At 40.1% G+C, this 114,106-nt stretch overlaps 11 protein-coding genes and 2 long non-coding RNA genes across 26 annotated transcripts; 7 read left to right on the top strand and 6 right to left on the bottom strand.

Moving 5' to 3' along the window:
* The first annotated feature begins 4,233 nt into the window (after positions 1–4,233).
* On the top strand, positions 4,234–5,528 carry LOC125559079. The gene is made up of 2 exons (XM_048720961.1): positions 4,234–5,213; positions 5,407–5,528. The coding sequence occupies exon 1, from the start codon at positions 4,258–4,260 to the stop codon at positions 5,209–5,211; it is 954 nt and encodes a 317-aa protein (XP_048576918.1). The 5' UTR covers positions 4,234–4,257; the 3' UTR covers positions 5,212–5,213; positions 5,407–5,528.
* LOC116619171 lies at positions 5,261–6,468 on the bottom strand. The gene is made up of 3 exons (XM_048720962.1): positions 6,197–6,468; positions 5,947–6,038; positions 5,261–5,836 (listed from the first exon to the last, which is right to left on the bottom strand). Exons 1-3 carry the CDS (start codon positions 6,359–6,361, stop codon positions 5,401–5,403), a joined length of 693 nt encoding a protein of 230 aa, XP_048576919.1. The 5' UTR covers positions 6,362–6,468; the 3' UTR covers positions 5,261–5,400.
* A 145-nt stretch (positions 6,469–6,613) lies between these two features.
* Positions 6,614–10,146, top strand: LOC125559080. Its single transcript, XR_007306332.1, has 2 exons — positions 6,614–8,078; positions 8,453–10,146. It is a non-coding gene; the product is annotated as an uncharacterized LOC125559080 (long non-coding RNA).
* Positions 10,147–16,309: 6,163 nt separating this feature from the next.
* On the bottom strand, positions 16,310–42,974 carry LOC5503475 (adhesion G-protein coupled receptor D1). 5 transcript variants are annotated; one of them, XM_032371841.2, is made up of 19 exons: positions 42,347–42,968; positions 42,165–42,207; positions 38,689–38,907; positions 29,568–29,723; positions 25,053–25,264; positions 24,069–24,143; positions 22,637–22,745; positions 22,228–22,365; positions 21,721–21,997; positions 21,501–21,630; positions 21,207–21,310; positions 21,014–21,116; positions 20,255–20,408; positions 19,522–19,588; positions 18,967–19,033; positions 18,359–18,447; positions 17,691–17,817; positions 17,320–17,361; positions 16,310–16,755 (listed from the first exon to the last, which is right to left on the bottom strand). In XM_032371841.2, exons 1-19 carry the CDS (start codon positions 42,386–42,388, stop codon positions 16,702–16,704), a joined length of 2,208 nt encoding a protein of 735 aa, XP_032227732.2. In that variant the 5' UTR covers positions 42,389–42,968; the 3' UTR covers positions 16,310–16,701. The 5 variants fall into 5 exon arrangements, 4 of the variants coding, with proteins under 4 accessions (XP_032227732.2, XP_032227733.2, XP_032227734.2 ...); XM_032371842.2 differs by having other exon boundaries at positions 38,689–38,990; positions 42,347–42,967; XM_032371843.2 differs by lacking the exon at positions 38,689–38,907 and having other exon boundaries at positions 42,347–42,967.
* Positions 42,975–48,731: 5,757 nt separating this feature from the next.
* Positions 48,732–55,397, top strand: LOC125559110 (cell surface glycoprotein 1-like). The gene is made up of 2 exons (XM_048721074.1): positions 48,732–48,820; positions 53,237–55,397. Exons 1-2 carry the CDS (start codon positions 48,732–48,734, stop codon positions 55,395–55,397), a joined length of 2,250 nt encoding a protein of 749 aa, XP_048577031.1.
* Positions 55,398–55,833: 436 nt separating this feature from the next.
* Positions 55,834–62,220, bottom strand: LOC5503479 (ankyrin repeat domain-containing protein 50). Of its 3 annotated transcripts, none has more exons than XM_032371850.2 (6): positions 61,884–62,220; positions 59,711–60,505; positions 58,515–58,569; positions 57,892–58,264; positions 57,607–57,682; positions 55,834–57,460 (listed from the first exon to the last, which is right to left on the bottom strand). In XM_032371850.2, exons 2-6 carry the CDS (start codon positions 60,430–60,432, stop codon positions 56,389–56,391), a joined length of 2,298 nt encoding a protein of 765 aa, XP_032227741.1. In that variant the 5' UTR covers positions 60,433–60,505; positions 61,884–62,220; the 3' UTR covers positions 55,834–56,388. The 3 variants fall into 3 exon arrangements, with proteins under 3 accessions (XP_032227741.1, XP_032227742.1, XP_048577019.1); XM_032371851.2 differs by lacking the exon at positions 61,884–62,220 and adding an exon at positions 60,614–60,784; XM_048721062.1 differs by lacking the exon at positions 61,884–62,220 and having other exon boundaries at positions 59,711–60,784.
* Positions 62,221–62,402: 182 nt separating this feature from the next.
* LOC116611483 lies at positions 62,403–64,457 on the top strand. Its single transcript, XR_004293503.2, has 2 exons — positions 62,403–63,510; positions 64,000–64,457. It is a non-coding gene; the product is annotated as an uncharacterized LOC116611483 (long non-coding RNA).
* Positions 64,458–73,013: 8,556 nt separating this feature from the next.
* LOC5503490 (melanotransferrin) lies at positions 73,014–78,663 on the bottom strand. Its single transcript, XM_032371855.2, has 5 exons — positions 78,144–78,663; positions 75,676–75,876; positions 74,854–75,120; positions 74,183–74,437; positions 73,014–73,572 (listed from the first exon to the last, which is right to left on the bottom strand). Exons 1-5 carry the CDS (start codon positions 78,217–78,219, stop codon positions 73,139–73,141), a joined length of 1,233 nt encoding a protein of 410 aa, XP_032227746.2. The 5' UTR covers positions 78,220–78,663; the 3' UTR covers positions 73,014–73,138.
* Positions 78,664–79,913: 1,250 nt separating this feature from the next.
* On the top strand, positions 79,914–82,629 carry LOC5503487 (ankyrin repeat domain-containing protein 60). Its single transcript, XM_001624511.3, has 3 exons — positions 79,914–81,030; positions 81,367–81,421; positions 81,520–82,629. The coding sequence occupies exons 1-3, from the start codon at positions 80,073–80,075 to the stop codon at positions 81,839–81,841; spliced, it is 1,335 nt and encodes a 444-aa protein (XP_001624561.2). The 5' UTR covers positions 79,914–80,072; the 3' UTR covers positions 81,842–82,629.
* Positions 82,275–85,936, bottom strand: LOC116611482 (zinc finger protein 420). 6 transcript variants are annotated; one of them, XM_048720694.1, is made up of 5 exons: positions 85,210–85,936; positions 85,051–85,068; positions 84,831–84,946; positions 83,241–84,459; positions 82,275–82,964 (listed from the first exon to the last, which is right to left on the bottom strand). In XM_048720694.1, the coding sequence occupies exons 3-5, from the start codon at positions 84,849–84,851 to the stop codon at positions 82,690–82,692; spliced, it is 1,515 nt and encodes a 504-aa protein (XP_048576651.1). In that variant the 5' UTR covers positions 84,852–84,946; positions 85,051–85,068; positions 85,210–85,936; the 3' UTR covers positions 82,275–82,689. The 6 variants fall into 6 exon arrangements, with proteins under 6 accessions (XP_048576651.1, XP_032227736.2, XP_048576650.1 ...); XM_032371845.2 differs by having other exon boundaries at positions 84,836–84,946; XM_048720693.1 differs by having other exon boundaries at positions 84,836–84,946; positions 85,051–85,936.
* Positions 85,937–89,721: 3,785 nt separating this feature from the next.
* On the bottom strand, positions 89,722–107,100 carry LOC5503476 (leucine-rich repeat and coiled-coil domain-containing protein 1). 3 transcript variants are annotated; one of them, XR_007306255.1, is made up of 23 exons: positions 106,146–107,100; positions 105,032–105,108; positions 104,567–104,791; positions 103,939–103,969; positions 103,031–103,332; positions 102,554–102,653; positions 101,446–101,564; positions 99,686–99,820; positions 99,161–99,300; positions 98,365–98,481; positions 96,359–96,443; positions 95,805–95,918; positions 95,283–95,354; positions 95,111–95,185; positions 94,228–94,327; positions 93,904–93,992; positions 93,264–93,338; positions 93,060–93,173; positions 92,478–92,572; positions 91,899–92,036; positions 91,415–91,550; positions 89,979–91,032; positions 89,722–89,924 (listed from the first exon to the last, which is right to left on the bottom strand). XR_007306255.1 is itself a non-coding variant. In XM_048720692.1 (23 exons), exons 1-23 carry the CDS (start codon positions 106,765–106,767, stop codon positions 90,850–90,852), a joined length of 3,090 nt encoding a protein of 1,029 aa, XP_048576649.1. In that variant the 5' UTR covers positions 106,768–107,100; the 3' UTR covers positions 89,722–90,849. The 3 variants fall into 3 exon arrangements, 2 of the variants coding, with proteins under 2 accessions (XP_048576649.1, XP_048576648.1); XM_048720692.1 differs by having other exon boundaries at positions 89,722–90,873; positions 90,928–91,032; XM_048720691.1 differs by having other exon boundaries at positions 89,722–91,032.
* Positions 107,101–107,458: 358 nt separating this feature from the next.
* On the top strand, positions 107,459–110,940 carry LOC5506727 (partitioning defective 6 homolog gamma). Its single transcript, XM_032375169.2, has 3 exons — positions 107,459–107,652; positions 107,729–107,951; positions 109,251–110,940. Exons 1-3 carry the CDS (start codon positions 107,578–107,580, stop codon positions 109,925–109,927), a joined length of 975 nt encoding a protein of 324 aa, XP_032231060.1. The 5' UTR covers positions 107,459–107,577; the 3' UTR covers positions 109,928–110,940.
* Positions 110,941–111,078: 138 nt separating this feature from the next.
* LOC5506726 lies at positions 111,079–113,780 on the top strand. The gene is made up of 4 exons (XM_001627365.3): positions 111,079–111,455; positions 111,862–113,115; positions 113,185–113,338; positions 113,453–113,780. The coding sequence occupies exons 1-4, from the start codon at positions 111,293–111,295 to the stop codon at positions 113,631–113,633; spliced, it is 1,752 nt and encodes a 583-aa protein (XP_001627415.3). The 5' UTR covers positions 111,079–111,292; the 3' UTR covers positions 113,634–113,780.
* Positions 113,781–114,106: the final 326 nt, after the last annotated feature.

Raw genomic sequence — 114,106 nt, 5'->3', positions numbered from 1 at the left:
ATCAGTTCTCTTTCCTTTTTTTCATATCGTTTTAAATTTAATATCTATATTTCATCAGCTTAGCAAATATTATAGCTAGTTTAGCTGATCGTTTCCCATTTGAACAAGAAAAGGATTTAGAAGAACAATTTTACTTTACAAGTTGTTTCAGAAGTATTTTAAATGCATTCGAGATAATTTTCAAGAGCCAAAGAGTCAAACCACCTCTCTTAAAAGGTAAGCCTCTATTCCGCGGAAATGGCATTTTGGATCCAATGCTGTCACCAGAATGATACAATAGAAGTGACAAGAATAGGTATTGAACAGGACTGACAACGTTCCACACGAAAACAAAATCTCAAAACGTTATTAAAAAGTCCATCTAAGAATAGCATTGAAGTTGGGTATTTTATTTTGAGTTTAATTTCGTATACAAAACGGTGTCTCCACCCACTGTTTATTTCAGGTGAGGTCGTTTTGTTTTCTTAAAAGTGAGAGACCTTGATTATCAGGCTTCCAGTAAGTCATTCTTGTTCACGTTGTATAATAAGCATGGGTACCTTCCCGAAAAGCTGTTGACGAGAACGCCATATAAACATGACATTCTTTACATCACAGTTCGCCGTTTTTTGTTACCAGAATGATACAATAGAAGTGACAAGGATAGGTATTGACCAGAACTGCCAACGTTCCACACGAAAACAAAATCTCAAAACGTAATTAAAAAGTCCATCTGAGAATAGCATTGAAGTTGTTTATTTTATTTTGAGTTTAATTTGATATACAAAACGGTGTCTCCACCCACTGTTTATTTCAGGTAAGGTCGTTTTGTTTTCTTAAAAGTGCGAGACCTTGATTATCAGGCTTCCAGTAAGTCATTCTTGTTCACGTTGTATAATAAGCATGGGTACCTTCCCGAAAAGCTGTTGACGAGAACGCCATATAAACATGACTTTCTTTACATCACAGTTCGTCGTTTTTTGTTACCAGAATGATACAATAGAAGTGACAAGAATAGGTATTGACCAGGACTGCCAACGTTTCACACGAAAACAAAATCTCAAAAGGATATTAAAAAGTCCATCTAAGAATAGCATTGAAGTTGGGTATTTTATTTTGAATTTAATTTCATATACAAAACCATGTCTTCACCCACTGTTTATTTCAGGTAAGGTCGTTTTGTTTTCTTAAAAGTGAGAGACCTTGATTATCAGGCTTCCAGTAAATCATTCTTGTACACGTTGCATAATAAGCATGGGTACCTTCCCGAAAAGCTGTTGACGAGAACGCCATATAAACATGACATTCTTTACATCACAGTTCGTCGTTTTTTGTTACCAGAATGATACAATAGAAGTGACAAGAATAGGTATTGGCCAGGACTGCAAACGTTCCACACGAAAACAAAATCTCAAAACGTAATTAAAACGTCCATCTAAGAATAGCATTGAAGTTGGGTATTTTATTTTGAGTTTAATTTCATATACAAAACCATGTCTCCACCCACCGTTTATTTCAGGTGAGGTCGTTTTGTTTTCTTAAAAGTGAGAGACCTTGATTATCAGGCTTCCAGTAAATCATTCTTGTACACGTTGCATAATAAGCATGGGTACCTTCCCGGAAAGCTGTTGACGAGAACGCCATATAAACATGACATTCTTTACATCACAGTTCGTCGTTTTTTGTTACCAGAATGATACAATAGAAGTGACAAGAATAGGTATTGACCAGGACTGCCAACGTTCCACACGAAAACAAAATCTCAAAACGTTATTAAAAAGTCCATCCAAGAATAGCATTGAAGTTGGGTATTTTATTTTGAGTTTAATTTCATATACAAAACGGTGTCTCCACCCACTGTTTATTTCAGGTGAGGTCGTTTTGTTTTCTTAAAAGTGAGAGACCTTGATTATCAGGCTTCCAGTAAGTCATTCTTGTTCACGTTGTATAATAAGCCATTACCAAAAATCAGGGACAATATGGCGGCTATTTTTACGGCGCATGTCTGAAATGCCATTTAAAAATGGCCGATTATTTTCAAAGATTGTATGCAATGAAATTTGAAAAGCTCGAAATATAGTATTTATGCAAACTAATACAATTTTGCGGTCTTCTTAACTTATTTACCTGACTTCAATCTACTTACCAGGATTGGTTTTTGAGGCTTTCATGGAAGTTTTGATCGGGCAATATTATAGCTAAATATACCATAAAACTCTCCGTGGATTTTCTTCAAACTTGTAATAGTAGTTCACCAAATACATGAAATGATGTTGCAGCACATCGATGAATCGATTACGCGGTCTTCCCATGTTATCGAAGGCAGCATGATCTCGTGAAACAGCCATTTTTAATGGCAATTGATAATCATTTGGAACGGGCAAAACTCTGTCGAAGTCCCTGAATTTCATTCTTTAAGTATTGCTATCTGAATCTGAGGTACCGCGGTTTGTAGCTTGAGAAAAACCTCTGAAATCTTCGAGTAAATGCTACTAAACCACTTCTTTCTCCGCCATTTTAAGCCTATGTAATCAGGCCTAAAAGGTGCAAAAAAGATTCGTGGGGGTATAAGAGAGGCAAGAGAAAGTATAATAAATTATAATAAATTCGCCATGTAGGACGAAGTTATCAAGGCCAGTGTACTCATTGCATTCATGATCCTTCAAAACAATATCTAATATTTAGATTCTCGAATATTTTTGTACATTATATTGCTTTTTACTTAATCAAATAAATAATGGGATTCCTGTGGTTAATAAAATTCCAACACTGAGCTAGCAGAGCTAACTAAGAGCAACAAAATATGTCTGAGATTTTATCCGAATACTCTAAACAAGCAATAGATTGGAAATTAAAATTTGATTCAGAGATTAATCCAAGGAGTTCATTTGCTTATTTAACTGGAGAATCTGCAAAGCTATTTGAAGTTGCTTTCACTGTTAAGGTTCCATTTCCTTTGTTCAAAATATGGAATAATTTTTCAAAAAAAAGTACCTCAGATGGAAGCTGTTATAGTCTAACAGACCTGCTCAATGCCACAGTACCTGGACACTGTTGGGCTATTGCAAAGGGATCAAGTGGACGGTTGGAAGAAAATCTAAGAAGGGAAACTGGAAAAGTTCTCTCCCTCTATAAGAAGTGCAAAGGTGGAAGGAACAGAAGGGAACTGGATAAAAGATATGCAGAATTCAGTATCCTTTCAAAAGAGCTTGAATCTATCTCAAAGCTCAGAGATGAATATGAAGATGTGAATCTGGAACTTCAAGAATGGAAAAATAAATGCACTGATTTGGAGTTGCAGAAAAAAACACTTTTGGAAGAGCTTAAGCAAGTTCAACAAACAAATTGTGAAGAAATTGAAGTTTTAGAAGCACTAAATGAAGAACTCAAAGCTTATGCACTGGCATTAGAGGAAGGGGATGAAAAATTGTGTTGTTCTTCAAAAAAGATTTCTGAGGTTGGTACAAAACAAAAATCAAGAAAACTTAAACAGCTAAAAGAGAGAGCTCAATGTGCTCTCTGGTTCTCAAAGACATTTGGTCTGGACATTGCATCTATTGCTTTTAAAGATCAGAGTGATGATGGCAAAATATATACTTTGAACTATGATGAACAGGAAAAAAATAGTGATGAAACTCAAAGACTTACAGAGGAAGAGAACCATAGGCTTGAACAAGTATTGTTTCTACTAGACAAATTTTGTGTAAGTGATGAATGCTATCATGAACTCAGTTTCCTAACAAATGATATCCCTCGATCTTACCTCATTAAACAAAAGAGGGACAAGCTCAATTCTCTCTGCCACATTGAGAGGGTGCCTGGCCCTGACCCTGGTGCTCAACGTTCCTTTTCCTTACTGCTAAAGGAGGTCATATCAAAGTATTTGGATTCACACCCATCTTTTGATTTCACTAAAAATCCACTAAAAGTTAAAATAAGTGGTGATGGGGCAAAGATGTCAAGAACAACCAATTTTATGATTCTCTCTTTCTCATTGCTGCAGTCTGGTGAATACAATGCATCAAAAGGAAACCATACGATTGGAATTGTGAATGGACCCGAACAATATGAAACACTGAAAGTTTCATACAACAGTCTAATTAAGGATATTAATGAGCATGTGAAAGCTAAAAAAGTCACTTTGGGAGACAAAGAAATTCCTTTAGAGTTTTTTCTTGGGGGTGATTTGAAATTTTTGCTGCTTTCGATGGGTCTCAGTGGTGCCACTTCTGATTATGCTTGTTTGGATGTATAGTTCACAAGTCTCAGAGGTGGAATATGAAACATGAATCAACATACTACAACTCAGACACAATGAAAAGAACAATCAAATCACTTAAGGAGTGGTGTACAAAAAAGAAAGAGAATTATTGTTGTATCAACCCACCTTTATTTGAGATTGAACTAGATCATGTCATTCTGGATGAACTGCATATGATGTTAAGGATAACAGACAGGCTGACAGAAAATTTGATTATTGAAGTAATGGAAAAAGACAGCAAAGAAGATATGCACAAACCAAGAGGAGAATGTAAAGGCATAGGCCTTGATAAGCTAATTAAAGCAATTAATGACATTGGCATAACATTTAATGTGTGGGAAAAACTGAATGCAGATGGAAAATCAAGTAAGCAGAAAGACTGGACAAGTTTAGTTGGCTCTGACAAAAAAAAGCTGATGAAATTTCTTCCTGAAAAGCTGAAATCCATGAATATACTCTTTGATGAAACCAAGTCTGAGGTCATAAAGCTTTGGGAAGACTTCCATTCATTATACCTGCTGATATGCTGTGCAAATGCTGATGAAACTACACCAGATTCTATTCACCAAAAGGCCAAAGCATGGATAGAATTATTTTCCAAGCTTGGTGCGAAACGTGTTGGTTATGGTAATGACAGGGTGACCCCATACACGCATGCAGTTCCATACCACATACCCCAGTTTATCTTAAGTCATGGGCCAATCATACAGTTTTCAGGGCAAGGTGTGGAAAAAAACAACGATGATGCTAAGCGCATATACTACCAAAAGTCCAATAAATGGGATGCAGCTAAGGACATTCTGCTTTTGGAGTCTAGGCAAAAATCTCTAGAGCACCACGAAAGAGAGAAGAGAAAATATGTGAAGCGAAATGAGGAATGGTGGAATAGCAAAATTTTAGACTCAAGGAAAAGAAGAAGGAACACAGAATCAAATTATACTGCAACTACGAGTAACACTCTGGATGAATAAACATTATAAGTAGCAATAACAATGCTATTAATAACAACAGTACAATAAATTGTCATGTAAATAATTTTAAAACTATTCAACATTTCCTTGGTGATGTTATAACAATTTCTTTGTATATACATATATTATTCTATTGAGTCATATATTATTAAATCCTATGAATGATAAAAAAATATATTATAAAAAAAATCAAACAAACAAATTGTGCTGATCACAAGCTTTCCTATTTAAAGTTATAACTATTTTTTCTACAGGAGATGTTGGGCTCTTTTCTAATTTCCCACATGACACTATGTAGTAAGCTTTTGTGTATGAAAGGACAGTTTTGATTTTGATGGGGAAATCCACTGTAATTCCTTGTCCATGTTCATCCAGGAAGTAATACCAATACACTGGAAGGCCAAATCTTTTGAAATCAGATTTCTCATAAAACATAGACTTCTTGTCAGCAGCTAATTTACCACAGCCCTTAAATATGTATCTTACTATGTCATGATCAATACGGATTTCGGTGCTATGTACAGCTTTTACTGCCTTGGATTTCAAGATGCTTGTAATCCCCTCCAAAAACAAAGCTGATGCATTTTCTAGTCTTTCAGGTGTTATTACAGGGAATAGGTAAGATCTGAAAGTTCAAAATACATCAAAAGATCAGAAGCTATGACTTCCGGAATTTTTTATTAATAATATTTTTAAAAAAAAATCATTATTGAGGAGTTATTTCAGAATATTCACCTAATCAAAGCTTCTGTTAAATGATTCGCTGGCTCCCAAGTACTAGTCCAAATCGGCCAATTTTTCCACTTCACTAGGTACTCTTTATCCCCCTGTATCGAAACAAAATACAAAAATACAGCAATCAATGGAAATTCGGTGTACAATTCCTTTTGAAATCAAACCAAAAATGTGAGTTTTCAATTTATATTTTAACAAAATTGGGATTCTACTCAAATAAAAAGGTTTGCTCGAGCAAACTATCACTTACGTTTCTGGAGGTAATTCGCTGACTTATTATCCTTTCCACATCATATACCTTTGATCCACTTTTATACTTTCGTTTTCTTTGAAAATCGAAATTAAAATCGGCAGATGAAACATTATTCAGTGCTTTATAATCAATTCTTCTTGATCTCTGTCTTCCCTCCGCCATTTTGTTTTGGGTGAGCTGATATTCCGACGCATGCGCAGTAACGCCTAAATGAGACCGCTGTCAAAAAATACCGCCTGAACAAAATGTCCCTGATTTTTGGTAATGATGGGTACCTTCTCAAAAAGCTGTTGACGAGAACGCCATATAAACATGACATTCTTTACATCACAGTTCGTCGTATTTTGTCACCAGAATGATACAATAGAAGTGACAAGAATAGGTATTGGCCATTACTGCAAACGTTCCACACGAAAACAAAATCTCAAAACGTAATTAAAACGTCCATCTAAGAATAGCATTGAAGTTGGGTATTTTATTTTGAGTTTAATTTCATATACAAAGCGGTGTCTCCACCCACTGTTTATTTCAGGTGAGGTCGTTTTGTTTTCTTAAAAGTGAGAGACCTTGATTATCAGGCTTCCAGTAAGTCATTCTTGTTCACGTTGTATAATAAGCAGGGGTACCTTCTCAAAAAGCTGTTGACGAGAACGCCATATAAACATGACATTCTTTACATCACAGTTCGTCGTTTTTTGTTACCAGAATGATACAATAGAAGTGACAAGGATAGGTATTGACCAGAACTGCCAACGTTCCACACGAAAACAAAATCTCAAAACGTAATTAAAAAGTCCATCTGAGAATAGCATTGAAGTTGTTTATTTTATTTTGAGTTTGATTTGATATACAAAACGGTGTCTCCACCCACTGTTTATTTCAGGTAAGGTCGTTTTGTTTTCTTAAAAGTGCGAGACCTTGATTATCAGGCTTCCAGTAAGTCATTCTTGTTCACGTTGTATAATAAGCATGGGTACCTTCCCGAAAAGCTGTTGACGAGAACGCCATATAAACATGACTTTCTTTACATCACAGTTCGTCGTTTTTTGTTACCAGAATGATACAATAGAAGTGACAAGAATAGGTATTGACCAGGACTGCCAACGTTTCACACGAAAACAAAATCTCAAAAGGATATTAAAAAGTCCATCCAAGAATAGCATTGAAGTTGGGTATTTTATTTTGAATTTAATTTCATATACAAAACCATGTCTCCACCCACTGTTTATTTCAGGTAAGGTCGTTTTGTTTTCTTAAAAGTGAGAGACCTTGATTATCAGGCTTCCAGTAAGTCATTCTTGTTCACGTTGTATAATAAGCTTGGGTACCTTCCCAAAAAAACTGTTGACGAGAACGCCATATAAACATGACATTCTTTACATCACAGTTCGTCGTTTTTTGTTACCAGAATGATACAATAGAAGTGACAAGAATAGGTATTGGCCAGGACTGCCAACGTACCACACGAAAACAAAATCTCAAAACGTAATTAAAAAGTCCATCTGAGAATAGCATTGAAGTTGGGTATTTTATTTTGAGTTTAATTTGATATACAAAACGGTGTCTCCACCCACTGTTTATTTCAGGTAAGGTCGTTTTGTTTTCTTAAAAGTGAGAGACCTTGATTATCAGGCTTCCAGTAAGTCATTCTTGTTCACGTTGTATAATAAGCATGGGTACCTTCCCGAAAAGCTGTTGACGAGAACGCCATATAAACATGACTTTCTTTACATCACAGTTCGTCGTTTTTGTGACGTGTGCATCAGCGACAATGCGTGAGTAAAAGAGAGTCCTATACAAAACCATCCTCAAATGCTCATCCCTAGGATGCTGGAACCCACAAATTCACATCTGACAACAGCCTTGGACCCCAGTTAAGGTACATGCACTATAAAACTTGTAAATTCATATACACATCTTTTCCCGTAGGAATTAGTGTTGTAACCTTTAACATGGGTAAGTAGTAGACATAATCGACTTCCCGTGGCATGGGCGCTTTATTATCAGGGCGCTAATAAAAATACTTTAATTATCCTGCTGCTTTCAAGTATTGCTAAGTGTGAGAAATATAGTCTTTTTATCGACGTTGTTGTTCTTTGACATAATAATATAAATTAAAAGTTAGTCCTAGAAGTATTCAGTCCAAAACTGCGTTAGCGGAGAGGTAAAAAAAAAAAAGTTGACAAACGTTCTGAGTAGTTTTAGTTCGAGTGCATCCAACCAATAAGATTTATTATTTTGCCAATCGTCTAGGACTACCATGGGCCCACTGTATCAAGTTAAGCTGGAGCAAGATCACCGCAGACCTTCGCACTGCTACCCCTTGATGACATCGGCCTGAAAGTCATTTTCACGATCTTGGAATTGAACCACTTCCTAAAGAAAGTTCAAACTCAAAAGAAACCTAGCAATGGCAAAACAGAAACGCAATGTTTTTGGAGTTAAAACGACTCTGAAACTAACAGTGATAGAAAAAAAAAAGGAGAAGACGGCCCACCCTTGTCCAGCGTGAATCGTCCCCGGCTACACTCCAACAAAATAACAGAATACACCAGAAACCTCGTAAAACTGGCGGAGAACCCACTGGGTATACTGTTGGCCAAAGAAAGTCTTCTTCAAAGGAATTGACAAAATATAAATCAAACCGGACACCCTCCATGAAAGTAAAGAAAAGGACACGTCATCAGTTCAATAACAAGAAAAAGCGAAAGAAAGAGAAAAAACTTTGGGAAGCTAAAAAAGAAATACTAAAAATAGAAAAACAGAGAAGAGAAGAAAGAACACAGCGGAAGCAATCCCAGTTTTATATTGTACTAAAAGGAATTGGTTTTTACCATGAACTAAAAGGACATTGCGTATGGCAAATTGAGTACAGATATATTCATGGGAATATCGATAAATATAATTTACAAGTTGTTTCAGAAGTAGTTTAAATGCATTCAAGATAATTTTCAAGAGCTTAAGAGTCAAGTTTATGTATATATATTTTTGAAGAGAAAGATACGAATATGTATGATGACAAGCAAGTTATGTATAGAATAAAATTACGAATTTATATGCTCATTGTGGCAAAACATTTAGTCGAATTATCATGCTTTTTCAAAATTGGATGACTGATATTTCAACTCGAGGCAAGAGTTTTCTCAAAGGAAGGACGGCTGTTATAAAGGAATTTTTTGTCTATACAAAAGTCGTTTCTGACAGGTCAGTAAATCTATCCCCCAACACCAAAACAGAAAAAACAAACTCGCAACAATACACCTTTCTGGTGTAGAGAATTAAAGTTTAGTATTCCCCGAGAGATGGCTTGTTTTTATTTTCATTATAATAACCTCTCTCTCAAGTATCATATACTTCAATAATCCTTTTACTCATACCGCAAACATCCTTGCAAGACATCTTGCAGTGCATCACCAGGCCGCCCTTCAATCAAGCATAGAAAGTTTACAAGCTTTTTTTCTCCATATAAGAAGGTGTTGAGATGCAAGTTACCATTTTACTTTTTTGTAAAGAATAGTGACATTGATGTGAAGTATTTTGAAAGTTACCTAGCTGTAGCAACGCCTTGGACACATGAACTAGATTGTGTTTGTGGGACTTTTGAGATATTGCTTCAATTGGGTATACTATACTCGTAAGATGGCAACCGACACAGCTGTGTTGTGACGTCACGACTTTTGGGATCTTGCTTCGATTGAATATATTATACAGTTGAAGCTCTCTTAAGCGACCACCTTGGGAACTGAGAATTGTGGTCGTTAACGGAGCTGGTCTTTTACGAGAGCTTGCTCTCATAAGCGACCACTGGGCGCCAAAAACTTGAACAATAGGTGTTGGTCGCTTACGGGAGCTTAATTAAAATGCTGGAATCTAAACGTCACCGTGATAATAACGCTGTAATATTTTGGTTTATTGCTTGATTTTAAGACAAGGTATTTGACTTATCATGAGAGTGAGTTGTTTTTATTTAATAGCAATTAATTCTACGCAAAGTAGCTCGTTATGCTCGTTTATATCGACGACTTAAGCTTTTCGTCATGAGAATATCTTCTGTGTCTGCGAGGATCGCATGGCGTCTTGTGTTAGCCGATTTCTAAAGCACGCAACAAACAAGAGGATGGCTATTGTAACTGGAAAAAGGATAAATCGTGGAGCTGGCAATGGACTAGAGATTCCTTGCATTTATAAATTTTCTGGAGACAAATAATTGTCAATCCCATGGTTGAAATTGAAGTTAAGAAAATTGTAATTATGAAATTCTTTAATTGTTGCCTACTGGTTGCCCACATGGTTGCCAACTACACTTTATATGTGATTCCAGCAATCATTGGATATGATGTTTATCAGGCGTTGACTGATGTTGTAAAGCCAAAAATCATTGTGGTCGCTTACAAGAGCTTAAAATAAAAGAAAATCTCAGTTGGTGGTTTGAAATTGTGGTCGTTAACAGAGCTGGTCGCACAGATAAGTTGGTCGCTTACGAAAGCTTAGAATTACAGAGTTTATGTGACAATTAAATCAGTGATTCATGATCTTGGTCATTGTCCGAGCTGGTCGCTTACGAGAGCAGTCGCTCAGAGAGCATTTGAATAATATATCAAATTTAAATAGACTCTACAAAGCACCATTATTTCATAGACTCAACGTCCTTGACATATACAGCATAAATTCACTACAAATCGCAAGCTTTATGTTCTCCTATCATAACCAACTGCTACCTAAAAGCTTATAAATGCCTTTCTCATAAAAACCAAAATTTACACAATTATAATACAAGACATGCAAAAGACTATCAACCATACCACTGTCGTACTAACATTAAAATGTACAGTATACAATCTTTTACCAAGGTCCAAAAATATGATTTTCTCTCCCTAGAGAACTTCTGACCCTCCCCAATCTCCAGAGATTTAAGAAATCTCTAAAAAAAATAGGTGGTGGAAAATAGACAAGCTTGTTGACCCGTTCATACTGTATTGCTTTGTTTTCATTCCTAGAAGAGAAAGCCTATAATAGTTTCTCTAGGCTTCCTCGCCATTGTACATGTATTTAATTTTATTTTCAATTCCATGTAATTATAGAATAGCAAAAGAATAATAAATAAATTCAATAAATAAAGCAACAAAACAAAAGTTAGGTATGTCATATCGAAAGTTGACAAAATATTTAAAGCAGATGGAAAGCAGAATGAACAATCTTTGAGTTTTATTTTAGGGGGGGGAGTTATTTTGTACTTCTCATCTCTAGTTAGATTTTTGTATTGAAAAATCTTTAATAAATAAAGCAAAAACAAAACTGACATACATTATCTTAAAAAATTTGCAGTGAGTACTGTACATGCCAGTATCTATAACGGTTAAGGTTGATTTAACATAAGTGGGTTTTGCAAATAGGATGTTTAAAAGCATATTTGATACCTGTTATCTGGACACCATTATGGTAAGGCACTGCCAGTACTTTGTGAAATCTTTCAAAACCTCTTGCTGGAAAGATGATACTGTCAACAAGCAGTCTTTCCCGACTAAGACACTGAAATATAACTGTGTGAGGATATATAAGGAAAATTCCTTGAAGAAGAATACCAGATAAAGTTATTTATTTACTTTTCTATATATGTATATATAGGCAGTATATTGCAAAGTATTTTATAGTATTATATAGTCTATAGAATCATAGTTATCAAGGAAAAAAGGAAAAAACAATAACAGATAAAATACCAAATATCATTATACTTTAACTTTGAATAATCTAATTACGATATCATGATTGTCTATCATGTGATCACATATTCCTTATGAATTATCTTTTTGCAGTACAATTCCCCGACCAAATTTACACCAAGCAAGAGGATTGCATATTTTTCGCATTTCCCTCATTATTTTCTGTGCCCCTACATGTGGCAGCCCAAAATTGCACGAGTTGATTTTAACAAGGCATTGAATACTAATAATTGCATGTGGCTGTTGGCCAGGAGTGGCCTTATCAGAGTTCGCACAGTGCTTAACAGAAAATTACGACACAATTTCAACTTTTTCAACGATTTAACGATAAACTACTACCAATAACGGACAAAACAGTACTGATGCTCAAGACCTTGAAAAATCTCGACACGTCGGACAAGATGTCATCGGCAACTGTGAATGACATTTACAATATAATGTCATATGCAGTCTCTGATGACGATGAACTAGACAATACATTTGCCACTAGCGAGCTTATCTAGAAATGCAAAGAACTATAGCCAAATGTACAGGAAATTAAACACATTTCCCACTAGCAAGCTAATCCAGCAATGGCTGATCATCATTGGCTGGCCTAAGGACAATAAGGCAATGGGTAATAACATAATAAATAAAAGACACATTTAAAAAACAATGAATTCAATAGTTCATACAAACAAGTTCCAAAATTGATGAGCTTGTTTAAAAAATGTTACTATTTTTTTATTACAGGAAAAAATTCTGATATACTGGATTATTTCTTACCAATATAGTTGAATTACTAGAAATGTCAAAAACCTTATTAATGATTACCTGGTTTCATGTAGGGCTCATGGCGAGATAATTTCAAGGTTGAACAAAACAACAACCTATTTTAAAATGCTTTTGCTCTTCGTAAGTCGTAACAACCTACAAGTCCACTTATCTAGAATAATATTTCTTCCTTGGTGACTTAAATAGGATACGGAATCAACAAGGAATATGAGGAAAGGATACCGACGATAGTAGTAAGCATTTCGAAAGCAAGCGCTTTTCACTCCCTTCTCGGCCGCCATTTTGGATGGCTCTGAAATCAAAGTCGAATGCTCGTTTGTCGAGTTTAGAGGGAAAGGTTCGGCCGTATTTTGGATTTTGATCAGAACGAATCTCGCTCGGATTTCAAGAGCAAGACAGGACGTGCTAGATAATGCGTTTAGTGCAAAATGCTTCGATTTTAGTACAAAGTGCTTCGATTAGTGCCAATAATACGAGGAGAACTACATGAAAATCACCGAAAAAAAAATATGTATGACAGCCAATTCATACCTTAATAAAACAAGGAGACTGTTAAGTATTTACAAGATCATTCGTAAAAGAAAACTGTCAGATGACAAAAATTTCTACTTACCCTACCATTCATCACTCCGCCCAATACTTCTGTGTAGTCGTGATGAACATCCAACCAAACACCATCCGCGAATTTTATGATAAAACATCAAACTACAGCTTGCAGATGACCACTATTAATATCTTTCATGGCATCACACTTCGAATTCCAACATAAGTTGTGTGTACGAATCACTCCTCGTTGAAAAAAACGTTGGGCGAACTCGATCTTTCCCAACACGACGCCACGATTTATGTAATTGGTAACCAGGCATTTTGCCCAGTTTGCGTTACCTAGCCCCATGGGTTTTCTGGGTAATATGCTAGACGCCATATTGAAAATTACCCAGAAGACCTTAAAAGCGTGGCTGTGGAAGTTCTTGCTCGGTATATGGTATAGCAAGATGAACTTTTCTTCTGCAAATTCCGGATGAAGAAAAAGTTGAATGTATCCGACGATTTTGCTTTTATTTTCAGAAAATGTTCATCAAGTATACTGAGTGAAATTGCGTCAAGTTATTAGCCTACATGTAGCCACTGACTCGCGAAAAATCCTATATTTTCGCCAGTCAGCGGCTACATGGAAACTAGTCAGGGCCGTAGCAGGGGCACGTGCCCTCACTTCCACCATCCCCCCCCCCCAATATTTTTAAAATCATAAGAAAATGACCATTGTTTTCTCTCCCCCCCCCCCCCCCCCCCCCCCTCTTCCAACAATTATAGGCTTGCTACGGCTATGCAAGTTATTAGCATAGTAGCTTTGGACTTTCTTTCGAATCTCCTTAACGCGAATATTTCTACCGCTAAGCTTATCTTTTTGTTTGAGGCACTTAAAATCACCTGCTACAAACAAAAGGAGCATTCATCTTTGATTGACATGAGTTTTTTTTTTATTATATCACAACGTAATTTGCATATGGGGATCATTGAAAACTGAATATTCTATTTGAGTTTATAGTAGGATAAAGCTCAACAAGATCACTATTATTCGACTACGACTAGCACCGTAGCTATAATAACACTCCCCTCCCCATTCTTTTTGACACAATTGCTTATCTGTTCGATATTGGTCTCGGTATTTCTTTCGAAACAAGGCCTTTCTAAAGGATTACGCGCTCGAACCGACTAAAGGCGCTCTAAAGACAACTCCTTCCATTATGCCAACAATTTCCATTCAGTGGTCACTTCCTTTGAAATACCGAAGCCTTTCATATTTACCTCTCATATGACTTTCATATAGCCCAGCGTGAACCGCTTAGAATTACAGAACCATCAAAAGATGATCTCTTGATTTTCTAAGCGGGCTTGCAAATTCTCGGCTTCTTCAGAATCTAAAACCTCGTACCCTTTAAAAGTCGAGTTCAAGTATATTAAAAAATAGACAATGGTGTATTTCCTGTAAGTAGTTTGACCCGTTCGAGCACGACATCTATGAGCTTCGAAATGGTGTCACTCACGCGGTCGAGCCTGCCATTTATGTTTCTTAAATTGTGGCAAGGCCAGACGGAGAAGAGGGAGCCACTTAGCTCCCTCTTAACTCCTAGGTGAATGATGCACTCCCTTCCTTGTTTGCTTTAAGGAATTTGAAGAAAGCATTTATCAATAACCAGAAGAAGCACATTTTAGCGGGGAGCTTGCCATTCCCAATCATGCGCAGAATCATTTGATTAGTCCGCTAAAACTGAACTAATTCGCTCTTTCCTTACCTTTAAAATGTTCCGATTTATCCTCCGACCTATAAAGAACCCCCACAAATCCTTGTAACCACCACAAACCCCGTTATTCATTCCCAATTTAGTGACCTGTATGCGAAGTCACCCGAGCACATAAATGCTTACGCGTCACAAATCATTAACTAGCTAATCCAGCCGATGGAGAAAGAAATAAAAGCCAGGCTCAGTAATTCATGCCACGCAAGGAGTTATGGGATACTCGTTGTTGTGTACGATTGGGATTGGGCCATACTCAAGATCATATCTAGGTGCGATATTTATCCGTACAAACCACGCGCTCTGTTAGTAAATCATTTGTATCTCAGTTCGTGCGTTACAATGGCGAGGTAGATCTATTTCAACAAGGGATTATCTTGGGACTATTTTGTATTTCAACAAGGGACTATTAAGGGACTATTTTGTATATGCACGCAGCTGGCAGCTGCGGATCTAGGGGGAGGGTTTAGGGGGTTTAAACCCCCTCTTTGGGCTGACATAAAGCCATATGTAACAAAAAAATCCCCCTACCCACTTTGTCACCGAGCCAACCCCCCCCCCCCCCCCCCCCCCCCCCCCCCCCAGTCTGCTGACGACCGCCATAGGTTTGTTGAAGGTTTGCTTTGTAGGACCAGCGTAGAGCAAAATTTAAACCAGCAAACAGTGTCTCGTGGTTCGAGTATGAATTGGAAATAACTTATGGAATAAAATAATGAATTACTATTAAATGACATACATCACGTATTGTGCTCAAAAGTGACACAACACAACCAGTAAAACCGTGAAATCCTAAAATATGTGTGGAATGTTTATTGTCTTGTGACGAATACATGTTTCTAGTTGACTGTTTTAATATCTCGCGAGTGATTGGACAGTTCTACCAACAATCATACCCAAGAACATTTCTACCATACAATAAGGAAAATATGATAACAACTTTCTCCGTTTTTCCTATGAATGGCACCATAAAATCCTAATAAATATGGGACGAGAAAAGTAACCACAATCTGTGGTATTCTTAGAGCGCTTTTTTTTCCTATCATTCTGGAATGGGGATGGTTCAGAATGGCATTCGAGTCATTCTGCTACAGGTAGCAGAATGGGTGAAATGGCCTTCATTCCATTCCGCAATGGGAGCCCGGTATAAACGAACATGCGTTTTTTCTATTCTAATCATTTCATTCCGGAATCACAAGTTAAAGAGCGCGCCAATGAGGGAATCGTTGCGTGACCGAAACTAAAAGCGGGTACGAGGAGACTATGGTTTTCTAGTTCCCCAAAGAAGAAAATCGCTGTCCAATAATAAGCTCAAACGGTTGTTGTAAATATGTTTATTTTAAACGGAACAGTTTAGATTTCTATCGTGTTATTTAATCCATAAACTATAGAGGACTACCTTTACTGTCCTCCAAACCCAAAAAAGTGCGAGTTTTAACTCATTACATTGTTTTGATGGTCATAAAGCGCATATACATCAGAATAGTCCCCTGTTTTTAAATGTTTCAGCAACTCTTTTTCTTGCAGCAATTGATAGCTTTTTGTATGTATATTATGTTGTATTGTTGTATGTAAACCTCTCATGGTAATAGGACTCTAGCTCACGCTATGTCTATCGGTGATTCGTCTACACTAATTCTTCGCAATTATTGCTGTCACTTCTCCAGGTCGCCCGAAGTTGCTGGCCTCCGTGTATATTATGTATTTCGTCTCAAACAGTAGACATCTGTGATCTTTGAAGTGACTGTCGAAAACTACTTCGAACCTAGGGAATTTAAAATAATTAGTAACTTTTAAACATTGCAATACTACGCGCGCTACCGTGGTCATCTTGACCCTCAGAAAGTAAGCCAATAGGAACGGGTGCGTGCCTAGGGGTGCACAAGAACCTTCTTGGGCGGCAATAAGTGGGTCATTTCTTATTGAAGGAAGTTCAAAGACTATCCTTTTTCCATATGCTACCTATGACGGTCCACCCCCTCAGTAAATCTTGGTACGCGCATGAAAAATGCAAGAAACGTGCTATCTGATTGACATAGGGTTCATTAGCCAACCATAACGAAGAATTGTTCCAGTGTGCATCATTTCTGTGATTCTTGCATACTTATTGGCTTTTTTTTTAAGTTTTGGTTTTGGCATGGTACCTTGCATCGTGCTATATTCAATGTGCAGATTATTTTTGGTTTGAGGTACAGCCATAAAGCTACAAATAAAAACGTGATTTATACAAATTAAACTTCCTTTTGGCTAAACGTTTCATGTGTAAGGTAGTTTAAGGGTCCATCAGAAAGCCAATTATTTTAGTTAGGATGGCGATCATCTGTCTCACCTCTCTATTGCCAGCGTAGTTGAGAAGAAATATAAAGGCACCCTGGAATACACAATACGAGAAAGATATCTTAAATAAGATGCTAAAAGGCGAGAAGAGTTTTGAAGATAAGTTCAACAGTGAGCGTACAACTTTATCAAAGAAGAGGCAAATAACCCGCTATCCTTCCTATCGCATTTTGCAGTCATATGATGCTGGTCTGTATCTTGATCTTGCAGTTGGTTGATTAGAAATTTCATGACATGCGCGCGAAAGGATTTCGAAACAATGGTGCTCGTAACGAGCTGCCATGATGCCGTTTGTATGCCAACACAACACATTTTCTGACTTTTCCGCCATTGTAGGGAAATGTTCACAATGTTGATGTTTACCTGAAGAGAGTTGAGTACTGCAAAAATGTACTGGAAGACGATGGTTTGCGAGTTTACACACAGAACACCAAAGAGCCACGTGAGCCCCAGTAGAGGTAGCAGAACCGCTAGGCCTTTCGCTAATGAACTAGAGGAGAAACAGAAGCTGTCACCGAAAATAAAGGCACAAGAAGAGCGAATCCTTTTGAGCCTGCGTAGCAGGCTGTGTGCGTGCGTGTGTGCGTGTGTGCGTGTGTGTGTACAAATAGACCTCCTGTATTTTAAAATCTGACCAACAACAAAGATGGCCGATCGACATTATTTTTTTCCTCTACCTACGTTAGGGGTCAACATAGACGCGTATTCACCCTTGGCCTTCTTGCTTTTCCCTTTTCTCTTTCGTTTTTTCTCCTCTCCCCCTTCTATATTATCCAAATCATTGACGACAGTATCATCTTAACGCCATCGTGAACAATGTTTACATTCAAATTTCCTGTGAATACAACTTGCAAACGATGAAAGGCATCATCATCTTCTCCTCCCTCTACCTCCTCTACTTATATTTGTCTAGTCTCAGGCGTCAACTCCTTAATGCACTATTGTCCGTAGTTTCTACATGCGGTATCTTTCAATGATACTAGCCAACGACAAGATTCAGTAACAGGTAATAACAGCTAATAGTTGCTTACCTTAAGCGACTGTTCTTTTTCTTTTTCAATGGGTCATTTTGAAGAACCATCATAATATGAAGAACTTTAATCATGATGCAAAGATTTATCTAAAAACACCAAAGAATTGATAATAACGAAAAACATTAATCTTCCTAAACCCCCTCCTTTTTTACGAGTTGTACTTCCGGTACTGCCACTTCCGGTTGTATGCCTCCATTTTCTCCACTTCTAACTCAAAGTTTTCCTCTTGCGACTAACAAGACTATGTGTTAAACAAGCACATTTTTTTTTTGTGTCGGTCATGCAACGCAACGGGATGGGAGCGTTGCGTGACCGACACAAAGAACGGCTGCGCGGGAGACTATGTTACGGTGTGATCATTTCTTTTTTCGCGTAGAAGTTATTGATGCGAGTAAATCAGTGGTAAAAAATCCTGTGGCTTATAATGATGACAGCGGTGAAATACTAGTCCATACTACTACGGCCATGGAACTACAAGGAACAGACAGGGATAAGAACAGGTTTTTCTAGTTCCATGAGTTCCACGCCATGTAAACGGCCGTAAACTGACGGTCATGGTGAAACAAATGCGTAAGATATACTCCACACGCACAAATTGTACTTACTGCTAATATTATCAATACAGGGCCTATAAAGACCCAGCGAAAACCTCGTTCAAGGGACAACCAGCATCTGAAATAAGATTTTTTAAAAAGTGGCATGTACGCATCATATTCAGCTGTTGTACGCGGCAATCACACCAGTTGGGTCAGTACGCAGCTCTTACAAGCTGCAATTTGATTGGGCAAATGAACAATATCCGCACCTTGACACAAAGAAACGAGAAAAATAGAGACAAAAGAACTCCTTTGTAGAGCAAAGATAATAGGAGACAAAGCAGCTGCGTACTTACTCCACCAGTTTACTTCCGTCGGGCCAAAGAAACGTCAACCGATAAAAGACAAAACAATCTATTAGCTTCTATTAGAATCTGCACTATCTAATAAGCCATCAGGTTTAATTTATCATTCACATGCTCGAAGAGAAACTTTCAAAGACACACTGCTTTTACAATTTTGAAATATTTGTCGCGTTTTTAGTTAAAAATCCTCGGATATTGTTACGTTTTTGACCGGAAGTAAACTGGTGATATTGCTGCTTTAAGCTATGTTATTTCTTACCCGGCTTCGGTACCATATCCTTCGCTATTTACTGCTGAAGAAATCCCCACTATGATAAATGGAAAACCTAGAGATAAAAAAAGAAGCTAGAACCATTTCCAGGAAGGGAAAAATGGGTCATTTGTGGGCAGTGCACGTTGACGTCTCCCACCATTCAAGGGCACAAAACGGATCTGTTCCGCAAGATATCTTTTCCGCAGCCCGTTTTTTTTTTTGCTGGCTGGGAAGATGTTAAACCCCTCGGTTGCTGGGAAAAAAATCACCCTAAATGGTTTTGCTGGCAAATTTGTGGAGTCGAACTAGTTGTGCTGGGACTATTTTGGGGGGGCGCTGGAGCGGATGTTGGGGAAAAAATCGTCCCGATCGGTTATACGGGCAATTATTCATGTGATAAAATTCCTAACCAATGCTGGCTTCGAAATGAAAGGAATGGTCCCTCCTGGAAAAAAGGAACAGATAATTTTTTCCCAACAACTTTCAAAATGGATATTTTAGGCATCAGAACATATTCAAACCATTTTAACGTGTTTTGGGAAGGAGGAGTCGTTGTATGCCCTTGACAATTGCTAATGGGAAACATTGCGATTGAATTTCGTAAATAAAGTGTATAACCTTGATATGATGGTTATTTCAAAATTTCTCACTTCATTTGTCCCAATATTGAATTAATCAATGACTTTGCTGACTAGGGATTTTGATAAATGGCATAGTGATTTTTTTCTCATTAACTCACCCCAGCCGAAGCAGAAATAGTACAGCTGCTTGATGGCTTTTTTCTCATAAGCGATCACGATCTTCATATACAGGTGAAATCCTTCCAGAAACATCCACGAGAATGCTGCTGTGTAGAAGTAGTGCAGGCTCATCGCCGTTATCATACATGCTACCTAAAATAAAAGGAAGAATGAGACCTATTAAATAGTCTCGGTCATCCCCATGACGGGTTTTCCAATAGGGTCTTGGATTCCGGGTCCTATTGTGTGGATTCCGGATCCTAGTGTGTGGATTCTGGATCCTAGTGTGTGGATTCCGGATTCAATGTGTGTTTTTTTCCCGTGGATTCCGGATTCCATTTTTTTTTTTCCAAGATTCTTGTATTCCGGTTCCCAGTTTAAGTCTTGGATTCCGGATCCTAGTGTGTGGATTCCGGATTCCAGAAGCATGGATGCCGGATTCCAAGTCTGATTTTTTCATGGAATAATGTGATACAAAATCATTAAAAAAATATTTGTGGGCACACCACGCCCCTACTGCTTATTTCCTTATATATATATATAATATTTAGGGGGGGCGTGTGCACCCAGTGCCCCATCCCTGCTGAATACTTTTCAAGGTTTTTATAAGGAAGGAGCATGACGTGTAGTGCCCAAGGCTAGAGTATGAACAGGTAGCTACCGTAAGGCGTGCGAGTATTATCTAGCCATTCGAGGTCTAGTCACATAGTGTTTTAATGTAAAAATAGTCTAAATTCTATATGCTACTGAAAATATACCTTGTATCGAATAGCAGCTATCCCAAGTAGGAAGGCAGCCTGGGACACGGCCAAAGATATGCACAACTGCATGTGAATCTTATAGCGGAGAGTTGAAGTTAATCTGAAACAAGCGCATTCCGAATAAAAAGGCAGATTGCTTGGTTGGATAGATTGGAATAAACTGAATTTGCATAGGAATTGTGTTGAGTACCTTAAGAAAGGCATTGATATTATTGTTATTGCCAAACAGACCAGCGAGATAGAGCATCCGACGTAGGTGATGATTTCCAACGCCCTTTCGTCTTCGGAGGAAATCTTAAAAGAATGAATAACATGGGGTAAAAAACCCGCCTCTACTTACTTACCCTAATTTAACCTTATCTCACCTTTTTTCACCACACCCTACCTCACTCCACCAAACCTCACCCAACACTTTATCCCACCTCACCTCACATCATCTTTCCTCGCCTCGCCTTGCCTCACCTAGCTTTAGGCGTTTCCTTACCTTGACATTTTTTGTCTGCATGAGTATTGCAAAGCTAGTAAGGTGATTCGTATGGCAGAGGGTGGTGTTACCGTGGTGACTGTCAATCAAGCGTATCCCATAAGTAGACCAAGCCCCATTGGTAGACAAGCTGATAACGAGTGAGAGTACAAAGGAGATGAAGGGGTGCAGTATTCTAAAAAATGTTTTTGTTAAGGTAATTCAATTATAAGTCTTATACCTCTCGTTTTTCTGCCAGTAGACGCAATAAAAGGAGTGTTCCAGGTTATCACTTTGGGAGAATCGCTGCTTCGCGTTCGCATGGGCTAGCTCAAAGGTGCCATTGATATCTTTTATATGACTGTTATTAAGCTGGACTACAATCGTCACAACAGGCGATACAACTTGCGCGGGCGATTCAGCGTACATGGACATGTCAGCTTTGCTATTCCGTTTGAATTCTACTGGAAGAAGTTCGCTGATATTATTGTACATAATAGCAGAAACACCTAGGACAACTAAAGAAGCCATTATTAGAAATGAATAAACAAGCACGTCGTCATTTATATATTTATCCCCTAGGAAGTCCTAGAAAAAATAAAAGGGCCTATTTCGGGATGATGTTCTTTATAAATATTTCTTTATAAAATACTGTTAGACATCCTGCAAAACGGACTCTTTGGGAAAATGCACTTCCTAAGAGGGTGACAGCGATACAGTGTGACTTTTCAAGGGGATTTCCACTTACTTGGTTCGCTCGAGGATTTTTGCTCCGTGAAAGGAGATTCCAGTATTATTAAACTTTTTGCTGACATCGCTGAATTGCTCTTGAATTCCAAGGGAAGCTTGGAATTATTTGTGAGTAGTTCTTGGCGTGCCGTCATTCCTGTTGTCAACAAAAAACACAAATATATCAAGAAAACGCCATAAACCCATCATTTTTACGTAAAAAATCGCATTACAATAGAAACCTACCTCAACTACCAGAATGCAGCGCGCGCGTTTTTTAACAAGGACCTAGGGTATAAAAAGTCGTCATTCTCGCTAGACTTTGTCGAGTGCGCCGGCATGTTTAATGGCCTATTGCGGATCAAGAGCAGAGTATGCGCCGCAGATTAAGACATTAGCAGTTCTCATAAGCAAGCTCATCTACTCACGTATATTTCCCTGATCAAAATTGTACAGCTTGGTGGTAGATGAGGCGCTTTGCATTGAACGGAGCAGTAATGTTGGAAGTTCCTCAACAGCAGTTATCAGGTTCTGCATCTGTCGTTAGCCAATCAAAACGCTTTCTTTGAATCTGATTGTCAAGGATTGTCTTAACAAGAATGACAGGAATAAAGATTTCCTTTTTAAATTTAAACCAAGCAAGGCGTGTTCTAGAGGGGACATGTTACATTGTATTTCTTTCGGGAAAGGGAGGGGTTTAATAGAAAAAGGAGGCTTATTTCATATCAGTCAATCTTGTTTTAAAAACTGCTGTCGGTTTTTCTAGCTCGCTCGGTCATTTCCTTATTGGGCACTACATACCATATTTGGGAGTTTTTGCTTTTTTATCGCTCTGGAACTTTGTAAGTCGAGAATTTCCACGTAAACTTGCAGGAATGCGTGTTTACTACAATTTTGCTGGCAGCCATCTTGTAAATGGAGCCTAGTCCCTAACGTTTTACAATATCACAGGTCTCCGGCGTGCTCGCCCCAGGCTCTTTTAGACCATTTAGAAAAACGACAGCCATTGATTGATATGGGGCTTATAGAGAGATGGGTTTAAAAAGAGAGGGTGGGCGGGGGGCTAGGGCACTGGTTGCATGTCCTTCCCCCCCCCCCCCCCCGCAATATTTTCAAATATCCTACAGAAATGAGCAGTAGGGGCGTGTCTGTGCCTTCCCAAATAGTTTCTTTATGTTTCTGTATTGTGCCTCTTCCAGCCTTCAATATGTCGGAGGCTGCTACAGAACTGTTTGTTCAGTGTTGCCCTTGCCTCTAGCATTAATTCCTTAATTAACTGGCCAATCGGATTACGCATTATCAGGGCCGTAGCAAGGGGTGGAGTGATACCTGAAATGAACTATCATTAACTCGAAATATTGGTCATTCTAGCACGTATTTTGATTCAACTCTATAGAGTGGGTAGACAGCAATGTTGTACCGCGCTCGTGGTAATGCGTGGTGAAATATGGTACTCCGGTACCTAGAAATATTACTTACTACTTTCGTATCGCGAAATGTTTTTGTTGCATGTTATCCCGTGTAACACCACCTTCAAGTACCATAGGCGACTTGCAGTAACAAATCACGTGACTTTTTGTGTGGCAAACTCGCGCACGCTCCGGATTTTGGCGGGAGAATAACGACAAGAAAAAGCAGCATATCCAGCGTTTATGAATCAGCCAGAAAGTTTCTTTATCAGAAAAGGCTTAACTTCATTGAATCTTTTTTTTTCGCCACTCTCTGATGTGAAGGGAGCAGCCATTTCTACGTTTATTTTAGGTTGAATTTACCACTCAAAAAGCAACGTGATTTCTTAGAGAAAGTCGCCTATTGCGCACATTATGTGGTTCCACGTTCAACTGATGCCGAGTGACTCACCATTCCCCTCCATATTGCCTTGTATTCACCCTCAATCAGTGTACTAAGAGCGGTGATGAACTTCTCCTGGTATTTCTACAGCGATAAATCAACACGACTTACTAGCAATCACGCACTAACTTAAGGGACTACATACAATATTGTCGATAGGTTAAAGTACCGCCACAGTTTAACAAAACGCCAACTTCCTTGTGTTTCTTTTTTATCGCGGTTCGCGAGTATTTTGCGGGTTTAACTACGCGATCGCGGAGAAAAAGTTTATTTTTACTCAAATTTATTTTTAACTGGCAGCTTTAAAGGTCAGTGTTCATTGCTAAACACGTAACCTTTCATAACATTCCCTCTTTAGGCCTCTGCGTCTTAGGGTAAGAGTTCGTATGACAATTTGTGATCCCACGACGAACCCCTTCCCATAAAAAATTGTTACAGGACCCTTGAAAACATACATATATGATTTTTCTATGTCCATTAAATTTCGCGCGATCAAAGTTCGTGGTCTTTATTTTCGCGAATATTTTGAAATCTCGAATTTGAGTACACGCGCGAAAATATAGCAAAATAAGGTATTGAGTATAGGCCTTAGCGATTTGCTTTAACCAAACGCGAAAATTATGTCTTTATCTTGCCACTTGTCTCGCGTACACCTTTGTAGTATTGACTACCCATGATCACACATGATCGAATAAGGCTTGAGGGGCACAGAACCTTATAAAGTCTTATTAAATACATTACTTATCAGCTGTGTCGTAACGCTAAGAGTTTTCTTGGATAAAGAGGATCTATTAACAAGTATTCAATCTAAGGCTACACCTCCAGGCGCGTACCCAGGATTGGCTGAGGGTGGTGCGCAGTCATTGGTATCACATGGAAAAAGCATAGTATTTGAAGATTCCTTAATAAGAAATGACCCATTTTTTGCCGTCAAGGGGGGGGGGGGGGTGGGGGGAGTGTAGGTGCACCCTGTGTACGCGCCTGACTTTATACCTTGAACACGTAAAAGTTTTGATACACTTCCTTTCTCTTAAAAAGTTTCATGATTTCCTTGATCAGACGAACGACGCTTGCGGCATCTTTGACTTCGACAATCTCTCCAAACAGCTGCTCCAAAGCTCTTACACTTCCCTCGAGTTTACTCGTGGTTTGAACAAGAATCTGTTTGCATTCTTCTTTGGCAGACTGGAGTTCTGATTTGTCCGCTGTCAAGTTAATGAAAAGATTAATTATATCCGCCTTGAAACAAGATTAAAATAATCATTATCATCACCATTACCACCATCATCATCACCACCACCGCTATCATCACCATCACCATCACCACCACCACCATCACCATCATCATCATCATTGTTAGATACGAAGGTGTGAACGGGTATTTATTGAGCATGTAATAAACGAGTTTGCTCATACAGTTGGATATGACTACGGGCCCTCCCGCATTCCCCGGAACTTTCTCACTGGTCATCGGGGGATGTTCGTCAAGATTCTCTGCAGGAGATTGAGGGAGATTTGATGCTTCTGTAGCGACAGGATCTCTCTCTGTGCAGCTGAGTGGTTCAGCTGCTGGTGTGGTCAACGGAAGTAGCTGGTGGTCTCGATGAGACATGTTATCTTGACAAGGAGGTGCGGTTCTTTCGCAGAGTTGGTCTGAATGACGCCGAACACGTTGTTTGGGAAATTTGTCTTGTTGTACCTCGTACATCACATTTTAGATCTTTGTTGTTATGCACCCTGGGGACCATTTCTTACCAGAGACGCTGAAATCTTGATACCATACCTTGTGGCCAATGGTGAAGCATCGCGACGGTTGTGATATTGCAGGTGCCGTCTAAGGAGATGCTGGTCTGTATGGCGACAACAGATCTAAACGTGTGCGCAGGTTTCTTCCCAACATCAGTTTGGCCGGTGTCTGCTTTGTAGTTGCATTAGAGGTGTTACGCTGTTTCAAAAGGAAGTTGGCAACCATCTGCGATGGAGGACCCTGCCCGGCTTCGTATGCCAACTTAAAGGTTTGGACGAATCTTTCAGCCTGGCCGTTGCTCTTTGGGTGATGCGGTGCTGTTTTGGTGTGTTTAATGCCGTTCTGCTTCATGAACTTGTCGAAAGCTTCTGAGGTGTATTGTGGGCCATTGTCACTGACTACGTGAATGGGTAGCCCGAAACGTGCAAAAAGATCATGAATAACCCTGATGGTTGCCGGAGCTGTAATCGTGCGCATGGGAACTATTTTAGCCATTTGGAGTAAGCGTCAATAACAACTAGAAAATGTATTCCATTCACGGATCCGGCAAAGTCAATATGTATCCTCTCCCATGGCGCTTGTGGGAATGCCCATGGGTGGCACTGAGATGGGGGTGCATTGCGTATGGCGTTGCACGGTCCACAACTCTTTGTTAGGTCTTCAATGTCTTTATCTATTCCTGGCCACCATATGTGGCCAAGAGCAAGCTCCTTCATTTTCACAATTCCTAAGTGACACTCATGCAGCTCATGCACTCATGTGCGTGTTTTCAGTGCGCTCGAAATGTCAACGCGATGACCTCGGATGATACATCCCTCGTTGAGAGATAGTTCGGATGCATATGTCTGGAACGACTTCACATTGTCGCTCGAAGTCGTGCGAGGGAATCCGTTCAGCACATAGTCGTGTATCTTGGGAAGTAAGGGGTCAGCCTCCGTGTGCTCTCTTACGTCATCTGCTGTGACGTGAAGACGATCCATTTGTTCCATTTGGTATGTGTCGGCGAGGTCAAAATGCCATCCTTGGGAGCCTTGCGCTGAGGGAGGCGAGAAAGAGCATCTGCGGTGGAGTGGTCACTAGATGGCCTGTATTGGATATCATACGAGTAAGCCGATAACTTGGTGGCCCATCTTTGCATGCGCATGGCTGCTATTGGAGGGATTCCTCTTTTGGGGCCCAGTATGGCCATGAGCGGCTGGCGGTCCGCTCTGATGGTGAAGTTGCGACCGTAGAGGTAGATATGGAATCTGGTAACGCCAAATTATGGAGAGGGATTCTTTGTCTAGCTGTGCGTAGTTCTTCTCGCTGCTGCTCATTGTTCGCGAGGCAAACGCGACGGGACGCTCTGATCCATCGGGGAAATGGTGCGAGAGAACGGCGCACAGGCCGTATGCCGACGTATTACAGTCGAGTATGATTAGAAGATATGGGTTGTAGGGTATCAGCACGTTGTCAACTGTGATAATTGATTTGACATTGGTGAAAGCTTTCTGGCATTCAGCACTCCAGTACCACTTGGTGTCCTTCTTCAGCAGTTGATGAAACGGGTGTAAGACCTCTGATAGGTTGGGTAGGAACTTCTGGTAGCACTTTATCAGGCCTAGGAACGCCACTGAGCTGGGTCACATCCTGAGGTGATGGTGCCGTCTTGATGGCTTCTACCTTGTCACTCGTGGGATGGATTCCGCCTTTGTCGATGACGTGGCCGAGGAATTTCAGCGATGGCTGCATAAATTCGCACTTCTCTCGTTGTGCTGTGAGACCGTTTGGGTGTAGGCGTCGCAAAACATCTTCCAGGTTTGTAAGGTGTTCTTCGCTGTCTCTTCCTGTCACTAGGATGTCGTCTTGGTTACACAGTACTTGTGGAAGGTCCTTGAAAATTCTGTCCATCTGTCGCTGAAAAATCGCCGCTGAGGACGATACGCCAAATGGGAGGCGATTGTAGGCGTACATTTCTTTGTGAGTGGTCATGGTTGTGAACTGTTTAGAGGAGTCGTCGAGTGGTATCTGGGAGTATGCTTTGGTAAGGTCTAACTTAGAAAACAAAGATCCACCGTTCATCTTTTCTTGCAGATCATCTAGGGTTGGAAGGGGATCGGCCACTAGCTCAGGGTTTAACGTGACCTTGAAATACCCGCATAGGCATATACCACCAGATTTTTTTACCACCGGGACAACAGTTGTTGCCCATTCGCTGGGAACAGGAGAGATTATTCCCTGTTTTTATAAGATTTCTAGTTCTGTTTCCACGTGGTGCCGGATGGCAAAAGGGACTGTGTGGTGTTTTTGGTGTACTGCAGTTGCCCCATCACGGACGTGTAGCTGCGCGGCATATCCCTTGAGACAGCCTAGTTCGTCGCTCAAAAAATCTCGGTACTTCTCCGTGAGGTCTGACAGCGTAGTGTTCTTGTCTTGAACCAGCTTGATTGATGGCCAGTCGACTTTGAATAGGCGCAGCCAAGAGCGACCAAAGAGTGCAACTCTAGGTCCGTCCACGACATACATCTCTGCCTCATAGCGTTGGTCGTTATAACTAATGCTCGCGCTGACCAAACCCATAGGGACTATTATCCCATTACCATACGTGCGAAGCTTTACTTCAGATGGTTTGGTGCTTGCATGTACTCTCGTAAACATTGCGCGGGATGATTGACACTGATGAGCCCGTGTCCAGTTCCATGCTAACCGGGGACCCTTCAATGTTGAATTGTTCTAGAATAGGGGGACTGGCTGTACCACATTTGAAAATGTGCAAGCATTGGATCTCATCTTTCTTCCCCCCTAAAATTTCCTGCTCTACGCAGTGGGTGGCTTTGGTCTTGCTTAGGGTGTCCTTTTTGTGATTAGCACTGGACATGCAGATATCAGAAATATGCTCGCGCTTGTTGCATATGCATAGGGTTAAATCGCGCTCGCCACAGCAATTTCTTCGAAATGGATATATTTGCTAAACCACAAACAAATCGATCGCGGAGGGGAGAAATTCCCCAAAGTTACAATATTCAATCATTTGCCTCAAGGTGGCCACAAATGCGTTGATATCTTCGCCAAGCGCTTGATTTCTTTAGTGGAATTTGTGACTCTCTGCAATTTCGAGCCAGGGTGGTGATAAATGACCCTCAAGAATTTCTATGATCTCTTGGTATATTTTTTCCTTGGGTTTTTTGGTTGAAGTCAGACTTCGTAACAGATTGTAGGTCTTAGGCCCGATTAAACTAAGTAGCGATGCTTTCTTTTTGCTTTCATTTATCTTGTTAGCATCAAAGAATAGCTCTTACCGTTCAACGTAACAAGTGAACGTTTCTGTGGCTTCGTCAAACGGCTGCATGTTATCTATCGTATGACTGGCAGCCATCTTGAATTCCGTTAGATTTGATCGAAGAGTAAATGCAGAATTTGCAGTGTTTACTTACGATCCTTTGGTCGTTGAGTCCTTCACCAGCTCGTCGCCAGTTGCTAGATACCAAGGAAGGTGTAAACGGGTATTTATTGGGCATTTAATAAACGAGTTTGCTCATACAGTTGGAATTGACTCTGGGGAGCTAGGTAACCGCGCTCACACACAGGGTACCCACATTTGTAACGCAACATATATGACATCATCATCATCATCATCATCATTATCGTCGTCGTCGTCGTCATCATCATCATCATCATTATTATCATCAACATCTTCGGTAAGTTATTCCCTTCGTTTTACTTAAGTGGACCTCCAAAAGAAAAATAACGCGTGACGCTCTTTAATTAGAAATAATACATACATATTTTATAAACGGCGACAGTGGATCGTCCTCCAACGCATAGTGTGTCTTCCTCGGAACAAATTGTACTGTTTTCATGGGTCGAGAAACACTCCACAAGGGAAGTATTGTGTACATTCTCTGTAAACCCAAGGGCAGGCCCGGCATAACAGGCATCTATGAATTGATAGGAGATCGTCACATACTGCCTAGTATGTGAACAACTAAATTGCTGTCATTCCAGTACTGATAATTTTTTTTAATGATAAACGGGTTTCCTTATTTGCTAACTCCAGTCCGGGAAACTTAGCATATAGCGCCTTTGCAAAGACTTAGAAAACCGTCCTTGACAACGAGGTGCCCTTGGCTGATGGGAGACTAGTCCATTCCTCCGGGTGGGAACTCCATATTAAAGTAGACGGGAGGTGATTGTCTTTTCTTTTAGGGTATAAAATTCTACAACTGCTATCTATCCCTAAGTAGACCAGTCAATCTATGTCAAAAAAGGGGCCAACATCGGACTAATTGCAACACAAGGTTTTTTACGGTTTCTTGAACTAAAGGTATATAACATACTAAAAGTCTAAAAACATTGGAGCAGGCAAAAACCCCGAAAACGGGATCGAATTTTCAAATACAAGGCTCGTATGAAAAACCACAAGGCTCCCAAATCATGGAAATCACGAGAGAAATACATCCTTTTGAAAAAAGAAATTTATACCACTATAGGTTACTAGAGATATATATTTCTACACGATTAGGATAAAAAATCAACGTTATTTAAAGTAGTTCAGTTATTTTATCAATTCCCTATTTGCTTGGTGTGATTTAAAGACACTACAGGAAATAGATGTTGAAGGCCAACAAATTCATACCCTAGGAAAATATATTAAGAAAGTACTATATAAAAGTTATGCAACATTTTGGGAAACCCAGGCATAGTTAAATCAAAATAGTGGAAAGCTACGCACTTATTGCAAGATCAAGACAAATTTTAAACTAGAAAAATATTTCTCAGAAGCTAATGTTAGACGCCGACAATCTATGGCTAGATTGCGTGTCTCGGCACACAAACTAGCAATTGAATAAGGTTGAAAAAAATAAGGTTGAAAAAAATAAGGTTGGGGGTGAGTACCACACCTTAATGGAATGCGACTATGTCAATGATATTCGCCGAATATTTTTAATGACCTATTTGCAATCAATAACTCTTTCAAACTGTTAAGGCCAAAAGACCTTTTTAATGTTGGAAGTTTTTAGAATGTTTATTAACCTGTTACAGGTTCTTAAACTCTAGGTTCTTATTCGTGGGTTCAGGTTAAATCCATGGAATACGTGATTTTGATTGAGGGGGAATTATAACACGACGACCCTTTGCATTGGCCGTAGGGCGAACACGCTAGATTGTTCATGCGGCAGGAGCACTAAACGTGCTGCAGTCCTGGAGTTCTTTCAAGATCTGTTAAGGGTTCACCCTGTCGTTGACCAACATCTAGGCTCAGACTTCAGACCGCCTTTCTATCGCCTTTGGTTGACTTGATAGAATACTGGGATTTGGAACTGTGGAACATGGCTGCTTCTGAAGTTGGGGATAGATTTTGTTGCTCTCTTAATAGCTCTACCTTGTTAACAGCTGCCTGTGCGCGGATGTAGGGTGAGGAGACAAGCTTCTTGAACGACGCCCCCTTTCCTACCCGTATTCATGGAAAGTGGTATCACAACCAAGAAGCGCAAAAAATAAAACGAGAAATATAAAAAAACATTAAAACCTATCCCTAGCAGCTCATTTATGGCCGTCATTCCCCACTTCTTCATGTAGATTTGGATTTCGGCTCAATTAGATGTCATGCTTCCATATGGAATTATCGTCACCAAGAGGAACGGTGATGCTAATCGTGTGGACGATTTTACCGCAGTTTTCCACATAAGCGTATCTTCGATTCGTCATAAGCTCCGTGTTCATTGTGCCACAACCGCTTACCCTCGGGTACTTGCTCAACATTTTAATAAAATTTTGCTTGTTTGTTTGTTTTTTTTTTTTTTTTGCCAGAAAAACCCTCTTTCTTTCTTCGGAGGCTCCGATTTTACCTGACCTTTTTTTCCTGTCTTGACCTCTGTTAAGAAGCCATCGGCACATTAGCAGGAGTTTAACCTTCGTAAAATAATGTGTCGACTTCCTTGGGCCAGGGTATTCAGTGTAGAAGAGAACCTCCATCCAATACATACTGCAGCTCGGTAGATGGTGTTTTGGTATCCATCCAATGTGGACAAAATGACCTCGGCCAAAACAGGCTTCTGCACCACTGCCGATTGCGTGGTTCTTCTATCTGTTTACAAGGTCTCTTCTTGGTCGCTTTAGCGGTATCAGCATTAACCCTATTCAGACCGGAGGGGGGGGGGCTTTTGAGGCCCCCAGCACCTTTGATCTGTAATAATTTTTGAAATAGTAGGGCTAGAGCATTGAAATCTGATGACTTTTCCTAAAATTTATCTGGGATCCCTTTTGTCTAAACAAAATTTTTATATGTGTACCCTGGTAACCATAGCAACCAAGTTTTGAGACATAGGTTTAATGGAAATTAGACACGCTTTAAGTCGTTAAGATCAACTATTAATACGACGTGCTCAACGTAAATCCATGTCATATAAACGTTTTATACCAAGTTATAAAAAAACACTATAAAAATTTACATCTCTATTTTAGGGGGGGACGGGTGGTGGGTTTTTTGTCAATTTTTGTCCTTCTCGAAATAGTGCTTATAGAAATAGCAAAAAACATTCATATCCACCTGAAATCATAAATAAAACTTGATACGAAGATTAAATATTGTCAAAAAGCTTCAGATTTTGGCACCCAGTTTTTATTGATTAAAATAAATAATTTTCATTAAAACCAAGATGGCGAATTCAAGATGGCAGATCCATTATGGCGTATGCTGATGTCACATAATTAGCTAAAAATCGCTGTTTTTTAAGCTAACACATTCATTTGGCAAAATCCTTTTTATATTCCTCTATTTTAAATAAAAATTAGAAAAAAAAACATTTTTGGGAAAGATATTTAAATTATTACTATAACCCATTGACTCCTGGCTTTTTTGAGCTGAATTTACAAAAAACAGACTGAAAACAGATACCTCCCCCCCTGTTCTGAGTTTTATACAACCCGTCAAAGTCAAACACAGCTGCACCTAGTCAGCGGTATCCAAGCTTACCAACAGTGCTTTGCGGTCCCCACTTTTAATTCCTCGTCGTTGTGCTGAAGCCAGCACAAGTTGATGGTTGCTTGTATTTTTCATCAAAAATACAGCTATGAGCATATTAGGAGAGTATCTCAGGACATCCTGAAGTCTACTGAGGCATAATTGAGTGCTTTGCTTATGGATATTTGCAAGTAAAGGTGAATTCATGATGATTTTTTCTTGTTTGGCTTTGCCTGGAAGAGAAAATAATTTTCTAATGAATCACCACAGCTCTCCTAAATGCTGTCTTTTCTGAAACCAAATTGATTCCAAAATTGTTTACACTGCTATTCTGGGTCTGTATGACCTGGAATTGATTTGTTTGGCTTCGGGGTGAAAAGACTTATAAAAAAAACCATCTGACTTTGGGGAGAGAAGTGTTGGCTGGCCCTCCCCTCGTGAATTTTCCCCTGGATCTCCCAGAATGCTTTGCAATACGTAAAGCCATCTTCGTGGTTGTACAAGCCTTCAAGGAGTGGACATTGTGTTTTGAGGCCATGGAAATGTGCCTGGAAGATCAGAATAAAGGTATCTATTTGTGTCTTGAGCTGTGTTTGCTGATCTCTCTCCCTTGTGTGGTATTTTGAGCGTTTTATTGAGAGGGGTGATTCTGCTTTTCTCTCCTTGTTCGATTTGAGATTTGTCAAAGAACCTGTGCTATTATTTGGCTTAAGAGTAGATGCCAACACCTTGGTTGGATGCATATCTGCAAGACCATTTATCCCTTAGACTGATGCCTGAGTATCTTCATCTTGTTGTGTTTATTTTGCATTTATGAATTTTTTGGGTTGTGGGTACTTCCCAAAGCCGGTACAGGCCGGTTGAGGGGTCAATGTGATAATTAAACTAGGTCAGAAACGAAAACTTTATTTTGCTAAAACATAAGTCTAGAGGTTAAGTAGCAAGCCTGAATAAAAAAGGCGCTTCATTTTTGTTCGTTTTTGGATTTTTTTTAAATTTTCGTCGAAAGAAAATGTCTCGCAGACTGGGGACGAATTTGGACCGTTGGGAGGCCATTGGTGACTTCACAACCATGTTACGGCGCAAAATTTTAGTGTTAAATCATACAGGAGATCCGAAATCAAAGCCCCAGAACTCAGTCGAATAATGGCGTCGTCGATCGAAAGTACCAGGCCATGAGGCTTAGACCTCACAGACCCCAGTGACAATCAAGAGTTCAACAGAAGAAGACAACAAGGAGTTTGAGATGGTTTTTGAGAAGGTGGATGCGAGTTTCCGTCATATCACTATCAGAGCGCATGGCGAACCGATCGTTGAAGGCTCATCTTAGTGAAAGGGAGACACAGCCAAAGTTTTTATAACACTATGAAACACTGTGAAAATACACAAATGTGAATTCAGTCTTCTATGGTGAACTCCAGCCGTAAGGCAGTTGATTCTGAACTTGTAAAAGGCGAAAGCATTAAAAAAAAACCTTGACATTACAGAACTACGATTTCCGAATGGAATTGGAAGTGTTGTTTTCAACGCTGAATGGGAAACTGAAAGACGATGACTCAACTTTAGAGGTACTTGTCGATGAAGTAGCATAGGTTGATAAATATGGACTCGCATGAATCTAGCATGGAGAAGTGGGATTGGGGTAAATAAAAATGTTTTTTATTTATCGGTAGATGGCTTTCGTTCATTTTGTTCGCTGTAGAGATTGTCAAAACAATTCGTTCATTCGAATTTGCCTGTTCTGTTCCCTGTATTTCCTATGTCATTTCAAATTTCATTCTTCAATTTTTGTCATTTTCTCGATATTATTATAAAAGTAATAAAATAACTAGTACAACTCTTTAGATTCCGATTCCAGACATTGGATATTTGATCCTTTCTTGTTGATCTCATTGGATTTTGTTGTTGAACTATTCATTGCCTCGATCGGAGAAAGTCGAAGTCAGATGAAAATAAACTATCAGTGAAATCCTAACAGATAGAAATCCGAGGTGGCGTTATAATAACTATCGGTGTGAGTGCTGTGGACAAATACAATGTTGTCATGTGTATTGCATTTCGATAAAACTGTTTTAAAAGATTGTGCTTTTATTACCATGCTGTGAAGAATTTGTTTGGTAAATCTGACCGCGTAAATCTTTTGAGGCTTCATCTTTGCGTTTTGTATTTTTGAACAAAAGAAATGTATCAATGAAAAAGAAATGACAACTAAAGCCAGGCTGATTCTGTTTTATTACATTCTTTAACTTATATTTAAATAACATCTATAGTACCAAAAACAACTCAACCTCAAAACTTGCTGTGAATCGCACAGTCTGTCACAGCGTAATTGTCGTAAATATGCATTGTATACTTAGTACATGCGGTGTCCCTTGCGAGCTTTTTCCGTTATTTTCTCTTTTCTTTCCCGATGCAGTGTAGGAAGAGGTAAAGGAAGAGGTCCCGTCTTTAAACTCCTTTTGAATTTCGGGGCCTTAGCATCAGGGAGATTCAGGTTTGATCGCTTGAATCATTCATCGGCGAAATGGCTCGAACAAAGAGCGGCTTCCGATGGAGAACTCCTTTCGCTTAGTCCCGACGAATCGGGCCCATTTTATCCTAATTTCCGGGTCTTTTGGAGATGCATGTATTGACCCATGTGTTGTATAGTGGTTGTTGGAGCAGCCCATGGCTGCGCAAGTACTGCCCGGCTTTTTTGACGAGTTTGCCGTCATTTTAAAACGAAGTTGCTATCGTTTTAAAACAATTTTGAGAAGCTGTACCAAGGTTGTGACGTCATAAGCCCGGCTATGACCGAGCAAAACGCGGGACAGTTTGCAATGTCAAAACAACAACTTCGCGCGTGTTTTGTAAAAAAGTAAAAAACCTTGGACGAGCTTTTTTTAGGTAACTGTCTACCTTTAAGCATCAATAAGTGGGAAAAACAAGTTATTCTACAGTTCAGTCTTTCTTTAAGAGTCCAGTTGCAAACTTATACTATATTAAAGGTACCAAGCCAATCAATGACGTCACAGGTGTCATATATTGTTGTCATAGAAACAGTGTCACTAATAGTATATGTCTACTGCAAGATAATAAGATTATCGAAAAAAGACATAGAGAAATACACATCTAAAAAACAGAAATATTGCCCGTTTCTGCTCACTTAAGTGACGTCACAAAGACATTTTTTAAGAATATCGGTCACTATTTGAATACGAACTGATTATGATAACTTATTTTAATTTCGGATGTTCTATGCAAAGGTTTCGAAAGATAGGCTATTTATAACCATATGTCCTTAAATGACGTCATAATGACATCGTATTGTGTTGCTATGGCAACACAATATATAATTTTGTTCCTCTTTGTCAGATAATGATTCTTTGAAAATTAGGTTATAACTGCTCCAATGGTTTAAAAGTTACGGATGGGGGGCCGAAAGACCCCCCCTCCCCCACGTCAGAAGAAGCCCCAAAAAGCCAGGTCGCGCTGTCGGCTTAGACACGCGTGCAGGTGTTGAGGGGTAGAGTCTTGCAAAAAAGGAGATCTTTCCGCAAGAACTTTCAGAAACGTCTTAAAGGGTTGAATGTCTACAAGCATCGTACCAATGTTTTTACAAGATAAGCCCCTAATCCGTCTGATATCACTGTGGTCCTGCATTTAATTAAAATCACACTTAATTACAATTGAAAGCAGGGTTGCAAAAAGATAACAATAAACTTGAGATCGACGCCATTAAAATCAAACAATCTCAAATTAATGATACAAATTACATGATGTGCATGATTCTCTTTCTAAATACCCGTAAAGATAGCTAGTAGAAACCTGGTAGATAGCTAGTAGAATGATAGAAGAAAGGAAGATAGCTAGTAGAAGCCTGTGGATTTTGCCAAAAATAGATAGGCTATATCAGATGACATTGATTTTTACCCAGACCGTGTAGAAATATGTATTTCTTATCATTTTTAGTGACATAAATTTGATTTTTTCCAAAGTAGGTATATTTTTCGCGATTTTCATGATTTGGGATATCTGTGGTTTTTCATACAAGCCTTGTATGGGTCAGTACGCAGCTCTTACAAGCTGCAATTTGATTGAGCAAATGAACAATACCCGCACCTCGACACAAAGAACGAGAAGAATAGAGACAAAAGAAATCCTTTGTAGAGCAAAGATAATAGGAGACAAAGCAGCTGCGTACTTACTCCTTCTATGCGGTTTTCCGGGGTGTTTGCGTGCTTCGATATTTTAAGACTTTCAAGTATGTTATAAAAGGAGACTTAAGAGTGACCGTCTCAGACCAAGAAAATTTTTTTTCAGAACAAAAATACCATCTTTTGCCAGGAGATAGCCCTTGATGACCTTAGTATTCTGTAAAAGTTTGAAACAAATCGGATAAATATTTTTGGCTTGAGAGGGGAAAATGTATTTTTCAAATATAATTAGCGATTTTTCGGTATTTTTCGACTTGAACAGAAAATGTCTAAAAAAACAAAATTAGGCCGGGCAGCAAAATACAAACGTGAATCATAAAAAAATAGATAATCTTTCATATTTGGATTAGGTCGTTGGTAGTTTTAGTATTTTTCTTAATTTTTAACAGATTTTTCAATTATTTTCTCTTTTTCGCACTCCGTAAATAAGCCCGGAAAACGACTACTATATAATTCGAGGTGGATTGAATGGTTGACCTAGCGTTATCGAGTGCTCTTTTGAACTTCTACGGTTAAATACGCCTTCTAAGATGCTATTTAGAGTCTACCAGGACCATGTTTCGCATTTAATTGGGCTTGTTTTGGGTGCAAAGGTATGTGCTCTTACGACAGCCATTGTCTTGCAATTTTTGAAATATAGGCGCTCAATGGGGGCTGTTAATCGCCTCATCAAAACTCGTGTTTTTAATTGCCACAAAATTTTATTTGATATATTGGAAGTACAATAGCGCTTTACACCTAGAGTGAAAAGAATTTTGAAATCCCACGTCCCATGGAAGATATAGGCCTCGTTTTCCGGGCTTATTTACGGAGTGCGAAAAACTTAATATAAAATAAAAGTTAAAATAAGGTAAAATACTAAACCTACCAATGACCTAATTCAAATACGTATGATTATCTAGTTTCTATGAATCAAGTTTGTTTTTTGCTGCCCGGCTTAATTTTGGTTTTTTTTTTAGACTTTTTCTGTTCAAGTAAAAAAATACCGAAAAATCGCTAATAATATTCGAAAAATACTTTTTCCCCTCTCAAGCCAAAAATATTTATCCGATTCGTTTCAAATTTTAACAGAATACTAAGGTCATCAAGGGCTATCTTCTGGCAAAAGATGGTATTTTTGTTCTGAACAAAAATTTTCTTGGTCTGAGACGGTCACTATTAAATAATACAAAAACTTTAAAAAACCTTGTGTTGCAATTAGTCCGATCACTGGACTATAGGGGTGTGTTCAACAATTTTTCCGATTCTATCTGTCCTTTAGTGGTTGTCACATTAATAGATAATCCTATCCAATTACAACCGGGCTCAAATGATCTCACAATATGGATGTGCTCGGTGGCAGTGTCTTAAGGACCGCAACAATATTCTCGAAAACTGAAATTGTTTTTACAGAATATCTCTCGATCTATCTCACAAAAAATCTCTCAGTGTAAGAAATTGGTAAGAATTACTGTTGTCCACGCCCAAAGTGCTATCCCTTGGGGTTAAAATTGATTTTGCTGACGCTCACCCCCATTTGTATTTATGGGATCTACCCCCCGGGGCTAGTTTGAGTACCGTCGCGGTTAAACAAGCCTTTCTGTTTTAAAATGGCGATCAGCTGTGCGCATGAGCACAAAGCCTAAGCGCCGTAGGCTTCCTTATCAACCGGATGTTCTTCGAGCGGGATTTGACTGTACAACTACAAAGGCTGTGCCTCTAACCCCCCCCCCCCCCCCCACACACACACACACACACACTTACAAGGATTCTGCAGGGCAAAGTACGAGTAGCCAATCGTGTTGCTTTCTCCCGCGCAGGAACACGCGAAACCCGGCTGAGACTTGCGCCAGTCCTCAAAAGTCAGGTTTTCCAGAGGGGGCATGGACACATTCGGCAGCCACTCGTAGTCATGGCTCATTACTTGTGGGGCGTTGATATCATAACAACCGAGGAATCGGAAGACAATATCGCAGTAATGTTCTGCCAAGTAAATTCTGTCATATAACTAGTTCGAGCTCTAGAACACTCCAATTTCCCATTAAATTGAGCTCAGTTCGATTTTCCTTCAAGTAAGACAGTAGAAGAAGAAGTAAGTTTTTGGTCATTGTTAAACGAAAAACTCATCGATCTTCCCGCTATCTTGGCAGGGGCGTAGCCAGGGGGGGCGACCCAGGGGGCCCGGCCCCGCCCTTCTAGCAGCAAAAAATACAGTAAATGCATGATACATCATCTAAAATACAGGATAAAATGCCTTTAAAGGACCTTTTGAACCCCCTCCTGTTAAAAATCCTGGCTACGCCGCTGCTTGGATTCCTCCGACCACATTTTACCCGGCTCGCTAATCTAAAATTGAAGTCTTGTGCAACTTTGATTCTTGGAAAATAGGTTGTAGTGCTCGGACCAATGTAACTATGTGTGGTAGCCTATTAAACATTTGTTTTGCTTATTTATTTGGTATTGGTACCCATGTGACAAAACGGGTTATAGCCTACGTGTAGGAGATATTTATTCAGCGAGAAAACCAGGAGTCTACCATTTTGGACACAGACGAGCAGGACGAGGGGCACGCGTCCGTATTTTCCAAATTGACGGCCAAATAACGAACTCCGGAATTTCTCGCTAAATTTAAACTCCCCCGCATACAGGAAGGATAAACGGGTTACGATACATAGCTTCTCCGATGCAACCGATCATTTGCTCATAGCTGTTCCCTCTGGCTTATAGTTGCGCTTGTTTTTGTTGTAGAAACCACCAATATATTTTATCTAATTTCTTTGGAGATACCGACATGCATTTGCGTTTTTTTTTTCAGTTCTTGCGTCCTCAATTTTAATTTATTTGGTCAATTTAAACATCATTTGCAGCGTAAAGAAATACTCTAGTTGAAATATCAGAATTTTTCTAGAATGTCGCTTCACTTAAAAGAAAAGTTTGTATATCTGACCCACATGCCGCAAATGGAGTAAGCGATAAGAAACCAAACCTAAAAGAAATTTAGCTAACCACGAAATTTAATTCTATCGGGTGAACAAAAAAGTATTTGATTTTGCGTATTAAACATTTGGAAGACTGCGTGCCACGTTATTGCGAGGAATCTTTATTGGGCTAATACAGTAAAAGTGAATGGACTAAATCGACTTGAAGCCATATATAGTAACAAATCCTCCTAATTTAAAAACAATATTGCTTTTATGATAGAATCATATATGTAGGTAGAATCATTGAAACTATGTGTGGTAGCCTAATAAACATTCGTTTGTTTTGCTTATATTTAATACCGATGTTGCAAAACGGGTTATAGCCTACGTGTAGGCGTTGGAGATATTTATTCAGCGAGAAAACCCGGAGTCTACCATTTTGGACACAGAGGAGCGGGACGAGCGGCACGCGTCCGTATTTTCCAAATTGGCGGCCAAATAACGAACTCCGGGGTTTCTCGCTGAATTAAAACTCCCACGCCTACAGGAAGGATAAACGGGTTACGATACATAGCTTCTCCGATGCAACCTTATCTCAAATAGACAGTGTTTTATTTATTTCCTTTTTAAACACCTTGCCCAATCCTCTTCAAATCTAATGGCCGTGTCCACACATTTGACTAGCTCTCAAGGAAGAATAAAAAAAAACTAGCTGGTTCACGATCTACAAGATCCACCTGGCGTAGAACCCCCATTTACTATTATCCTCTCGAGTTACGATTGGTTCAAACGGTTTGACAGGCAGTTGAAACTGCTTGATGGGTGCCAATGATCAATCTCTGATCATTTGCTCATAGCTGTTCCCTCTGGCTTATAGTTGCACTTGTTTTTGTTGTAGAGACCACCAATATATTTTATCTAATTTCTTTGGAGATACCGACATGCATTTGCTTTTTTTTTTCAATTCTTGCGTCCTCAATTTCAATTTATTTACTCCAGTTGAAATATAAAAATTTTTCTAGAATGTCGCTTTACTTAAAAGAAATGTTTGTATATTTGGCCCCTATGCCGCAAATCGAGTTAGCGATTAAAACCCAACCTAAAAGAACTTTAGCTAACCACGAATGTAAATTCTATCGGGTGAACAAAAAGTTATTGGATTATGCATATTAAACATTGTGCGTACATGTGCGGGCCATGTTATCATGAGGAATCTTTATTGGGCTATTGCGGTTATAGTGTATGAACTAAATCGACTTGAAGCCATATATTGTAACAAATCCTCCTAATTTAAAAACAATATTGGTTTTATGATAGAATCATAAATTTAGGTACTGTAGAATCATAAACAAGGCGAGACCACGAAAACAGACGGGGGGCTAAGAGACCCCCTAGCGTGATTCGTTACGAGTAAAAGGGAATTTCAATAAATGATGCCCGTTGGCTAAACATCAATGTAAATGCGGAAAATTGAATGGAAAAATAAAAATGATGGATATACGAAGATAACTTTTACACATATTATATGTATTTTTCTATTTGAGTTATCGCTATCGGCATACAAATTATGGAAATTCAGAAAAGTTAAGATCAGTGATAAATACAACGCCCTAATATAGTCACGTAGTATAAAAAATAACATGCTTTTTTGTTTATTTTTTGTGCCCTTATCACTAAAGTAAGGATTTTAAGAAAACCCTTCAAAATGATTTCACCCTGATTTTATCATTTATAAAGCTTTTTTTTCAATGTTTGTATTGAATATTATCTATTATAATGTGTTGAAACAAAAATGCACCATACAAGAACAGGAAACGAAAATTAATAGTTTCGTCAAAACTAAGCCCCTCAAAAAAGAAAAAGAAAACAAGAACAGCGGGATCGGATTGTTGTGTCTCTTGTATTCGTGTTACCCGGAACCATTCTAATTTTTATTTTTGAGTTACAGGTACTCTAGCATTTAATGGCAAGTTTAATTGTCTGCTTCGTGGGAGATGAGCCTGTTTTTATGGCATTAGATGCTCTGTAAATACGGGACATATCCCCACAGGAAAAAAATTAGCAAACTCTATAAGAAGCCGTCTGACATTTTGACTTTACTTGTTGAGAAATAAATCTTATGATTTGGTAAAATGGTAAAACGTATAGCCAAAAGAAGGTCTAAACCATAATTACCAAAATGACCCACCCACAATTTTGTTATATTTTGTGAATGATTAATATCCACAGATTGCTCCTGTATTAGAAAAATGGAAATTTAAAAAAGTAATTTAGAAATCATGTTTGCTCATGGGCATTTCATTATTTAAATAATTGTACCTTCGCAATTTTTTCGTCCTTGGTCAATTTCTGAAGCGGTAATCTGAAGGGGAAAACATATTACATGCCTATTTATTTTAAAAAAAGAAGACAAGATTTCGAAAATGTAGATTCTGTTTTGATTACTTTTAAACTTATAGTAAAAAAAACAATAGATGAAAAACAAATACAAAAGTGCTTACCGTTAAAAAACAGCTTAACAAAAAGGCACATACAGCTTTCATGATCCTTGTAAAGTCAGCTTCAAATGCGAGCGTCTTTTACTGCCGGCAGCGACTTCTCGCACCTTTTTCTTGTTATCTTCACGGCTGTGTGATACTCATGAGAATAAGTTTTCAATTAACGCTCTACGCCAGTTTGTCTCCACTAGAAAAGTCCACAGGCAGCAGGTGGCGAACATGCGAAAGACATCCGTCCCTTCCGGTAGTCATGACCAAAGTGTACCGTAACTTTGCGAGATTCTCGATAAATATAAACAATTAGCAAGAAGTGTTTTCCGCTTTGAGTTTCCATTAACCTTTCGAGTTGATGGATTCTGTTCCAGGTTTTCGTAGAAGCTTTTTCCGATTGGCTATTGAATTATAAATTGGAGAGTCATTCTTGAATATAGAATCTCATTTGTCTTGATGGCTATTTGTCATGTCAAATAGATATCTATTAAAAATTCTCAGTTACAACTAACTTCTTAACTAAATGAGATGTAGGCGCTTTCAAGAGATCCAAGTTTAAGTAGAATGGCACTTTTTGATTGATTAACTGTATTCTTTCAAATTGAGAGAAATCTGACCCTTGAGTATGACACGGCAACATTTCATGCTTTGCAGTTGCAGCGATCTGTAGTACAAGGAAAGATGACTTTTTTAGATAACATCCCACGATATACGATTTACGTTTAAAATGCTATAATTCATAAACTCATTATAGATTTACGTTACGATGTGAGTAGACTTTTACAAAGACCTTCCTCTCTCACATGTCGGAGTTCGACTTCTTCGCTCGCCGCCTGCTCGGTTGCAGTGCCTCTATAGCATTGTGTCACTTTGCTTCTGAGAGAGCAACTTGGAGCAAGTCTACGATTTGCTATACAATTTAATATTACGATCGTGAAGTGTTAGCGATCTTCCTAAATTAAAAGCAGCAAAATATCGCCTCAGACATCGCAGGGCCGAAGGAGGGGGTGGGGCATTGCAGGCACGTGCCCCCAAATATTTTCGAAAATTATAGGAAAATGACCAGTAGGGGCGTGTCTGTGCCCTAATGTTTTCTTCATGTTTCTGTATCTTGTCTCCCAATGCTTCGAGGCCTTCTACAGCTCTACATAGTGATGCCCGATTCCAAATTCGCGGAAAACCTCGAGGGTTTGGTAGTTGATAAGAACAAAGAGTCAGTCATCGTCATAACGTCGTCAAGGGATAAGTTTATTTTTACTACATGGGTTAGGTTGGATCTAGAATCCTATAAAACACAAAGCCACGGGCTGCTGGTTGTGCGTATTTTTCTTTTTCGCTCAATAGCCAAGGCGGAAAAATGTTATTTTAACATCTCAGCTCATGGTATCTGTGGTACTTGAATACGACGTTTTACAACGAGGTACGCCTTTCTGAAGTATTTTATAAAGTTTGTTGTCATCATTACCAAGAGCATTACTTTTTCGAGTACGAGAACAAACATTTTTAGCCCTTTTTCTAGTACATACTTAGAGCTTTCTGCAGTTGAACCTCGATAGTGCCAAGTCTTAAAAACATTGAATGTTATATCTTAAGGGAGTCTTCTTTTAATTCAGCTTCATATTTTTAAAGGACAAGAATATTAGGAGGTCAATAATTTATAAGAGACGATAATTATAGCTTCACGAAAAATGAAAAATTGTAATTACATATGAATTAATGGTCATGCATAAGTAAGTATTAAAGGGATTTTAATTAGGGGGGATATTCTAAAACAATACTGCTGGTCGAGTAAGAAAAAAACTAGAAACATCTATCGAGCCTGTCGTTTCACAAACATGCTTGAAAAAAAAACGAAGAAATGCATCAAACAATATTTGAGTCAATTAAACACACCCAAATACTTACGTGTTCGACGCTATGACTCTCGTAATGATGTATGCTGAGATGTCGCGTGAGCACATTTTCTGACGCCATGACTCTCGTAATGATGTCTGCTGAGATGTCACGTGAGAAGTCACGTGAGCACATGTTCTGATGCCATGACTCTCGTAATGTCTGCTGAGATACCACGTGAGATGTCACATGAGTATCACGTGAGATGTCATGTAAACACATGTTCGGTTGCCATGACTTTCGTAATGATTTCTGCTCGAATGTCACCTGAGATATCACGTGAGATGTAACTTGAGCACATGTTCGGATGTCATGACTCTCGTAATGATTTCTTCTGAGATGTCAATATCTTTAAGGAAAAATGGAGATATTCGAGGGTGGGAATCTAGAGACAATAGCGCTGATGTAACATACATCTAGTCGACTGGATGAAAAAAATCAATGTGTGTGTGTGTGTGTGTGTGTGTGTGTGTGTGTGTGTGTGTGTGTGTGTGTGTGTGTGTGGGGAGGGGGGGGGGGGGAATGATGTCTTCAATAATGTCGACCCGTATCAATGTTGATATGTACGTATCAAGAATTACTATAAAAAGTGGTACAAATCTCCATGAGGAGAATTAAAGCTAGCGTCTGGGGGCAGGGAAGGCAATGGCGGGTATCCTTTCTTGTGAAGGGGACAGTAATTGTACCCTAAGAAGCAGATACAGATATTTTATTTCACTTCACCGTATACAAATTTAGTACATTAGTTTGAATGAAAGTAAATGACAAAATCATAGACAACAGTAACCTTCTATTTTTTATTTCTTAATTGAAAGCACCAGAAAACATACTTTGCCGCCGCCTTTGATATTTTCTTCGGAAAGTAGAATATTAGAGAGAAAATGTGCCTTTCCGATTTCTTAGCCAAATCAAATTCCCTCAAAAGAAGCATAATGGAAGCGCATTCACAGGGGGGAGAACGGGGGGAAGGAGGGGTGGGGCAGGATGCATTTCACAACATCAACAACTGTGGCTCGCGCACGCGCACCATGCTCTTGGTTAAATGGCGAGCGATTCTGCTTTTTTACAGGCTCAGCTTTTCTTTAATGTGATAATTTGTACGGCTCTTGCACTGGAACTTTGCTGCAAGGACACGCTTTCAAGAGCAGGTGCTTGTCATAGCTCGCGTCAGGTCTAATGAATTGCCACTTCAGGTAGCTCTCAAAAACACTCCTTTTACACTCACAACTGCAGCAGATAAAATGTCTCGTGTCACATTACGCAATAATGCACTAAGACAGGAGTTCAGTTTTGATTTTATTCTAGAGATGTTACCGATGTCGCACCCCTTTAAATATGACGTATTAGCAAACCTCTCAAACGTCCGGAAGTTGTTGACGAAGGTCTTTTATGCCCGTGCTGTGAGCGTCCGCATTCATACACGATGTATCACCGCTTACTGCATAAACTGCCGCTTAATGTAATACTACAACCCCATCTACTCTAACAATTTTTAGTTGACAACTATATTTGTAGTGAAATAGGGTTTTAGAGCAAGGTAGACTTGCCCCAAGTCGCCCTCTTTGATTTTCCCTGAAAGGAGCGCTCGGTTGAGTATTAAATCGATTAAATTAAAATCAAATAAAGAAAATCGATTTAGATTTTAATTTGCATATTTTTGCCGCGAAAAAGAATGTACAATAAATGCGCGCGCTCGTTTAAAATGACGCTGTTCTTTAGCGCGCGCATGAAAATAACGAAACTTGAAAACGTTTTTGCTTCCAAATCTTTCCAGTCTCTATTTCTTTTCTGTCCAGTCACCAGGAAAGATTGAAAATTCAGTTGTCTTTACACTATTGATGTTAATCAGAAGACACAAGATTTCTGAAAGCAACAAAATAGCGACCATGACGTTTACTGTGGCGTCGGCATCTTTCTCGCGCTCCGATTGGATGTTTATGAGACACGTCTGAACCCGTGGCACAAAGCGGCAATTCTGCTTTCTGGTTATTTTTCTTCTTGATTCCTGAAAATCACCCATTTTGCTGATTTCATATGTTTTTTTTTCAACCAAAACCTGTAATATCTCCGACTTTTTTTCCATTTTTATCTTAGAGCGGGAAGTCCGAGAAAACCCTGCTTTGTAGAAAAAAAGAAAAATATATACCCGACATTTTTATACATTTACACAAAAACAAAATATGAAAAAAATACCCCAGAAAATTCGGTTTACTTTATTTCAAAATAAATAGATATTTGCTTAGTAGTGGTGATATCGGAGAGAGACGGATGAATAAAAGATCACTGACCCTGTATCTGCATGGAAGAGAAAAAGCACCAGAAGATCGGTGTCATCGCCCACGAGTACGGTTGTTTGTTTTGACTTTAGCGGATTCAACAGCTGCCTGTGCGATGAGAAGATCGGCATCAGCTTTTGCCTGGCGAGTCCTGATTTGTCCTTGGCAAATATGTTCACTAAACACGCCTATAAGCCGTTGCTTGTTCTGCGTGTTGGCAAGAAACACGTCTTTCTTCGTTGTGATCTTCATATCCTCAGTGAACGTCACTGTAACGCCAGCCTTACCCGAGTCATCTGAGTCATCTGTTTAGTTGACATGTCGCCCCCGTATCCGTCAAAAACGACGATTGCTTTGCCGTACTTGCTACTAACATAGCGACAATAACGACGACAAATGTCTTTGAAAGTCCGAGTTTCCGGAGAAGACCACGTCACCCTATGTAAGTGCGCTCCGCCGTCTAGGACATACTGTACATCAACGTCATTCGGTGCTTTCTCGGATACTAATTGTGGAGAGAGCTTCGGCCAAAGCGGGCTTGTTAGCTTACCACATCATTAAGGATGAATCAGAGTTGTCGGGTAACTGCTGAGTTCGTATGCAAATACTGACTGGAGGTCTTCCAAAGTGTTATTACCCAGAATGAGGCGCTGCAATAAGAGTTGTGGGTCTATTTCCACTCGCTCGTTGTCGATGTTTACTGCCAGTTTGGACGCAAAAGTAATAGCTTGCGCATTTCGTTTGAAAGTGTAGTCAGTAACAGACCCCCTGTTTATCAATGCCAGGACCTTCTCTCCAACTTTGCTTGCGTTGTTAACGTTTATGGAGCTGTCTGCATGATTGCATGAGCGCTAACGCGATTGATGTACGAGCCGAGATTTTTTTAATCAGGGGGGGGAACATTAAACATTAAATATAGGGGGAACAGCCACGCCCTACTGGTCAATTCCTCATAATTTTTGATAATATAGGGGGGTCACATGCACTTGAAATCACTCGTTTTTCGAAACAAGTAGACTATTTGTTTATCACATTCTATTTCTCAATTTGATATCTTGCCGGTGCTTAGTAACTTTTCTATTTATTGATGGCGTTAACGAGCGAACAGGGAAGCGCTTACCTAAATATTCAAGTAAAGAACAAGATTCGTAAACCAACCTTATTTTCGAAATGAATCAAACTTTTTTTTCTTTATTTATTCATCACGATTGTTCTATATTCAATTTCACTTTCAATCCAGCGTCTCTTGGCCGGCGCTTTTTGCCTTGCTGTCAAACAGCGAAATACCGTCAAAACTTCCCGTATACTTATTTTAAGCTAACATAACTAAAGTCATCAAAACAACTCGAATTCGGTTCATACGTTAAAGCAGCAGAGTATTGCTCGCCGAAATACATTATTTTTATAAGAACTTTCATTAAAAGAACTTTCAGCCTGAGATTTCACCACATTTTAAAAACATGCTAAGAACATCTCGAGGCTCAGACAGCAGAAAAAGATTGCTTTGTTAGTCTGATGCGTTCTAAAATGCAAAATCAAATTGTGTTTAACAATTATATGTTATTGCTGATGTCTCTTGATCTTCAAAGCTGACTCATTAATGCTGTACATGGCAAGGCACATATTATATGTTAGGCCTGATTATTTGATTACAATCTCGTCCTCAGAGTCCTTCTTACTTCTGCACATGCGTCGCCAAACGAAGGGTTCTGGGAAGCTCCACATCGCTGCTGCTAAAATCTTGCAGCATAGTGATCACAGCGCATGCTCGGAAAATGGCCAACTGGGCCTCGGTCAGTCCTCTTGAGCTCCGCTGCAATTTTGCTGACTGACAGGAGTTTTCGATGGCATTTTCTGCATATTTTAGGGTGTAAGACATCTACATCTTCTTCGGAAACGCGTATGTTGCAAATGCTGTTTAGCTTTTCTCTGAGCTCTTCTCTTTTTGCCCTTGCTGTCAAACAGCGAAATACCGTCAAAACTTACCGTAAACTTGTTTAAGCAGCAGCGGCAAACATCTAAATTCCTATTACTAACTTTTATCGGGTAGCCCGTTCAAGAAGTGTTTTAGACATTTGGGGCTTTTTTGTTTTCCATTTTGCTTCTTTAAAACAATGCGAATTTTTTTCGCGGCCTCTTTGCAATATCTTTTCGGGATCGGGACAACTTCGGGAGTATCGGAGGTAATCCGGTACGTTTCTGTTATTGACCAATCAGCGTGCTCCAAAATGTGGAGTTTCCCAGAGCCCTTCGTTTTGCGACGCATGCGCAGAAATAAGAAGGAGTCTGGGGAAGAGATTGATTTGATTTTAGAAATGTAAAATAGGAAATATATTTTCAGTATCGGTTGTTTATCAAATGGAGAATAAATAAAACAAATATCACCATTTTTTTGGTTACGATGCACAAAAATTGGTGATTGGGAGGAGGTCAAGCATTTTATAATGGTGAGAGAAAAAGCTAAAATAAAATAAAGCTTGGACCGTGGACCGTGCATTTCAAACAAATTACATGTATGAAAAAGAGGGGGGGGGGGGTATAAAGCATACCATACAGCACTTGAGTCTTTCTACAGCATATATGTTGTTATTAGCGGAGCTCAATATGTATAGAAATATGGTAAGCTATGCGACTTGGTTTTGTGGTCATCGCGCGGTTACCCTGTGGTGTCACAAATCAGCCAGCCAGCTAGTAATCCAGTCGCGCAATTCTCAGGCCCCTCTCAGTCTTACGCTTTTATGTGTTTTTAGTTAAAAATTCGTATGTTCACAGAAAAAAAGGCAGCTTGAAAATAGTATTTAATGAGAAAACATGCGAATTCAAATGGGCTAAAGTCTTTGAGGAACCGTTTTGTCCGAAGTACGAGCCGATAGTAAAATCTACCCGAGTGTTCGTGAATCCCGTTCCTCGCAGCATCTAAAAAAGGACTAAGAGAGACTCTACACTACCGTTCTATATTCATTCATTCACGTCTATATCTATGTAAGGAGATCCTGAGAAGAAAGGGACTCATTGATGTCTGTTTTTAGCTATAAAAATATTTGACTTGTGTCGACGGACGAGCTCCTTGCTAGCAGAAAGTCGACAACTTCACAGTTTACAACAAAAGCTAACACAACCACAGGCGACAAACAGAAAGCGAAAAAAAAAACACTGCCAAGGTGAGGTTTAGAGGACGATTTGTATTGAGAATATGAACGTTATTTTTCTTTTTTGTTGTACTTTTATAATGCTCGTTTGTTCATGTTTTTTTTCATAAACACCGTACCAGCTTTAGTTTGACGTCAAGATGTCATATCAAAGTCATCTATTCTTGTTTTGATTGGCTAAAATACCATCTTGAATTCCGGTTGGCTTATAATTTTAACTTGCACTTGAATGGTTTTTATTCCACCGAAAATCGCCATGGAAATGTAAAATACGTAATACTTACAAGTTCTATAAATTCAGGCGTATACTCCTCACGGTAAGTAAGAATTGACGACAGAAATATGTAATAGTCTAGTAACTGTATCAATGTCACTTAGCTTGTTGGATTATACATTTGTTTTTAGAGTTTGCTTTGAGAATTCGTGGTCTAAATCAAACAATTTGAGCATAACAACATCCTTTGATATTCTTCGTTCTCTCTATATTTTATTGACTGCGTTGAGATATTTACTTAATAAAGGCTGACAAATATCATCTTGTCATATATTGCTAAAGAAGACCTTTCTTGTCTTTATATTCTGTGTATTTAGTCTTTTCGAAGATACAGCAACCTTTTCAACATTATCATCTTTTCATCGAAAAAAAAAAATGCTTTTATATTGTCTGCATCTTGCATACTTTCCAATGCGTTTATTTATTTTTATTCAAATAGCCTGTGGAAAATTATTAAGGTTATAAACGGTATGATGAAAATATTGTTTTGAAAGAAAAAAATATACTTAACTTTATTGGACTACCTACCAAGGACTACCTGAGGGCCATGATTGATTCTAAAGGCTGGAAGGCATAATAATAGGCAAATGTCTTAAATATAATATAGTAGGGGATTTCTTACTTTTATACAACAGTATAAGAGTAATAGTTTTTTTTAGAGCAAGATACTTGCTATCAATGATAAGTCCGTAAAGAAAATATTTTTTCTATCAACCTAAAGATAATGACGAATGGGGTAATGTTAGGAGAGTGTTGTTGCATTACTTCTATTTTTTTTTTCATCAAAGATATACTCCCATTTCTTTCTTTTTTCTCTCTGCTGACTATTTTTGTCCGCAATTGATATAATTTGCTGTTTCCCCTCTGCACCCTAAATAAATTAAAATAGGTTAGGTTTGAAATAAGACATTTTCATTTAGCACTACTTTCATTTATATCATAGATATTTTTTTTAAGAATTTACTTCTCAAGTCAATTTGTTCTCCTTATCCATTGCATTTAATTTTGTAGTAGCATCAGCATGTGTGGATCCAGGGTTTCTATAAAACAGCAGGCCACCATGCTAAAGGGTGGGTGCACCAATATGTAATGCATGACTGTAATATCCTTGGTGATGGAGTATTATCAGTAAGTGATAGACGAAACTTCCGTATGTATGGCACCTGAAATGTATAACTAAATCATCATATCTTTGGAATGCTGTTTCATCCATTATTTGTTTCTTTGCAAGGGCAAAGCTGGTCAGAATGTAGCTTTGATACAAGTGTACATTAATGAAACTTCTATAAAGGGAAGGTACTTATAAATTATATAAAGATAACAACAAACTTGTGCTTTTTCAATAATAAATTTGTAAAGAAAAAAGTTTTATATCAAACCTAAAGGTAACAGGCAAAGGGAAAAATACTAGGAAAGTGTGCAGTCAAGTTATTTTTGCATTATTGTTATATTTTTTTATAGAGTCACATTTTTTTTAAAATTGAGTCACATTTCTCCCTTTTCCGCTCCCCATTGACTTTTTGTTTATTTGTATATTTATTCCTCTCTATCCCCAACATAGGTCAATGAACATGGTTTGGTTTGAAATTAGAAATCGGAATTAAGCACTTTCAGTAATTTAGGATTTGCCTCCATTGCATTCATTTTTGAGTAGCCTATCGTATAAGTGGATCCAGGGTTTCTAAAAAAAGGCCAAAGGGTGGGTGCACCAATATGTAATGCATGGAGGTATATTTGTGGAGTTTAATTTCAACACATTCTTCTGAATAATCAGTTGCAGTACATGAAAACTACAGTATGTAATCTAAATCTTTAGAATGATAATACATCCTTGATATATTCTCAAAGTCAAAGCTTGTTAGAATGCTGTTTTGATTAAAAAATATAGATAGTGGAGCTTCTAAGAAGGGAAATAAGAATTGACCATTAGACTCTTGAAAAACATTCTCGTCAACAAGAGACAAGACACCTGAATTTTCACAGCCTTTTTCTTACAAGGTTTAGTATTTGTTAACTTTTATACTGCATATTTAATATTATTAAACGAGTGCTTGCTTGATCCATTTGGAGGGGCCAATACAATTTATTATTACAGGCAGTAAAAAATGACATATTATTAATCTCATTTAAAAAAACATTTTAAAGTCACCTAGATCACCTTAAAACTACCCCTATCAGTCAACACAAAAAGGTATTAAATGCTGGCTCCGCCTTTAGGCAGTGCCTAAATCTATATATTATGGATCTCTTTCTTATTATCAAAAGAAATTCTAGTTTAGAAACTCTATTCTTCAGGGGTCATACCCCTAAACTACCCAAAGATTCTCCATATGAAAATTGGAAATAAAAATGGTTCCTTTTTAAGGCAGTGCCTAAATTTATTTATTATATTGTATCTATTGTATGTATGCGGGCCCGCAAGTCAGTTTTATTGAACGATTATTGCTTGGTTGATTAAAACAGTAACTTGCACTTACTCTAAATTCGTCCCAGAGCCCTGGTGATGGTGATGGTGATGGTGATGGTGATGGTGATGGTGATGGTGGTGGTGGTGGTGATGGTGATGGTGCTGATGATGATGATGATGATGATGATGGTGGTGGTAGTGGTGATGGTGTTAAATCCCCTGATTAATATCTAAGGCTCTATGGATATCTTACCAAACTCGATGACATATCGCAATTAAAGCCATAACTCCAAGTAAGAAATCCCTGGCCCCCTATTAACGTCACCCCGGCAACACCAAGCTTAGAAAAGCTTCCACGAGGGACCACACGGCCTTTCGGGACAGTCACACGATCCACCTCACCGACGGTTGCACCAGCCTCCACCCAAACGCTCTATCGAGTGGAATGATTTCTCAAAAATTAATCTTAGATATTGAGAAGATTGAGAAGAGAAGATTGCTCATTTCTCATATTCACTGCCCGATATATGTTGGTGTAATAAAAAGTGATTTCATTCTATTGCTAAGATACAGGAGTCGAAGTCATCTCGCACTTGAGGAGGTTAGGGTCCGGAACCCTCAGACCCCCCTTCAGACACGCAGAACCCTCAGACCCCCCTCCAGACACGCAGAACCCTCAGACTCCCCTCGAGACACGCAAAACCCTCAGAACCCCCCCCCCCCCCCCCAGACACGCAAAACCCTCAGACTCCCCTCCAGACACGCAGAACCCTCAGAACCCCTCCAGACACGCGGAACCCTCAGACCCCCCTTCAGACACGCAAAACCCTCAGACTCCCCTCAAGACACGCAAAACCCTCAGATTCCCCTCCAGACACGCAAAACCCTCAGATTCCCCTCCAGACACGCAAAACCCTCAGATCCCCCTCCAGACACGCAAAACCCTCAGACCCCCCTCAAGACACGCAAAACCCTCAGATCCCCCTCCAGACACGCAAAACCCTCAGATCCCCCTCCAGACACGCAGAACCCTCAGATCCCCCTCCAGACACACAGAACCCTCAGATCCCTCTCAAGACACGCAAAACCCTCAGACCCCCCTTCAGACACGCAAAACCCTCAGACCCCCCTCAAGACACGCAAAACCCTCAGATTCCCCTCCAGACACGCAAAACCCTCAGATCCCCCTCCAGACACACAGAACCCTCAGATCCCTCTCAAGACACGCAAAACCCTCAGACCCCCCTCCAGACACGCAAAACCCTCAGATCCCCCTCCAGACACACAGAACCCTCAGATCCCCCTCCAGACACACAGAACCCTCAGATCCCTCTCAAGACACGCAAAACCCTCAGATCCCCCTCCAGACACGCAAAACCCTCAGATCCCCCTCCAGACACGCAAAACCCTCAGATCCCCCTCCAGACACGCAAAACCCTCAGATCCCCCTCCAGACACGCAAAACCCTCAGACTCCCCTCAAGACACGAAAAACCCTCAGACCCCCCTCCAGACACGCAGAACCCTCAGACTCCCCTCAAGACACGCAGAACCCTCAGACCCCCCTCCAGACACGCAAAACCCTCAGATCCCCCTCCAGACACGCAAAACCCTCAGACTCCCCTCCAGACACGCAGAACCCTCAGACCCCCGTCCAGACACGCAGAACCCTCAGACCCCCCTCGAGACACGCAAAACCCTCAGATCCCCCTCCAGACACGCAAAACCCTCAGACTCCCCTCCAGACACGCAGAACCCTCAGACCCCCTCCAGACACGCAAAACCCTCAGATCCCCCTCCAGACACGCAAAACCCTCAGACTCCCCTCAAGACACGAAAAACCCTCAGACCCCCCTCCAGACACGCAGAACCCTCAGACTCCCCTCAAGACACGCAGAACCCTCAGACCCCCCTCCAGACACGCAAAACCCTCAGATCCCCCTCCAGACACGCAAAACCCTCAGACTCCCCTCCAGACACGCAGAACCCTCAGACCCCCCTCCAGACACGCAGAACCCTCAGACCCCCCTCGAGACACGCAAAACCCTCAGATCCCCCTCCAGACACGCAAAACCCTCAGACTCCCCTCCAGACACGCAGAACCCTCAGACCCCCCTCCAGACACGCAAAACCCTCAGATCCCCCTCCAGACACGCAAAACCCTCAGACTCCCCTCAAGACACGAAAAACCCTCAGACTCCCCTCCAGACACGCTGAACCCTCAGACCCCCCTCCAGACACGCAGATCCCTCAGACTCCCCTCCAGACATGCAGAACCCTCAGATCCCCATCAAGACACGCAGAACCCTCAGACTTCCCTCAAGACACGCAGAACCCTCAGACCCCCTCTAGACACGCAGAACCCTCAGACTTCCCTCAAGACACGCAGAACCCTCAGACTTCCCTCAAGACACGCAGAACCCTCAGACTTCCCTCAAGACACGCAGAACCCTCAGACTCCCCTCAAGACACGCAGAACCCTCAGACTTCCCTCCAGACACGCAAAACCCTCAGACTTCCCTCAAGACACGCAGAACCCTCAGACCCCCCTCCAGACACGCAGAACCCTCAGACTCCCCTCAAGACACGCAAAACCCTCAGATCCCCCTCCAGACACGCGAAACCCTCAGACTCCCCTCAAGACACGCAAAACCCTCAGATCCCCCTCCAGACACGCGAAACCCTCAGACCCCACTCAAGACACGCAAAACCCTCAGATCCCCCTCCAGACACGCGAAACCCTCAGACCCCACTCCAGACACGCAAAACCCTCAGACTCCCCTCCAGACACGCAAAACCCTCAGACTCCCCTCAAGACACGCAGAACCCTCAGACTTCCCTCCAGACACGCAAAACCCTCAGACTCCCCTCCAGACACGCAGAACCCTCAGACTCCCCTCAAGACACGCAGAACCCTCAGACTCCCCTCAAGACACGCAAAACCCTCAGACTTCCCTCAAGACACGCAGAACCCTCAGATCCCCCTCCAGACACGCAGAACCCTCAGACTCCCCTCCAGACACGCAGAACCCTCAGTAAGAGATAGCAGAATCGGAAAAGAATAGCAGTTGATCGAAATTTATACCCTGAAAGATAGCAGCATCGGAAAAATCCTTAAACAACCCCTAAAAGATGGGACGATCAGCCCCGTCTACCCCTGGACGATTGTTATGTTTGCGCTTGTTTTATAGGGTTTAGGTTAACCGAGTCCAGGGAAAAGACAGATTCGAGGCTCCGCGGCGAGCAATACCTGCGTTCTATCAGTCTCGTACTCAGAAGCCGCGATAGTCTGGCGTCCTATACAGCTTGGTCGAGAAAAACGTGCGAAGCCAGAAATTCAAGATGGCTACCGATCAACAAATCGAGTTTTCCGTGATGAAACACTATTTCCTACCAATTACAGCTTCCTAACATAAAATCAAGAAGAAATAAAATAAAGATAAGAAATAAGAAATACTAAAAATTGTGGCAACTTGTTATAACACACAATAACTCTTTGTATTTTTTACATTAAGTTAACCGTTTTATTCTATTACTTATACTCTTATTATACTCTACATTGGCCATAATCCCTTATTTCTATATAACGGTATACTATACTATAATAAATGGCAAACAAACGAAATAGGCGTCTGCTGCCGAATATAGACCATAGGGCACCCAGGGCGTCGTTAGCTAGGCGCGAGAACAATGCGGTGGCGTTGTTCTGCCTCGTTTTCGCGCCTGTGACCTCGAAGCCCTGCCCGAGAATGCATAATTTGTAAAATTCACAAAGGCATATGTGTGTCATATGATTCAATTAAAATTGTGTATTCTTCTAATTAAATCCCGTCGATCCGACTGGCGTGACGCGTGGTTTTGTAGGCTATGAAACCCTATGCAAATAAGATGTTCATCTCAGTCGTCAATAAAATCCTCTTAATTTCAATCGATCCAACAGCTAAAACAGCTTGATTCTATTTATTAAATATAGAATAATACAGGGCAGGTTTTGTTTTTCAAACTAAATTAGGGTATTGAATATTAAACAAAAAGAAAACAATTTTGACACCCAAGTCATGGCTCAGCGGACTTTGCTCGCATGTGATTTCGTATGAAGGTCTTCTTCGCCCTGTTTGCCAGCACAATTCGTTTCATTTGAGCGCGCTGCTGTTCCTTTCTTTTCCACTTTTCCACCATTTCCTGATATTTCTTTTCCTCTTCCTGCATTTCTTGAACATACTTGGAAGTCAACCATATACTATATACCAAACTAGAGTCCTTTTCTCTCTCCTCTATTGGAATTTCTTCGTATTTTTTGGGCTGGTTTTCGGCACGAAATCGTTCTATTAGATTCTCCTGTTTCTTGATTGCCAACCATTCGTCAAAGGTCTTGTAGTGCGGGCTCATATATTTCTGATACTGCTCAAACTCTAGCCTTTTTTGTTCGAGCTTTTCAGTCGTAGCTTTATGAATGGCCTCAATTTGTTTTTGATTCCGTTTCTCTAATAGCCAGACCTCAAAAGACTTTCCGCTCTTAGAGACATTTTTCTCACCTTGATTATTTCCAACGTCTCGTGTTGCCTGCGCTTGTTTTATTTTTTCGTTTAGCCATTCATCGTAAGTTTTTCCCGCCAAGTTTGCGACACGCGCGCGTTTTTGTGTGTTCCCGCCATTTTCGTCAGTATCGTTCACGTGATTCTCCTTTGCCGCTTTCGCTTTGTTCCGAAGCCACTCTTCAAAAGTGAGACCCGAACTAATAAAACCCTTTCTTGGGGACGAACTTGAATCGGAAAAACTTCTGCTATGATCTCTTTGCTTTTTGTTGCTTAACCATTCTCTGAAAGCTTCCGGATCAATGCTTTTCCCTAGCTTACTTTTGCTTGGAGGACTAGTGGCAGTGCTAGGCCTTAGCTTGTTTTGATTTCGCTTCATTTCGAGCCAGTGCTCAAATGTTTGTGCCGTTTTTTTCCGCCTGTATGCTTGCTCAGATACATCAATAAAAATCTCGGAGTTGGCAGACTCTTGGCTTTCTGCTGGTAACTGGGCAGGGGTTTCGTTTTGCGAAGCTGGGTTTTCTTGTTTGTATTTTTCTTTTGAGGTTGAAATCACAACATCAAGTTTGCGAATGACGTTTCCTGATGAAGATCTGTGAAATGGAAAAGACACTTGAGTCTGCTAGATGACCAAAATTCTAATTTCCGCTGTTGGCATACATTCTGATGAGTAATGATAAAGAAAAAGAACATAATATTAATAACAATGCCCCACATGGTTAATTGAGTGTTAACGAACCTTTCGCATTTGTCGCTTAGAGCAGTGTTTGGCGTAGTGTCATCATTATTATTTTTATTCGCAGTAGGAGAATGATCTGGAAAATTTAAACAAAGTTTTTGTCAACAAAAAGTGGAGTTGATTTGGCGGTATAATTTCCTTTGTGCTTTTTTATGTACTTTAATATAAAAGAACGTATCAATCGCCATCATGATCACCATGAAAACATAGCACAAGCAGCATATGCAGCAACAACCACAACGACAAAAAGAAAATTTCCAACACTAGAAATTCCCTAATTCTAACCATTCACGGAGTCTGTCTGTTCATCATGTGACTGACAAGTCACTTCCTCATTGTGTTCTCTGTCGCCATGAGTTTTAGGGGTGCTCGCAACATTTGCCCTCTGTACTTGGTCAACAATGTCTTGTTCACCAGTTCTTTTCGCAGCGAGTTTTACCCGAGAGGGGCCTGGCGCCGTTTTTGGTCTTATTGGCTGTCTCGGTCCTTCCTGAACATCCGGGATACTAGAATTCTCGATAATTTGCAGCTCTTTTCTGTATTTTTCGGCGATTTGCATGAGCGGGAACTGTGAGCGAGGGGCTGGTTTGTGGTGAACAGGTGTTGATGTTGTTGAGCCACTGGAGAGCTGAACCCGAGGGAGATGGAAGTGAAGTTCCTGCAATAATTCAACTTTTCAGTTGCAACTTGTCTTGCAAAAAAATAATAATTAATGACAACGACAACATTTTTCTCAGAAAAACATGATGTGGCTGGCTGTAAAAAAAACCCAGAACTTACTATCAACGTTCACGACTTTTACTTCAGTCTTTCATGGGCAGCTAAAGGACTAGAGCGACGCGCTTGAAGCGTACGTCTCGTCGATTGTACATTGACGAAAAAAGAAAGATAACACATTATTGACCAACCTTGCTATCGAGCCTCTCCTTTGCCCTGAATGCCAATGACTTTTTCGGAGATAACCTGTTGGAAAATTTAGAGAAGTCGTTACTAGAACGAAAACCGGGATAAGTTCATTCCGAAAGGAACGAAATTTGTTTCTAGTATCATATTAACAGATACAGAAAAATATTTGGGGATGGGAAGAACTCATTTAAGAATTAAACTCATTCCTGTATAATGTGAACAGCCCCTTAATAGACGTAAGAATTTCTGGTACTCAGGACATTTCTTACCTCCCGACCACATAAAAGTCCAAACATTTCAGTGCAACGTAAAGCATCCTGGGTACGACTCGGAGGGTAGGCGACATAAACTATGGAGAGCCTTTGGAGGCCGCAAAATGAGCTGGACATTCGAGCATGTACTCATAGACAGTGCTGAATAACGTATGCGCATACGCGTGTTCTGGCGAAAACAAACAAAATCTCAGTGTTGAATCGTTCGAGTAAAGGTACGATAGGCTGACTTCGGTCGCTGTTTGACTTACTGTACAGCATTAAAACCATACTGTACAAAAGATGACAGATTTGTTTGATAATGAGGGAGTCAAAGAAAATTTTAGCCTTAGGTTTGATCTAGTTTTCTTAGCATTCGCCAAAATGTGACAGTTCGCCGGTAAAACCCAGCCATTTCAAAACAAAAAGGCTGGTTTAACCGCGCGGTACTGGAACTAGTCTTGCGTTTTTCAGCACTGTCGTACTCATATTCGTACATGAGCATGACCGAAAAGCATTCTGGACCAGCCAGCATGCAAAGCGAGCCCAGTACCAGCCTCCCGTTGTTTTGTAGCAACAATGGAATGTTTTTTTTGTGTCTCATCATTATTGTTTGTGTCTGTCTGTACAATAGACGTCTAGAAATTTTTTTTTCTGAAATAATGCATTTAATAAGGTATAAAAGAAGGGTTGTGAAACTTCAGTTATCTCTAGCTAGTTATGCAACAATGTGCAACAATGAGTAAATGGGCACAGCATTTTGAGACTTTCAGGTCAAGGAAATACTTGTTAATTTGATGCTAATTCGAGGGAATTTGATACAGGGTTAAATGGTACTCTATACAACTTCCTATAGTTTTTTGTCTTTTGTTGATAATGGAGAATCTTGTTAAGCAAAGGCACATTAAAAAAAATGCCAATAAACAGCCACTCGTTACTTATCTTACCTTAGATTATCAATGCTTTCTTGACTTTTCCTTGACTCTAAATTGTCTCTTTTCTCATTGAACGCATTCAAGCTCAGTTGGTACAGCCAGAGACGCCGCTCGCAATACATGTGCCCGTTTTCGCTTGCTAGGGACAGAGCCGTTTTACCATTGAAATCCACCTGGTTACACAATGCACCTTCTGAGAGCAACAACGAGACACAACCAACAAACCCTTGGTATGCTGCTACGTGAAGAGAAGTTCTTCCAAAACGAGTTTTCCCGTTTATATCAGCCGCACTTTGATTTAATAATTCTATAACAAGTCCTAAATACCCTCTATGACTTGCCATAAATAAGGCATGCGTAGCCCTTTGCACAACAAGTCTATTCCAAAGCGCAATATTATATCCTTGAAACTCACTCTCGTCGAGAAATTGAACCCCGTTTTGGAAGACTTCGTACAGGTCGCCTCTCCAACATGCGTCGAATAAACTTTCATAATTTGAATCCATTTTAATCCTGACAATACATCCTTGTTTCAGGTTAACCTTTGCCAGTGTCGCATCATCGTAGAGCTCTTTATTCATGAAATGAAGGCGCTGAATATCTCCCGGAATCCCAGTTTTTAACTCAATGCGTGATTTGAGTTGAAACACATGCATGTCTGTAGTTAGGTCGCGAAGTGTACAGACATCTTCTGTTGGCAACGCAGCAAAAACTTGAAACGTCTCTTCTCCCATTGCATTTACCGCGACAATACACACAATATTCTTTCTTTCGACTGTTTTCCCTCAGACATCTCCTAAAAGAAGCCTGTGTTGGAAATAAGGAAGGTTTAATTAAACGTGGCTAAAGTACGATGGTGTACTTTCATCAAAACAAACAGTGAAGTTGATCAGTTTTCAAAGTTTGAAGCCACACCTTGGTGGTTCCATGAAAAATAAAACGTTTTAAAATTTCTTTGTAAGTCAAAAAAGCCCAGAAGTACAGCTGAAAGGTCTAATGGAAGACATGATCGGGCAAATTTCGTGCCGTATTCACGGAACTGACACATACAATTGTTTGACTATGGTAATCCACCTTTTGTTAGTTTTGCGCTGAAAACACAAAACGAACTAATCGAGCTTGCCTCGGTGCTAATTATCGAGCTCTAGAACAGTCCAACTTGTGAAGCGTTAAAGTAGCAGCATCACTAAACTTGTCCCACTCTAAAGAAATGTTTGACTGTTAATCGGATTATTTTAAAAACGTGAAGGGAAATAAGTTTAACAAGGGTAAAACGAAAAGCAAAGCAGTTACTGCAATTAGATATTTAACTCACGAACTTTGAAAGAAAAAATATGACTGAATAAACAAAAAATAACGAGAAAGAATAAAAGCCACCCTTCATACTAAAGAAAAAAAAGGAGAGTCCTCATTTTATCATATATGTTTTATTATTGTTTTTTGTAGGAGGACAAAGTTTTTTTCATGGTGTTTTTGAAAGGATTTTTCAATTCAAATTGTATTTCAAGCTTCCTATATCCCTCCGTATAGTTTACTTTTAAACTGACCCTCCGCACGGCCCTTTCAAATAGAGTTCTTGATTTTATTACACATTTTACTGGGTTCTTGCTTTCAAAACGATAAGGAATAAAAAACAGGACATCTCTCTAAATTTATTTTATCTCAATTTGTGCGTGAATGTTGAGGCTTTTTTAATTTTCTGACAATAAAAAACAACTACAAACAAACAGTTAAAGATTAACGAGAGAATAGCATTCCTCCGTCGCTAACAAATTTCCCAGGCGAGCAAATTAACCCACAAATTATTCTACAAAATTAGATAATAACAAAATTGATACTGTAATAAGCAAAGATAGCCTAGCTGTGTATGCAAAAACGTCTGCTGCCTCAGATAATAAAATAATTTCATATACAATTCAACGATGATATCTCTATGTAAAACCATATGCAGTGCTAATTATTATCATGAATTAGGTACACATTTGTAAGTAATATCCAGCACTGAATGTCCAGAGAAGTCGCCTTAATGGAAGTTCCACGCCTCATAAGAGGGGGTACCATTATCTGTAAGTAATATCCAGCACTGGAAGTCGCCTTATGGACGTTCCGCGCCTTATAAGAGGGGGGGACCATTATCCGTAGTTAGCTACTTATCGATACGCGCTACACAAAACGGACCACTCACCTGAAATACTGCCTTCTACGGTGAATATTTCCTTTTCCAAGGTCATTAAACAATGTTATTTGACGTGTATAGCAAGCCGTTTTGTGAGAATGTAGCACAGTTATCAATTGATTATTTTATGCGCAGTGTGTCCGATGTTATGACGACGTCTGATAGCGTCTTGGTAGAGTTCGTGATGTAATCCGATCTTTTGTCAACAATAAATCAATGACCACTGACAACAGATAAAGTACACTTCAGATGGCGGGTTGACTCCCGATTTCTGTTTCCCTTCAAGTAATTCTAATTTATTTTAGATCCGAGAGAGGTTATGCAAGCGCAGCGAAGAAAACTTTGTTCGATCAACCTAGTGGTGCGCTGCTGCGTTCTTGTAAGAACCAGTCTAATTGTGTTTTAGTAATCAATATTTTTCTTTAAATGGATGATAATGACTTCATTTCACTATAAATTAATCAAACTCTTTACTTATGTACCCACGATCTTAAAAGAAGAAGGGCGTGCTAAACAGCTAAACGCCATCGGGCAAGTCGAGGCTACGCGAATGAGCAAACGGCCTTTTAGCCTACGTGTAGTCGCTGACTCGCGAAATCCTCTCGAGAGCCTACACGTAGGCTAACGGCCTTTCAGATCTGCGCGCTCTGAATCCGGAGTCCTGGCCCGCGCGCGTGACGTCATGGACGCTAGTGAAGTAATAATAGAGACCTTTAGGGGCCGATTTCATGATGAACTTCAGTCCGGGCTGAGTTTGGGAGGCTGAAAGTCCAGCCTGTTATCTCGCACAAATACTAGTAAAATTGCTCTTTCGATTACATGAAGGAGGTTTCAGCCCGGGATCAATTTCAACCCGGGAGGAGTTTTCCAGCAAACCGGGCCAGGATTTTCAGCCCGGGCTAGCGGGTTAAAAATCGCCACGTAATCCCGTAAATATCTTAGCCCGGGCTGTAAAACAATAAAATCCGAGTCCAGTCTGGGCTGAATAGAACTCAATAGTGCAAGAAAATGGTGGTAATGAAATTTTGAGTACTTCAATTATGTGGAGTTTGAAAGTTGTACAATAAATAGTATTGGTTTTAATGCTGATTAAAGGAAATAATTTATACCACCCCTAAAACTGTAAGTATCAAGGGGGCGTGTTTTTTTTTTTCATTTGACTGTAGCATGTGTTAATATCTATCACTGGAATAAGTTTCGTGACCGTAGCAGGAAAAGTATTGGTTTCATTGAGGAAGTAAGGGAAAATGATTCCACCTCTGTAAGTATACATTTTTTGGGGGTGGGTCCATATCCAGAATTGCTCAGTGCAAGATTCTCTATCACTGTGCCAAATTTCAAAAATGTTCCTCAAATTTGAACGATGCTGCACCATTTTCTTCGACTACAACCCGGGCTGGATTTAAGGCATATAATAGGTAAGCAGCTACTCGGGCTGAAGCTTCAGCCCGGGCTAATGAAAACTCAGCCCGGGCTGGAACTCATCATGTAATCGGCCCCTAAGATCCGAGAACCAGGTCCACGACCAGGACGAGTTTTAGCTCGCGCGTTGTGTGCGCATGCGCAGATGGCCCCTTGAGTGGGCGACGACAAGTTTACACAGCAAAGTGGTACTCACGGGACCAGTTTGTTCAAGGTATGTTTTTCACTTTTGCAAATCATTCTGTTTATCAAAAGTCTATAGGAAATATTGACAGTCTTGTGATGGGTAAATGTGATAAAGAATTCAAGCAACTCTGTAAAACGAAGATGCATATCTATCGTTTTTTGAGATACAAATAAAGCGGCTAAAACTTCGCGGTCTTCCCTTTGTTGCTTTTCTCGTATTGTTTTGATTCTTCATTTACGATAAAATTTGCATAATTCAGTTACCCTAACGATCATTTTTAAGAAATATATATTCGGAGGGCTAACTAAGGGCTGAAAGTTTCGCTTAAGTTTTTTTCACGCCAACATTTTTCGTTTTTATTGTTCCCAACATGTTTGATAACAGTGAACATTTGCCAACGTAGCACTACAATGTAAACAAACTTCATCTTTTTGACTATAAGCGTAAGTACTCGTAATTTTCTGTAAATTGACTAAATTCAGACGCTTAATAGACTCAATCTTGATTTTCCTACAGTACAAAATGTCTGAGGATAAAAAAAGTGGCGGAAAAAAGAGAGCTCTTAATATGGAAATTTGACAGCGATGTCTCACTTCTGAAAGAGGTTATTGCGGAGGAGCCTCACAAGCATCCTTACGCATCAAAAGAGAGAGGACGGAAGTGGAACAAAATCGCCCTCAATTTAAAAGAAAACCATGGGTTTAAGGTCACTCAAGGTCCGTGAGTCTGCATGAAGACTTTTTGAAAGAAGAGAAGAAGGAGATGAGAGACAGTGGGGTAGAGGTGACGTACGACGAAAAGCACCAGATGCTTACAGACTACAACGAGCTAATAGAGGACTGGGAAAGGGAAAGGAAAGAGGGTGGATGACGAGAAGGTTATGGCAGAAGATATGAGGAAGAAGGCAACAGAGATATTAAGTGCAACCAAGAAGAGAAAAGAGAGTGGCGAAGACAAGGGCGAAGAAGACCAGCCGAAGAGAAAGACACAGCGAAGTTTGGTGCAATTAATAGAGCAGAGCATAGCAGTACGTAGTCAGGAGAGGGCAAGAGAGCTGAAGATCAGAGAAAATGAATTAAAGCAACAGCAGCAATTCCATGGCTTCCTGCTCCAGCAGCAACAACAGGCACAGCAGATGCATATGCAACAGCAACAACAAGCCATGGATATGGCCATGATGAATGTCCTAATAGAGATGCTGAATGCTGTTAAAAATGATGGGGCCTAGTATTTGTAACAGCATCTCTGCAATAATGCCATGTTTTTTTTAAATTAAACCCATTCAAACTGCATTTGTGACTTGCATCTCTTCCATGAAATCACTTATAAGATGGATACAAGGCCAGATACTTTTCCAGATAGCCACCCTCTCGTGTAGTGCCCACTGTAGTGCTCTGCACATGGGATAGAGGTGAAAATACTTGCATACAGGTATCATGTGGCCTGTACTCTATCATCTGAGGGTTTTGAGAGGCATGCCATGGCATGTATCAAGCAAGTATCAGCTCTGTCACTTTACAAGAATCTAAAAGGGTTTTATCCTATAGAACACCTGTAGCAATCAAAGATCCAGATTCTCGAGAGTTGACAAAACCCTGGCTTAGTTTTAATTTACTTTAAAAGAACTATAGGTCAGCATTTACTTTGTCCTTCCAAGAAATACTCATGGAAGCCGAAAAATTCACCACCTAAAGGATTTTGTCAAGAAAATACCATGTCAACATCAAAATTCTACCTAAACCCCTATTATATTGTATATAAATTTGAAATTGATTTTCCTAGGTTGCCATCAAGGAAACAAGATTTTCTTTTTATATGCAAACCTTTCAAAAGTTGACAAATAAAGCCAATAGCTTTGGTACTTTCTAAGTAGCCAGATTTTTTGCCACAAGTTGCTTGAAACACTAAAACAATCTGTCTTAACAAGCCTCATATAATTATGAATATAATTGGCTCCTTCATATTTGACTTTAAAAATAACAGAAAAATAGACACTAGCACTTTTAAGCCCAATGAGCTTTGGATAGAATTGAAAACAGAAACTTTGCTAGCAAATAAAAGACTGACAGAAAGTGCCATATTCCATTTAAAATTTGAATAAAAAAGAGACCCAAGCTAGGCTTGAAAGCTACAACATATCTAGATGATCTGGACAATTGCAGCCGCCAAATTTTAAAATATTATATTTTCCAAAACTTTTAACGGCAGAGTGTAATAATGAATCTTGACGTAATAACAAATGGCTCTTAAGGTAAACCTGGTTTGGATCGTAACCAAGGCTCGAACAGACGCTGTGCTGCGGCGAATATTTAATTTCTTGCGATCCAGGTGCGGCGTTTATTCGAGGCGACATTTATGAAGAAATAACTAATTCGAAAAAAGTTACATTGACTTTGAAAAGGAAAAATAAGTATGAAATGGCGTGGTAACAAATTGTGTTGGGTTTAATTTTGTTGTATTTGTATTTATCGTGGCAATGCATATGTTTACATATGTGGCACTATTTGCATAAAACCAACCACAGTTTATCAATAAACGCCGGCCCAGCCGCACCTATGTTGCAATTAGCAATTGAAAAACATTGTCTGAAACGTAAAGAGCAGACGTATGCCTTGCCTTTTGATTGAACGATTTGTTTCTACGTGAGAGTAAGTGAACGATATTTTGCCATTTCGAAGTCAATAAAAGTCTTATTGAAAAAGCGATGTGCTTTTATACGCCGCTGTCGAATAAATGCCGCAACTGGATCACGAGGAATTAAATGGACGCTGCGGCGTCTATTTGAGTAAATACGGTGCACAGATTTGGTCTTGGAGCCAGTCATCACATTACCAGCCACTTGTTGTTATATCCATCCTCGGAAACCCAGGGGTATTTTCCTCTCAGGTTTCACTCGCTAGAAAAATAAACCCTGGGGAACAGTAAGGAACGAACTTGGCAAAAAAATCAAGGCCTATGGTGAGCTGTGATTGGTCGACCTCCCGAGGTCGATTGCTGATCGAGGCTGTGATTGGTCGACCTCCCGAGGTCGACCAATCACAGGCGCGCTTCCCAAACAATGCACCAAAAATTTACATAAATTGCTTTGTGTTGGCTAGAGATCAAATTGACTTCTAGCGTGAACAACTTCTTATTCGAAGGGCTAATTCCCACATTTCAGCGGTAAAATACGAGCGTCTTCATTGAAGCCAGAACAGCTTTGGGTCCTAAAGGGGTTTTACAAACGACAGCATGTTTTTGCTCAACTACCTTTACAGGGTTTGGAAAGAGTTCGATTTTTCAAGCCATGCCGAAAATGTGCGAGGGAACCCGATAGTTCTTGAAACTTGTCTTCTTCAGTAGATAATCCGTGACCAGTTGGCCTATCTGAACTCAATCGGGATACGTACCGCCGTTTTTTCCAACCCAAAGGACAATGACATTCTAGTCAAGGGAAAAGAAAGCGAAGATCGTGCCCGGTAGTCACGAGTCATTCGGCAGTGAAGCGGTGAATCTATTTTACTTGGCACCAAAGTTTAAGCTTACAGAGAGGATGTAGTAGATCCTTGGCTTGAAAAATGTGCAAATAAAGTCCGTGAAACCATCTTTTGTGATACATTCCTTCCAGTAATCGAGGAGAGTTGTTCTCCAACCAAATGCGTTCCCAATAGCTTGTGCCTTTTATATTATCTGAGACTGTTTCCCCGCAAAGGCGGCAATAATACCCATTTTTCTTCATTAAATTACGAAAGACCGAGCTGGCGAAACGGAAAAATATATCTAAACGCGTAAGATTTCCCACAGTGATTTGTCTCCAATTGATCGATGACAGCTTTAGACATGTTAATCCCCAAGGGACCCAGGTGCCGTGACGGCTTTTTTGCCAAGTTCGTCCCTTACTGTTCACCAGGGGTTATTTTTCTCGCGAGTGAAACCTTAGAAGAAAATACCCCTGGGTTTCCGGGGTTGTGTTATATCAAGACCCATTATTACCCTGAGAGCCTCACTTTTTGCAGCTTGGGGCCAGTTATTACTTTAGGAGTCACATGGTATTACGTTAGGATCCAGTTATTACATTAAGTGCCACTTGGTATTACGGTAAGAGCCGTTATTACATTAACAGTTTTTACAGTTAGGATTTCAACAACAGCAGCAGTAGGGCTATCGGTGGTCGTGTGTTGAGGACCGTGATTTATCATCCATTGTCGTCCCTGATTATGTTACACGTCTGTTTTCGACCCCAAGACAGGCCGTTTGCTCAATTTCACTCAACTTCACTATTCAACTCGGACTCTGTTTTCTAATAGTGAGCAAGAAAAGCAATCTAAGGTGCGACTTGATGAAACAAATCGACAAACAGAACTGGTGCCATCGACAAAAACCAAAGCAGGATACAAGACATGTGATGTGTAAGGGACGCAGGTTCAGGATAATAATAGCCACAATCAAGACGGTGGCCATCTAGTAAAACCAAGGCGGCACAGACACAATCAGTACTGGTGCCATCTAGTAAAACAAAGGAAGCACAGCCACAATTAGTACTGGTGACACCTAGTAAAACAAGGCGGCACAGACACAGTCAGTACTGGTGCCATCTAGTAAACCAAGGCGGCACAGACACAATCAGTACAGGTACCATCTAGTAAAACCAAGGCAGCACAGCCACAATCAGTACAGGTACCATCTAGTAAAACAAGGCGGCACAGCCACAGTCAGTACCGGTACCATCTAGTAAAACCAAGGCAGCACAGACACAATCAGTACTGGTGACATCTAGTAAAACAAGGCGGCACAACCACAATCAGTACTGGTGACATCTAGTAAAACAAGGCGGCACAACCACAATCAATAACGGTGTCATCTAGTAAAACCAAGGCAGCACAGCCACAATCAGTACTGGTGCCATCTAGTAAAACCAAGGCAGCACAGCCACAATCAGTACAGGTACCATCTAGTAAAACAAGGCAGCAATACCACAATCAATTACGGTGTCATCTTAGTAAAACCAAGGAAGTACAGCCACAATCAGTACAGGTACCATCTAGTAAAACCAAGGCAGCACAGCCACAATCAGTACCGGTGCCATCTAGTAAAACAAGGCGGCACAGCCACAATCAATAACGGTGTCATCTAGTAAAACCAAGGAAGCACAGCCACAATCAGTACAGGTACCATTTAGTAAAACAAGGCGGCAATACCACAATCAATTACGGTGCCATCTAGTAAAACCAAGGCAGCACAGCCACAATCAGTACAGGTACCATCTAGTAAAACCAAGGCAGCACAGCCACAATCAGTACCGGTGCCATCTAATAAAACAAGGCGGCACAGCCACAATCAATAACGGTGTCATCTAGTAAAACCAAGGAAGCACAGCCACAATCAATAACGGTGTCATCTAGTAAAACCAAGGAAACACAGCCACAATCAGTACTGGTGCCATCTAGTAAAACAAAGGCAGCACAGCCACAATCCGTTCTGGTGCCATCTAGTAAAACAAGGCGGCACAGCCACAATCAGTACTGGTGCCATCTAGTAAAACAAGGCGGCACAGCCACAATCAGAACTGGTGCCATCTAGTAAAACAAGGCGGCACAGCCACAATCAGTACTGGTGCCATCTAGTAAAACCAAGGCAGCACAGCCACAATCAGTACTGGTGCCATCTAGTAAACCAAGGCAGGACAACCACAATCAGTACCGGTGCCATCTAGTAAAACCAAGGCAGCACAACCACAGTCAGTACTGGTGCCATCTAGTAAAACCAAGGCAGCACAGCCACAGTCAGTACAGGTGCCATCTAGATGGTACCAGTACTGATTGTGGCTGTGCTTTTTTTGGTTTTACTAGATGGCACCATTATTGATTGTGGTTGTGCCTCCTTGTTTTACTACATGGCACCTGTACTGACTGTAAGGTCGTGTTAGATTATATTCGCTTGATTTTTTTTCGCATAGATGTTCCTTGTGGAATATAAAACAAAATAAGCTTTAGTATTTTTTGGTAGATGATCCATTCTTGAGATATTTCAAATTGAAGAACTCTTGATTTGTCTGGCGATTTGGGGCGAAATTGCTTCTTTTTTCATGATCTATGGCATACTTAAGCTTATTTTGTTTTATACTATGCAAGGAAACTCTAGGCAAAATATAAACAAAATGTAAGCTAACAGAACCTTACAATTTTAATTTTGCCATTTTTTGCTCCTATCAACGCAATGCCTTAAAATTTATTACAAATATATCAGGTAAAACCAGCCAGGGGGATATACAGTGTGCGCAGCCCCAGCCCTCCCCCCCCTACACACACACACAAACATCCAAACCATTGGCCGCTTCCCCCGAACCCATTGGCCGCTTCCCCCAACCCATTGGCCGCTTTTCCCAATCCATTGACCGCTTTCCCCAACCCATTGGCCGCTTTCCCCAACCCGTTGGCCGCTTTCCCCAACCCATTGGCCGCTTCCCCCAGCCCATTGGCCGCTTCCCCCAACCTAATGGCCGCTTTCCCCAACCCATTTACCGCTTCCCCCAACCCATTGGCCGCTTTCCCCAAACCATTGGCCGCTTTCCCCCAACCCATTGGATGCTTTCCCCCGACCCATTGGCCGCTTTCCCCCAACCCACAGGCTGCTTTCCCCCAACCCATTTGCCGCTTTCCCCAACCCATTAGCCGCCTCATTGCCCCCCCCACCACCACCAACAACTGAAGAACCCGGATTCTGGGTTCTATAGGACATCAACACCTAACCCATTGGCCGCTTCCCCCAACCCATATTGGCCGCTTCCCTCAACCCATTGGCCGCTTCCTCCAACCCATTGGCCGCTTTCCCCAATCCATTGACCGCTTTCCCCAACCCATTGGCCGCTTTCCCCAACCCATTGGCCGCTTCCCCCAACCCATTGGCCGCTGCCCCCAGCCCATTTGCCGCTTCCCCCAACCTAATGGCCGCTTTCCCCAACCCATTGGCTGCTTTCCCCCAACCCATTGGCCGCTTCCCCCAACCCATTGGCCGCTTCCCCCAACCCATTGGCCGCTTCCCCCAACCCATTGGACGCTTTCCCCAACCCATTGGACGCTTTCCCCAGCCCATTGGCCGCTTCCTCCAACCCATTGGCCGCTTTTCCCAATCCATTGACCGCTTTCCCCAACCCATTGGCCGCTTTCCCCAACCCATTGGCCGCTTTCCCCAACCCATTGGCCGCTTCCCCCAGCCCATTGGCCGCTTCCCCCAACCTAATGGCCGCTTTCCCCAACCCATTTACCGCTTCCCCCAACCCATTGGCCGCGTTCCCCAAACCATTGGCCGCTTTCCCCCAACCCATTGGATGCTTTCCCCCGACCCATTGGCCGCTTTCCCCCAACCCACAGGCTGCTTTCCTCCAACCCATTTGCCGCTTTCCCCAACCCATTAGCCGCCTCATTGCCCCCCCCACCACCACCAACAACTGAAGAACCCGGATTCTGGGTTCTATAGGACATCAACACCTAACCCATTGGCCGCTTCCCCCAACCCATATTGGCCGCTTCCCTCAACCCATTGGCCGCTTCCTCCAACCCATTGGCCGCTTTCCCCAATCCATTGACCGCTTTCCCCAACCCATTGGCCGCTTTCCCCAACCCATTGGCCGCTTCCCCCAACCCATTGGCCGCTGCCCCCAGCCCATTTGCCGCTTCCCCCAACCTAATGGCCGCTTTCCCCAACCCATTGGCTGCTTTCCCCCAACCCATTGGCCGCTTCCCCCAACCCATTGGCCGCTTCCCCCAACCCATTGGCCGCTTCCCCCAACCCATTGGACGCTTTCCCCAACCCATTGGACGCTTTCCCCAGCCCATTGGCCGCTTCCTCCAACCCATTGGCCGCTTTTACCAATCCATTGACCGCTTTCCCCAACCCATTGGCCGCTTTCCCCAACCCATTGGCCGCTTTCCCCAACCCATTGGCCGCTTCCCCCAGCCCATTGGCCGCTTCCACCAACCTAATGGCCGCTTTCCCCAACCCATTTACCGCTTCCCCCAACCCATTGGCCGCTTTCCCCAAACCATTGGCCGCTTTCCCCCAACCCATTGGATGCTTTCCCCCGACCCATTGGCCGCTTTCCCCCAACACACAGGCTGCTTTCCCCCAACCCATTTGCCGCTTTCCCCAACCCATTAGCCGCCTCATTGCCCCCCCCCCCCCCCCACCACCACCAACAACTGAAGAACCCGGATTCTGGGTTCTATAGGACATCAACACCTAACCCATTGGCCGCTTCCCCCAACCCATATTGGCCGCTTTCCCCAACCCATTGGCCGCTTCCCCCAACCCATTGGCGGCTTTCCCCAACCCATTAGCCGCTTCCCCCAACCCATTGGCTGCTTTCCCCCAACCCATTGGCCGCTTCCCCCAACCCATTGGCTGCTTTCCCCCAACCCATTGGCCGCTTCCCCCAATCCATTGGATGCTTTCCCCCGACCCATTGGCCGCTTTCCCCCAACACACTGGCTGCTTTCCCCCAACCCATTAGCCGCCTCATTGCCCCCCCCCCCCACCAACAACTGAAGAACCCGGATTCTGGGTTCAATAGGACATCAACACCTAACCCATTGGCCGCTTCCCCCAACCCATATTGGCCGCTTCCCTCAACCCATTGGCCGCTACCTCCAACCCATTGGCCGCTTTCCCCAATCCATTGACCGCTTTCCCCAACCCATTGGCCGCTTTCCCCAACCCATTGGCCGCTTCCCCCAACCCATTGGCCGCTTCCCCCAGCCCATTTGCCGCTTCCCCCAACCTAATGGCCGCTTTCCCCAACCCATTGGCCGCTTCCCCCCAACCCATTGGCCGCTTCCCCCCAACCCATTGGACGCTTTCCCCAACCCATTGGCCGCTTTCCCCAGCCCATTGGCCGCTTCCTCCAACCCATTGGCCGCTTTTCCCAATCCATTGACCGCTTTCCCCAACCCATTGGCCGCTTTCCCCAACCCATTGGCCGCTTTCCCCAACCCATTGGCCGCTTCCCCCAGCCCATTGGCCGCTTTCCCCAAACCATTGGCCGCTTTCCCCCAACCCATTGGATGATTTCCCCCGACATATTGGCCGCTTTCCCCCAACACACAGGCTGCTTTCCCCCAACCCATTTGCCGCTTTCCCCAACCCATTAGCCGCCTCATTGCCCCCCCCCCCCCCACCACCAACAACAACTGAAGAACCCGGATTCTGGGTTCTATAGGACATCAACACCTAACCCATTGGCCGCTTCCCCCAACCCATATTGGCCGCTTTCCCCAACCCATTGGCCGCTTCCCCCAACCCATTGGCCGCTTTCCCCAACCCATTGGCCGCTTCCCCCAACCCATTGGCTGCTTTCCCCCAACCCATTGGCCGCTTCCCCCAACCCATTGGATGCTTTCCCCCGACCCATTGGCCGCTTTCCCCCAACACACTGGCTGCTTTTCCCCAACCCATTAGCCGCCTCATTGCCCCCCCCCCCCCCCACCAACAACTGAAGAACCCGGATTCTGGGTTCAATAGGACATCAACACCTAATAAAAAGAACAGCTTCAAAACCCTTTTAAAAATTTCATTGAAGCCCGTTTGAAATGCAGTAAGCAGCTATGGATAATTTATAACAATCTAAATACATTAAATATATACATATAAAAAACCGATACGGTAGTCTGTACATATATTTTCACCATATATTCCATATTTGATTATAATACCCTAAATACCATAAGACTAACATAAGAGCCTGGACACCTGTATAGTTTCTCGGCCGCGTTTGTCCGCTAGATGACACTGTCCTAGTAACGACTGTAGGCAGTTCACACGAGTTCAGCGCATTCAAAGCACCGTAATAGCGCTCCCCGAGCCATTTCTCAGTTGTGTTTCTATCATAAACATCTACTAGTCTTTTAGTAGTATCCTTGAATAACAAATCTGTGCCATTGTATACAGACGAGTTAAAAAGATCGAACAGAGTTTGGTTTTCTAGAAGGATTGATTGAAACTCGAGCAGGAAAGAGCGATACCGTCGCACGCGACAGAAGTCTGGGCTCGAGTCTGTTGTCATGACGACACGGGCGGGAATGGTGGCCAGGTTACATTCCTCGTAATATCCAACACCTGTGAAGAAAGACTAAGTCTCAGGCGATGAAGAGGCAATATCACAGATAAGCATTTGGTGTTAAAAGGTGGTTTGGCAAACAACATATTCCAAGGGCCCCTAAAGGCGCGCTCCAGCTTTTGGCGGGAAAATAGAAACAACAAAAAGCAACTTATTCAGCGCCTCTGAACCAGCCAGTTTTCTTTTGTCAGATAGGGCTTATAATCATTGAAGATTTAGTTTTCGTAGCTCATGGCGTGACGGCCTTATTAACCTCTGTGGCCTTTACCATACCACTTTTGCCTACGTAATATATTTAAGTCATGTGTAAACTAAGAGACATGTCGAGCGCGACATGTAACATGCCACATGTTTCCTAAATGTTTTATAGTTTAGCCACACTACCAAAAACATGTAGCGCCAATTTTTATGACGCCAAACGAAAATGTTTCTCTATCGGAGAGACATTTCTTTGTCAGTGCTACAAGATTTGGCGCGCGCTTCAATATTTTTTTAGGTGGCTAAGCTAGGAAACATTTCGCACGCTACCAGGCTACATTGCCTCATATTTTAGCGACGACTTGCAGTAAGCCTTTAGTGCAAGTCGTCGATAGGCAGACAATTGATCACCTTTGACAGTTCCATCCGGGCACAGCAATTTGAAGTCAAACCCCGGATTGAGATCATTGATAACACCTGTGTACTCAAACACCGTGGTGTGACGGACAAACGCTACTTCACCCCTCCCCTCCACGAGGCACACGTAAGACCCATTGTATCCATAGTAACGCTCAGATTCGTCTCCAGGACAAGTCGGATTAGAGCACGCGCCGCAGAGGGAGGGAAGCTTAGTGTTATTGAGATTATTTGCGGCGTCAAAGACTCCTGTGAAACAAAATAGCGATGATGAATGATTATCATTATAAAAGATTATAGTCATAAACAGATGAAAAATATAATAAGGACAATATTTCTACAGTAACGGACGCAGTTAGAGGAGTTTACAGTACTAACGTCCGCGTCTTCAATTAAACTTGAAACTTTCTGCCTTGTAGCGTGTAAAGACAAGGTTCGCATTTGTGTCGTTATAAAAAAGCAACTGAAATGTATCAGACAGAGTGCATTTCACGTCTGGCTCCGTGAGTTTCCGCGTTGCCGTATACAACAAGAGACGGCTTTTTTGTAACTTTTGATCATATCGAGAAAATATTCACGCAATACCAATACTTATTACTAACAAATAGGTGTGCTGTTACTGATGGCAAGCATATACACTTTGAAATTTTAAATGTAAGACTCACCTGGGACGCAACTCTTCCCGAAAAATTCCCCCGCGGAGTTGTACACATCACAATCCTTCCGCTGCATTAGCTTCTTCCATATAAGGAAACCCACCGGAATCTTCCAGCCAATCATGTCCTCAGCACGGGGGTGACAGGTGATCGCCCCTTTGAGCGTTGTGATGTTGACTGTGGTTGTGCTACGGACCAGTGCAACGGCGTAATGAATGTGTTTATCTTTGCTGCCGTAGTCTTCGGCGACTACCGGCCGAAGGCCGTACTTCGCTCCTGAATGAAGAAGTCTTAATTAAATAACAATCACTGTAAAGAATTGCTGGATTACAGAGGCAGGACAGGAGTGAAAGAGTTCCTAACCCCACTTTGTGTATAGAGGGTATAATAATACTTGGCGTAAAGGGCGTAAAATAAGAAGTTCATAAATCTTTTTCAAATGAATGTTAAAACAAAATTTAGTCTTTTTAAAGTCTTTTTAAAAGTTTCAGAAAAATGTCCCCCCAGGGTCACCTATATGTATACGTTTTCATTTTTTGGTTTCAATCAACATCTACTATACCTCTCAAGGTGTCTCTCCCAAAATTTATTCTAGGCCTGAATTTGATTAACGGCTAATCAATGAAAGAGAACAAGTAACGACCACGGACATGTGATGTTCGTGTCTGACACATTTCAGCCGTTTTCATCCCCCTTCGAAAGATCTTGGTCCCCCTACCTACCATTTACCTGCGTAAATTTTGATGCACTGATGCTAAGATCAGTCTGTTGTCACGTCGGTCTATTGGCCGCAGGCAACAATGACTCGACAAAACAGTCACCTGTCCTCACCTGCAATGTAGATATCTTCCTCGCCTAAAGTGACCAAGTCTGCCTCGTCACGCTGAATGCGTGACATACAGTCCGTCACGCCATCCCCTCTCACACACGTTAGATTGACTGTCTCGTTTGATGTCACGACGCGTGACGCTACGTGTGCTAAAGCTTGACATTTTTCGACTTCAGCGTCTGATATACAGCACCATCGACCAACTATGGATAGACGTCAAACAGTACTAGCCTGTGAGTGAGGGGGGGGGGACTAGTCGGATAAGGTAGGTCGGATAAGGAAGGTTGAATCTGTCAGATGGGAGGAGGGTAAATCGGTCGAGTTAGGAAGGTTGCAGGTGTGTTTGGATGGTGAATGGTCTGATAGGGTTGGTTGTCTGTGAGACTAAATAAGGGTGAAATGGGCGGGTAGAGGAGAGTGAAGGTGAATGAGGGTGAATGAAGGTGAATGGGGGTGAATGAGGGTGAATGAAGGTGAATGGGGGTGAATGAGGGTGAATGAAGGTGAATGAGGGTGAATGAAGGTGAATGAGGGTGAATGAAGGTGAATGAGGGTGAATGAAGGTAAATGAGGGTGAATGAGGGTGAATGAAGGTGAATGGGGGTGAATGGGGGTGAATGAAGGTGAATGAGGGTGAATAAAGGTTAATGAGGTTGAATGAGGGTGAATGAAGGTGAATGGGGGTGACTGGTTGCGCTGGGGAGGGTGCATGTACAAAAACAGGGTTCCAGTCCCTGAAAGCTTACTCCTCGTTCTAGCGCCTCGCGACCTCGACACCCTGGGTTCGCGGTGGTGTTGCAGACCAGTTGCTTGACAAATGCGAAAAGGAAAACCGCGCGAAACTGAGAAAGGAACTCAAGACTCGAATATATATTTTTCTTATGCCTCAATTCAAAGAAACTGGCAAATCATTATGAGCGTGAGAATTGAGAGCTGTAAAAGATGAAGAGTTTGAAATTGGGAATTTGGTGCCGAGTGTCCGTTTAATAACTCATTCCCACTATAATAAACACCCGATGGAATCCTCGCCTTGCGGACTCCCTACTGTTCTACACTCCCCTATTAGGGACAACTTCACTCCTGCCTCAAGCAAAACTCCAAAAATAGAGATGGATCCCACCCTCGCCACTACGTAAAAAAAAAGCTTTCCCGTGAGGTCGAATCTAACGGAAGCTGATAGTACAAAGAGAATGTCAGCGCTATTTCTATGGACTATTATTCAGAGGTCTTATTCCCTAGCAGACGCTCACCTTATCTCCCACGCCAACCTTTCTTCACCCCCTTAACCAATTTACCCATAATTAGTCCCCGAGGGCCCGGAGCCATCAACAGACATCGAATACTTAGGACCATTATCAGGTACATCTCAACACCAGGGTGGGGAGAGCAATTCCGAAGCTATTATTGACATCAGAATAGTAAATATCTAGTATATTGGCCTCGATAGCCACCTTAGATAACAACAACTATCAAATAGAATTACATTAATCCAATAAATAACACAACTCTATAGAATTTTCCGTGTTTTGCTTGATATGAGAAACAGATTGGTATGTTTTTTATTATCGAGACCGGGTGAGTAATAACATTTCCAAGCCGTGTGGTTTAAAGGTTAGTCGCTCGCTAATCAGCTAATTAAATCTCAGACGATAGACGAGTAAAATTCATACGCACTCACAGCTCATAAAATGAAACATTCGCGATGTGATAGTTATGTTAATTACTTTTATGAGGCTGATTAACTACCAACGCAAAGCAATGCCTCAGCCTCAGCATATTTTTGTTCAGGAGATTATATAATGTTTTATAATTATATGTATGTTGTTTTTCAAAAACAAATAAAAGAGTAAAGCTGTATACAATTATAACAAAACTTGCGTATACCATGTGATGAGTTTTTAAGTACGTACAGATTTTTGCTGCGGGCACTGTGGACGCTAGATATATAGATCCAGGTGATCTGATTAAAAACTTGGACAAGCAATCAGTTATTTTAGAGTAAAATAACCCTCTATTCACATACTATCCTGTCACTGACAAAGTGATTCGAAATTCAGGAGCCATACTCGACAGTTATATACCATTTCCGTAAACCTGCAGAATAATAATAAAACGGAATCCTCTCTGTAAATTTGCTATTCATAAGCGAACATTTCAGGGTTTTATCCATTCAAAGCTAGATTCAATTAGAATTCAGTTTACACTAGCTTTATAACACTCTTGAAGTCTAGGATAATTCCTTTCAGGCGTGACCGTAGAAAATTCAGTGATCTCAATGAATGAAGATATTTTAGGGCGAGCACTTGGTCGATCTATCAATTGTATACACGAAAAACAAATAGGATCACCTGAAATTTGAGCTCAAATCCACAACAACCACTCGCTACAATAGTCACTGAATGGGTTTCTCTGTGTCGGAAGGTTTTTGTGGGGCGAAATTGAAGTGTGGTTTAGCCAAATATTTACTTACGTTTCGGTGCATTTTCTGCCGGAAAACAAGCCAGCGAGCCGCCCAAAGCTGCGATTAACCAAAACAAAATCCTCATCTGTAGTTTGAAAGCGTGAATTCAGCGTCGTGTGTTATAGCACGCAAATAAACTCTCCCACGCTCTTTCTTTTCCCTGTCTTTAGCGATGAATATTTAAAGTTCCGAGTTACTTGAACAGGTTTAAATTTAGCCAAGTATGATACTCTCAAGGTTTTCATCGTGACAAATCACTCCCTTTTAGATGCAGACATGTCAACTATGATCCAAATATATTTCTCCCGCCTTAATTTTTACGAGCCAGATACATCATCGATGCCTGAGCAGGTCAATCGTTGTGTTTAGCACCGAGAGTTTGCGACGCGCTAAGTTCACAATGTTACACAAAAGATCCTAGACTGAGTGAACTTTTAAGTACCCTCTCCCCTCCCCCCTGGAGTGGACCTTTCACTGAGAGCAGACCTTCGGTATATTGTAGATCTTCAGGAAAACAAATTTCACAGTGGGAAATACTAATCTATTTTGACTGTTGAGTAATCTTGATGAAAAGTTAAATAAAAATATGGTGTGAGCGGTTAGGTGTTTGAATCATTAATAAGCCATTTATGCAAATTTTTGAACGCGAGCACCTTAACAAACGATAAAACCAAACTCCAAGCCAAGCATACACATGACTTTTGAAATAAATGACTTAAGATCACCGGGCCAGACGCACCGTTCTGGTTCCGTTTAGGTTCGACTATAGGGTGGTTCTGAGCGGTTCCACAATCCAACAAATGTCGAGTTTTTTTTGTTTATTACCTCATGCTGGTTTGTCTTATTCAAATGGCGGAGAAAACTCGAAGACTAAAAATAACTCAAAATATATAGTCGTATTTCTTTTTATCTATTTAGTGTTTAATAATGTTTGAAATTTGTAAAATCCCCTCTGTTTTGGGATACTAACAATTTTCTTTGAACATCTTATATAAATAAAAACAGATTAACATAGTCACTGTATGGATGGGGTGTCCCGAATGAAAGGCGCCCACCCCCCCACCCCACCCCCCCTAGTTATGACCAGAAGTAACGTGACGGTGCCCCTCCCCCAGTTTTCTTAATGACCCTCGTAGAAGAAGTTATCCCTCCATGGGATGACAAAACACGTAGTTATTTGCACAGCAAGCAGAAGCCTTTTAAATGGGTAGTAGTCACGAACAAACCCGCCCGACAGCTGGTACCTTTGTTACCTGATAACGGACCTCACTGTCCAACAACCCTTAAATGTATAAAATAGTACAAGGTAGATTGATTTCTAAATTGTTCCGCGTAATTTTGAGTAGTCTGAAATAATAGAATAAGTCTGGCGCCTTATGTGCCATGAGTCTCCTGCTGGCAAAAATAATCATACATCATTGGGAACGAGAGAAAGACCTGGCTAATGAATTGCATGGGGGGGGGGGGGGGTGTTTTAAATATTCCTCCTTGTCTAAGATCTGGCTAAAATTATATAAAGAACTTCCTTTTTTTTGCGGACAAGGGAAGAGCAATCATCCCTAAAGCTCAGCTACATGTCTGGCAATTTATTCTTCAACGTTTTTATGTTTAGAAAATTCATTTACGTTTGATCTTTACAATTGACAAAACCAATCTTGGTTAGAAAGTGCATCTTTGCATAGTGTAATGTCAAATCAGAAGTTGTAAATGAGTTATAATAATAAACTTGTTTAGGTAGTATAAGCTAAACTAATTTGAATTGTAAATTAACAGAAACCATTTATAAGTTTATGTGCTAGTCCATTAACTATGGTTGCCATGGCAATATACACGAACGAAGTTGCCATTATAACAAAATGGCTGAATAACACTCACATTACAGCAAAGCCAGTCGACTTTTACAGTCATTTATCGCATTAGAACTCCACTTAAACCCAAATGGCTACTAAAAAGAAGAAAAAAGCCGTTAAATCGGCGCCTTTTGATATATATATACTTCTAACTGCAACGGGAGAGAGATTTCTATTAAAGAAAGTTTACGCCGAGATGAAGATCAGAGAACTGAAAAGCTACGCTGAACTTGTTGCTGGCATCCCAAGCAACTTGCAGCGATTACAGTACCTAGATGAAGGAGACATGTTGGATGATTCGGATCTACGGCATAACGACGTAGTAGCTAACGCTACGGTGAATCTTAAACTGTGGCGAAGCTGGGACAGCTTGGTAGCCGCAGTATGCAAAGGCGATATTGAGAAGACGTTCCAACAAGACATTGTAATCTCTAAGGAGTGGGAAAAACTGGATCCTGTATTGTACAAGAATAAAATGTCCGCATGTAGCGACCGTGCGGGCGTTGCGTTATTCATAGCTGCGCATAGAGGACAAGAGGGTTTAATTCGTAAGTTAATAGACGACGCCAAAGCAAATGTCAATATGAAGACACCTTTCGGTCGTTCACCCCTTCATGCGGCGGCCTCACAGGGGCATTCGTCCACCATAGACACCATGCTGGAGAAAGGTGCCGACATCGACGAGGAAGACACGCAGGGTAAAACGCCTCTTATGGTAGCAAGCCAATGTGGATTTAAAGACAGCGAAAGACATTTATTTTTATTCCAATGGCAAACAAGAGCAGCTAAGATGAAATCAAAGACAGAAAATAAGTCATTGATGATGCACCAGCAGTTTGATTCTCAGTTTCCAACTTGGATAAGAGGGGGGTACGCACAGATGTATTTCTGTCAAACTCTCCCCCCGGGCGAGTTTGCAGGGACAGGGTTTAGTGCTCCACGTCGGAAGCCAATCACTAGCCAAGATTCTGAGAAGGACATCATTAGAGATGAAACACTGTCAGAGCTGGATGATCTGCCATCTGAGAGCCCTGATGGCAGTCCTGGTGAGTAGGAAATCACATTTCATTGTGTTCGATATTATTCAGGGGCGTAGCCAGGAGGAAGGCCCAGGGGCCCCCTCCCAGCATCCAAAAATACACTAAATGTATGAGACATTACTTAAAATACAGGAGAAAATGTATTATATGGGCTTTTTTGGGCCCCCTCCTGTTAAAAATCCTAGTTACGCCCCTGTTATTAAAACTCTTATAGTGTGTAAGTCAGTCAGGCCCAGGCAGGTACCCAGGAATTACTGAGGCAGGGGGTGCAGTCACATAAAAATTATTACATAATGTTTAATATTATCACTAATAGTCGCTTATTATTTGTTAAATTTTCAGACTGGTCAAGCCCACAGCAAGCTAGAGCACTGGTCAACCGGCGACTTCTAAGCAGGTTTGTGATATGACATAGCCTCAAGTCTCTAGTTAATTATCTCTTACTTAATTACACAATTTATTTTCCACATTTTGACCTATACTTGTTTCCCCCAGCAAATCACATTTATCAAATGCAAGCTCAAAATCGTCCACCTTTGATGAATGGCTTCAAGCAAAGAATGAGAAAAAACAGAGAGAAATTGAGAAAAAGAAGGAGGAAGAAGCCAGACAACAGATGGAGAGAGAAATGAGAAAAGCAAAAACGGGAAAGAGTTATGCTGACTGGAAACAGGCCAAACAAAAGAAACAACAGTCCCCTGGTCCAGAAATAAAAAAGGACATATCTCTGTACAAGGACATAGATGATAGACATATGTTTGGGATGAGTTTCCAGCAGTGGCTTAATAAGAACTCTGGTCCAAACGTCTACAGCTGACAGTAGCTAGGCTGATAGTCACTAGAGAATGATTTGCGGATTTACGACCCCCCCCCCCCTTACGCCACACTTTTATTTGCATTTTCGATTTTTGTCAGTATGTTAAAACCTTTACCATACCACTAGTTCAGTTGTTTTTGATTAATTTAAATTTCATATTAGTACTACCACTGGAGAGAGGCACGATGGCCCATGGGATGTAATACGTACCTATCGCAGGGCGGTGGAAACAGTGAGTGGCAAGGATGTGACTGTGCTCTGTTTTCTGTATGTCTTTGTATTGTACCCCCTTCCCCATTATTTTGATGCCTTAGCCCTGAGCTTATTGGTACAGGCTCCACATATCCAAGCCAGAATTGTTGTTTCCAAGTTTGAATCTGGGTCTGGTCAGCTTGGGATTTCAAGAAAGATGCCAAAAACCATGCATACAATCTTGCCTCTTATCAAATTTAATTAACCGCTAAGAGATTGGAAATGCTGACCCATGTCATACAATTCTAGTGACAGCACTAACTATCCAAATAATTGGACGCCTTTTCGAAATAATTTATACTTTCACTGATTAAAAATGGATCAGAACCATATTATGAAATAACATTAGTATTCAAAGGTAGCATTATATTTTTGTATAATTCGTAAAAAAATATATGACATGGAAAGCTTTACTAATTAATAATTTCAGAATTGCTGATGGTCAAACTGACTAGTCTGTATGTGTAGCTACAACAGGTATAAATTAGAAATGTCTTAAAACTTGAAAAACAAATAAATTATGAATTGTAAACAAATTTTAAGCAAATGGCGAATTTGTTTTTGTAAAAACATCTTTTTCAAAAGGCTGGAAAAGATTAATCCAATTCAAGTTCTTTTTTAATAATGGGACTCCCTGGCTGATCCAAATCGATCTCAACAGATTCATCACTTCCATTTTCCTCCAAAACTTCATCAACAATCTGTCTAATCTCTGATTCAGTGTCTGGTTTGTCAGGGTGTGGCTGTATTTGACCCTCTGCCATGGCCCTCTCAGCTTTTACTTTGTGTCTACGGCATGTTAAGTGTCGCGTAAGGTGGTGGAGCTCCCGGTATTTAATATTGCACACATCACACTGGTAAGGTTTTTCACCTGAGAGAAAAATTGTATAAAAGAACACTATAAGAAAAGATGCAATCACCATAAACAGTAGCAGGAAGGTTTACATTAGTTAAGCTAATGCATCCAAAAAATACATATAATAAAGTTCCTAAAAAGGGTACCAGATACCCATTGGTCCACGTCACAGGCTAAACCTATTTTTCCGAGTCTGAAATCTATCACTTTGATTCCAGCTAACATTTTATCTAAACATCTCTTATTTCTCGAGTTCAAATTTTGGGATTGCAATAGTTGTTGGTATACCACCTTGCACTGTTGCCTTTGCTTTAGTCTTGTGTCTATTGCACCTCATGTGTCTTGTAAGGCTGTATAGCTCTTTAAATGGAATACCGCAAACCTCACACTGGTATGGTTTCTCACCTGTGTGAATCATTGTGTGACGCTGAAGATGAGTTTTGTCATGGAAGCGCTTCCCACATTCCTCGCATTTATGAGGCTTGCGAAATGGGTCCCTTAAAGGTATATTAAGGTGGCAGCATCTTATGTGCTTATTTAAGTTCTGCTTTTGAGCAAATGCATGGCTGCAATGTTCACATTGGTAAGGTCTCTCTCCAGTATGAGTCCTTATATGTACCTGAAGACAGCGATTCTCTGCAAAGGCTTTATTACAAAAAGGACAAGCATGTGGCTTTAAGCGTTTATGAACACGGTTGTCATGCCTTTTCAGGCCACAAGTTCTTGGGAAAATCTTTCCACATTTTTCACACTTAAAACCAGTGTCTGTTTCCTTGGATGATGTTTGTTCTGGAAGAAGATCAGCAATACTCAGAAGACTTTCATCATCACTACCAAGCGTTGATGATTCACTAGGCTCAGATTTCACCCTATTCAGCTCTTTGGGGGAGTTTTGTTGCAAACAGTCTTCATCCTCACTATCTTCTTGGGTTGCATTTGATTCTGACCCATTTGACTCTTCAGCCAAATTGCACATTCCTGTATCTTTAATTGGTCTATCATGCATTAAAGGAGACTTTTCCAATTGACTGGCATTGTCATAATTTGAATCAAGGGCTTCTGGGTTACCATTAGAACAAGAAAGATATTCTTTATCTTTTGGCTCTTCCTTTATACATTTGACATGGCTATCAACCTCAAAATCACCTTCCTCTGTTTTAAGGCTGGCTATGACATCAACATGTTCACCTTCAGGGGATGATGCCTTACGTTCATGGCCGCCCCCAGGCTTGGGGGCTGTAGGACTTAGGCAATAATCCATTGCAAATAAATCAGCAACTAATGAGCGCTGTTGTCCAACAGCACAAACATAAATAGAGTTTCTTTCTTTAGACTGCTCCAATGATAAAGGAAAGTCATTGGTGAGATTGATGATATCTTGTGACTTGTTTTGTAGAGGATGATGTACTATTGTTGGATGTGAGATGAGATTTGTTAAAAACTGTTTTTCCATTTTTTGCAAGTGGTTACTTGGTGCTACAGCATCATATGTATTTACATTTTCAAATCCCTAAAAAATAAAATAAAAGATTTTGAGCATGCATCACATAGGGACTTATTAAAGACGAGAAACAAAAATAACAGAACGATCTTTGCTCACTTGTTCTCTTGCTTAAAAAAGAAAGAAGTGCATTATCCTAACATCAGAGAAGAGCTTTGCTTTGGCAATGTTTAGGGAAATACAAAGCTATTGAAGGCATTGTTTAAATTCAAAGAATACAACACAATGGGACTTTTCCCTAAGAGATCTCGAGACAATGAATCACATTACGCTTTATCTTCTTAATCTTTTCTGTCGCTATATTCATGGTAAGAGTATTCATTCTGTAAGTGTCAGTCGCTCGTATAAACTTAGCTTATCATATCTGTAATTCTAGTTACTTTACTTGGGCATCCTGGCATGATCTTGACAATCCTTGCTCCTCGGCCATGCTACAATCTAACCGATAAAACGGCTGTTTGTTATTTTTGTCCCGTTGTCCAGAGTGTTCGGTCATCTAACGTGAAGGGACATATTAAAAGTTTGAGATTATCAAAATATAGACAACTAAAGCTAAACAAGAAAAGATAATATCATAAAGTAAAAAAACTTAACTATTACCTTTTGCATTCAAATAGTCTTTTAGTCGATAGAAGTATTTTTAGTAACATAACACAATGGAAAAAAGACAATATCAGCGTTGATCTTACAAACAAATTCTGGTTCTTACTTCTAGACATACCCTAACATAATCTGATTTGTTCTGGTATATTCAGTTACCTAATTTAAGTAGAAATTAAGTTTTTGTGTTCAGCTGACAACATGTACCGCTTTGATCGGGTATTCGTTTCATTTTTGTTGACTTGCAGTGAAACCAGGCCTCGGAAGGAAAGACTGGGGCGAGATCCTGTTTTACCACAGGTATACCTTAACGACCTCTGATAAGAAAAAGATTTATTGAGAGGTCTGTACAGGGCCCGAAAGAGACATCCCAAAAAAGGACACAGTAGGCCCGCAAATGATTCCGTAATAATTATCGGAATGGAACGCGGAATGAAGTGCTCGGCTCTATGCTAGATAAAAAGGGAACACTTTCTTTTTGTTAAATAATTTTAAATGGGCGGAAATTATACATTTTTATATAAAAAATGAAATTACATTTAAAAAAAGCAATGTTTTTTCTCTTAACCCTCTTTTTTATGGTGTAGTTCCAGAAAGTATCCATCCCCCCCATTGAGGGGATTGGTAATTCCAGGGGGGTAGGGGAGTTCAAACGCCCAGGAATTTTTCCAGGGGTTTGGAAATTTCAGAGGGGTGGGGGGTCATACCTCCGACCCCCTCAATAGGGAGGTATGCATATTTTCTGGAACTACACATGTGGAAAGACTAGACTTCTATCAAAATAACCTATGATAAATGCATGCGGGATGTGCGTGTTTTATTATTTTTTAACTGTTACATGTGACAAGTAGAGAGTCGGATAAAAACGCGATTGACACTATCGTGTTTTTTTATCTCTTTATTCATAATCATTGTATTTTTTATGAATATCAACGTCGATTTTCTAACAAAAGCGTAAAATAAATCTGATATTTTCACCTTCTTTGGAAACAAAATGAAATATGAAAATGCCTATCAAGTACATTATGTTCAATTTCTAATTCAAGGTCCTGTCACACGTACGTTTTTTCTCTTGCGACCTGTCTCGCAAAAAAACTGTTGCAGGTCGCACGCGCATACTTTTGCGTGTGACACCCCCTTTGCAACTTGTTTTGCATTTCTCAAAGTCGCACGAAAATTGTTTTTTAACACGCGATTTAGATTATTAGTATAATCTATTAACAACTAAATTATATAAAATGATGTGGTGTTCGATTAAATAACTCTTGATTAAATGATTGATCAAATCAAAATGTAAACAAAACGCGCAATATAAAAGGCAAGCTGTCATTCGTCATCACTGAGCGAAGAGCTCCGTAGAGAGAGACCAAAATGCTACAATAGAGTTCTAGAGTGGCCTATAACACACTTTAGAAGAAAACGTAGCCTTATCAACAGCTGTTTCTTGAAACAGAACGAAAAATAGCGAGAAATAGATAGGTTTTTAAGCGATGCTTTAGGTCCCTTAATGTTTATCCTGTTTATTAATGACTTACCACTTGTAGTCTCCAACAGCGCACTCGAGATATATGCAGATGATACAACACAAGTCGCAAGTGGAAGTAGCATTAGTGAGGTTGAGTCTATTCTTACTGAAGAGCTAAAAAAGGTGAATGGATGGGCGAATGAAAACAAAATGGTTTTGAACCAAAGCAAAACCAAATCAATGCTTATCTGTAGCAAGCCAAAGTTGCGCAAATTGGCAGGAAAGGATTTGACAGTCAGCACAGAAAATGGCCAGCTTGAATGTGTCAATGAAGTTAAACTGCTTGGCATAAGATTAGACAACTCCTTAACCTGGGACAACCACCTCAAGTACATTCACAATAAGATCTCCAAGCGACTAGGCTTGTTAAAAAGGACAAAGAAATTCCTTTCACTTAAAGCAAGAACCCTGTTCTACCATTCGCTCATACAGCCAATATTAGACTATGGTGCTATCGTCTGGGGCTCGACTAAAAAGCAACACATCGACGATATGGTCAAGTTCCAGAAACGATGTGCGCGGGTTATCCTCGATAAGGAATGGGATGCACCCTCCAAACCACTTTTTGAAGAACTAAATATTGTCCCCTTCAACAAGAGAATAATCTACCTACAACTTGTTTTGCTCTTTAAGGCAATGAACAATATGACCCCATGCTATATCAGGGATATGTTCGTTAAGTGTAGTGATGTACATAACAAGAACACTAAAAATGCAGCAAACCATAACTTAGTACTTCCCAAGGCTCGGAATACATTAGCAAAAAACAGCTTTAAGTCTGTAGCAGCTAAAAGGTGGAATGCATTGCAGAAATCAAAGAATCTACCTACCTACCTACCTACCAACCTACCTACCAACCTACCTACCTACCTACCTACCTACCTACCTACCTACCTACCTACCTACCTACCTACCTACCTACCTACCTATCTATCTATCTATCTATCTATCTATCTATCTATCTATCTATCTATCTATCTATCTATCATGTCAAATTCGTTGTTTGTACGCGCGTGCACTATAATGACGCCATTTCAAAAGCGCGCGCTTTTTTGAATTTTATTTTCCAATTCAAACGAGCGTGTGCTGTGTTTGATTTCTCAAGTACAATTTTTGCTCTTGTTTTTGTAGAGAATGGACTCCAAACACTTGCCAAATATTCCTTATAATTCTTTAACACTCTTTTGTACTTAAAAGTTGTCGTAGTTTCTCTCACGGCTTTACTTTTAGCATGTTTTCTAGTTGTAAATGACGGTGACTTGCGCGAGAGCTTGCGAAAAATAGTGCAGAGAAAAGCTGACGTTGCAACGATTTTATTAGAATTGGAATTATAGCGGATTATAGAAGATGACGCGTATGGAATAAACGCAGGAACTTAACAATGTTCTTGCATTTGTCTATAAAAAATCTAACAGAGTCGAGCATTTCATTCCGCCTGTACAACATGCGTCGCGGAACGGATGGGACCTTTGTTTATTAAGGAAAAAGGACGAAAGAGCAGAGTCCATGTCGCAGGATAAGTTCTTTTTTTAACTTCAGATTATTACCCAAAAACCAAACAAAACAAGTCCCGCAAAAGGAATTAAAAATGGCACCGCAGGCAATGATGGTGGGTTTTTTCGTCTGGTTCAGCCGGAATCAGCCAGAGCGCGCGTTCTTATGAAAATCCCATAGTATATATGCTAAATATGAAAATCCCATAGTATATATGCTAAATGTGAAAATCCCATAGTATATATGCTAAATATGAAAATTCCATAGTATATATGCTAAATATGAAAATTCCATAGTATATATGCTAAATGTTAAAATCCCATAGTATATATGCTAAATGTGAAAATCCCATAGTATATATGCTAAATGTGAAAATCTCATAGTATACATGCTAAATATAAAAATACCATAGTATATATGCTAAATGTGAAAATCCCATAGTATATATGCTAAATATGAAAATGCCATAGTATATATGCTAAATGTGAAAATCCCATAGTATATATGCTATATATGAAGATCCCATAGTATATATGCTAAATATGAAAATCCCATAGTATATATGCTAAATATGATAATACCATAGTATATATGCTAAATGTGAAAATCCCATAGTATATATGCTAGATATGAAAATCCGATAGTATATATGCTAAATATGAAAATCCCATAGTATATATGCTAAATACAAAAATACCATAGTATATATGCTAAATGTGAAAATCCCATAGTATATATGCTAAATAATAAAATCCCACAGTATATATGCTAAATATGAAAATCCCATAGTATATATGCTAAATATAAAAATCCCATAGTATATATGCTAAATATGAAAATCCCATAGTATATATGCTAAATGTGAAAATGTCATAGTATACATGCTAAATATAAAAATCCCATAGTATATATGCTAAATGTGAAAATCCCATAGTATATATGCTAAATATGAAAATCCCATAGTATATATGCTAAATATGAAAATCCCATAGTATATATGCTAAATGTGAAAATCCCATAGTATATATGCTAAATATGAAAATCCCATAGTATATATGCTAAATATGAAAATCCCATAGTATATATGCTAAATGTGAAAATCCCATAGTATATATGCTAAATGTGAAATCCCATATTATATATGCTAAATGTGAAAATCCCATAGTATATATGCTAAATGTGAAAATCCCATAGTATATATTCTAAATGTGAAAATCCCATAGTATATATGATAAATATGAAAATCCCATAGTATATATGATAAATGTGAAAATCCCATAGTTTATATGCTAAATAATAAAATCCCATAGTATATATGCTAAATATGAAAATACATGACATAACGACATAGGCGCGTGCACCCTTTTGTTCATATATTCAAGTGTGAATGGTTCGACATTTTGACATAAGCCCAACATAAGGACATGAACATAACGACATAAAAGATAAAACATGTTTTTTTTCTTTTATGTCATTATGTCCATGTCGTTATTAAAGAGTGCGTGCGCCTATGTTGTTATGTCGTTATGTCACTCGTGTGCACTAGGCATTACCGCACGTTAACCTCCAGCAGACAGCGCAAATCAAATTTTCCGAAATTTGAAGCTGCAATGCTAGAGATTCTTGTTCGTAGAAGCCACATTGACAAAATATTGACGATAAATACTGTGTTTTTCTTTAAGGAAGTACTCTTTTTTTACAAAAGCATATGTGAAATTCCACTGTACAAGATGGGACGAGATTAGATTTTGCCCTATTGTTTGAAATTCGTAACCTGTATCGACTTGTTATGCGGTATTCGTGTAATTTGTTCTGTTCGTCACGTGTTCTTGACCTGTTTGCAGACTGTTTTGACCTATCTGTATATGTTATGTCGCCAAGTCTTGCTGAATCTCTGTGATGTTTTGACCTATCTGTATATGTTATGTCGCCAAGTCTTGCTGAATCTCTGTGATGTTTTGACCTATCTGTATATGTTATGTCGCCAAGTCTTGCTGAATCTCTGTGATGTTTTGACCTATCTGTGTATTTTATGTCACCAAGTCTTGCTGAATCTCTGTGATGTTTTGACCTATCTGTATATGTTACGTCGCCAAGTCTTGCTGAATCTCTGTGATGTTTTGACCTATCTGTATATGTTATGTCGCCAAGTCTTGCTGAATCTCTGTGATGTTTTGACCTATCTGTATATGTTATGTCGCCAAGTCTTGCTGAATCTCTGTGATGTTTTGACCTATCTGTGTATGTTATGTCGCTAAGTCTTGCTGAATCTCTGTGATGTTTTGACCTATCTGTATGTTATGTCGCCAAGTCTTGCTAAATCTCTGTGATGTTTTGACCTATCTGTATATGTTACGTCGCCAAGTCTTGCTGAATCTCTGTGATGTTTTGACCTATCTGTGTATGTTATGTCGCCAAGTCTTGCTGAATCTCTGTGATGTTTTGACCTATCTGTATGTTATGTCGCCAAGTCTTGCTGAATCTCTGTTATGTTTTGACCTATCTGTACATGTTACGTCGCCAAGTCTTGCTGAATCTCTGTGATGTTTTGACCTATCTGTGTATGTTATGTCGCCAAGTCTTGCTGAATCTCTGTGATGTTTTGACCTATCTGTATGTTATGTCGCCAAGTCTTGCTGAATCTCTGTGATGTTTTGACCTATCTGTGTATGTTATGTCGCCAAGTCTTGCTGAATCTCTGTGATGTTTTGACCTATCTGTATATGTTATGTCGCCAAGTCTTGCTGAATCTCTGTGATGTTTTGACCTATCTGTATATGTTATGTCGCCAAGTCTTGCTGAATCTCTGTGATGTTTTGACCTATCTGTATATGTTATGTCGCCAAGTCTTGCTGAATCTCTGTGAATGCGGAAGTGAGCTTGTTGATCCTCTTTTCCAAGGTTTTCTTTGTCAGTGCGTTTTCCTGGAGGAGTTGTCGCATTTCATCCTCGACTTCTAGGACCTGAAAATCACGCGATGTGCGATAAGAATCATATCGCGTTATGATTAATCAAATTTTTTACAACAACATCTTATCTGGTTTAGAAACGATCATCAAAAACTGAAAGCTACTTAGGGGCGTTTGACAATTTATTTAAAGGTAGCATTATGTGGCACGTTCATGCGTTGACTTGATGCAAGTTAGGGATTGAAAATCCATAATCAATCCAAAATCTTGTAAAGAAAAACAAGAAAAGAAAACGGTCAATTAGTGGGCCTATATAAAAAACCTAAACAAAGAACCATGTCCATTAAAAAGGCCATTATTGTAAGAAAAAAGGCCACCCTTTAGCTAGTCTGGCCAGGCGGGAGTTAAACCTTTGGCATAGTTTAGTGGGACTTACCCTCTGGTTGGCCTGGTCTAGTTCGGATTGCTTCTCCTTGTGAATCCTGTCCACCTCTTTTTCGTGGCTGTGCTTCACAGATTCCAATTGACGGCGGAACGCGTCATCACATGATTTGAGTTTCTCCATCGAAGCGCTTCAAGACAAGTTACATAATAACTATAATGATTGTATATTATAGGTAATAATTGTATAAGATTCTGTAAAAGAAACGATCTATAAAAACATGGAATTCTTTATAGTAAATGTATTAATATTATTATTATTGTATTAACTTGTAGTGTTTTTTTTAAAATAAAGAACGTTGCTTTGTTGACTTTGTCCCCCCTATACCCCCTCCCCTCACCTGGTGATAGTGACGGCTTTGTCCCCTACTAGCCCTACCCCCACTCCCCGTCACACAGTAATAGCTTTGGGACTCCTCCCTTACCCCCTATATCTGAGGGCGGTGACGCCCCTGTCCCGCCAACACTACTCCCCTTACCTTGCCGCGGTAATGGCCTTGTCTCTCTCTTCGGTAAGCGTCTTTTCCTTCTCTTTAAAGTTGTCTCGCATCTGGACGACCTCAGACTCCATCTGTGTGATGAGTCCGCTTTTTTCTTGCCATTTGCTGCGAAGCGACCTGAGATAGAAGCCCCCGGAAGTGTGTTCTTCTTATCATGAACATGCCAGTGGGTAAACATGTTAAGTTCAACTACTACACACCCACTACACACAACGCATTACATAATATTTTCTAGCAAAATTTATATTGTCTCTATTTGAGTGCCTCGGGGAAGAATGATTTAGAAAGCACGCCACAATAACACTCTAAGCTTAACAGATGACTCCATTACGAGTCTGGTTCAGAAATATTGTGATGATGTCATTAAATGTTATGTACAGAGGTCAGGCATACAAGCCAGCCTACTTTGTAAGTTATCACCTGTATTGGTATTTATTGGAATAAAGTTTTTATTTTTTCCAAAAAAATATTGAGCGAGTCCGGTTCGTTGGATGCCGCGTCGCGCAAATGCAACAGAGCGTAAATAGCCCAAATATACACACATATATAAGCACTTACCTCAGCCCATCTTTGGTTTTCTCTAGCTCCTCCTGGCTGTCTCGGAGCTGTGTTTTGAGTTCATCTTTACGTTGTCTTAGAGCATCCACTTCGTCCTGTTACAAACGTTTTTACATTATCAAAACTTTTTCATGTTTAATCAGAGGGGCTTAGCGAAGGGGGGTCCAAAAATACAGTAAATTTATAAGATATCATATGGGCCTTTTTTGGGCCCCCTCCTGGCTACGCCCTTGTTTATATAGTAACTCATGATATATAAAGTGAGTTTAATGATCTCTTAGAAGCTCGAACAACTTCCTGCCCCCCCACCCCCCAAAAAGAGGGTACAATTTTTTGTTTCATACATTCCCACAGGAAAGATTATATCACAGACCTTTATTTGGTATCGAGAGGAAAAGCATCTTTTGTAGAATTTAAAGATTCCAATAAAGATTTCTGATTGAAAACGTCTCTCATAAATCAAAACTGTAGGTTTTCAACTGTAACTCTTTCTATTATCTGTTGCCTTAATTAACAAACTTGCTCCATATCCTGTCTGGATTAGGAGCTGTGAGTTTTTACAGCGAATACCGTCGTCCTTACCTGCAGCTCCGTGCTTGTTGTCAACTCTGACGCCAGCTTTTGCTCGAGGTCTGCCACTTGCTTCGCATTCTCGTCACGAATTCTCTTGATCTCATTCTCACGCTCAGACAAAGCCTAAGGAAAACGTTTCTAGCATTATAAAAGCTAAACATTTCTCTTTTTAGGTAGATTAGCCGTCTTTATGCCACATAGATCACAATATACCTGTCTCAGCTTGCGAGTGGAGTCCGTCTGATCCTCAATCAACTTGGCCTTTATGCGAATCGTCTCGTTATCACTCTGAAACAAAGGTTGACAATGATACAGATAATACTCTCTTCACATTTATTCCAATTATGCATTACTATATAGATTTATATAATAATTATAATAAAAACAATAGTAATTTATAATCATGATGATCAGCATCACTAGCATTATCGTCATCATAAAAAAAATCATGGAATCATCATCATCATCACGATCATTCTCGGCATAATAATATCATCATGATAATCTTCAACATAATCATCATTATCATTATAATAATCTTCAACATAAACATCATCATCATGATAATCTTCAACATAATCATCATCATGATGATGCGTTGTGGGTGGGTTTTGAACTATCGTTTTTTGTGCACCCAAGATATAATGTAATGTTATTTAAAAGTGAGTAATGGAAAAATGATATGTAATGGAAAAATAACAGTACAAATGTAAATCATTGATTTAATCTTATGTTATAGGGTGTGTGGTGTTGGGCGTCCTTGCAACATTGTAATAAAAATGAGAATAAAAATGAAAAAAAAAATCATCATCATAATAATAATAATCCTCGACATAATGATTATTGAAAATACCTGTGATTGTTTCTTCATCTGATTCAGCTCGGCCGTGAGGACCTCGATACGAGACTCCAGTCGCCCTCGGTCGGACGCAAGAGAGGCACCTGAGGCACAAGGCAAGGATCAGAAAAGGCTCCTGACCCTACTACGGGTTGTCGCTACACAAAACTAAGGGACAAAAAAGGGATAAGCAAGGTCTCAAAGCATCCATGGTGGACAGCTACGGTGGAACTCAGCGACAAGATAGGGATTAAAAAGGCTTTTAAAGCCATTTATAGCGGGTAGCTACAGTGAAAATAAGCAATAATAAGAAAGGGCAGCAGTGGACTCCATGGTTACCTTGCTGGGCGAGCTCCTGACTCCATAGCTTCCTCTCTGTGCGCAACCCCTCGATAACAGACTCCTGAGCACGGATTTGCGCAGCGAGCTTGGACTTATCCTGACAAAAGAGGGAGAACCGAGGGAGGTGGGAGGGGGGTTAGTTGAATGAAAAAAATAATGATTAGATTATGCCTCTCGCATAGCCTCCTCCGCAGGCATATCGTCTCATTAATAAGAAAAAAAAAATAGGATGTGGGCTTCCTGTGGGGAATAGAGGAGTAAAATAACGCATTGGGGGGACGGGGTACCAGTTCACTGCGTCTTTTAAAACATAAACACAGGAATCCCGAATCTGAATAAAGGCCGGTTCAACAAAAAAGCCAATACCAGACAGAGTAGAGTTGCCTGCGGAGGGGGATACCTTTCATAGAAGTAGACCTTGATTACAACTATTACTCTAAATTGGAATAATAAAATTCACCAAGTATTTTGCGTATTTACAAGGAATGAGCTTCTCGAAGCGGTTGGTGTTAGTACGTAAAATATTCTCATATCTTATGACTTTCAGTTGTAGTGGGAATAATATATGAAAGTGCCAGTCACTCCTGACTAAAGCAACAAGCTCATTGTTCCACCATAAAGACTTCCACAGAAATTGCCAACTTTGTTAGAAGAGCATGCAGCATTGTACTGTTGGACACCAACACCAGGACAACAATATTGCAACAAAATTTGATGGCGTCCTGCTTTGCACCAAATGCTTTGACATGTCACATATAACTAGCACATAGCCAACATTTGACACATTGTGTACAGACAATCATGCTTCGTCATGTCACATATAACTAGCAAATAATGTAACACAATCTAGAGTGGTGCTATTGGTGTCACGCGATCTAACCTGCTCTAGTGTCTCGAGTCTGTTCAGCTGGCGCCGCGCATCGTTCAGCTGACCTTCCAAGGTCTGGATGCGATCCTGAGAACGAAAACGAAACAAGTCGAATAATAAATACTCAAAATAATGCTTTGATAATATCACCACGCCCAGAACACATTGCAAATGAGACACTAACCTTGTACTCAGCCACGACTTCCTGCTTTCCTCGAGACAACTCGGTCAGTCTTCCGCGCTGCTCTTTCACCATCTGTGACACGAAAAGGTGAAGGCCTTTTAGCATCCATATGGTACCCTCAATTACCATCTAAGGCGTCTATCGCCTAAGGTGTCCATGTTCTCGCCAAGGTTTCCCAAGAAAGGAGAATTAAAGGATCACGGCCTAAGCTTCATTTGTGATACAAGTAGCCATAACCCCCTTCCCTCACCACCAATGATAATATGATGTTTTCTTATATTTTGCTTCTTGTATGACCAAAGCAAGCGAAAAAGGGGGGTGCTGAAATGAAGAGAACGTGAAAGCTTTCAGCTTGCACTTTCTATCTACACGTTTGTGAGATCAATTCGGAAGCAAGCGGAACACAAGTGAGAGACTGTTAAACACAAGCGCAGGCAAATCAAGCTTTTGCGATCTTTCGCGCTTGCGTTCCACAGATCAAGAATTAGTTATTCCTGTGTTTGCGTCCGGAGATTGATTTACCGCGGTTAACTCGTTGACCATGTTGACTGCCTTGGTCTCTTTTTGACTGGCTGTTTGCACTGTGTGCTTTTGCTGCGCTGCTTCCTCGCTAACACGCTCGAATGCCTCTTGTAACTGAAAAGACAACTTTGATCAAATCAAACACTACACCTTCTTTTTCGAAAGAAGTGCCCTTATTTCACACACATTTCGCATCAGGATTAGTTATCCGCGCTGGCTGTATTTCTCTGCTTCTGCCCTACCACGAGTAAATGGTGGTGATTTGCGCATAAACAGAGCAAATATTTTGATGTCTGGTGCGGGAGCGTATCTATTGGGGTTCGCAACGTGCACGCGCACCCTCGTCCGGCTGCCAAAATGGGGATCATGTCTTGTATAGGTATTTTGCACAATGATGTCTCTCCCAGTGCACCACCTCTCCCCTCCAACGCCAAATTTTGGCCACGCCCCTATCTTGCCTTGCAGTTCAGGTTCAGTGATGTTGGTTCTTGACTTAACTTCGGTCACACAAATGTTATAACCGACCTCCCAGCAGATAAGTAATATATTTGTACCTCTTTGAATCGGTTGGCCTCTATTTGTAGCGCCATTCGGAACTCATCTTCAAGCGCAGAGTACTCAGCATCCCGCTTGTCCAGCCTAAACAAGAAGTGCTACAGCTAATGTTCCCTTTTATTGTTTTTATCGTGTCTGTTTGATTATTTTTTACTGTTAATGCCTAAGTTATGGCATAATCTGTTGTCTAGCTAGATTTAGCTTTCTGGTTAGTTCTAGGCAGCCGGTGCTCTGTGCTAAATATGGGACTTGCGCTAAGAGATCACGTGACCTTTCTGGGTGGCGAATTCAAACCAAAATTATCACAGGAATAACTGCACCTGTAACAACAGAGAACGACGAAAAAAACTTAAATCTTTCTAAAAAAAGAATTATGGCTTCTTCGTAAGCGCTGAATAAGTTGCCTTTTGTTGCTGTTTGTTGCTAAAAGCCTAAGCGCGCGCTCGTTTGCCATCCAAACGTCACGTGATCTTCTAGCAGTTCAAAGTTGGCATATTTACATTGGGTAGCTTGTATGGTTGATTACCTTAGTTCGGAGTTGATATGTTTACATTGGGTAGCTTGTATGGTTGATTACCTTAGTTCGGAGTTGATATGTTTACATTGGGTAGCTTGTATGGTTGATTACCTTAGTTTAGAGTTGACATGTTTACATTGGGTAGCTTGTATGGTTGATTACCTTAGTTTAGAGTTGACATGTTTACATTGGGTAGCTTGTATGGTTGATTACCTTAGTTTAGAGTTGACATGTTTACATTGGGTAGCTTGTATGGTTGATTACCTTAGTTTAGAGTTGACATGTTTACATTGGGTAGCTTGTATGGTTGATTACCTTAGTTTAGAGTTGACATGTTTACATTGGGTAGCTTGTATGGTTGATTACCTTAGTTTAGAGTTGACATGTTTACATTGGGTAGCTTGTATGGTTGATTACCTTAGTTTAGAGTTGACATGTTTACATTGGGTAGCTTGTATGGTTGATTACCTTAGTTTAGAGTTGACATGTTTACATTGGGTAGCTTGTATGGTTGATTACCTTAGTTTAGAGTTGACATGTTTACATTGGGTAGCTTGTATGGTTGATTACCTTAGTTTAGAGTTGACATGTTTACATTGGGTAGCTTGTATGGTTGATTACCTTAGTTTAGAGTTGACATGTTTACATTGGGTAGCTTGTATGGTTGATTACCCTAGTTTAGAGTTGACATGTTTACATTGGGTAGCTTGTATGGTTGATTACCTTAGTTTAGAGTTGACATGTTTACATTGGGTAGCTTGTATGTTTGATTACCTTAGTTTAGAGTTGACATGTTTACATTGGGTAGCTTGTATGGTTGATTACCTTAGTTTAGAGTTGACATGTTTACATTGGGTAGCTTGTATGGTTGATTACCTTAGTTTAGAGTTGACATGTTTACATTGGGTAGCTTGTATGGTTGATTACCTTAGTTTAGAGTTGACATGTTTACATTGGGTAGCTTGTATGGTTGATTACCCTAGTTTAGAGTTGACATGTTTACATTGGGTAGCTTGTATGGTTGATTACCTTAGTTTAGAGTTGACATGTTTACATTGGGTAGCTTGTATGTTTGATTACCTTAGTTTAGAGTTGACATGTTTACATTGGGTAGCTTGTATGGTTGATTACCTTAGTTTAGAGTTGACATGTTTACATTGGGTAGCTTGTATGGTTGATTACCTTAGTTTAGAGTTGACATGTTTACATTGGGTAGCTTGTATGGTTGATTACCTTAGTTTAGAGTTGACATGTTTACATTGGGTAGCTTGTATGGTTGATTACCTTAGTTTAGAGTTGACATGTTTACATTGGGTAGCTTGTATGGTTGATTACCTTAGTTTAGAGTTGACATGTTTACATTGGGTAGCTTGTATGGTTGATTACCTTAGTTTAGAGTTGACATGTTTACATTGGGTAGCTTGTATGGTTGATTACCTTAGTTTAGAGTTGACATGTTTACATTGGGTAGCTTGTATGGTTGATTACCTTTGTTTGTACTGTTGTAGCTCCTGCTCATGGCGGGCTTCCTGTCTCACCATCTCGCGCTCAATGGCCTCGCGCATCTCACGGCTGTCATTCTTTACCATGCCCTCCATCGCTACCCTGATGTCCCAAGGTGCCACGCAGTGTTATAGGTACGAGAGGGTTAGTTTTCTCTACTATAGTAGGTTGTGACAGCAGTCACACAACATTACAGGACCATTATGATGGTCACACAACATAACAGGACCATTATGATGGTCACACAACATTACAGGACCATTATGATGGTCACACAACATTGCAGGACCATTATGATGGTCACACAACATTACAGGACCATTATGATGGTCACACAACATTACGGGACCAATATGATGGTCACACAACATTACAGGACTATTACGATGGTCACACAACATTACAGGACCATTTTGCTGGTCACACAACATTACAGGACAATTATGATGGTCACACAACATAACAGAACCATTATGATAGTCACACAACATTACAAGACCATAATGATAGTCACACAACAGTACAGGAGAATTATGATGGTCACACAACATAACAGAACCATTATGATAGTCACACAACATTACAAGACCATAATGATAGTCACACAACATTACAGGGCCATTATGACCATGATGATGACAGCAGTCTTGAAATATAAAATTGACAGCTTTCCAGATAATAATGGTATAACAACAACAACAACAACAACAACAACAACAACACAACAACAACAACAACAACAACAATAATAATAATCTGAAAAAAGAAAGATTTTACTCACTTATGTTGCTGTTCTCGTGAGGCGAGTAGTTCTTGTAGTTGCTGTAGTTGACCTTTGTGCTGTTTGACAGCATGTTTCAGTAGCTCAACCTCACGATTCGCAGCAGCTGCTGCCATTTGGTACTCCTGTGCCCGAGCCACCTGAAACAGCATGTACAGAATTCAATCAACATTGAACTTTCGAAGTGTGGAAATGTCAACCACATATTCTTGAAGCATATGCATGCTTTCTGAAAATGTAAGTATCACACAGGATAAAAGCTGTAAAAATAATGTTGAATGATTGATGTTTTGTACTATACACCCATATGTTTAAACCCAAAATATGACGATAAACTTAGTTTTACTGAATATAAGGCAAACATAAAACATTCGCAGTTCAAAATCCAAAGGATCCAAAACCCAAGGATCCAAAAGTCACACAATGTAATCTACAATCTTATTGTGTTATTTATGTATTTTATGTAAAGAGCAAACAAGGTCATGGTTGTACAAACTGTTTCCAGTACACATGACCACCACTTGCCTCATGGGCATGCTGTTTTATCCTCTCTGTCTCCATTCGACCAGCGGAATCCTCCATGTCACGCAGTGTCGTGCGCTGTGCTTCATTAGATTCCCTCAGCCTCTCAACTTCATCTGTTAGCGTAGTGTTCTTGTTCTGATAAAACAAAGGTTCAACATAATTTACAACATAATGTATGTAGAACAAAGTGACTACATAAATGCCATGACTATAGCTACAAAAATTAGTCAGGGCTTAAACAATCACTCATTCTCTCCAATTCACCTCATCCATTGAGCTTAACCCATTGACCCATCATGTTTATTTTTTAGCTAAATTTACAAAAAAAAAAACAGACTGAAACAGATATCTCCCCCCCTTATTTTGAGTTTTATACAGCCCATCAAAGTCAAACACAGCTGCACCTAGTCAGCGGTATCCTAGCTTTCCAACAGTGCTTTGCGGGCCCCACTTTTAATCCCTTGTCATTCTGCTGATGCGAGCACAAGATGATGGTTGCTTGTATTTTTCATAAAAAATACAGCTATTAGCATATTGGGAGAGTATCCTAGAACATCTTGAAATCTATAGGGGCATAATTGAGTGCTATGCTTATGGGTATTTGCAAGTAAAGGTGGATTTATGGTGATTTTTTCTTGTTTTGCTTAGCCTGGATGAGAAAATAACTTTCTAATGAATCACCACAGCTCTCCTAAATGCTGTCTTTTCTGAAACCAAATTGATTCCAAAATTGTTTACACTGCTATTCTGGGTCAGTGTGACCTGGAATTGATTTGTCTGGCTTTGGGGTGAAAAGAAATACAAAAAATTATCTGACTTTTGAGATAGGAGTGTTGACTGGCTCTCCCCTCATGTATTTTTCCCGGGATCTCCCAGAATGCTTTGCAATCCGAAATGGCATCCAAGTGGTTTTACAAGCCTTCAAGGAGTGGACATTTTGTTTTGAGGCCATGGAAATGAACCTGGAGGATCAGAATAAAGGTATCTATTTGTGCCTTGAGCTGTGATTGCTGATCTCTCCCTTGTGTGGTATTTTGAGCATTTTGTTAAGAGGGGTGATTCTGCTTTTTTTTCCTTGTTCGATTTGAAATCTGTCAAAGAACCTGTGCTATTATTTGGCTTAAGAGTAGTTTCTATCACCTTGGTTGGATGCATATCTTCAAGATCATCTATCCCTTAGACTGATGCCTGAGTATCTTCATCTTGTTGTGTTTATTTTGCATTTATGAATTTTTTGGTTTGTGGGTACTTCTCAAAACCGGTACAGGCCGGTTGAGGGGTCAATGTCTTAAAGTCTGATATTATAATGGTAAGAAACGGAAGACCATGTCTAAAAATTTCTGTGTGAGAGGCTTCATATCTGCTTCTCTGTATTTTTTGGTGGATGAATATGGTAAGCATCCTCTGGTACTCAGCTATTTGCACTGAGATCTTTTGTCAGAAGGTATTTAGCAATCATGCCCAAAGAAGGAATCAAGTTACTAAATTTAATCAAGGTACTCAGCCATTAGCACTGATATCTTTTGTCAGAAGGTTTTAAGCATTTGCTCAGAGAACGAATCAAGTTATCAATTGTATATTAAGGGGAAAGGGTGGGTGTTGGGTAAACATATCTTTTACCATGCCTCCCCCCCTTACATAGCCCCAGAATGAAGAAAACCCACACAATAATGAACATGATAAACATAATGGCAGCATCAGAAAACTAATTATTTCTTGCATTTCAGGCATGGTTCTGTAATCCCAGCTGTTGTTGCTACCTGCAGGTCTGATACAGTGCCCTTGAGTTCAGCCTTTATCTCTCTTTCTTTGACCAATGCCTCTTTCAGACGTGCACTTGCTGCTAGTGCCGCCTCTTGCAGGTTCTTTTCCTGAAGTCCTGATAATATAAGACAACACAAGTAATGAGCTAACATTTCCAAATTCACTCTGCCTGCCGGATAGAAACTAAGAGATCACATATTGCATGTTTAGGCTTGATTCTTGGTGAACTTATTGTAAGCGGGTAATTAATTTAAGCCCCCTTCCGGGAAAATTGCTATCACTTCTGAACCATAGCATCTACGAGGCTTAAACTTGGTGACTTTTCTGCAATTTTGATGCCATTGACATGTGATGCTCCATGTTACCATAAGTTTCCCAAAATCTAAAAATAATTTTTCATGGTCCTGTTTCTCAGGCTTAAATGCCTGTTTTGACTTCATAAGTTCATTTAGGTGTTTCACAAAATTATTACATTATTACCTTATAATTTTTTTAACTTTTTTATTTGGGAGAGGGGTGGGTAAATCTTGCTCTCTCAAAACTGCTGGTAAAAATGCCACCAGTTTCGATAGATGACACTAAGCTAATATTATGCATTTATCATCACTAGGTAGTAATACATGTATGCAAATCCTTTTTTTTTAATCATAAGAACCCAATGGCAGAAATTCTTAAAACAATTGATTATAAACGTTTTTATGGCCTTTTTGCATTGCAAAGCCGTACAAGTGTGTATTTTGACCATAGTGGTCATAGCCTCAGCGGATCAGGAAATACAGACGGGGGGGGGGGGGGGGGGGGGGCTTTCTACAGCTCAAAATAACCCAGTCTGAATAGGGTTAATCTGTCTCTCATACATTGTTGTCAAGTATCCAACGAAGTCGACTTCGAAACTTGACTATTGAGCAGTAAACAGGCAAGGATTTATTATGTTAAGAATCTCTACTGAAGCATTGAATTATAACACAAAAACCAACACCACATTCTAAGGATTCTGACCAACAAAAAATGAAATATGTCACAATGTGTTATCATCTTGTTTCATACCAACAATAAGGAAAATGCCATAAAAATGCTAAGCATTCATAAGCTAGGACTGTTCACCTTTGGTCTGTAGTGTTTTTATGTGATCTACCAGCTTGCGCCCTGCCTGTTCTGCTTTCCAACGTCTTTCACGCTCTGCTTCAAGCTCCTGAATTAGAGACTGAAAATGAAACAACTATTAAATACAAACAGCTAAAATATCTCCTGTAAAACGACTGACTGATTTGACTGTATGAATTTAGCCATTTCTTTCTCCCTTTTGTGCTATACTTTATAAGTATTGTCAATAAATGAAAAACAACTAATTTTAGACAAATAAAACTTCTTTAAAAATGAAAAACTGCTATCTATTTAACTATAATAAGATTTAGTTTTGTTATGAAGTTTTTTTTTATTTCATTGACAAGAAAGTGGGGTGAAGTAGAAATTTAGATGTGGGAAGGAAAAACATATGGTATTCCATGACAAGAACCACAAAAAAAAAAAAAAATAGAGGACTGCCCCTAAACAAAAATCTGCAATGAGAAACACACTCACCATCAGGGTGGCATCATCTTCTGGAGGCCGCACAGTTCTTGTTGGAATAGCTTGCTTCCCACGAACCTTCAGCACTTCCCTGTCTTGGCCAACTCCCTCCCTAGGGGTGGTAGGTGAGGTGGAGCTTGAGCTACTCTGAGGGGTGGTCTTGGGAACTTTAGCTCTTTTGCTGCCAGGTTGATGTGTCTTGGATTTAGACTTGCTAAGAGTGACCTTGCTTCTCACTGTTCTGACCGGCTTTGTTTTGGCTTCTTTGGAGGGGAATTCTTGTTCACTTTCTGAATCATCAGATTGTTTATTGCCTGAGAAAAGGGAAATAATTTGGTAAACTTGTAATTAAATAAAGACACTTTTATCAGAGTAAAACATGTGAAAACACTCCCTTTTTGACAAAAATTAATAAGTAATAATCTTGTCATAACAATAGGGCTCCTATTTGATCATTCATTTATTTCCTATGTGTTGTATAGCTGTTAGCCATGTGCATTGGTTTAGAGGAAGAAGAATATACAGCATGTCAACAAATTTATAATGCCATCACTTATTACCTCCTACACAGAGCCAATCAGGATGGAAGAAAAGTTTGACAGTTTGAAAACAGCCAATCACAATGCAAGAAAAGTATAAACAATGTTATTTGATTGAGTTGTACTTGAGTGTGAATGAAGAAGTGAGTGAACTTAAATATAGGGTGGGAATGTATCCAATTTGCAAAATCTAAACTGTATTTCTCAAACTTCCATATTTAACCCTCAAAAACTGTTCTTGTTTACCATAGTAGCAAACATGGAGGTATAAAATTATGATCATAAAAAACAAACACATTTTTGTTCAGACAACCTGGAGTCAATCAAGATTTTACTTGATACTGCTACAGGATATTAGGAGCATGTGATTCCTGCACTTACCTTCTGTTTTTCTTTGGACTCTGGAAGGTGGCTTGAATAAAACAAAACAAAAAATGAGAAAAAAGTATGGGGATAGTTGTTGAAACAGCCAAAAGATTGAATAGGGTTAATGAATATTAGGGAGGTCTGTAAATGGCAAGAAGTAAAGATATGTAGGTAAAAGGTTAATTAAAGATTGATATAGAGGTCAAAAGGATACCTGTGATGTAGTGTGAATGCAATCTAAATAAAATGAAGATTTAAACATGTGTTTTTACTACAGTACAGACTGAAAGTGTTCTAAAATTTTGCAGTGTGGATTCTGAGTAAAGATATTTTCTTGGTGAGAAATGCTGCTTATCGGGGGAGAGGTTACAATTCATCCAAAGCACAGTGCTAACTCGATAGGCAACAAGAAATCACAAGGTCTTTGTGGGTGGTAAACTTGAATGTGCTGCGTTTTTAGCTGCAAAATAGCAGCACTAAAAGCAACTTATTCAGTACTTACGAATCAGACAGGAAGCTTCTTTGACAAAATGCTTTCATGCAACCATTCCTGTGGTTATTTTGGCTTGAATTTGCCACTCAAAAAGTTATGTCATTTCTTAGCATGGGCTGCCTATTATTTCCAGGATATGGTTTCCCTTACCTGTGAAGTGACAAAGTTTGCTAGGAGGTTTTCTAGAATCCCTAGTCTGACTTCATGGTCGACTGGAGGTTGTATCCCTTGTATCTGCCTGTCCCTAGCCTGCTCTTGGCTTGGAGGGGAGATGTTCACACTACTCTGCTCAGAGTCTGAAGGTAAGGGCCCCCTCTGCTTGAAACGGTTTAGCACTTGGTCAATACGTGGAGTCACCACATCAAATCTTGTCTCCTGAATAAGAAGTTACAAAATGCTAAGAGCTACAGTATGACCAATAGTAATCAAAATGATTTTCATATTGCAAAGATATGATGGTTAGTAATAGATTATGATGGTTAGTAATGATGATTATGATCATAGATGGACAGTACACTGCTATTTGGCAAAAAAAAACTTTAGACAGCATTAGTGTTCTTAGTAAAATAGCATCACAATAGATAAATACAGATATGTTGTTTGAAGCCAACATACCTTGGAGCTACTAGAGTCAGATGTTTTAATTTCACAAGAGCTTGAGGACTGTAGGTACTGAATATACTCTTCCAGTTCTGGAAAATATGAATGTAAGGACACATTATACAGTTGTTTGGATAATCTGAGACATTTTGAGCATTTACTATACAGCTTCCATTGAAGAGCTCCAAGAAAGCTGCTATCAATATGATTTTCGCATGTTATAACTAAAGACTTTTTTTAATCCTTTTAAAAGCACGGCATACAAGGCTTGTATTGTGTTTATTTTGTCTGTTTTTTTTTCTCTTTTTTTTCCCTGTGAATAGTCATCATTCTAGAAGCCTAAAAAAGGCCTCTATTAGCCTATTTTTTTTCTTGAGGGGGGAGCAATGGGACCATTCGCTTCTTTGGGGGGGGGGTTAAATGCATTGCTAAAAAAAGGAAAATGATCAGAAAAATAGATTAGCAGTTCTAATATATATAAAAAATAGTAAAATACATGACTGTACAAGGTTAATCAAATAGTGAAAATATTGTAAAAAAAATACACATACTAATATTAAGTTTGGAACCAAGATATGTATACCACTGTGTTCTCTCAATAAAAACTATTGAAACAAACAAACAAAAAAACGAAAGACAGAATAGCCTAGGTTTCATCCAGGGTGTAATACATGTGTGCCAATACTCTACATAAATATTAGCACATACATCAAACTGCTGCTATTTTATATGTATATCATTTACATTGAAGTTTTTATAGCAAGAAATAATATCTTGGATTTCAATCAATAGCAATTCTCTGAGTAATCCAATTTAAACATTTTAAATGACTAGTGTACAAGTGTACATATAAGTACACTTCTTACTAAACAGGCCATTCCAGCTATAAAGCATGTGTGCACATGCGTCATGGAAACCTACCTCAACTATCAAAATGCAGTGCATGCTTCGTCTGGTAGCTTAATAAGGCGCACGCTGCATTGTGGCAGTTAGGGTAGGTTTCTATTGTAGAATGCACATGCAAGCTTATAGCTGGAATGGACTATTGGTCCGTGATGTATGTCAGGTCCAGTATACATAACAAAAGACTGTCTGACAAACAATTTATTCTCCATAATCATTTCCCTACCTGGAATATCCAAATCATCATTTAAAGCTGCAGCCCGTCCTGTCCTGTCATATCCATCCAATACTGCCAGTCCAGGCATGGCTGAGAGTACACCATCGCGATACCCTGACACATTGCAAACATGATTGCCCTCACCATACATCTGCAGAGTCAACTCTTTCAATGATATGCAGCCAATAACAGAGCTGATGAAATGTTCAAGTGAGGCTATTCTGTTGCCATGTAGATATAATGTTGTTAAACTATAGCCATTACCATGCAAATCCTTTAGACCAGAAACATTTTCAATAAAATTGTAAGATAAGTCAAGCTTTGTCAGTTTTCTTAAATTTTCCAAACCTTCCACAAGATAAATCCTGTTACATGAAAGATTCAAGACTCTTAGGTACCCAAGTGAAGTCAAACCCTCGATGTGTGAAATCTGGTTTGATGACAGATCCAAGTGCCGTAGATTCTGAAGGTGCTGAAGCCCTTCTATCTTGGATATGTGGTTGCTATGAAGGTTTAAAGTCACCAGATTACTATGTAGTTTTAGTGATTTGATACTTGTGATTTGAGAATCAATCCAGCATATTTCCTTTGGCCTTGTAGTACTTATAACTGAGCTCTGATCACCGGACATTTTTTGCCATTAGTTTCTTCACAGATTCTTAAAATGCAAAGCATCCAGAGCCATGAGGCACAATCTGTTCTCAATGGACATGAACTTTTACGTTCTGTTTTTACATTTTGAAAATGTAAACAACTTCACCAGATTTGTCTATAGCGTCGCTACTAGTTATCCATGTTTCACAATTTGATTTTGTATCATCAAAAAAGGTTTTTGATGATTATTTTTCTTAGCCTACATTTTTCCTATCCCGTTTTCGTTAGGAGGCAGAACTTGCAAACTTTTTCAAATCATCTCCAAAACTCTCCCGCTCAAATTCAAAATGGCGACTTCAGACCGCTGACAGCTTTTGAGATTGCGAGTCTCGTGCGTCACTCGGGTCGATTCCGTTATCACTTGGGAATTGTTCGGAAGGTGCCCGGAAGAAGAAAGTGACTAGTCTCGTGGGAATCCTTTTATTTTCGCTCAGTAATGACTTGTTTATAAATCACAACTTGAAAAAGTATTGAGAATAAGAAAAATAAGGGTTGAATATCTACCACGGTTTGTGCTTATCTTTATCAATTTAATATTAATGTAAAATACCCAATAAGTGTTGGCTAAAACAAAAGTTTGATCTGAGCATGATAAAATCGAAATCGTCGAAACTTACATGACCCGTCCCAACTTTGCCGATGACGTTTCCTTATCCTACTAAGCATGCGCAATAGGTAGTGTCCATCGAAGCGGAATGCAAGCGTCGAATACGACGGCAGCATTTAGTTGCCCTTCGTGAATATTGCAGTATTGTATGCTTTTTATTACTCTAAAACGACGCTCTAAATGTCGAAGCTACAAAAGCAGTCACAGAAATTCTCAAATCACTTGAATTTGAGCATCGCTGAAGTAAAATCGAAGGTAAAATCACGAAGAATGTTGCCGACTCGCAGTCGGAACTTTTAGAAGTTCGTAACTTCTTTTTTTGTCTTTACAGTTCGACGCCGAATTTAGAAGGTTTCCCTTGGACAGAGAAAAGTTTAAAAGTTATGAGCGCTTCTACGATTATGTACGTTCTATGCACAAATTGGAAAATATCGAAATTACTGTTTGGTATACCGATATGCACGGGGACCTTCTACCTATAAACAACGATGATAATTTACAGAGGGCTCTAAACACCGCAAAGCCACTACTACGATTGTTTCTACAGAGAAAAGGTCAGTACCAACCAAGTTTTTCTAGTATTCTCCTTGATACATGCATTCTTGACCATGATTAGCACATTCAATGTGAAGATAGAACAAATTTTATTCTGGATTGATTCATAAGACAATTTATTATTTTTAATAAAATAAAAATCCATTTTTTATGCATGACAATAAACCCCTATAGAGTAAAACCAATTTCTTTGTCGCCAAGAATGCAATTGTTGTTTGGATCAGTAGATTCTATACTTTGAATTCTTGGTGTCGATAAAGACACAGATTGACGGGCCTCTGCTTATGTTTTGCCAAACCGCTTGTGATAACATATCGCCCGAACGAAAGGTCAAAGTATTTATACGCGCCAAGTCATAAAGAACGGCCCGATTTCAAAATAAAAGATCTATGGAATTACATGTTTATCCTAGTTCTTAATTTTTTTCCTTAAATTTATTTTAATGTTTTTGTTTGCGTGTCAAATATTCACGTAATATATTCAGGAAGACAAGACTTCGTTTAACTTTCGAGTGTAATTTAAACCCTCATTTATTTGTTTCGTCTAGCTGTTTTTTAATGCATTTTAGGTCTGGAATCCTATTTTTCTTTTTAATCAATGTTTTATTGCTAGTGAACACACACACAAAATTATCTCATTTTTTATTTTTTATTTAAGTGCTCATCACAGTCTCTAAGTAACATAGTTTTTAAAATAATTAATGTAAGCACTGCCACTGAGCATTGCTAGTTCTTTTATGTCCCCCAGTCATGGTTTTTGAGCGGGGGGGGGGGGGGGGGGGAGGCGAAGGGGGGGTTGTTTACCCATAAAGCAGACCATTTTCTCTTAGGTAGCTCGTCCTACCTTGTAGTGCTTAGTTACTTAGAGCGGACCTTCCAGTCAAGTGGGTGGGTTCTACCAACCCCCCCCCCCCCCCTAGCTCGTGCCTGAGTTTAGCAACTATTCTTGGTGGAGGGAAATTAAATGGTTTTCAAATTTTTAAGTGAGGGAGGGGTGCAAATAATTCTGTTAGAGATAGACATCCAACTTAATGTTTAAAAGGAAATCATAGAACTTTATGTAAAAATTGTGAATACCTTTTCTGTGGAAAATTGCCCTCACGTTCTTTGGTGTCCATTTGTAGAAACTGAAAGTCTTCGTAAGCAAACAGTTCTACTAACAGACACCCTTTTTGTTTCCTGGGCTTTTGAGAGTGGTCTGCTTATAATAGTGTTGACTGTACCGTATAGGTCAATTTTACCTTGTCATGTTCACACCTATTGCTTTGCATTTGATTGATACAATTTGTGCTCTTGCAGGCGAAGGTTATGGTCAAAATGGCTTCCCACCAGAAATCAGTGGAGTTAAGAAGAGAACACTGTTCAGTACCATATCTAACCCTAGTAAAACCACCATCAGCCGAGTCAACATTAGCACCCCACAAGACTTCCGCAGGGTCTCTGCCATTGTGGATGTTGATATTTTGCCTGAGACCCACAGACGAGTTCGCCTTCTCAAGCACAACTCAGATAAACCTCTTGGTTTCTACATTCGTGATGGCACCAGTGTTCGTGTAACTCCAAGTGGACTTGAGAGAGTACCTGGTATTTTTATTTCCAGGCTTGTGCCTGGTGGTCTAGCAGAAAGTACAGGGCTCCTTGCTGTCAATGATGAAGTACTGGAAGTGAATGGTATTGATGTATCAGGAAAAACTCTAGACCAAGTAACGGACATGATGATAGCAAATAGCCATAATTTGATCATCACAGTGAAACCTGCTAACCAAATGAATAACCCTGTGCCAGTCAGGGCAATTGATCGACTAAATGCCAAGTCGAAGAGCTTAACGAATCTCAGTTCTATTCACACATCACCATCTCCTGGATCACCTACCATGATTCATTCATACTCAAATGCAATTGCAGAGGACATTCCTGACAGCGATGAAGACGAAAATCCAACAGTAGACAATGAGACTGGTATTCTATCAATATAATATATAAATATAGGCAAATAAGTAATTAATTTTACAAATAATCAATATATTCTTACAAGTTTGATTCTAGGCAGTGTCCCATAATTTTGTTGTGTTGACATGAGTGAATTGTTGATTAGATAGTTATATGATTACAGCTTTTTTATTGCACATCCACAACCTAAGGAGGTATAGACATTCTACATTATTATACAAATTGGAAATAAAGCAACATTCGGGGGAGGGGGGGTTCCCAGTAAAAAAAAAATTAAAGAAATTGAGGACAAAACTAACCTCTCCATATTTAGGGTTGTGGGTCAAATATTTCTGCTTTCTTTTGAAAGCCAGCAATTTATTTTTTGGGTAGGAGGGCAGTGCTAATACTATCCCCTCATAATTCCTGATGGGACCTGAAACAATTATTGCTAGAATACAAAGTCAGCAATATTCGACCCTATTGCCAAAGCGCAGTTATTTAACAATTACCTAGGCAAGTATGACAAATTATAGGACCAAAAAAAAAACCGTAGCATCTTCTCAGAAGCATTCTTCTAGGGGTGGTATAGGGGTTCTAGGACACTAACAAATAAAAGACATTTGACATAGACAAATACATTTATTGGGCTAACTTATTGCTGCTAGCAGTAAACATCTATGGAAATAGAATTTGTGTGGTCTATGACGGCATGCTGCAGTATAAGCCAGTCCAAGATCAATTGTCATCACTGGCATCAAGGATGTTGAAAGTATTGCAATAAAAAACATTTATTTTTTCCCTATTTCCTTCTAATTGGAATTCTTGTTTCACAGTATTTTTCCATGGCAAAGTATCATAGTCTAGCATATTTTTGAACAACATACATTTCATAGGTTTTAATTGTAGGATAATGTTACAAGAAAGCATCAATAAAATGTCAACCTTAATAAATGTCTATAGTAAGGCTATAAGCCGTAAGAATTTCGATGTGTCTTATGGACAAGAGAGTGTAAGACATACAGACATGGCTATAAGAATAAACCAACGCCTATGCAAATATCCTTTTAAAGTTTATTTTTGTCAAAAAAATATACATCACTAAACCCCTTGTAACGCTTATAGTGCGATGTGCGCTACCGTGGTGTCCGCCTTGTGTTAGGGATAAGGTCTTGTGGAATACGCACTAGATGATCACAATGCATAGGTTATCAAACTTTGATGCTCTTCTGAAGAGGATAGGACCCTGTTTCGTGTCGATCTAGACTGATTCTCGCATCCTACCTCCATCCTTTTTTTGAAGTATTGCCCTGTTGGTGTCTGGTCTTCCAGGATAGTAAAACGATCTTTATATCGCGACATCACACCAAAGGGTGACCGTGACCATCGCTCGCGCTGACTAAGATGTCACAATGCAAATAGGATACGTAAATCGTTCCACGGATTGCAGTCAGTTTCACAGACCCGCGGAGGGCGACTGCACAATGCCGTCGCTACTCAGTATTTATCTTATTGCGATAATTGTGTTCTTTAACAGCGTCAAATACGTGAAACCTCCGATTTTTAGAAATAATGGTAAGTCAAATAGGAATATGAGTAAGCTTCACCGTAATTTTATTGCTTGTGGCACGAACAAGAGAGCATAAGATATCTTATACTTTCTTTGTATGAAGTATTTTTGACAATAGATATCATTTTCAAAGGGAAAAAGGGCATTAAAAAACACTTTAAGAATAAGCTAAATTTACAATCTTACAAGGATTTTTATCATTCATTTTGAAATGTGATTTTCTGTGGGAGATGTGCTCCTTATCACTATGGCAACAAAGACAGGGTTTCGCGCGCGCCTGTAAGAGAGCTCTTGCGCGCTTATTTCGCTCTATCGTCTGCATCGTATTTGAATGAATCAAACCCTTTAATAATATCAATATGATAACACAAATTGTGATAAAGTTAATGACTTCCCTTTTCCTTCCCGCAGCAAACATGAGAATAACGAAAAACAGCTTCCTGCTGAGCAGACCAAAAGTGGCCAGAAACGACTGGGAAGGATTCAATACTATTCGACTCACACAGACATTTAGAGGGACTTATCCTTTTGAGCCAGAAATTTCATTCAGTACTCTTAAACCAATGCAACTCTATCCCGAGGAAGACAACAGAACTAGGATAGCCCAACTTAACCGCCGCCATTCGAAGTCGAACTTGTGGGAAAAAGTATGCACAACCGGTGACAATGAATTCACAACATGGAGCGTTATCGGATCGCGCCAAAAAGCGAAATATCAGATGAATGAAAGCGAGATAAATCATGCAACTGATACAGGCACCCTCAAACAGGAAACTTCACAAGCAACAGCGAACCAGGACAGACACATGTTACGGAAGTGTAGTATGAATATGGTCGAATTTTGTGATTTGACTGAATTTCTGCTTCGCTACGATGTGAATGCTATCAAATCAAATACCGTATCGAGAAGAATTGAGGTAGCTCAAGATAATAATACGTCACATTTTGGCCGGTACCACTTTTGTTCTTCTGTTGTGGAGTGGTTACCGCCATTTACCGCCAGTGAACGATTCCACTCGATGCAAAAAGTATGGCTTGGAAGAGTAAACGGCATCGTACATAAACTAGGAGCCGTTTTGGACCTGGCTACTTATATGATACACGGATTTGTGAAGGAGCACACAAAAAAGACTACGGAGAGTGTTGGGCCTTCGATTGCGAGATCTCACAGTGATTGGGCGATAACCCGGCCAAAGCCCAGAAACAGAGAAAGAGCTCCCGAATCTAGCCAGGCGCCAAATGATGAAGCTGGGAAAAACCCAAAAGTAGTTTCGAGAGATACAATGGCACAGAAATACCGCGCAAGGAACCTCACCACAGTCAAAGTCATAAACCCGATAAAACCAAACGATACCAAGGCTTCCAGTTTTACTACGGACCAGGCATCAAATAATGCTTCAGTCCAGAGCAACAAAAGACTGGTACCAAACGATACTAGAACCAAACAGACCAGGAAGCCGTTTGTAAATCATCATCATCATAGTAGGAAAAGAAGCAAGACAAATAAACGCTATGAGTCTGGCTTTAATATTATCACAATCCTTATACATGAGCTGTACAGCAATTTGGAAGATGGTTGGAATCAGGTGCCTGACGCGGCGTACTTGGTGAATCATCTTGTGCAAAACTTTAAACAAGGCCTTCAGATACGCCATAGGACACCAGGTAGAGAGTGTATGCTTCTGATTGTTGACTTTGATATATTGCGCTAATCCTACCCCTTTCTTGTTACAGAGCGACGGCCAAAGGTCCGTCTGAGGGATTATGTTAAAAAGCCTGGACAGACCTTCGCATCGCTGTTTTGTCTACTCATTACTATTCTCGTTGTGTGGTGTTCTCGAAGATTTTCGTCTTGGCGCAAGCAGAAAACGCCCCATTTTGTGCACCGGTTAGTAAGAAATAATTACGAACTACTATAAGATTATAAGATGATCACCACTTTGGGTATCAGTCGTTAATATTTTTTTCGAGAGAAGTAAGTTGGGGGTTTACTTTGTTTCAGACGCGGCAAGAAAAGGCCTCGCAGGAACTCCTTCAGGATTTTTGGGAATGACTTTTTAAGATGGATCATCGAGACTACAATTTATCCCGTTTTTGCGAAAATTCAGAAGTTCTGTTCAAGAGGAAACCTGGTTCGCGTCTGGTCAGGGGTTCTACAATTTACAGAAAACTTTGATGGCTAGATGGCTCAGATGACTTTCTTAATTGCCATTTAACTAAAAACACCAACAAAAAACTATATCATTATTCTCTAACTGCTATAAAGTCTCAAATGTCTATATTGAAAAAAAAAATCATTTCTGAATAAAATAACTTGTCTAATTCACTGATGACTAAACATAAAAACATTGCGCACAGCGAGACATAGAACCTTTGCAACACTGCGAATAATAGAGCCTTTACGCACCGTGAGTAATAGAGCATTTGTGCACCGTGAGTAATAGAGCATTTGTGCACCGTGAGCCTTCGCGCACCTTGAGTAATAGAGCCTTTGCGCACCGGGAATAATAAAGCCCTTGTGCATCGTGAGTAATAAAGTCTTTGCGCACCGTGATTAATTGAGCTTTTGTGTATTGTGAGTAATAGAGTCTTTGCGCACCGTGAGTAATAGAGCCTTTGCGCACCGTGAGTAATAGAGCCTTTGCGCACCGTGAGT

The sequence above is a fragment of the Nematostella vectensis genome, chromosome 13 (genome assembly GCF_932526225.1).
Source record: "Nematostella vectensis chromosome 13, jaNemVect1.1, whole genome shotgun sequence".
NCBI lineage: Eukaryota > Metazoa > Cnidaria > Anthozoa > Actiniaria > Edwardsiidae > Nematostella > Nematostella vectensis.
This window is presented reverse-complemented; position numbering and strand designations above follow the sequence as displayed.

What these genes read in the sequence shown, in the direction of transcription:
- LOC125559079 (XM_048720961.1), top strand. Translation starts at nt 4,258, where the DNA reads ATGAAACATGAATCAACATACTACAACTCAGACACAATGAAAAGAACA.
- LOC116619171 (XM_048720962.1), bottom strand. Translation starts at nt 6,361, where the DNA reads ATGGCGGAGGGAAGACAGAGATCAAGAAGAATTGATTATAAAGCACTG. An exon ending in AGCGAATTACCTCCAGAAAC is followed by an intron (nt 6,039 to 6,196) that starts GTAAGTGATAGT and finishes GTTTCGATACAG; the next exon opens with GGGGATAAAGAGTACCTAGT. An exon ending in TTAACAGAAGCTTTGATTAG is followed by an intron (nt 5,837 to 5,946) that starts GTGAATATTCTG and finishes TTGAACTTTCAG; the next exon opens with ATCTTACCTATTCCCTGTAA.
- LOC5503475 (XM_032371841.2), bottom strand. Translation starts at nt 42,388, where the DNA reads ATGAAAGCTGTATGTGCCTTTTTGTTAAGCTGTTTTTTAACG. An exon ending in CTTTGCCCTGCAGAATCCTT is followed by an intron (nt 29,724 to 38,688) that starts GTAAGTGTGTGT and finishes ATCAATTCATAG; the next exon opens with ATGCCTGTTATGCCGGGCCT. An exon ending in AAAAAGAACAGTCGCTTAAG is followed by an intron (nt 17,818 to 18,358) that starts GTAAGCAACTAT and finishes TTTCTCCTCTAG; the next exon opens with TTCATTAGCGAAAGGCCTAG.
- LOC125559110 (XM_048721074.1), top strand. Translation starts at nt 48,732, where the DNA reads ATGTGGAGTTTCCCAGAGCCCTTCGTTTTGCGACGCATGCGCAGAAAT. An exon ending in ATTGATTTGATTTTAGAAAT is followed by an intron (nt 48,821 to 53,236) that starts GTAAAATAGGAA and finishes ATTCCCCTCCAG; the next exon opens with ACACGCAAAACCCTCAGATC.
- LOC5503479 (XM_032371850.2), bottom strand. Translation starts at nt 60,432, where the DNA reads ATGGGAGAAGAGACGTTTCAAGTTTTTGCTGCGTTGCCAACAGAAGAT. An exon ending in AGGAGAGGCTCGATAGCAAG is followed by an intron (nt 58,265 to 58,514) that starts GTTGGTCAATAA and finishes GAATTATTGCAG; the next exon opens with GAACTTCACTTCCATCTCCC. An exon ending in ACAGACAGACTCCGTGAATG is followed by an intron (nt 57,683 to 57,891) that starts GTTAGAATTAGG and finishes TAAATTTTCCAG; the next exon opens with ATCATTCTCCTACTGCGAAT.
- LOC5503490 (XM_032371855.2), bottom strand. Translation starts at nt 78,219, where the DNA reads ATGAGGATTTTGTTTTGGTTAATCGCAGCTTTGGGCGGCTCGCTGGCT. An exon ending in GGCAGAAAATGCACCGAAAC is followed by an intron (nt 75,877 to 78,143) that starts GTAAGTAAATAT and finishes GTCTATCCATAG; the next exon opens with TTGGTCGATGGTGCTGTATA. An exon ending in CGGGAAGAGTTGCGTCCCAG is followed by an intron (nt 74,438 to 74,853) that starts GTGAGTCTTACA and finishes TTTGTTTCACAG; the next exon opens with GAGTCTTTGACGCCGCAAAT.
- LOC5503487 (XM_001624511.3), top strand. Translation starts at nt 80,073, where the DNA reads ATGGCTACTAAAAAGAAGAAAAAAGCCGTTAAATCGGCGCCTTTTGAT. An exon ending in GAGCCCTGATGGCAGTCCTG is followed by an intron (nt 81,031 to 81,366) that starts GTGAGTAGGAAA and finishes TTAAATTTTCAG; the next exon opens with ACTGGTCAAGCCCACAGCAA. An exon ending in AACCGGCGACTTCTAAGCAG is followed by an intron (nt 81,422 to 81,519) that starts GTTTGTGATATG and finishes TGTTTCCCCCAG; the next exon opens with CAAATCACATTTATCAAATG.
- LOC116611482 (XM_048720693.1), bottom strand. An exon ending in GATCATGCCAGGATGCCCAA is followed by an intron (nt 84,460 to 84,835) that starts GTAAAGTAACTA and finishes TTTATTTTTTAG; the next exon opens with GGATTTGAAAATGTAAATAC. An exon ending in AGCAAAGGCAACAGTGCAAG is followed by an intron (nt 82,965 to 83,240) that starts GTGGTATACCAA and finishes TTTTTCTCTCAG; the next exon opens with GTGAAAAACCTTACCAGTGT.
- LOC5503476 (XM_048720691.1), bottom strand. Translation starts at nt 106,767, where the DNA reads ATGTCCGGTGATCAGAGCTCAGTTATAAGTACTACAAGGCCAAAGGAA. An exon ending in AAAAACACTACAGACCAAAG is followed by an intron (nt 101,565 to 102,553) that starts GTGAACAGTCCT and finishes TTATATTATCAG; the next exon opens with GACTTCAGGAAAAGAACCTG. An exon ending in CTACAACAGTACAAACAAAG is followed by an intron (nt 96,444 to 98,364) that starts GTAATCAACCAT and finishes CTTCTTGTTTAG; the next exon opens with GCTGGACAAGCGGGATGCTG.
- LOC5506727 (XM_032375169.2), top strand. Translation starts at nt 107,578, where the DNA reads ATGTCGAAGCTACAAAAGCAGTCACAGAAATTCTCAAATCACTTGAAT. An exon ending in TCGCTGAAGTAAAATCGAAG is followed by an intron (nt 107,653 to 107,728) that starts GTAAAATCACGA and finishes TTGTCTTTACAG; the next exon opens with TTCGACGCCGAATTTAGAAG. An exon ending in ATTGTTTCTACAGAGAAAAG is followed by an intron (nt 107,952 to 109,250) that starts GTCAGTACCAAC and finishes GTGCTCTTGCAG; the next exon opens with GCGAAGGTTATGGTCAAAAT.
- LOC5506726 (XM_001627365.3), top strand. Translation starts at nt 111,293, where the DNA reads ATGCAAATAGGATACGTAAATCGTTCCACGGATTGCAGTCAGTTTCAC. An exon ending in TCCGATTTTTAGAAATAATG is followed by an intron (nt 111,456 to 111,861) that starts GTAAGTCAAATA and finishes TCCTTCCCGCAG; the next exon opens with CAAACATGAGAATAACGAAA. An exon ending in GATACGCCATAGGACACCAG is followed by an intron (nt 113,116 to 113,184) that starts GTAGAGAGTGTA and finishes TTCTTGTTACAG; the next exon opens with AGCGACGGCCAAAGGTCCGT.